General features: G+C 45.6%; 2 protein-coding genes and 1 pseudogene across 13 annotated transcripts; 1 reads left to right on the top strand and 2 right to left on the bottom strand.

Annotated features, from left to right (window-relative positions):
* Positions 1-13,947: 13,947 nt before the first annotated feature.
* Prp6 (pre-mRNA processing factor 6) lies at positions 13,948-102,443 on the bottom strand. The gene is made up of 23 exons (XM_084602878.1): positions 102,295-102,443; positions 102,121-102,180; positions 101,704-101,800; positions 99,996-100,114; positions 88,801-88,879; positions 80,067-80,161; positions 78,403-78,484; positions 73,662-73,793; positions 69,664-69,758; positions 54,752-54,816; positions 54,271-54,398; positions 49,055-49,180; positions 46,480-46,647; positions 42,617-42,731; positions 41,651-41,829; positions 40,450-40,571; positions 38,483-38,576; positions 32,561-32,725; positions 23,829-24,005; positions 20,962-21,163; positions 20,471-20,609; positions 19,871-19,997; positions 13,948-14,642 (listed from the first exon to the last, which is right to left on the bottom strand). The coding sequence occupies exons 1-23, from the start codon at positions 102,393-102,395 to the stop codon at positions 14,490-14,492; spliced, it is 2,820 nt and encodes a 939-aa protein (XP_084459004.1). The 5' UTR covers positions 102,396-102,443; the 3' UTR covers positions 13,948-14,489.
* On the bottom strand, positions 92,648-94,708 carry LOC146193935 (uncharacterized; annotated as a pseudogene).
* A 23,798-nt stretch (positions 102,444-126,241) lies between the features above and the next one.
* On the top strand, positions 126,242-139,641 carry LOC146193936 (uncharacterized). Of its 12 annotated transcripts, none has more exons than XR_014706881.1 (7): positions 126,271-126,807; positions 126,902-126,983; positions 127,519-127,671; positions 128,681-128,837; positions 129,750-129,931; positions 131,927-134,701; positions 135,603-137,179. XR_014706881.1 is itself a non-coding variant. In XM_084602882.1 (6 exons), the coding sequence occupies exons 1-5, from the start codon at positions 126,481-126,483 to the stop codon at positions 132,024-132,026; spliced, it is 819 nt and encodes a 272-aa protein (XP_084459008.1). In that variant the 5' UTR covers positions 126,282-126,480; the 3' UTR covers positions 132,027-132,039; positions 135,603-136,139. The 12 variants fall into 12 exon arrangements, 6 of the variants coding, with proteins under 6 accessions (XP_084459010.1, XP_084459008.1, XP_084459009.1 ...); XR_014706882.1 differs by having other exon boundaries at positions 135,661-137,179; XR_014706883.1 differs by lacking the exon at positions 131,927-134,701 and having other exon boundaries at positions 126,270-126,807; positions 135,661-136,158.
* The last annotated feature ends 4,538 nt before the right edge of the window (positions 139,642-144,179 follow it).

Below are 144,179 nucleotides of genomic sequence, written 5' to 3' on the forward strand. Positions count from 1 at the left end.
ATAAACCATTAGGGGTGAAATGTCGGACCTGCCGGTTGCAACTGAGGCGGGCGGAGCGAAGAGCGAGCGCGCGTTTCTCTTGCGCGTGAAAGGTGGTAACAGAGGCGCAGCAGTGGGGCGGTGGCGACCCCACCGAGGCGCGGCGGGCGGTGGAAACAGACCCCGTTGGTGAGGCCGTAAGAGAAAAGTGCGCTCTCCCTCGAGACCGGCCGTGGCCGGGCAAGCGGGGGAGCCCATCCCAGCCTATAATTCCGACAGGCGCCCCTCGCAAACGGTGATGTGTTTCGACTTGGGAATACTGAGAGCAAGCGCGATAGCAATCTCCTCCGCGTGAGTTGTGCTGTAGGCTTTGAAAGTTAGCCAGTTAACCGTATTTGTGTTGTGTACGACTGCAGCCGTATACCACCCCCCATGGTAAGGGCCGGCAACATCCACATAATACACGTGTTGCTGGTGGCCATAGTATCGCTCCAACGCTTCCGCGCGCGCCTGGCGACGACCGTTATGGTCTTCTTTGGACATGTTGCGGGGAAGGGGTCGGACCTGGAGGGCGCGTCTCCAGAGTTCTGGCACTCTCGCCCTTTCCTCAATGTGTTAATCGTGTTTGATGTGTAGTCGGTCCAAGAGGCGGCGACCGGACGTGGTCTGTGTAAGACGCGCGTATTGGCTTAGTAAATGGGCTTCTCGTAGCTCCCGGAAGGTGTTCACAATGCCCAGAGCCAGAAGTCTCTGGTTGGACATGCTGACCGGAAGGTCGAGAGCCCGCTTGATGACTTTCCGGTGGATGGCCTCCAATTGATCATCATCGTGTTTACGCAGGTACAAGTAGGGTTATAAAAGCATGGGCAAGCCGCAGTGCATCCTTGCTTCGTAATCTGCCCCGCTTGTTGGAGACCCGGCGGACCATACGGCCCACCTGGTCTCCCATCATGCGAAGTTTGGCCAGAGTGGTGTCAACTCTGCGTTGATGGTGTATGAAGAGGCCAAGGACGCGGATCTCTTTGGCATCCCGGATCGGTCCCGAGGGGAGACTGATGCGAAGTTGAGTTGTGTCTCGAGGAGAGGGACGTACGTGCACAAATTCAGATTTAGCTGGGGCGCACTGGAGTCCGCAGCAGGTCGCGTAGTCGTCGACTACGGTCGCCGCTGCCTGCAGGCGGGACTCCATGTGGCCCAGGTTACCTTGCGTGGCCCAGATTGTGATATCATCCGCGTAAAGCGCGTGATGTATCCCGGGAAGAGAAGCCAATTTGGATGGAAGATGCATGGCTAAATTGAAGAGGAGGGGGGACAAGACAGCACCTTGAGGTGTTCCCCTCGAGCCGATGGTGTATGGCCCGTGTTCCGCATCTTGTATGCGTATGTAGGCTTGGCGGTCTGTAAGGAATTGTTTCATGTAATTGAATGTTTTGTGACCACAGTTGGTGTGACTGAGGTGATCGAGGATTACTTCGAGCTTCACAAATGCGCCTTTAAGGTCCAAGGCCAGGACCACCTTGTCATTATGGGGACATTCGACAGGGTCTACTGAACAAGCGACAAAGTGGACATTCCACGAAAATGTCGAGAATATATAGTAGGGGGCCCCCCTTCCCCTACCTGAAAACATGCACCCTTCGTACAACAAGGAGAGGAGACAAAAGAGGGCCGAGAGGCTCGCAAAGAAAGCGGGGAAACTGAAGCCGGGGGAGGTATACGTGGACACGGCTAGCGGGAAGTCGGGGGCGGCGGTGGCTGCGGTCGTCAACGGCCACGGCGTACCCACCGCCGCTGCGTTCGTTAGAAGCCGAAATGTAGACACGGCTGAAGAAGTTTCGATAGTACTCGCTTGCGTTGGAACGGAAGCCAGCATTGTTTTTAGTGACAGCAAAACGGCTGTCGTGGAACTTTGGAAAAGGGAGGGTCTCGAAGGAGGCAGCCAAAATTTTAGAGAAAGGAAAACTTGAAAGAAGGGTTCGAATTATTTGGACCCCAGCGCACGAATCCGTCCCCGGCAACAAGGCGGCGCACGAGCTAGCCCGAGCTCTCTACTTCCGGGCAGCCGTAGAGCCGCCTGATCGCGATGGGATGGAAAAGAGGCTGCAAACTTATAAGGAAGGTTTAGAACACTACAGACTTAGCAGAAGGTCACTGCCACCACCTGACCGAACGCTAATAACAAGGAGGCCGTCGCTTGGCGACTCCTGCAAGTTGGGAATTTTCCAAGTCTCGTCTGGCTTTTCACACGCAAGTGGAGGAAAAGGCGGACGATAAATGCGAAACCTGCGGAGAATGTCTATTATGTCTAATCGTTCGTTAATACTTGTCGTTAGGAAGAAAAGCAAACGATTGAACAAACAACAACTGAATTTACTGGGTAATAGAAAAGGGAGCACATTCAAACGCGTCCGTTTCGCACCAAGTTCGTTTAGCGACTCGTCGCCACTGTGTCCAACTGCTGCTTTCTTCATGTCCCCGCTCCCCCTGCCCTCGCCCAGAAGCCCCTCTTTTCTCCCCACTCGAGGCTCAGGCGTTGAGCGGGGCCCCGCCTTCCAGGAACGGCGAGCGCCTGGCGCGACCCAGGGGTCGAGCGGCGTCCTCCTCGAAGGGGGCCAGGAGGTCATAAATTAGACCGCCCCAGTGTCCGAAAGAGCGTGGGTGGTAGTCCGAGTATTCGCCGCGCGGACAACCGTTTTTTTTTTTTGCGAACAACGTTCACGACACATCCCGCCCGAAATGGCACAGGCATTTCACAGACACACGCTCACTGCACAAGCTCCACTGGGTACAGCACTTGTAGTGGACGACGCAGGGTGGTTCCTCCGGGAAGCCTTACGATGCAGGATCGAATTCACCCGTCGCGGCCGGAGAAGGTCATGTCGACTATCGCCATATTCCACAGCTGTCTGGGCTGTAGGGTCTCCTTGAGCAGCACAATGTCGCCTGCCTGTAGACTCCGGGGTGGGGTCCTTTGGTGCAGCTGCGTGGTTTGCAATCCTTTCAAATACTCGTTCATCCATTGCCGCCAGAATCCGCCCAGGAGTCGTGCTCTGTTCGTGAACATTTGCCGTAGGGTCGCTCCAGTAATAGCATTCAGTTCGACAAGCGGAACATCTGGCAGTGCGGTGAGCCTCCTGCCGATAAGAAACGAGGCCGGGCAAAGAGGATGAGGCTCGTTCGCTTCGGTGTGCACGTGCGTTAGTCGACGCGAATTGAGGATGGCTTCCACTTCCGCTAGCGTCGTGGTGAGCTGTTCAAAGGTGAGACGGCTTCTTCCGAGTACCTTTTTCAAGGTTTGCTTGATCAAGCTGACAAGTCGTTCGTAAAAACCACCCCACCACGGTGCGCGTTCCACTATGAATTTCCACTCCACTCGGGTGTTTGAGAAGTAGTTTTTTACTTCATCGCTTCTGATAATGTTCCAGAGGGTAGCCAGGTCCTTGTTGGTCTTTTTGAAAGTGAGTGCATTATCGTTGTATACGGTATGAGGTATACCTCGACGGGCGATAAATCGCCGGAAAGCCAAAAGAAAAGACGGTGTTGACATGTCACTCACCAATTCAAGGTGGAGCGCTCGGGTGACGCCACAAGTGAACAGAGCGATGTAACACTTGCAACCCTTTGACGCACCATTCTCTTTGATAAGCAAAGGACCGGCGAAGTCAAACCCGGTAACTTGGAACGGATGGGCCTCGGTTATTCTTTCTCGTGGAAGTGGCGCGCACACCGTTGCGCGTGGTAGCGCTGACATATAACGCACTCCTTGACTACCTTCTTCACCAGCTGTCTTGCACCAATCACCCAGAATTTCTCTGAGTTGAGTCAGAGTATCGCTGCCTCCATGCAGCACTTGTCGGTGGCACTGTTTCGCAATGAGCTTGGACAAATCGCTGTGCTTGGGCAGAATGATGGGCTGCTTGGCGTCGTAATTCAGTTGGCTCTGTTGAAGCCTTCCGTGCACCCTGGCTGTCGAGCTGCAAGGACACATTCTTTAGCGGCGAGTGTGATGCGATTCTCCGGCTGTTCCGTACGCACTCCACTTCGTTGGCAAATCTAGCGCTCTGCTCATGCAGAATCCAGTATTCCTCTGCCCTGTTCAATTCTTCTGATGTTAAAGGACCGGATTCGCTTTTCTGCAGCGTCTTGCTTTAGCGACAAATCGCAGCACCCAGGCGGTCACTCTGTTCAAGCGTGAGAAGGAACTGAAGTTGTATTTCTGTCAAGGCATCTGTAGTCGGCGTGGCTGCGTCTGCAGCAAGTGCCTTCGCTTCGCTTCCTTTTCTTTTTTTTTGTTCCAGCTCCGCCTCGGTGAATGTCGGCGCGATTCCGCTCTGAGGCCAGTGGCTTTCATCCAGGCAAATCCATCGTGGACCTGTCCACCAAAGCCCGTTCTTCGATAACTTCTGTGCAGGTAGACCGCGGGTGAGGAGATCTGCCGGATTTTCTTTTCTGGGGCAATGCCTGTAAATCCTCCGGTCAGTGTATGAATTTCGACAACGCGGTTGCGTACGAGCTGCTGCCAGCGATCCGCGTTTCCATGAATCCAGTGCAATATGTAATAGTTGAATCCGTCCACAAATAGACGTTTTGGGGAGGGTCCTCTAACTGGTCGAGAATGTAGCGACCCAGCCGTGCAGCCAGCAGGCATGCCATCAGCTCCAGTCTGGCAAGGGTAAGCTCCTTAATTGGGGCAACTCTCGATTTGCTAATTACTACCGTCGCGGTACCATCCTCGCCATCTGTCGTCAGGTAGGCAACTGCCCCGTAAGCCACTGGACTCGCATCCGCAAAAATGTACAAACTGGCTGTCGCGTCTGTGCCTGCCCTGGCCCTGTAGTATCGCGGCACCTTGACCTCGGGAAGGTAAGATAGTTCCTCAGTCCAATCTGCCCACTTCGCTGCGATTCCTTCAGGCAGGGCATCATCCCATCCTATGTTCAGGCGCCAAAATTGCTGAAATATCGCTCGCACGATGAAAGGGGATAGCCACCCTAGGGGATCGTAAATCCGCGCGGTGGTCTGCAGGACGGACCGTTTGCTGGGTGGCTCGGCCGTGGCGATTCTGTCGGTGCAAGGGCAGAATGTCAACATGTCCGTACTTGCTTCCCAAGTGAGTCCCAACACCTTCAGCACACCTGACAGGAAGCCAAGAGGCTTTGCCCCCCTTTGAGTCCTGCTCAAAAATTCGACAAAGCTGTTCGCTGTTAGATGCCCATTTGTGCAACTTCATCGAGGCTTCTCCGAAAATTGCGTTTGATTCGTTGTACAAGTTCAGTGCGGCCTGTTCGTTTTCGGCTCCCATCAGTATGTCGTCGACATAAAGGCTGCGTTGTAGTCGGCTTGCAGTGATGGGGAACTGCTCCTCTGCGCTCTTTAGGTGATGCTGGAGAGTGGCAGAGAGCAAGAACGGACTGGCAGTCGTTCCGAAAGGGACTCTCATACGCCATGTCAAGATTGGTGGAAGAGGGCCACCTGGCTCAGGCTTCTTTTCGAACCACAAGAAACGCAAAGCGTCTCTGTCTCCCGGTCTCACTGCAATTTGCAAAAAGGCCTGTTCGATGTCCGCTACTAGAGCTACTTTGTGCCTGCGGAAGTTTAGCAGCATGCCCATGAGGTAGGCCGTTAAATTTGGTCCACTTTTGAGATTGTCGTTTAGAGATTTTGCTGACCTATTGTGGGATGAGGCGTCGAAAACCACGCGCAGCTTGTGAGCCTCGCGGATGACAGCCTGATGTGGCATGTGGTACGCAGGGCTTGCGCCACTGTCATTTGTCTCAACCAACTCCGCCATATCAAGTGCGCTGTACTGCCTTACAGCCCCATCATAGTAGCTCTGGGGATCTTTGAAGACGTCTTGTGAGCTGATGTAGGCGCTTTAGGGCAACCTCCCTGTTATCTTCCAAAGCTGTCACAGGTTTCCATGGAAGGGCCACCTCATAACGACCCTCCTTCATCTGCACGGTGTCCTCAAAAAACTGTACGACAGCATTGGTTACAGTTTTTGATTCATTTTCCTTTATCCCAATCGATTCTAAGGTCCAGAATTTCGTTAGTATGTCTGTTGCGCTTCTTTCCGTCACCGATGTTCGCAGGGCAACCGTTTGCATGCAATAGGGTCCTTCGTCCATGCCCTGAACTGGTCCCTGAATGGTCCAACCTACAGCTGTCTCAACTGCTCTCAGTCTATTGCCGATCTTGGTGAATCGGCCGGTCGTTAAATCCCAAATATGGTCGGATCCTATGAGAAGCCCAATATCTCCAGTCCCTCCGTCGTTGCTGAAATCGGCGGGCTCATAACCAAGCGTTCTCAGCCTGTCCATCAATGCCACAGGTAGTTTCGGGATATGCTGATCGCAAATGGCATGTCTCCAGAACCTCTAGCTTGCATGTTTTTCCTTTTTTAGTTTTAATTTCGACCAATACTATACTGAACACTCTTTCTTCTTGATGACCGCCAAAGACACCGACGGTTAGCATTTCTTCACCAAGAAATTTGCATCCCAGTCTTTTTGATGCTTCAGATGTCAGGTACGAGCGTTGGCTTCCGCCGTCGAAAAGTACTCGCAGTTGCGCCCAGGCCTTTAGGCCACCGCAATTAGCTGACGCCGTTTGAAGCAAGACAGTTTTCGCGGGAGCGGATTCTGTTCCTGCTGCAACTTCAAGGCTAACTTGCGCGTTGGTGACTCCGCTAGTGGCTTCCCTCTGGCGCGCTACCGCATAGGACGGATCACAAATTGCAGTCGCGTGCTTCTTCCAGCACTTAATGCATTTTAGGTGGACATTACAATTCCTTGATTGATGCCCTTTTCGCGTGCATTTGAACTATCTCCCTGCCGCTTGCAGAAGCCGTTTCTTTTCCTCCAAGCGTTTTTGGACATCGCATTCCTGTGTCAGATGCTCCTCGGCGTTACAAAAGAAGCAACTTTCTTTGGTTACGTTTTGATGCAAGGTTGCTGCGGTTGACAAGGGCTGGTGAGATTTCCAAGGTGGTTTCGGCTGATCTTTTCTGATTTCTTTAGAGTTTTTGGCCAAATCCATGCTTTTTAAGGCAGCCAAATTTTCTCGACTCTCGACTTCGATTTTGAGGAAAGAAATGAGTCGTGAAAAGAACGTCACAGTACCTTTGTCACGTGCGTTAGAGCTTTCCGAAGTGTCGTCGCTTGATTCGGCGTTCCCGCCCATGGAACTAGTTGTCTCAATGACACATTTGCGGTTGTAGTCGAGTAAGATGTCCGTTGGCAGTGCTCGTTGCACAATCGGCATGAGTAGCGTGGTGTAGGAGTCCTGATTTAGGCCCAGTGTCTCCAAACCTTTGATGTGTGCAGCCAGGGTGTCGTAGAGGCTGCGAAGTCCGCGTACATCGTCTGAGGAGCGAACTGGCTGGACGTCAATAAGCTTCTTCATGTGCTCTTGAATTAGGAGGTCTTCGTTTCCAAAGCGTTTCTTGAGGAGCTCTACGGGGTCGCTGTAGCACCGTGCCGTCGATGGAAGTCCTGCGAGCGCAGCGGCGGCGTCCCCGGTGACAGATGCCTTGAGGTAGTGGAGCTTGTCGACAGATGAAAGTTATTCGTTTTTGTCGACAACTTGTTCGAATACCTCCCAGAAGGCCTGCCAGTCATTGCGCAGTCCGGTGAATTTTGTGAGCCCGAGCTTTGGCAGCTTGACCCTAATCTTCGAGGTGGTCGTTGTCTGGGCGGCGTTATTCTCCCGCTGAGTTGATGAGCTTCCAGTCGGGTTTGAAATACACTGTTGCAGCTTGGCCAAGACAGTTACGATTCGATCGTTGTACTCAAAAACTTGTTCGTACTCCATCTCGGCCTGCTCATCATCCAGTGACTCCTCGAGCTGACTGTTCACAGCGTTTAGTTCAGCATGAAGAGACGTTAGTCGAGCGTGCATGACATTATCATCGCTCTGCATTAGCTCATCGAGTCGCTCAAGGCATTCCTTTGTAACTTTGGTGACTTGAGTGCGCAGTACCTTTCGTTTTTTGAAGAGGCGCTCCATCGTTGAACCAGCGTTGCTGTGGATCACAGAAATTCAGATAACCAAGGGATGAGACGACTTCATGCGGCAGCGTTGGGTAGACTTCTTGTCCGTTGCGATGAAAGACCACAATGAGGCGAATATCCACGGTTCGTTGATCTAAATTTCTTCTCTTTTCTTTCTTCCCAGGTTCCGGCACCAACTATTGTCTGATATGTCTAATCGTTCGTTAATATTTGTCGTTAGGAAGAAAAGCAAACGATTGAACAAACAACAACTGAATTTACTGGGTAATAGAAAAGGGAGCACATTTAAACGCGTCCGTTTCGCACCAAGTTCGTTTAGCGACTCGTCGCCACTATGTCCAACTGCTGCCTTCTTCATGTCCCCGCCCCGAAGCCCCTCTTTTCTCCCCACTCGAGGCTCAGGCGTTGATCGGGGCGCCTTCCATGAACAGCGAGCGCCTGGCGCGACACAGGGGGTTGAGCGGCGTCCTCCTCGAAGGGGGCCAGGAGGTCGTAAATTAGACCGCCCCACTGTCCGAAAGAGCGTGGGTGGTAGTCCGAGTATTCGCCGCGCGGACAACTGTTCTTTTGCGAACAACGTTCACGACAGAGAAAGAGGTACACTGGATCATATAATCTGGCAATGCCTTGATTCCCGTGGCGCCAAGGAAAACAAATAGTAGAGAAGCCTGGGAACTGCTACCGCGGAGCGAGTCCACCGCCAATCAGCAGCAAGCTATCCGCCTGGCGGCTGAAGCCGCGAAGAAACACTGTCGCTTCGCCTGTCTTTAGTCGCCGGTGCCTCCGTCCCATAGGCCTGAGTGCCGGAGGCGGGGAGTAGCGGGCCTCCTACATCGGTGGAAAAATGAAGTTCTCAACTCACACTAATTCACTTCTTGTTTACCCATTTTAGTCATTGATATTTTCAAATTGCGAGCCAATCACTTCCTATGCCCTTTTTTTCAGCTATACTTCCGGTTATGTGACGTCACATCCTTGATGTCATATCCACTACGGCATCCCTTTCACTCCCAACTTCCTCCCTACCCTTACGCGCGGTTCAGGTGTCCTCAGAACAAGTGTGGCAGATACTGCGCCTTTCCTGTGAACTGGTTATTTTAATTAGCTGAATAACTTATTGGCCTAATTATATTTTCGGCAACAACATTACATCACCCTCCAACGATTGACACCACTCACCTCTACCACTCCTCAATTACGCACAACTGCTGCGGACACGGCCTGCAGACACGGTCTGCGGACAGAAATCTGTGAACATAGCGAAGTAATGCTTTGTTAGCTATTGCGAACTTTCGAATAGATTGACGGCAGAACGCTCACTGCCGAATGGGAACTTATTTGCGCTTCGTCATTAACTCACGAGCGTAAATCGGCGCCGCTGCTGAAATAATAATTAATGATGGTTCAGTAGCCCCATCAACGTTGCCAATTTACGTATCGTGATTTCTTTTTATGCATTGGGCAGTCACTCTGACTGCGCAAATCATATCTTTGAAAATCGCATTTTATCGTGCAATTTGAAACCATTTCCTGTATCTGAAGCTTTACAGTGTTCTGAAAGTGGATAACCTAATTGTTCCAAGAGATGGGAGTTCCAATTCACCTCATCTGTCTCCTCAGGAACCTGTATGAAGGACAAGAGGCCACGGTCAGAACTGGGCATGGTCTTACTGATTGGTTTCCGATTGAGAAAGGAGTGAGGCAAGGCTGCATACTGTCGCCCTGCCTATTTAACCTATATGCAGAGTGCATCATGAGGAAGGCCGGTCTGGATGAGTCTTCAGCTGGAGTGAAGATTGCTGGAAAACGTATCAACAACCTCAGATATGCGGATGATACCACTTTAATGGCAGAAAGTGAAGTGGAACTCAAAAGACTTCTGATGCGCTAACAAGAAGAGAGTGAGAAGTTTGGGCTTAAACTGAACATTAAAAAGACAAAGATCATGGCGTCTTGCCCTATCAAGCCCTGGAGCATCAATGGACAAGAAGTGGAAACTGTGACAGATTTTCTCTTCTTGGGCTCCAAGATTACCTTGGAAAGAGACTGCAGCCATGAAATTAGGAGACGCCTGCTTCTGGGAAAGAGAGCAATGGTTAGCCTTGACCGCCTAGTAAAGAGCAGAGACATTAGTCTGCCAACCAAGATCCGTATAACTCGTGCTATGGTCTTTCCAGTTGTGATGTATGGATGCGAGAGTTGGACTGTGAAAAAGGCTGACCGCCGAAGAATTGACGCGTTTGAATTGTGGTGCTGGCGAAGACTCTTGAGAGTCCCTTGGACTGCCAGAAGATCAAATCAGTCGATATTGTCGACCATAAACCCTGACTGCTCATTGGAGGGTCAAATTCTAAAGTTAAAGCTCAGCTACTTTGGTCATCTGATGAGAAGAGAGGAGTCGCTGGAGAAAGATTTGATGTTGGGAAAGGTTGAGGGTCGCCGGAGAAGGGGTAGGCAGCGAACGCGATGGTTAGATGGCATCCTCGAGGCACTGCAAATGAAGTTATGTGATGTTAGGAAGATAGTGTGAGACCGGAAAGCGTGGCGTGACATGGTCCATAGGGTCACGAAGAGTCGGACACGACTGAACTGATACTGGATGGGATATGCTAGCCAAGCAGCTAGAGAGGGGTGCCATCAGTTAAACATCTCCATGATTGGGCCCTGCGATTTCCGCAGAGCCCAATCATGGCAGAGTTGGCCCCTTAGAAAAATTTTAGGGGGCACTTTGGACCACTAAAGTGTGATGAGGCGAAAGCCTTTATAGCGCGGCGGTCCATAGTTTTCCACTACGACACCTCTTTCTTCTTTCACTCCCCACTTCCTCTTTTTCTTACGGCTCGGTTCAGGTGTCCGCGGAGAATTGGGACAAATCCGGCGCCTTTCCTATCCTGTAAACCAATTTTATACTCCTGCTGCACTACGTCTGCTGTTGTATGATGTGTGGTGCCGCGTTCAAGGAAACGCCAAATGAAAGGCGCCGCACGAACGCCTGGATCGGATGCCCGGTAGGGTGCCTCGATATTAGCGTCGCCCTAATGCGCGGCGGTTGGTTGGTTGCACAACTTTTATTTCCATCGGAAATGGGAGTCCTCTTTGCCGCCCCCGGCACGCGTGCCGGGGATGACGGGGAGTCGTGTGCCTGCGGATTAGAGGCTGCTTCGTGACGTCAGTACCAATTAGATATGGCCACAGACGATTTCCGGTGGATGTGACGTCACACAGTTCCCGTGGTTATATCGAAGTCCGCGCTATTTCGACGCACTTTTGACATTTTTGATTATAATTAATTTCACTACTTCACTTAATTTCAATCAAACTTTACTTCTAGGTTTATTTTTCCTCCTATATCTGATGCAACCATTCTTTTTCTTCTATCTTTTCTCCTATATCTGATGCAACCATTCTTTTTCTTCTATCTTTATTAGTTACCACTTCGTTTCGGACGGGTGGGCCCGATCGTGGCCGCCATCCCTGGTATGCCCCTAGACACCTGTGTGTTGTCTGGGTCCAGCCATTCTCTAACGCCCTCCCCAACCTCAAGTGATGGGAGGCCATTGAAAAGTGTCTGGAAGATTGGACTTTAGATTGGAAGTATGTAGCCAAGAGCCGAACCGTCTTATGGCCCCCAATGTTGCGTAAAGTTTTTCACCACCACCACCGACAGAAATGCTTATCCTCATTTCCTAATTAAGGGAGTTGAATTAAAGAGAATTTAAGTCTCACTGTCTCAGAGGTCACATGAGACAGGAAGCAGCCGCCACCACAGTCGCTGGTCCCCTGCCCTCCATCGCCGCTGGTCGCTGCCAATCATGGCGCTATTTAAGATTTATTCACTCTTGCATGAATTTACCCGGTTTTATCTGCTGTCCTCGTGCTGGGCACCAGGCTGCCTACACACGGTAGCACATAGTTCAAATGATCTGTACTGGAACCGACTAGCGTTCAAATTATTGGGCCTTTTGTACACGGACCTCTATGGAGCTTGGCCGGACAAAATAGAACAGTTCAAATTATTCGAAAGTTCGAAATAACAAGCTTTCACTGTATTAGGTCTTCTGAGACTTTTTGGCACAGGCATGGCTCAAAAGTGATAACTAGGTTGCATAGCAATATTCAAAAAAAATTTGCCATTTGGCGCAGTTTGAAGAAAATGGCAGAGCCATTCCACACTTGGATATCCCACCTGCCCTCAAGTGTAGTCATACTTCTGCTACAATGATTCACAAAGCATTGAACGAGTTTTTTTTTCCTGCTAGTCTCTCAGCGTCCGCAAACAGATGCCCACTTGTAAAGAGGTGAACCTTCACATTCCACGAAACACATTTTATGAAACACTCTTCTTAAACTTGAACTCATATATTTTGAACTTGCAATGATTCAAAATAATCCTTTGGTGCCATGAACATCAAGTAACCAAGAGAGGTCCACCCTCAACTGGATGCTGCATAATTTTTAAAAAAAGTTTTAGTCCCCTTGAGCCGGAATTACTGGACTGCTGAATTTGCATTTCACGCATGATTTCAATACCTTTCGTGCAAATCAACTCTGCAGTCATTAGCTGCGATCAGGTGTTGCACTTCACAATAAAGTTTGTATATACATAGTTGCTGGTGCACTTCACGTTGACAGCAAAGTGACACACACACACACACATACACACACACACACACACGCGCGCACACACACACACACACACACACACATATATGCAGATCAATTAAGGGGAAATGAGGGTACTCGTTATAATACATGAAGGAAAGAAGCCAACAGTCGGCGAGGCCGAGGAAAGCGTTGGGGATGGTACTTTATGTCTTTTTTTTTTTAATGTTTACTTTGATAAGCACAAAAATTAGTAATGTAATCTGTTTAGGGGAAATATAATTAAACAGAAAGTAGAAGAAAAAACAATGTGCCGATGGTGGGAACCGAACCCACGACCTCCGAATATCGCGTCCGGTGCTTTCCTTGGCCTCGCCGACTGTTGGCTTCTTTCCTTCATATATATATATTCAAGGGCTGCACACCAAGTGGCTTCATTTTCTTTTTTCGCTCAATGAGATATTGGTGTCAACCAGTCATATTAGAGAGTTACAGCACAGCGTAATCCACTACACACACTTCACGTTCTACTGCACATGCGCATATTGCTTTAAAGGCATCAGATGGTGCCAAATGCTGGACAGTGGCATGCATGCTGGCTGCACCGGGACCAATCAGCATGAGCACACTTGTGGCATGCGGTAGCAAATCATGGTAGCAGATCACGCTATGTTAAACATTATTACCATTCATTTTGACTGGAACTCGGTAGCTGCATCTTGCACACAACAGTAAACTGGTGCCAAGAACTGCCATCGAATACAAACCAAGACACTACAACCTTACATTATGGCACCTAGTGGGCATCAGTAAGTGGTGACAATGACGCAGACTATTTCACACTGATCTGGCTATGGATTCAGCCACTTCCCCCCCAATGGGCTTTCCAACAATGATCTGCAGTTCAGTAGTGACTGCTACATATGAGTCACTACAGTATACAACATATTTTTCTTATGAAAGTGTAACTTCCAGGTTACACATTCTGTCATCTCTAATGTACAAAATTATCCACAGTTACGAATGCTAAAGCAACCACCGTAGTCACAGAACAAATGTAAGAAAAATGAGGCACTCGTTATAACATACATACAGAGAGAGCGAACAGCCACTGACAACAAGAAAAGCATAGGAGAGATACGAACCCACAATATGCGAACTTCATGTCCCACTGGCGGTTGTGGCACACTTTTTTTTTCTACTTTCTCACTGTTTATGATTAAGTGTTTCACACTGATCAACAAGAACAAAAAAAAAAAAAAGAACAAGAAAATCCCCTAGACTTTTCTTGGCGTCAGTGGCTGCTGCTTCCTTTTGTATCCACAGCAGTCACAATAATGCACTGAAGCATATGATCAATGGAATTTTTTTTATTACAATGACCATTATTTCACCCACCAGTTCTTACTGTACATTAATGTGAAAACAAATGACAGCCACTGCAGAGCTTGCAATGTGAGATGTGGATGACTTTATGCATTACCTGTTCCTAAAAATGCTGTAACAAGCCAAAATGCAGCACTGTGCCCATGGCAATACATTGAGGCTGTAGAACAGTCCCAGTGCACTAGCTGCAAGGGCGCACCTCTCAAATGTCTTTTGCTCAAGCTCACCATGAAAGGCAGTGCCTATGTAGAGAACAACAGAAGTCCACTGCCACCATTATCCAATTCAGACAAGCAGCACTTCTGGTGTGGGTCCAAAGCTGATTCGAGCTCGAGCAGACAGCCCTGAGGCTCACAGGGAGACCAAATTTGCCAAAACATTTCTGCTTTAAACACTCCATCTCTGTGGCTACCCTACCGGATAACTCCTTACGTCAGCTGGAAAGTCAAAGATGACTCGAAAGGATGTGATGAAGAATATTAAACAGCATTTTAAAGAGGACCCCACTGCTCATGTTGGGATTGGGAGAGCATTTGCCACCAGGACGAGAATGTCTTCTGTCTTCTTTCGCCAGTTGGCGATGTCCTTCGACACTCGGCACCAGTTTGGTCCGTGCCTTGGTTCCGCCATGATGCAGCGACGCTTCACTTCCTCCTGCTGCTCCTGCAGGTCGAGCAGTGACAAACATTTGAAATGAATCAGGGATGCGTTTTTTTCTTTTCGTGCATGTTGGGTTGGATAGGAGAGTATGGATTGTTAGCAGCACTCCTAATAGTCTCACGTCAATGGGTACATTCGTTTATCAGTCCCGGACTGTCTGGGAGTACTTGCCGACAGCTGTCCGGCGTTCGATTTTTCTCGGGCAGCCCAGAAGCCCCACCCATCAGTAAAGCTCCTGGGCCGGCGGCCATATTGAGTTAGACTTCGAGCGCATTCCGAGTACTTTTCGTGCTCCTGCAGACCACATTGTGCGCTACCGTATTTACTTGAATCTAGGCCGGCCTCGATTCTAGGCCGACCCCCTAAATTCAGACGGTCAAAAAAAAAAAGAAAAGTTTACTCGAATGTAAGCCGAATGAAAAAAGGCATTGACTGGAACTAGGACATGCATTTTATTGTGCTTGCGACGCTCATTGTAGCACGTCCAATGCTCACTCGCTGTCTTCGTCGCCGTCACTGTCCTCTTTGTCGCTGGTTTCCTCCCACAGCGCACTGTCTTCGCTTCCGTCCAGCGCGTTGGAAATACTGCACTTTCGGAAGGCCCGCACAATCAGTTCGGCCGGAATCTCCTCCCACGCCGCGGCGACCCAGTTCACCACTTGGCTAAGCGAAGCACGCTTGATGCGCCCGGTCGGCATGAGCTGGTGATCTTGCATTGTCAGCCAGTCATTGTAGTGCTTCCGCAGCCTATCCTTAAATGGCTTGTTGATGGCTACGTCGAGTGGCTGTAGCTGGCTCGTCATACCTCCGGGGATTATCGCAATGTCCGTACTGCCATCCGAAAGCACGGACTTTACGGCATCTGTCAAGTGGCCGCGGTAGGAGTCGAGAACCAGGAGCGACTTCTTGAACAACAGGGCCCCGGGACGGCGTTGCCAAACGGTCTTCACCCAGTCTTCGACAAGGGCACCACTGATCCATCCATTCTCATGGACGCGCACAAAGATGTTTTTAGGGAAAACTTCTCCAGCTGGAAGCGTCTTCCGCTTACATATTATGTAGGGCGGCAGTTTTCGCCCATCGGCCATGCAACATAACATCACGGTAAAACGTAGCTTCTCGTACCCAGCAGTTCTGACTTTTACCTGTTTTGCGCCCTTTTCATTCACTGTGAATGCTACAGGAATGTCAAAACAGACTGGGGTCTGGTCGGCGTTACCGATTTGGCCCAGTCTGTAGTCCTCCTCCAACCGCTTCTTGATAACAAAGCGCTGGAATGCGACCAGCTTTTCCTCAAAGTCAGGGGGTAGGTTTTGGCACACAGAAGTCCTCCATCGCAAGCTGAACCCGAAACGCTTCATGAAGCGAGTGACCCAGCCCCTGCTGGCCTTAAATTGGGTCCGTCCAACGCCTCTAACGTTTGCCATCTCCCTCGCCTTCGCCTGTATAATCTCCGTCGTCACGGGCATTGCACTTTTCCTTTGCTTCCTGATAAAATCCGCGACATCCTTCTCCACCTCGTGGTGTCGCCCGCTCTTGGGTCCAGTGAAGGCCATTCGCTTTGCAGCGCAGTCGAAAAGCTCATTCCGCTGCTTGCGCCATCGGCGCACGTTTTTTTCATCCACGCCGAAGTCGTGCTGAGCTTGTAGGTTTGACGTCTTCTCCGCCTCGAAAACTACTTTCCGCTTAAAAGCCGCAGTGTAATGGCATCGCTTGGTGGGAGCCATCGCGCCGCGAACACGACTGCTTTTTCGAGGGCACGCAGAGACGCACACAAGGAAACGCGAAACGACGAGACCTTGGTGCAACGTTCACAAAAGCAAAATGGAGCCTGCAAACCTGCAAGCTTCAAGCAGTAGCCGCGAGATGGGGCTACATGTCTAGCGGTTGCGGGCAAACCGCATCCTCGAATCTAAGCTGACCCCCGACTTTCGTAACCAATTAAAAAAAAAAAAAAGTACCGGCCTAGATTCGAGTAAATACGGTAAATAAGGCAAGAAAGCGAAGATGCAAAGCTATAGCTTGTGTCATTAATTTCTCTGCAGATGGAAGCGTTCAGAGCCCCTAACACGAATTGTTTGTTCTTGCTGTCAAGTTCTGCACCTGTTTCGCAATCTTTTCAGCGTGCAGGTCTGGAAGCGTCGCAAGCAAATCACTATGTACTGGAGCAGCTAACGCTTATTGTAAATACCTTCTCAAACGCTTTTGTTTGCTTTCGAATGCAGTGAGGAACTCTGGAGGAACTTCACTAGCAGCAGCAGCAAAACAACTCTGCACTGAGATCTGTAAAACGCCTTGCATTTAGGCATGTCACACTCTGATTGCAAAAAGCACTGATTGACTGGCGCCTCTGTTATCGATTTTTAGTGTTACACACGTGGCAAAGATAAGCGTGCGGTGTCACTGTGAAAGAACTGAGTCATGGTGACATGATGGTTGGCATCATCTGCTGAAAGCAAACATTGGAAGGAGTTTGCAAGATCATGTGACCATCACACTGCTTCTGTCAGAGCGGAAGCCTAAACCTGTCAGCAAGCAGTCGGAGACTGGAAAATCGAATGCACCCATAAAGACCCTCTGTACTCGTTTTTTCAAAACACCGGCTGCTGAGGAAGACCCTCGAGAAAAGTGTGTTTCTAGTCGTTGAAAAGCATCCATGCAGCCAAGTGACCAGTAGAAAGTATTACCCTATGAAAGCAGCCCTTATGGGCCTTGAGCCTTAAGTCCCTCAAACAAACCGAGCAAAAGTTCATATGAAAGGTTAATCTGTGTTCACAGTCATAGCTGAAAGTGACCGGCACAAGAAAAGAAAAGGAGGTAGCTGATCCTCCACATCAGCATCCCACGTGGGCTTCGAGTGTGCAATTATCGTGTGCCAGCTAGCACCGATTCTCAGCATTACAGCGCTAACTGCATGTCGCAACAACTTTCGATGCTATGCCGTGCAATGGCAACACACAGTAAGCTGACAGCTGCCGAACCATTGTTGCTCAGGCTCTGGTTTTGCAGAAAATTTTCCCCATCACCCGTAAGTGGCTCCCGAGACAAGCCAACAGCAGATGCCATTGTGGGTGCATATAGAACTAGCAGTTTATTTGCAAGCGAATATTGTTTTTTAGAGCGGTTCCAACACCTGCAAGAGAGTTCCAACACCTGCAACCAACTGTGAAAGCCTGATGGAGACTAACAGACAACAGTGTTCTTAGCAACCCTTTTTATTTGCTTTATGCCGTTTAAAGCTTTAAGAGTGCAAGTTTACTGTCGGGTAACTCGAGCTGGCTGAATGTATAACAGCTACAACACAGCAAAACTGCTGAAATACACTGCTCTGCTGCCAAATCTTGTCATTCTTGTCATTCTGGGTACACTAACTGCTCCAGCAGGCAACGGCAGTTGCTACAGTATGTTCCTTGTGAAGAAGGTTGCTTTACACAGTTATTGCTTACGAATTGTGTAATAATAATTTAATTTCTATGACTGTAGTACTCAGCAAACAAAACATTAAATAATTTTCCAGAACAAAAACACTGGCAAGTTAAATCACATTCATAAAATAACAGTTTATAAATATATGAATACCTCTCTAAAATTCAACCAAAAAATCAAACTGCCCTATTGCTGACAAAGAGGAAATTGTCTGCACACATTTACACTGATCGTGTAAGCTAAGCATATGACAGACATACGCAGGGCAGAATCCTCACCTCTGAAATTAGTGACTGGTACATATGTATAAGTTGCAACCACCGCCAGTGGGCAGGCCTTCTTCACAAAGCTGCTAAGATGAAATTACTATTCAGCCTTGCCTTTGCAAGGAAAGAAGTGCTAATATCTCTCGCATAAAAAGTGACAACCCCAAGAGAGCTATTCATAATGGAAACTAAAGTGCAAAAAAGACGAGCGCACTGAAGGAAGAGGCCACAAAGAATGAGCACTTACTAGCAACAAAAGCGTTTTATTCCACGCTCAGAATATATAGGGTTCACGAAAACTACAAAAAGAAAAAGGACATCAAATAGCAAGAAAGAAAAGATGATTAGCTGTTACTATCTAAACATGCAAGTTCTTTCCTAGTCAGCAGAATAGATGGCTCGCTGACACATGGCTCAGTCTTAGCCGATATGGTACGCTTCCATGATCTGTCTTGTCCTCTGGTCGCAATGCACAAAGATTATGGCAGTTTGCTCCAGTTGGGCTTGGCAGGATTTATTTCGCTTGCGGTGTTTTTTTACATGATATGCAAGGTGCATGCCTGTGCCATTTTCTAATGACCTGCAAAGTTCAGCAAAGTGCGTGTTAATGCAGTGACTTGTCTGTCCGATATACACAGCCCCGCATGTTGCAGGGATCAAGTACACCACATTACATTGGCAGGCGATGGAAGGATTTGCATGCTTAATGCCACACTTCTTGCACACACCAGTGTTTGGTAGTTCAATTTTGTCTCCTACTGCACGACAAATTCGCTTGTTTGGCGCTGAAAAAACGCCGACCTTACAACGTTCTGCAACCTTGTTTTAGCCCAAGAGATGTGCGATGAATATTGGGAAGAATAGCCATCTTATTGGGCGACCTCTACTTAGAGTGGCTGTTAGGGTTTTTCATCTTTTGGGCCATCTCCTCACATGCACCAGTAATGGCATAGTGAGGATAGCCAGCGGTTACTAGCCGGGCAATCTGTGCATCTAGGCTGTCTTTCACCATGTGATGGCAAGTCTTATATAGTGCCGCTCTAATAGACGACTGGCCTATGCCATTCTTCACCAATTTTGAATGTCTCGAATGGAAGTGTAGTAGTGGTTTGACAGACCTTGGACTGTATTGCCACTACACATGGTCATCCTGGAAGCGAAGATGTAGGTGAAGAAACTGCAGCATATTGCCGTCAGCTAACTAGTAAAGAACTTGCATCTTTAGATAGCAACGACTAATTACCTTTTGTCTTGTTACTTGGTGTCCTTTTTTTCTCTGTAGTTTTGTGAACACTATATATTCTCAGCGTGGAATAAAACGCTTTTGTTGCTAGTAAGTGCTTGTCCTGAGTGGTTTCTTCCTTTAGTGTGCTCGTCTTTTTGTGCCTTCATTTCAATTATGAATATTTACCAACATGCCCAACTTTTTGCCCACCTACATGAGAGCTAATTGCTGAATTTCAAGCACAAAAAGCAGCCCCAAGAAAGGTGATGAGAAAAGCAAAGAAAGCGAGAAGCGTTGGCTTGGAGCACACCAACCTCATTGCCATGGAGCAGCTCAAACTTATAGAAGTAGGCCCACGCATCACCCAGGTCTGGCTCAATCTTGACCGTGCGATTCAGCCACTCTCGCACCTTGTTCGTCTTGCGTTCTGTCCAGAAAAGCCTGAAGGCAGCAAACCAGAGTAAAGGTCATTCAACAAATGTACTATATAACACATCTAAAGAATGCTACTTGAAACAAAATCTTAAAATTCAAAATCAAAGGCTTTCATTACACCCAACTCTTTCACTCTATCAAAGTCTCCTTGCATTAGACTATTTCGTCATGTCCAAGCCTTTTGTTATATCTGAGTTTTTCGTTTCCTCCCTCTCCCCTACAGGGAGCAAGGGGAGATTTTCTTCTACACATTTTGCCACCTATCAACTGTGCCGGGTGGCAGCAGCTTCAGACACATGGCAGACAGTTTAAGCCTCCATGGTCCTCCTGGCATTTTCAGATTAAAAAGCATAGCAACACAGATTAGCTGTGGCTGTTCTAGTGACAGGGACTAAAAGTGAGCCTGCGCATGCAAGGGCCTTGCAAAGGATGCCCTGGCCAAGGCGACCACAGAGCAAGAAAGGAGCAAAGTCACTCACTTGCTGACAGCCAGCAGTACGTGGGCATCGTGCTCGCAGCGCTTGAGTGCATCCACGCTTTTGGTCTTTCGCTGGGGCCTGGGCTCCATGAAGATGGCTTCGGCCCACAGGATTCCACTCGCTGGACAGTCCTGCATGGCTGCAAGGGGCCAAGGAAGACATCACCGCATTGCAGTGGGCCATGTTCCTCACGTCCCAATCCCCCCACATGAAGCTGACTGACACTGCCTCTACTGATCCTAGGCCTCGCTGCCCTTGTCTTGTCCCCGACTGCACCTGCAAGCTAGAAAGCATCTCTAGCTTTGCTAGAAAATGCTACTAGTGCACTGTCCTAGGAGCACATCTCTACTGCTCCAAACAAGTACATACTGCTACTGTTCCTCCAAGGAAGGAATGCCACATATTTACCACTCCTTAGCAATGCTGCTACTGTCCAGTCCTGCTAGGAGTGGCACGGAAACAAAGGCAGCTACGGTAAGAAAGTGACTGACCTTTGGCCATGAGGTTGAGAGCAATCTCCCTGAACCCTGCACGGACCTCAACCCGGACGGCCTCGAGCCAGAGCTCAGCACAGCCGGGGTTGCGAAGCCGAGCCTTCTCCATCACTGAACGGGCCTTGGTCAGCGCACCTGTCGACTCCTCCAGCCGGGACAGCAGCAGCCACAGGGGCACAGATGTGGGGCACTTCTTGAGCTGCAAAACAAAGTAAAATGACTTTATGATTACACTTCTCATTAATGCACATCACCAACGCAGCTGTTGCATAGTTTAGTTTCATAGACAGTGTGGCATGATCATGGCACCTATTTCACTCCACGATCTCACTTTTAGCCCGTTTATGGCCTATTCTTCTAACAACATGGCAAACCTCAATATGGATGCTCACAGGTCAACAAATCAAGAGAATCCAGCAGTGTGAGGGAAAAAGGCCAGATCACTACATGCTCGATGCATATCATGGCACAGTCTCACAAGCTGCAATAGTCATGCCTGGATGCTCGCAGTAACATCAAGGCACAGTCATGTAACTGGCGATATTCCTGTGGGCCATGTGGTCACATAAAGATGTCAAGGCTTCCAATGTCAGCACTGATGGATACAGTGGAACGGTTTACTACTGCTATGAAAGTGTGTTTAGGATCCTGCTTGCAGTCAGCAGCATACAACCTTATGTGAAAGTGGCTGCTTTGAATGTGGTCAACCCTACACACTGTAGCCCGCTTCAACTCCGTATGGGAAATGGCTGTCTGGCAGCTGTCACTTGCAGAGGTTACCACATCAAAAGGATGTGATCAAAAGATGGACACTGTCCTGTTTCTTACTGCCTTACCTGCATCTTGTAAAAGCCAGGCATCACGTGTCTACCGCTTATCACTGAGAACTCAGTAGAGAATCAGCAAGGACTCTGAGAGCACCACCTTCAGTTCACTGCCAGCCTGAGAGATGGTGGCAGTAGTGCACTACTGCGTTTCCAGCCCCTGCCTTCTCATACCAGCATTGGCTGACAGTATGATTAGGTGTTGCAATTTTCAATTCAAGCTGCAAAATAACTCACAAACGTGAGCCAAACTCATTTTTTGAAATTCAATTCTAACTGAAACAGGTCAGTATCTTTCCGGTGCCTGCCATGACTTGCTTGCTATTTAGTCCAAGTTGCAAACAATCCCAAGACATGAATAAACGAAGCGCAGGAGACGGAAGTGTCATGAGACAACAGGACCATTGGAATATGCAGTGTGCAGTAGTATGTTCTGACACAGTGCTACGTTACAGAAATGCCAAGTGCAGGCCAAAAGGCTCCACTGCCCTATCAAGCTCTGTCAGCTAGCATAGTATACCTCCAGCTCCAAGACTGTCACTGACTTATCAGAGCCATTACTTGCTTTTAATGAATTTTCACATGGCATGAGAGGGCAATGACCAAGTCTGTAGCCATAAAAATCCATTGCTAATTCAAAGCCAACCATAAGCATTACAAAATAGTGCCATGTTCTGACTTTTGCAATGGCTGAGCAGCACTTCCACCAATGCTGCCACCATAACTGCTACATAACCCGAGGTCATCTGATTACTCCAGGACTTTGGCCAAAATCACTTTTTATTCCTTTCTAATCCCAAATATGTCCTTGTGAAGCGTTTGCAGCTTCCGCAGTCCACTACTGGAGGAGTGAGCAGTTTGTCACCGGCAACAAAACCACTTGCATTTTTCACAACCGGACAAATCTATTCTGACTTGAAGGCCTGGCTAAACAAAACAAAACTAAACATTAAAATTAAGACTAAGGCTAAAGAAGAAGGCTTGGCTCTACTTACCTAGTGAAACAAATGAAAATGTGTGACGATCCCCTATTACCTTCCCTTATAAAGGAGTAGAAAAACAACATTTCAGCTGTGGGTTCTGTCTTTGACATGATTCAGAGCAGAATAGAAAATATCAACAAACGTGTGAATTGTGGGAAAAGGCGGTAAATAATTTATAACTATTCTTTTCTCCCATGCTCGTTTGGCTCAGGCTTCAATCACCGAGTGATGGCTTTGGCATGACAGATGATTTGAGGTCACGAGATGTACACAAGAACTACAGTATGATCTCCGCTTTGCTCATTTCTATTTCTACCTAATTATGTACTGTGCTTATATCGCAGCTTTTCATAACTATCTTGTGTTTGATTTGTCTGCGACTTCACGGTCACCATAGCAGTCAAAATCTACAAGCTTCCACTCACCTGCATCACCTCCGCACTGGTATAGTAGCCCACGAATCAGTGGAATAAAAACACAACAGCAGAGTCATATTCAGAGACGCATTTTGTTGCATCACATCTTACAATCACCTGTGGATTCCTTTCAGCAAGCAGACTGGGGTCATACACCAATCCTACAGCAATTTTGCTTTTCATTCAAATATTAACTTTTCCTGAAAACCACCTAAAATAAACGCTTCAGCAGAGCTTATAAGCCTAAAAGACAGCTTGAGCACCAGCAAACCTCACAAACCAACAGAAAAGCCTGCTGAGGGTCACAGCACACAATCACACGGTCTTCATAGCCCAAGAGCTGTTTCATTACTGCTCCTGGTTGGTTGATGGGGTTTAACGTCCCAAAGCGACTCACGCTATGAGAGACGCCGTAGTGGAGGGCTCTGAAGATTTCAACCACGTAGGGTTCTTTAGCGTGCACTGACATCGATCGCACAGCACATGGGCGCCTTGCGTTTCGCCTCCATCGAAAGGTGGGTGCCGCGGCCGGGATTCGATCCCGCATCCTTGGGCACAGCAGTAGAGCGCTCTGACCACTGCACGTCACTGCTCCTATTTGGTCAGCGAACGCAAAGGCAGACGGGAACTTGACGACTTACCCCCTGGTTGTAGGTGTTGCGTGCCTCATCGGTGCGGCCTTGGCTCTGCTCAATCTGGCCCTTCATCATCCACAGCTTGGGGAAGTCGACATAAAGCTTGAGGCCCTCGTCCAGCAGCTGCAGGGCCTTTGGTAGGTCCTTCAGCGCCCACTCCAGTCGCACAGACTTCATCATCACCTACATCACAATGGTGCATAATGCACACGCACATGAACAGGTTTTATCAAGCTAGCTATTTCCAAGAGGCGGCAAACAGAGCCGAATGTTACGCCAGCACAAAACACATAACAACATGCAGTGCACTGTCCCCCATATGGGCCTTTCCCATGCAGGGAAGAAAAGTCAAGGCAGTAAATTCTGCAAGCTCACAAAACTTCTTTCTCACAAGAACATTAGACAAGAGGGGCAAGATGCCTGAACAACACCTCACAGCAGACCAAGAATATTTCACACATCAAGCTGGACTTCTAGTAAGCACATTTTTATACTATGAGCAAACAGAAAAAGCCAAATAAACATACTGTGCGGCCGCTACGGAGTTCCATCGCACGGAGGCTGACGCCGAGATAAACGGCTGCACCACCACAAAGATGTTATGTGAGGACTTATTAGACAAGAGGGGCAAGATGCCTGAACGACACTTCACAGCAGACCAAGGATATTTCACGCATCACGCTGGACTTCTAGTAAGCACAATTTCTGGACTACTAATGCACGTGATATATTAAACTCCATATGAAAATAGGCCTTGCATAAGCTCCTTCCAGCATGAGTAATATGAACGTGGCTAATATCTAGAGGTGACTCTAGAGGTGACTCTTGACCATCCCGGCAACCTAAAAAATAATTGTGAATGGAAAAAGTGTGCAAGATAGGAGTTTCATTTTTTTCTTTTGCACCAGAAAGGTATGAAGTAACCATGACCCGCTTTGCAAGGATTACAGCGTCTCGTAAAAGCTTGTACCCCACTGAGCTCAGTCGGACTAACTGGTGACGTTTTTAGGGTTGAAGCAGAATATATTTTCTAGGATCAGAAAAAAAAATATTTAACTGGTGTAGTACATTCCTCAAGAAAAGCACAGTGTGGACTGCTTCTAACACATAGCAGCCATGAAACTCTGCACTATAAGCAGTACTGTGTTACAACCAAATCATTCTCTTTTCAGGTCAAAATATGTTACAGATGGGAAGCTTCTTTTTCAAATATGTCTGATTTATTACTGAAGCCGGTTATGATGCATGCATTACCATAAAACACCGTTTCTTGAAGCATGCCATGTACAGCCAGGCAAAAAAGCCCTAATTTCAGCTTGCTGTTGCCTATAGGGAATCCAAGCTCAAGTTTCGCCGCGCGACGGCAGCGCCGCATTCCTAGCGTGGTGACGAAATGTGAAACAATGGGGCTTCGCCGGAGCAGACGCTCTGCTAGGTTCCTGTGCATGCGCGGCGATCACGTTGCGCCTAGTTGTTATTTGGCGCTACAAAAACACTTCCACTGGATGCGAAACGGATGCACCAAGTACCGCAATAGTAGGCGAGGCACCAAAAGACGAGGCTCACGTGTGAAACTTTGCAGACTCCTTTGGAAGCCTGTCTGCAACCTGTTTTCCAACCGAATGACAGCGTTCTGAGAAGCCTTGCGTTCTTTGTGGAAACGAAAAGAGCCAATTTCCCCTTTCTTTGTAAACTCAGAAATGTTGACAGCTGACAAAGACGGCTTGGAGAGGCATCAAAAAAGTACAGTGGTTTAACACCATGCATAAAAAGTAAAGAGGATGGAAGATTATCCTGCTCTTCACTCCCCGCATGTTTAGTTTTGCCGATTTTCTGTGCTCTCTCCCTGCTTTGTGAGTGCTCTGAAAGCAACCAAATCAACAGATGCGACGTCCGCGATCGACACTGATGTGTGAATGTACCCCAATGTCCACAGCTGCCTTTTCATTTTTAGATTGACCAAGAAAATATCTAGGAACGAGGCCTTTTTTTTTTTTCGGGGGTGGGGGCGGCGTCGGAAAACATGCCTTGCTGAGATGCTTTTACAGATTTTTGCAAATTGGCCAATAAGTGAACTAATTATTATTATTATTATTATTATTATTATTAATAACGAAGATATGTCGGAAGTGCAGTACTAGTACAAAAGTGATCCTACCTATGGCCCGACTGACACTACTCGCACGGAGCATCCCATTCGCGTCACAGGGTGAGTGAGTGCAAACCAAATATTATCCTAAATTAAGCACAACCATTTAATAAGAACCGAAATAAAACACTATGTAGTACAAGCTTGGATTTCACCTGCCTTTCGAGCCAGCGAGCCCATTATGTCGCGTGCAGCGCACGGAGCACGCATGTGCTTATGAGATTGCTAGCGTTCTTGTCTTTGAAGAAACACCTCCTTCGGACTATATACTTATTCTTCTACTGCAAGATTTTCTTTAGTAACGTCGTAATAATAAAAAAACAAATCCGTATACAGATTACATGCTATAGGCCAAAACGATGGTCAACGAGCGGGACACTTTATTTCACAGTACTGATGATACTTTAGCAGTTTTTAAACATATTATATACGACAGTATAATTACATAGCGGACTTACCTCGAGATGCACTTCCTACATTTTTGCTAACTTGGGACGCATTCACAATCAATATTTACTCATCCTCGTTTGTTGTCTGCTCTACAGTGCAGACGTGAATAAAAAGTTTCCCGCCTATAAGTATCCTTTATGAAAATACGCATCAGGTTGCCCAATCAAGACGGAATGCCGGTGGCATGTCGCGGTGCGCCTGCGGGGGCGCGTGCTCATGCGAGAGAAAGCGCACGGCACACGCCGTGAAGGCAGCGAGCTGAGCCAGCGGCGTCCCAGTATGTGCTTCTCTGTCCCCGCAACATGCAGCGCGAAACGTCTGCACGTGCGCGGAAGCGAGCGAGCGAGCGAAAGGAGAAAACTTGCACGGGATGCCTAGATGGTGCCGCCGCGTGTATCCCCAGTTTCTATTTTTCTGTCAGAGATGGCGCTCCCTGTCAGGAGCAGCAGCGCCGCTCGACGGTGCTTGGAAGCCTATACACGGTGTTGCAGATTACCTTGTTTTCCATTCAGCAGAGGAACTGCAGCACTTCATCACTCAAGCCATTCCTCCTGCACTAGGCTTCCCTTAGCTGAAGATTCTTACTGTGTCCTGGCATGCTAGTTCATCATCATTCAACTCATCCGCTGCACTTTATGCATCACAATACATTGCTACAACTATGCAGGCCACATAAATAGTCAGCCTAACGTTGTGGTGCACTGGCAGTTATCGGCTCTACATAGCGCCGATGTAGTGCCAATATGCTGAAATATTGGGCCAATGGTTTGCGCTGCCTGGGTACTGCCTCAATAATGGTGAGGATAGATGGACAAGTAGTGCTGACAATGTGATAACCTGTCATTGCTTCAAGAGGTGGCAGTGTAACCATGCGTTGAGAAATGAAAAGATGCAGAAGAAGCAAGCAGCAACAGCAACAACTCGAAGTGCAATAAAATGCGAAAAAGCGAGAGCAAGGTCTGTGTGGTGAAGTGCAAAGCGAAACAGAAATCATGCAACCTAAGCAGCGGAGTGTTAGCCATCATGAAAACACTTTGTGCTCTCACATTCTTGTCAGATCAACCTTCTTTTTTTTTTTTTTTTGCACTTCCACGCAGGATGTCCTGCACAGCCCCCAAGCAGATTTCAAAACAGCAGTAAAACCAGTATTTCACTTTGTGTCACCACTTATTAAATAGTCATGACTTTCAGTTCAGTCCTATGGGATAGAGACCAGTGACCAGAAACAAAAAAATGCTTTCCTCTAAGTGGTTACATTACAAATAATCTTCACTGTATTGGCAGCCCTCTACAATATTTATCTTCAGTACATCAACATGCAGGTAACAAAAACAAAGATGAAAGCAAAGGAGAAGAGCACTGTGAAGCAATGGCTCCCAAATTTTTTCTAAGAAGGAAAGAAACGCCAAAGAACCACTAGGATGAAAAAAAAATGAGTACCAGGCTACATTAAAGATGAAAGGAAGCACAGGAATGCTGAATAAAATTACTTCCCAGAAGCACATACTGCTGCTAGAAGAGTCTACAGTAATTATCAGTTACAGTCTTACTGGCAGCCGGTCAATGCACAGATATGCTTCAGGAGTCAGTGGCACATAGTCACAAGCCAGGTATAGCCACAAATCAAACTAAAGTACTTAAACTTGCGTGCTGTCTACAAAAGCACTCACAGGATCTTTCATATTACCCAATCCATTTCTCCTTTGAATTGAGTTTGTGAAATTTTATACGCAGTTTTGTGAAAATAACATGGTAAGCTCATTACAGTCGAATCCCACCACAATGAACACTACGGCAAAAACATTTCCGCGGCAACGAAGAATTTTTTTGTTCCCTGTCAGTATCCCATAGGAATTATTGTTCTAAATTTTTTTGAACAAACCATTTTTGCGGCGCTTTTCCGCTTCAATGAAATTTTCGTGAGCAAAATCGTAACCAAAACATGTTTTACTGGCTAGACAGAAATCCAAGTCAAATCCAAAGCCACAGTCAGTATGCAATTATTTTCACACCAGTTCCGCCATTTTGGCCTTGTTTCATGGTTGCGTCACTTACTGCCTGTGTCTACCACGACAACCAGCTTTCATCTGCGGGACACAATCAAAGAGCAAAATTCTTTCGCTCGAGCAGAAAGCGCAAATCATCGCCCAAGCAGAAAGCGGCCATTGCTGAAAACTTTGGAACTGCTGCAAGTTCGATATCCATAATACTCGGAAACAAAAAAAAACAAAGAACGCACTTGCTTCAGGCACGTCGTCGAAGCACAAAAAGCTTACGCAGCCACTCTATGAAAGCTGAACAAAGCAGTGGCTCATTGAAACACGAGCCAGGAACTCCCCCATAAGCAGAAGCATCGTCTAGCAGGAAGCCGTGAACTATGGTGCCCACTCGGCATAGACGATTTTAAAGGCAGCATAGGCTGGCTGAATCGTTTCATGGCCCGCCATAATATCGTCAGAAAAGTGCTGTGCGGCAAATTGATGTCGGCAGACGTTGACGGAGCGACTGCTTGGAAGGCAAGCAATGTGGCCAGACTTTTAAAGGGAAGCTGAAGCACTTTTCGAAAAAAATTGAGTTTTCAGCAGCATTTAGTTGTTTTTGGTCCACTGAACAAGAATATCGCATGAAAAAAGGGCTTAAATAAACGCAAACAGCTGTTTTTTAGAAGAAAACGAGCGCCAGCGCCTCAGGGCGCCGAGCGAACGCCACTGTCGCCTGTGAGTGGTCGGGACCGTCGTGACGTCATCTACGGGCGTCCCGCGGGTCTCCGGCCTGCACCGACGGCGTTGCTGCGTAGTGCGTTGCTAGCGCGTTGCTTCAGTTGGCTGGAAGGCATAGTCTTGAAAATTATGGATAGTGCGGGCAGTAGTGAACAGTTTGGACTCTCGCCATATATGTTCGAGCCATCAGCGGCTGCAGAAAACGGCGGAACCAACGACGCCGCGGAGTGCGCCGATGGAGAAAGTGACGCTGCGACATTTTCACGGGCTTGAAATCTCCTCTGGTACGCATGTTTTGCGTAGGTGCTTGTTTTTACATATCTTTGCGATGTAGATGTGCAAGTGGTAATAAAGTAAATCACGTCGAAACGCTGTTGCTTACTGGCTGCTGCATAACAGCCGAAACACCAGACACCTGTAATATCGAATTCAAAACGCCGGCATGCTTACACGAGTCACGCGAGCTAAAGTGTTTGTTTTTCATTTATTTAGAGCACGGTGCCTACTTACATCCGAAGGCCTTTTATTACTACGAAAGAGCGCCAAACCTGTTTAGTGAGCTCACTGCTGGACTGCAGTGTAACGAGATGAGAGAGAAAGCTATTCGTGTGTGCTATTAAGTGCGCCCCTGTATTTTTTTTTTCTTCTGTCGTCCTACGAGATGTAGTAGAGTGGAGAGCTAGGTGAATTGGCACATTTTAAACAAGTAAAGCCAGCAAGAAAACGAGGCACGGCAGATCTTTGCCGCGTCGTCCTGTTCACCTCTTTTTGTCTGCGGCTTTCCGTTGGTCTTGTTTCGGCAGGATGTAGTTGGTGGTGTTGTGCAGCGAGATAGCCAGCAGAATGACTTACAACAGATATATGCATACCGCGGCTCGACGAGTTTGCCATCTTTATTCGAGGAAAAATTTGCACGAACGCTATACTATTGTCGATCGTCAGCCTTGTCAAGCGTTCACGAATGCAAATTGTTTGCATTGCTCAAATATTTATAAGTTCAAATAATCGGATTTTGTTCAATTAGGTGCAGCTGCATGTGCTGCGCGCTGATGAATAATGAAGAGGACTGCTTGTGCTGCCAGGAGGCCGCTCTTGGAGGTGGCAAGGCGTTATTGTTGTGCGGGAACACTGACGGAACGACTCCGGGCTTCAGTTGCGCTGATTTAATTGAAATTCCGAGTGCCCGCATCGTTCCCAAGCTTAGATAATAGTCACTGTCACGGAAATGGTTCGAGCACAACACTGTTGATTTCGTAGGTACGAAATTTTTCCTCTTCACGGCAGAGACCCACCGTGCTGAAAGTTTCTTGTCCTTTGGAAACGTGTGAAACACCACATCGTCCCGGCCGCAGGTGTTCGCGCAGCCGAATGCTGCGCAGAACGACGGCATGATGGCCACTTGTCGCTACACCCACTCCACACAGAACGCTCGAACTAGAAAAACCAAACGGCACTAGCAAAGGATTACGTTGAATCGTCGTTCGCCACGCCAAAGCGCGAGACGCAGCGGAGCAAGCAATGCGGGACGGGCAGGACGGCTGGCCGGCTCCCCGTGAATGGCGTCACTTCCGCCAGCTCTCCAATTTTGCCATCCCCCAACCCGGCGCTTCCGGAGGCGACGGGGGCGTGTCCGCGACGGGTTTTTAAAAGGCGATTGCGGCTGTTCTAACGGACAGAATCGAGAAAAAATTTACACATATGATTTTCGAGGTCTTTTCTTCCCAACCACAGCATTTCATGCAATTTGAAAACCGCTTCAGCTTCCCTTTAAGTGACTACACGCCAGCAGACGTCTACAACACCGATGAGACCGAGCTGTTCTACGGGAAGTTGCCGGTCAGGATGCTTGACTTCAAGGGGCAGTGCTGTAAAAAGCGTGTCACAGTGCTGCTTTGCACGAACTTGGATGGCTCCAATAAGCGTACGTTATTAGTCATCGGATAAAGTGCCAAGCCGCGCTGTTTCAAGGGAAGCCGTAGCTTACCTGTGCAGTACGTCGCAAACAAAAGTCATGGAGGACCCGCGCTATTTTCATCGAACGGGTGGTGGCATTCGACCGTGACATGAAGCGGCAGGGCTGGGAAGATTGTTTGCTTCTGGATTGTTCAGCGCATCACTCCAACGAAGTCAAGCTAACACGGAGCTCAGATTTTTTTCCTCCGAACTGTATGTCTGTTCTAGACCCTCTCGACTAGGGTGCGATTCTTAGCCTGAAGCGCGCTTACCGTACGAGGTTGATTGAGCGGCTGCTCTTCAACTGTCCAACCGGACGAGAAACGAAGGTGGACATGTACATGGCGCTGCAAATGATATCTGCTGCCTGGAGCACACTGGGGCGTGCTCCTCGAGCTCGATGAGTACATCGGCACTGACGCTAGTGTGCAAGTTCATGAAAATCTGAGTGATGAGCAGATCATTAAAGCGGTCCAGAATGAGGAGGATTCTTCCAATGATGAAGACGACCTGCAGGATGTGCCCGCTACTGCAACCGCCTAACAGGAGATGGACGGTTTCGACGTGATAAAGAGTTTTGTTGCTACCCATGATGACGGGTTAGCTAACTGAATGTGAACACACGAGACAGCGTTGCTTATCGTGAAGCACAAGCAAGCCAAGATTAGATATTTTTGCTGCTGCTTGGGCAATTCTTTTTGCATTTTACATAAAATCTTTGCAATACTAAATTTTTTTCCTGCACTGTGAATTTCGTTGTCGCAGGATTCAATTTTATAGCGCAATTCCAAAGATGGACAATGACAGAAAGAAGGACACAGGACAGCCGCTAATTATAGCACCAGTCCTGAGTCCTTTCTGTCAGTGTTCATCTCTGGAATTGTGCTATAATGAATTCAGCAAAACCATACCATCTAGCCCACCTTCAAGTTCTTTTAATACAGTAAAATCTCGTTAATTCAGAAATTTTAATCACTCAAACTGAACGCGTGATCTTGGCCGATGCCCATGTAAGTCTATGTATGGCATTGGACACTCGCTAATTTGGACATAGGTGGGCCTCACTCCGGTTAATTCGAATGGGTGATCACGTCAAGGTACGATGCGTGCAGTCAGTGATGATGGATACCGACTTCCCATAACCTCAACAGAATAAAACAATGCTGCCTGCACACTTCGTGTGTGCTATGGCAGGCATGATGCCAGTCAGATGTTCCCAGCCATTTCCAAAATATAGCTCAGCCACATAGTTTCAGTTTCACTTTCTTAATAATTCACGCCATCCTGCGGCTGCGATCCGGTATACACATCAGCCAGTCCCATCTTTCCGGAAGCTACTTAGCCTATCTGCCATGCCCAACTTTTACAGGCAATAGCAGTTCAGACTCGGTGGGCACAAACGGCAGTCAAGACAAGAGAAAGGAAGAGGCAGCAAGACATGAAAAGAATGCAAGAGGCACACTAACCCTGGCGGTGGGGGCGCTGGAGCGTGCCTTGGCAAGGAGCCGACGCGCACGCTCAAACTCATTGTTCTCACTCTCCAGCTTGACGGCAGCCAGCCAGATCTCCTCGCTGTTTGGGTTAGCCTGGAAGGCCAGGGACAGGATGCTCCGCGCTGCTGGGATGTCACCCTGAAGAACAAAAAAATGGCACAGCTTAGTCCTCCGCCTTGATGCCTAGACTGTTGTAGAGCTCTTGAAAAGAAGGTGCAAGTCAGAATGAAAGTTGCCTCAGTTAGGTGATTGTCTCCACTAGATGCTGGTAATTATGTTCCACTAAAGATGTGAAAGCAGCTTGGCCAGTTTATATTAATTAAAAGTGCCTCATATATTCAGTAATCAATCAGATGACACAAATTCAGACCGACCTTCTAGCCAAACAGTTATGTGAAAGCACAATGAATCGCTTCAGTAAATCGGCTGGCTTGTACACTCAAACCCTGCTACAATGGAATTCATGGGACCAAGAAAAATTTCACTGCAGCGGTACTTTGTTGTAGTTAGACAGTACCAAAACACTGACAGATTAAACTGGATAGCTCATGAACACCAATTATTTCAAAAACTTTGCCAGCACTGGTCTCTCACTGTTTGGAAATTGGTGTCATGTGATTAGAAATCTGGGACAGTACACATACTATTTGCGCAGTAAACTGAACCACTATACTGCTATCAAAAAATAAATATTTTTCCACAAGCGTCATAAAAGCGCCCCTCTTTTGATCTGTAAAAGTTAATATTAAGACCATGTTGCCACAGGGCCTTTCAGCATGATGCGGTGCACATGTGAGCTCAGGTCACTGTGCATTAAATAAGGATTACTTATACATCAAAATCGATGCTTAGTAAAACTTCTCAAATATGCAATTGCCACGATTCTTCGAGTATGTTTTGCAGTGCATGGAACGAACATACTGGCAACATTTTATTCTGTTGAAACTGCACCTAGAGCCATCACCACTCTGGCATTCATGCAGCAAAGCCTGTCTTAGGCTCACCAGAAAGGGCAAAATAATTTGGGGGGCCACTTAACCTCTAGTGTGATGCAATAGTGTGGAGCGCTGTGCCAGAAAAAGAAGAGGCGCGCGCGGTGCCAGTGCGAGGGTTAGAGAACAAAAGAAGAGCGCCGGGGCAAGTGGTGTTTGCCTGGTGTCCTCCGTTCTTCTGTGCCTATCTCTAGGCGGGCACAGCGTCCCACAACAATACAAAGCCCCGCTTTAAGTTGTATGAACACGCCTGCGTGGCCTAGGGGTAATGTGAATGCGAGGGTCCTGGCAGGCTGATTCGGAAGTCACCCTCTAATAAGAAAGGAGAGGCCTGAGCTGGTAACTCCTGCTAAACGTAATGCCAGGCAACTGTTCAGTTAGTGCTCGCCCATGTCAGCTGCCAGCCATCGCCTGGCAGTGCTTGTGATTTTTCGTTCAAAATCCCAATGCCGACGGACAGCCGCTGACGCCGAATTTTTGGTGAACGTGACCTGCTATCGCTTCAAAAACGTCACCACTATGTTTGCTCATGACCCAAAAGCGAACCTAGAGTGCATTGCACTTCTTGTAATGACGTGCTACCCGCCAGCACTCGGTGCGACTGTGGATTGTTGCGCACCACTTGCTCAGTGTCAGTAGGCCTAACGTGCCTTGTTCCGCTTCACACTGAAGTTGCAGCGCAAGCGCTTGGAACTAGCTACCACTTGTCATAAAAATGTCTTATGTTGTTAACCTTTACCATCCACACAATAATTTCACATTAAAGAGAACATACAACTGCTTTTCATTAAGACTTCGTCAATGAAGAGAGTAAGCAACCACACACCAATAAGCATTTGACAAGCGCAGAGCTCGAGGTGCTAGGCCAAGAGTAAAACCATCACAGGCAGTTGAATGCTGGATCACATCCTTATGTGCCTGCTCATTAAATCCTCTTAATAGGCAGAGGTTCTACCAACAAGAAAGAAATTTAAAAAACAAAACGAGATACTACTCGCATATTAGGATGCATAAAAAAAAAGGTTGGTCGCTTCTGTGCAAAAATTTTACACGAACCTTACTGCGAAACTGGTTTACGTGTAAGGAATAATGGGATTGCCTTGTGTGGCTTCATGGCAGGAAATCAGTAATGCTTTGTTGTGGTGAAAATTTCTTTTGTGGCAGTGTTCATTGTAATGGAATTTGACTGTGCATTTGTTATACAGGCATAGAAAAATTTAAAGGCACTGAGGGTCCACTGCACTCGCATATGAAGGGCAGCATACTTGTATCAACTTGAAAGCTAGCTACTTGTTACAGGTGTTAATACACTTTTATTAACCTCAACTACATGCGGTCAGCATGGCGGTTATTCAACCAGCCCTAGCCCTAATCCAAGCACACGAAACACCGATCACAGCACCGCATGAGACACTGTATACAGTCCAGTCAACGCCCCTGTCCAGTCTGCCTTCTGCACGCCACCTGGATGTCCACTCCGTGCTGCTGTATTGACACAACACCTCAACGGCACTAGTTACCACCACAACACTACTACAGTCGAACCCGGTTATATCGAACCCGGATATATCGAATTTCTGTTATATCGAACTCACGGAATATCCCCTTGAAAATCCCATGCAAAAGTATAGGAAAACCGCTATATCGAACTTAATTTCACTGGTCGTTCGATATATCAAACTCCGCACCACGCACTGGAAGGTGTGCCTTCCCCAAAGACGATCGCATCACCCTTGGCCGTTTGCCGCGTGCCGTTTTCAAGCCACGTGCGGAAGGAATGAGAGGGGACAGTTCGGCGACGGCTGGTCTGGGCAGCGCCGCGCCCATTCCCCAAAGGCGCCAGCATCTGCAGTTAGCGTTTTCTGCGCGCCAACACATGACGTTTGCAAGCCATGTGCGTGGGTGTGCCCATCCTTTTGCCAAGCTATCTCTCTACTTCAGCACACGCTACACATGTGCCAAGCCAGCTCAGTCCGTTTTCAGACAGGCGTCAACGCTTTCTCCAGCGTGTGTTGCAACCCTCTGCGCGCGGCGGCTGAGGTGGCTATGGTTCCTGCGGACGTTAAAAAGCGGCAGCTCTCTGTTTTTCTTTTTGCGAGTCATTCTTTCTTACCGTTGTGCTGTTCAGACGTTAAAAAACGGCAGGTTCTTTTTTTTTTTTTTCTTTTTTTTTTTGCGGGAGTCGTTTATCCTTGCATGTATGATTCAACAAAAGCACGCGGTCAGCTGCTGCGATCATGACGGCCGCCCCAAGCGCGGCGTGATAAATCGAACCAGGCTTGTACATGCAATCAAGCCATCACGGGCACTCTGCCAAGTTCGCTCCCCGCCACCGCAGGAGCTATCAAAAGATAAACGCGCCCCGACGTTATCGCTGCGCAGCATCTTGGCACGCTGCCAAGAAATGAGCTGTGGATGAAATGACCGAAACGGAGTGACGCGCGCCATCGACATGCAAGTGAAAACGCTCGCGATTTCTGGCCGCGGCAACACAGAAACCTGTTTAGAGCTGCCGCGGTGGCTCGAGCAGCGAGAGGGACGCAGTTCCAACGCGGCCAACAAAGAAACCTTGTTTAGAGCTGTTGCGGTGGCTCGAGCAGCGAGAGGGACGCAGTTCCAACGCGGCCAACACAGAAACCTTGTTTAGAGCTGTCGCGGTGGCTCGAGCAGCGAGAGGGACGCAGTTCCAATGCGGCCAACACAGAAACCTTGTTTAGAGCTGTTGCGGTGGCTCGAGCAGCGAGAGGGACGCAGTTCCAACGCGGCCAACACAGAAACCTTGTTTAGAGCTGCCGCGGTGGCTCGAGCAGCGAGAGGGACGCAGTTCCAACGCGGCCAACACAGAAACCTTGTTTAGAGCTGTTGCAGTGGCTCGAGCAGCGAGAGGGACACAGTTCCAACGCGGCCAACACAGAAACCTTGTTTAGAGCTGCCGCGGTGGCTCGGGCAGCGAGAGGGACGCAGTTCCAACGCGGCCAACACAGAAACCTTGTTTAGAGCTGTTGCGGTGGCTCGAGCAGCGAGAGGGACGCAGTTCCAACGCGGCCAACACAGAAACCTTGTTCAGAGCTGCCGCGGTGGCTCGAGCAGCGAGAGGGACGCAGTTCCAACAAGTCTGAAATTTTTCGCTCTGTCGCTGCCGCTCGATCGCTCAATCGCTTGCATGTGAGCGAGCTGGCCTTAACGCTTTTTTTCTTTTTCAAATTCTCGGTGCAAAAGTGCAGGGTGGGTTCATTATGCGAGTGGGTTGATTACGCGACAAATACGGTATCGTTTTTTGGCGTCGTAAGTGCCGTCACAAGCCGATTTTTGTATATCGAACTATTTCGCGATCCCCTTCGAGTTCGATATATCGGGGTTCGACTGTATTATTGGATTCTATGTAACATCTTTGTCTGCTCAACATTAAAAAGAGCAAGAAAGACCCACTTCCACTTTCTTAATGAAACATTATTATCAACATGTTTGAAGTGGCCAAATATTTGGGGAGGGGGGGGGGGATTTGAATCAAATTGGTTTTAGCATTTTTTTGCAGCAAACTACCTCGTAACACAGTAGGGCCTCATTGATCTGTTCTCGGTTCATATGATTTCCCATTTCATATGCTCAAAATCGCGGGCAGCAAAGCAACTTCCATAGAGTTACACTATTTTTTTTCCCGTTAATACATTCCCAGATAAGACGATATCCCAGTCACTACATTAGATATTTCGACGAATTGCATTCGTATATAGTATGTTTTGTGACCAATCGAACCTGTGGTAACAAGCGCTCGCGACATGAGAAGCTGATCAGCGGCACTCACCAGCCACAGGTGCTTTCCTGTACTTTCTAGGTGCAAAGGGGCGAAGCATCCAAAACAGCCAACGAGCCTACATACGAGGCACCCGTTCGTGCGAAAACGACTTCATGAGGAGAAACGTAGTGGCTCCGTTGCGGCATAGGAGTGAGCCATTTGATAATAACTACAACTATTCGCCCGCTTACGAGTAGGCAGTGTCAGAGCGACGCAGCATAAGCAAAAACTTGGCGACTGCAAGCCACTGTGATGGTTTTCCTACATCTTTGCTGTAAAGGGGCGAAGCATTTGGAACCAACCAAGTAAGTGATCCCAGCTCGTCATTACCTTCTATGCCGCGAATTTGTTACTAAATCTCTTCCGCACTTAGGACAACACAAATGCGGACTTCGGGAATTCTGCAGGAGCTAAAAAAGGAGCTGTGCATGCTAGTTGTCTATAAATGCTAACCTACACTTTTATGCAGTGAAAGTTTAATTCCAAATGTCTTTGTACCTCATTTAGCGGTTAAAATTTTCAAAATCGCGCAGTTCGGACTATAAAGTTTTCTCGACTGATACGTTTTTTTTTTCCTGCATTTTTAAAAAACATATCAACGAGGTTTTACGACTTCTTGAAGCAATTTTTATATCTAATCCAAGTTTTCTTGTATGTTCATGTTCTATAGTACCACATTTGATGTTTTCTTATGACGTTAATGGTGCAAATGTTTACCCTTATCTTGTACAAAACCAGTGGTTGAAAAGCTTGAAAGTGATGCCAATAAATTGCTGGAGCCACTATGACAGAATTGTGTATGTGTGTTAGGTCTCTATACACCTAGCTTCTTATAAGGTGTTAATGCAACTAGTAAAGTCATACGCATTGGCACTAAAAAAGAAAAAAAAAAGAGCACAGAAGATGCCTGCCTAGCCAAAGCCACTGCTTAAACTGAAATGCTTGAGGCAATTTGAGCAAAATGGCATGCAAGGTATCGCTGCACCAAACGTGACAGTTCACATGACAAATGCTGCAATCACGCCTGTGCAGTCCATGCTGACAAGCTTCACACACGAAGTTGGTCAGTGTTAGTCCTGGCATGTTCAATGGTTGACCACCACTCACAGCCATCCACTTGGACTTGGCGCCCATGAGCCACAGCACCTCAGCCTTGGGGCAGTGGGCTACCGCTCGCTGTAACAGGGCCTCCAGAGTCTCCCTGCGAGGGCAAAATACCGAGAACCACACATCAGGGGGTCAGGCTCAAAAACAATGCCATGGACTATGAGAGATGAGTCAGTGTGTACAGGGCTCGTAATTAGCTTTCGGCCACTTGAGATCCTTCAACAGGAGGTCCATGAGCAGCTGGTTCTAACATACAACAACAACAGTACTGCACCGAAAAAGTTGCCACAGCAAACATCTCGAATGCTCAAGCAAACAAACAAACAAAAAAAAAAATGCCAATACTAAAGGGGCCTCTTTTCTATTCCAGGAAGTGCAAAGTGCTTAAACCAATTTTAATAGAAATGAAAAGGCCTGAGAGACTGCAGAGGAAATTATGCAAATGCAAAGGTTAAGATTGGAATAAAACTACAACTAGGGCAGCCAGGCCCAGGATGACTGCTCTGATCTTCACAGGGAAGAAGTGCTAAGGGCTCAAATGCTGGGTATTGTACTAGGGCAGTGAGTTTAGGTAGAGTAGTAATAACAGGAGTAGCATAATCAAAGCTATGTTAATCAAGCTCTGCATAAATGATGAGCCAAAACTGCAGGTGCAAAGGAGTTACTTTTTTAATTTACAAAGAAGTTTTTGCCTAAATTTTTCATTTTTATTGGAACACATCTGTACTTTTTCCGCAAGGATGGACTGAGACACAGTGCTGAAGTTGGCAGTGCTGAAAGGCACTTGTTACCAGTTTCCAAAGAGGCATCACAATTATGAGCACAGAATAAAAACTACATTTTCCAGAACTTTAATTTATTCTCGCAGTAGAACCCTGCTATAGTAAACTCTGATATAGTAAAAACTCGGATCCCAATTCCTCTTCCATAGACGACTGTACTTTTTGAACCCTTTATAGTAAAGACATTTTTGGTAAAAATCGGTTATAGTAAAGTGCGTCTGGCCACAGCGACGACTTTCTACGAAATGACATCATCGCCCGCGCCCTACCTAGAATTGCGAAGCAAAGTTGTTTTTTTCTGAAAACAAAAATATTACAAGAGTTTCTTTAAATAGCTTTACCACCAGGCTTAGCAGCAATCAGGAGAAGCCAACTTTACATAGGCCTTGAAGCAGTGAGGGAAAGCATACACCGCATAGGAAAAAAAAAAAGTGAGGCTGTCTACAAACACTGAAAGATGGCGGCGCGGTCCGTTGAGAAAGTAGAGGAGAGTAAAAGTGCAACGGGAAATAGGAAAGGGGAAGAAACGGGCGAACATTCGCAGCACCGTGCAGCACGAGGTAAGAAGCGGAGCGCAGCGTGTGCGGTTTTGCAGCACTTGACTGCCACGCACATTTATCATCTATTGCCTTCTACAAGAAAGAAAGGGCAGAAAATGAGTCGTGTTCATGTGAAGCTTTGGTCTTGTACTTCCACAAGATGTAAACAAAACATTTTATAACAAAAAATGACATAAAAAGGTGATAAGAGAGTTGGAAGGTATTTCAGTTTTCATTAAGCAACAAGACGTGTTCAGTAAGTTCCTATTTAACTACCAGACAGCATCTTCAGGACCATATCATCACCAACAACTGATATAGTAAAGACCCTGATATAGTAGAGATTTTTGCTGGTCCCAGTAACTTTACTATAAAGGGGTTCTACTGCAGTAGTATTCACCCCATGAAAACAAGGAAAGCAAAGAAAAATAAAAGTACTAGTAGAAGAAGCCTATTTCATACCACCACCTGTTAGGTGTCCCCTGTTTTCCACGTTGTTGTGGCAGTTGTACACAGTGAAAAACACAACATACGAATGTGGCTCTCAAATTATTTACCTGTGTATATATGGGGAAATGATAGCACCCCCACGGCTGGCTATAATGGGCACGCTCCCCAACTGTGGGGCCAGATACAAAAGACTAACCTGGTGCCGCTGCTCTTCTCAAAGTAGGCCGCCCTTAGCCAGATGCTCTTCTTGCTGGGGAAGACAGACAGGGCGTGTGCATAGATGGCCCTCGCACATTCCTGGGCACCCTGGGCAGCCACCTGGTAACGCCACCAGAGAGAAGAGCTAAGCGCACAGTTGCAGCGGTCGTCCTCACATCACTCCACAGCTGCAGGTGACCAATGTGTCATTACATATGCCCCCTGTAGTTGGAAAGTCGCAACACAGTGACAAACAGGAAAGCAGGCATAACAACACAATTTCCAATTCCCACAAAAAGCTAGGTAGTCTGGAAAAGCTTGGTGTGCATCTTGCACCAGCTTAGAGGGTTGTTATGAGACATACTTTTTCAACCAACTAACTATCAATAAGCTGGTGTGATTTCAGTAGCACCATTTCATCAAATATATTAATTACCTTTACATGCTCTTTGTAAGCTAAGAGATGACCTGAAGATGTCTAATTTTGCAAACTTCTATCTGCAAATCACTCCCTTCTCTATCAGAGACACTTCCCCATGGAAGGCATTGTCATATTTCCATAGGTTGTCTGGCCAAAGCCAGACTTTTAACCTCCCCTCCCAAGTATAACACTATCAAAATAAAAAAAGGACACTTAAGGTATGCCTTTTAATGCATAACGCGACAGCATTAATGGCTCCCATTTATTGCCTCCCCTTGCGTAGCATTGATAACATAAGAGGCTTTGATATTTGCTTAACCCCATCTTTCATTTTGTACATGAATTATCCCCACCTGTCAGAGGTACTATACCCATGTTTTTTCGCTCACTACACAAATGCTAACAATATCAACAGCAGATCCCCTAGAAAATGGGGCCTTTAGCGCTGTAGCATTTAAAAAAAGTGTGTTATCGGATTAACTTAATATGAAAGAGCACTGAACTAGGGTAGAGGGGGTGCCTCAGCTTGCAAGCCGAGCCAAAGACAAGTCCACTTGTTGAAACTTGCCTCGGCTTGCGAACGGAGGCTCTCCCTCTACCCTTGCTCAGCGCCACTTTCCTACTGCGTAGCCATTTTCTTTCCCGCATTCTAACCTGGATTAACTTAAGTCGTACAAGGCCGTGACACCATTCAAATGACGATAGCTGAACCTAGAGTTAAACACCGATTCACACTGCCTTTGCCAATGAGTGAGAAAGGGAGCAAGCTTAGCTTTACCGCCTCAGCATCCTCCATCCAGGTGTGCTTGCGATCCTCGTCTTCAACGCCAATGCCCACCACCGTGCGGATGATGGCCTGGCAGGTGAGGATCGACTGGGACTTCTCACACTCCACGGCATCCTTCAGCCACTGCTCGCGGTTGATCTCCACCCCGTTGGCACGCAGGGACTGAATGGCTACAGGGCAAGAGGACAAGGAGTTGTGCCTGACGCACTGCACACAGACATTTCTCAGCACTACAAATGTCTTACTAAGACTAGCAGAAGACCACAGTCAAGCAGCTTCTCATCACTATTAGTTCATGTGTCCTCACACATCATGTGAGATACCTTCCTAATATCCGCCACACTCTTCCAAGACTCTGAATGCCAACACAGCAACATTGGTGAACTGACAGGAACAAGCTAGCATTCCTGTTTCTGCAGGTATAGTAAAGGGGAACAGAGGACAGATAGAAGACATTCTCATCATGAAGACTCTACTCCCACTGAAAACAGAAAAATTTTGTCAATTAAAAAGGAAAAAAAAAATACAAATGTTGCCATCACCAGCCAATATAGCAGGTGAAATGTATGCATCAACCCCGCTTCCGATTCCCCCTACCTCTCCTGATTCCGAGTGCCACGCTGCACTGCCATTCACTTCATAAAAATGACAACCCGTTTTTTTTTTTTTTTTTTTTTTTTTTTTTTTTTTTTTTTTTTTTTCTCTAGTAAGGATGTGTCGAGTTTGCGTCAGATGGTGAGAAGGAACTGCTAAGTCCAGTGGTCTCCCTGCAAAATACGCCTTTTGATGCCAGACAAGAATCAAAATAGCCAGAAAGAGCCAAAGAATCAATGTTTATTGCAAACAGTAAATGGATAAAGCTTTCCTGAGTGTCACTTTAACAATGTCAAAAGTGAAGCGAACTCACTCAAAGCAAAGTGAGTTGCCTGGCATGCTTGGACATGTTGCTCATCTTACCTCTGTCGATGATTTTTTCCACCATGTGCGTGTTTCCATTTGCCTCCTCCAGCTTGGCGGCTGTGATCCAGATCTGCCGGTCGGTGGGAATGTTCTCTCGGGCCTTGTTCAGGACCTGTCGTGGAGACCAGTGCAGAGGGGAGGATGAGTGCAAATTAATGATAACAATGGCTCATCACCCAGCTTTGCTAAAAAGTGAAAGAGATAAGCCAAAACTTGTTGTTACACAACTAGTCTGCATTGCAAGAGGATATAAATGACGAGCCTTACTGCGGGCACCTGCCCAAGCACTGTCAATGCTACCGACCCCAAGGATTCAGGTTCAATCCTGGCAGCAGTAGCAGCAGCAGCCATTCTTCAATGAAGACCAAATGCAAAGAGATGTCCCGGTGCTGCACAATGCAAGTGTACACAAAGGGATCATAGTTGGTCGAAATTAATCCGGTTTGGTTTGGTTTATGCAATTTAATAACCCAAACAAACTTGAAATATGAGGAACACTAGAAACCACCTTTCGAGTGCTGCTTCCTCCTTTTCTCCCTTCGCTGTTTCATTTTGCACAATGTGTGTCAAGTATCCATGACCGCAAAGGAGACGTTGCACTTTCCTTATCGACAAACAAATACCAGTAGTAAAATCTCAATGATATGAATCCGGTTGATACGAATTTTGGGATGATACGAATTCGCGAAATTTCCCAGCTACAGTGCATTATGTACAATGGGCAAAATTTTGGATGGTTCGATCACTCTTCCGCGCCACTGCGGATGATACGAACACACGAACTGAGACCGCAACCTTGAGAACTATGCACTGCCCCCATATCGTTGATTCCGCGATCACCAGACACGCTGTATGTACACATCACGAGCAGTTTGCAGTGACGCGTGGTCCGCACCTCGCCGACGTTGTGATTTTCTGTCAGGCTCACGCCGCGGAAAGCTTTCAGCGGTGTGTAGTCCACAAACCACACCCGTCACAACCACCGTAGCTGGCAGCGGCATACGCGGCCGGTGCGCACAAACCGGACATTGCTGGCTCCGCGATCGCGATCCGCAAGCAGTTTGCAGTACCGCGTGGCCCGCATGTCACTATCCCCATTCATGCTGTACACGCCGCGAGAAGTACGCAGAGGCGGGCAGACTGTACATTGCCGACATCGCAATCATTTTTCACGCCGTGAAAAGTATGCAGTGGCGTGCAGCCGTGAGTAGTAGTTGGTGGCAGGCGCGCACAAGCCGCACATCGTAAAGCTCGCGGCCGCTAGTCGCGCTGTACACATCGCGAGCTGTCTGCTACGCCATGCGACTGGCACGTCACTGTCTCTTGTCATGCTTTACGCACCACGAGAAGTCTGCAGAGGCACGCGGCCCGCGCGTCGCCAACATCGCAATAGACTGTCGCGCTGAGTGCGCTGCGAGTGCCGAACTATGACCGCGCGACCATAATAGAACTTCTCGGACGTAAACAGATATGCGCGACTACCTTTCTTATGCTTCTGCATAGTACTTATTTTCGTTCGTCTTGATGATATGTATGTTCGGATGATACAAATGTTTTCGCGACCCTGTGAGATTCGTATCACCAAGGTTCTGCTGTATTATTATTAACAGTCAATGGGGACTTTGTTCCAAAAGTATGGCCTCCAGAAGAAGAGTAGAGGTTACCCACAATGATTGCGAAATCCCACACTAAATTTCTTACAACCTAAAAAAGACAGCAAATATGCATATTATTACATAGCGTGTTCTGCCTAGTGCAAGCTGTTTGCCATGTGTTCTTATACAATGAAAGTTCGTTGTTTCAAACCTCGATTATTTCAATTTTGGGATAACTCGAACTACACGACTTGGCCCGGCCAAGCTCCATAGAGATCTGTGTACGAAAAAGTCCATTAATTTGAATGGGAGTCAGTTCTACTACAGATAATTCGAACTACACGCCACCGCATCTGAGCAGCTTGACGCACAGCACGTGGCAAAAAAAGAATAAAAAAACACCTTAGCGAAAGAGCGACATATTTAGAGGCTGCGCACGTCCAAAACGGAGACACAAGATGAAGCCAGGTAAAACCATGCAAGAGTGGGTAAAGCAGCGATGCCAGAGGGTAGGGGGTTGGCGGCCTCGGCGGCGGCTGTTTGCTCTCTCTTGCGCACAACTTCCGAAACCTGCAACTAAATACTTGTTAATTCGAGCCCTGTTAATTTGGAAATACGAATAAGCATTGTCGCGTTGTTCCGGCCAATGCCCATGATACGCTATGACTTCGGAAAGGCACTATGGGTTCTATAGGTAAAAACGATTTTCCTTTCTTTGTTTCTTTTTTTTTTCTTTTTTGTGACAGCCACCCATCCTTCCATCCATCAACCAATGAAAGCACGCAGTCAGCCACGATTATGACGCTAACTTTTATCATCGTTCGCTTCAAAATGCATTTGCTGCTATCCCGCGTGGAAGTAGACGGCGCCGGCCCCAATCAGCCGTGGCATGATAAAGCGAGGGTACTGAAAACGAGGCCAATTGCACAGCCGGACTAATGCTGGCACTATGCCAAGCTCGCTTCCCTTCCCAGAGCTGGCATCAAGAGGTAAACACACTGTGATGTTATCACTGCGCAGCAGTTAGGCGCACTGCCAAGAAATGTGTTGTGGAGAGGGGCGCGAAAGGAAGGGACGTGTTAATGACTGATGCTTTTTTTTTTCTTTTACATTCTGAGGCAGAAATCGGGGCTAGGTGGGTTCATTATGGAGTGGGTTCGTAATACCAGTAAATACGATAATAAATTTACCGTAATGCAAATGGTTCTTGTCAATTTTTTTTAGGCCATTTGATAATTCGATCATTGGATAATTCAAACTTTTCCCCCATCCCGTGAAGTTCAAATTAACAAGCTTTCACTGTATTTCTTCCGCCCGCAAAAAGGAGAAAGCATGCCCCAGCTGACGTTCATCAGAAATGGGAGTTGCCCAGTGGCAAGTTCTAATGATGACTGGGCACGAGGAAGCATGAAAAGGCATCACTAGCATCAATTAGGGTGCCGCGGATGTTGGTTTGGTTTGGTTTATGGGGTACACCCCAGAGTGACTCAAGCTGTGAGAGATGCCATAGTGGAGGGCTCCAGAAATTTTTACAGTCCAGGAATCTAACATGCACTGACATCGCACAGCACTCAGGTGCCTTGCTTTTCACCTCCATTAAAAAACAGCTGCCGCAGCCAAAATTCAATCCCACATACTTGGGCACAGTAGTTGAGCGCCCTAACCACTGCCCCACCACAGCGAGGAGGGTGTAGAAGAGGGGAGATGAGAAAACCAGCGAGGAGCCTTTCGTGAGAATGCCACACAACGAGGCTGTCCTCAAGGGTGCTGTCAGCGCGTCCAGTATGCCGCTTTGTTTACGGAGAAGGCACACACCCCATAGCACGTTACACTATAAAGGTTGCCAGGGAAACCCGTATGATTCTTAAGCAGTACTGTTCCCATGCTCCCAACAAAACGCATGCTATAAAACATGAATGGAATTGTGAAAAACTGTCACTGCTGCGCTGTTCTCATCACAAAAGCAAGCAGCCATTGCAGAATCTTTAAACAAATTAACTGACCATAATGCAAGCAGATTCTTGGTCATTCAATAATTCAATCTTTTAATAATTTGAGCATTTTTTTCCAGCTCTTGAAGTCTGAATAAAAACAGTTTCGATGTACTTGCTTTGCAATAAAAATTTCATGTTTACAGATGACCCACTTCCGATAAATATGCCAGTAAATATGGTAACACCATTTCTGACATCTTTTGCTTTAAGAAGTTGACATTAGCTAAGGCCATAGTATATCCTGGGATGACACTTGCACTGCGATAACTACCTTGCGGGCGTTGTCGTAGCTCTCGAGCCGTGCCAGTGCCAGCCACAGTTCGACGCTGGTCGGGCAGCACTCCACAGCACGGCTGAGCAGAATACGGGCGTCTTCCGGCTCCTCCAGCTCCACGGCTGCCTTCCACAGACGCACAGAGTTGGGAATGCTCTCCAGGGCCTGTACAAGAAAGGAGAAAAAGAAATATCATTGATGTGATTCTCACAGGAATAAAAAATTTAAATATTTAAGCATATTACATTCGATGATTGTATTATTGATTGCAAGTAAAACATGCTTGGAACTGAACTTGCTTTTATTACAGCATTTTGAAACAATCTGCACTGCACTGAACTTTTTTTCTCAATGTCCAGAAGCAAACTTTCCTGAAGCTCGTAAGAACAAGTGGCAGTTTCATGACTTCACTCTGTACTTTCGACAAAGCTACAAAGAGCGTCTAAAACTTGGTGCTCTGTCACCTTTGCGGACAGCGTCGCCCTTGCAGATCTCTTTAAAAGACAAACACCCCTTAAAATGTTATGGCAAGCAGCATCTTGGCACGATGCCACCGGGATTGCGATGACAGTGCAAAACTAAGGATGCTCTATTACAAAAGCGGGAGGGAGGGGGGCGGTTGTCATAAAATTGTGCCTCCCCTGTTCTTTCCTCTCTCTTATGGCAGCGAGGATCCCGGCAAAGTGGCGCCGAGTTCGACCCCCTGTCAGGAATGGGCATTCACCGCATTCCCTCCCAGTTTCCTTTCTTTTTTGCCTTGAGCCCTCTAGTTTTGTAGTAACGACTGGGCCCGGCCTTAAGGGAAGGAAACTCGGTCCTGGCTGCCCCATCTGGTTAGCGGACCGTGGTGACTGTCGGTTACAGAGAAGGAGAATAGATGATCTCCTACTACCGGCTGTCCAGGTGTTCGGCGAGGCTTTTGCCCTGATTGTTTTTTTTTTGTTTTTTTGTTTCGTGGAGTTGACTTCTTGGCGGCCTCGAGTCGGACGCGCCTTTCATTCGCTGTCCTCCGGCCTTGCGTTACAGCTGATTTTACCGCGAGGAGGCAGCGGGGACAGAAACGCGCACTAGTCGGTGTTGAGAAATTGGTGCGTGCGGACGGGTGCATGAGGTCAGCCAGGGTGTGTGAGTGTGAGCCAGGGTCGGCCAGCAAGTTTAGGTGGGGGTTTGTCGCGGTGACAGCGGCCTCAAAGGCGTGTGGCCCCAGACCGCTAGAGTCCACGACATCACCTCGGCCCCACGGCGAGCATCCGCAGCCTGACGCTTCCTGCGACAGGACCTTGCCGGACCACCGCAGCTAAGCCACCGTTTCCCGTCACTCTATCAAAATCTTTTCATCATCTTTATCGCCCTTTTGTTCTCATCTAGCTCTTTGGTGTTTATTCATTCCCGTATGTAAAGTTGTAGCGTCCTCTGTTTCTGCCCGCTTCCTCGTAATAGTTTTTGTCTGTCTCATCTTTCTTTCCGATATTTATATCATGCTACTCTTATCTTGCTATTGTGCACTGTAACTTTTCTTTTTTTCGTTGTTTGTTTATAAGTAAATTTCATTGCCTCGATCTTGAGTATGTTCATGCCGCCAGCCATGCCTTCGGAAGGGAGAAGTTTGTCTCTCCACCTCCTTCAACGTACGGAGAGTGCAACGGTAGGCAGGTTGGCCCAAATATAATTATCATTTCAGTGTCGGCCATCGACCAGCCACCCCCAATATCCTGACAAGCGGTATACGAGTAAATGTGGTAATATCTTGTCAAAAACCCATAATCGGCCAAAGCAGTACCATTACTATGGCTCCACAAGGGTGTGGCGGAGGACATTCACTAGGACATTAAAACTCCACTATGACCTCTTTGCTGCCTCCTGGAGCAAAATTCGAACCCAAACAAGTTTTTGAACATTTTTGTCATCGTATTACCAAAACCCATGCTGAAATATAATCCTCCAAGCTGTAGAAACATGCATTAGCTGTATACTGTATTGTCCGAGAATGGAAAAGAAAAAAAGTATTATGCCAAAAGGGATCAAATCAACAATGTTTCACTGCACATACATGCTATCACTCCCTGCATAATGCCTTTCAGTCATTCACTAACAGGGCTATTTTCAGGCACAGGCACCACAATGGCGCCTGAGGTCCTTTCAAAAGAAAGGGTGGTCACTGAGCTATACTTTCTTCTTTTTCTTGACCAATTCACTTAACGCTGATGACTACCTTCAATGTTTTTCATTGCAATCAATTATATTTACAGAACCGATTAAAGTTGAAAATTCGCCAGTATACAAGCACTATGAGAAAATACCAGACTATATATAATAAAGATTGGTGCTGCTGTAATACTGTAGCACAGGTGAGCTGGCAAGAGTTTCTTGTGAATGCATCAGCACAAAGAGAAAAACCACTAAAAGAAAAGAATCACAAGGCTGTACCGCTACTATTACCTATCATGCTTTTCACCATCCCATTAGCACCAGCCTCTTGTGGTTTATCTCTTTCAAGGTGCCGCAAATATAAAAAAAAAATACACATCGTAGACGAGTCATGCGAAAATGAAGACTGGAGAGATGATAGTACCTTGCGAAAGACTCTCTTCTTGGCCTTCAGCTCACTCTCCAGGTCTGCAGCCTTGATCCAGAGCCGCACCGAGTTGGGGATCTGGCGCACCGCCTGTGCTATCACTGCCTTCGCCAGATCCGTTGGCTGCAAGGGTAAGCCAAGCACAAGCAGGATCCCTTTTTAGTCACGAAGACGAGTTGCTTAAATGCTGCCAAAAACTGCCTGCCACACTCAGGAGGAATCGCTCACCGCACAGCAAAGTGACTGAGAGAAGTTTTGCTTTCATGACAATACCTCCACAGCACATGGGCTGCACAGTGATGGCACAATGAGGTTACATGCTCATCTTTGTCAGCATGAGATGCTTATTTGAACCATCTGACCTAGGGCTGCGAAAAGATTCATGTCATGATGACGCTACACGACTTCCCATTCCACTGAACTGCCACTGGATACATTCCGATTTTCAGTCCTGAACTACTTGCTGACAGGTGTCAGGCCTTCGATTTTCCTCGGGTAGCCCACCCAGAAGTCCACCCACCAATACAGCTCCCAGGCAGGTGGCCATACTGAACTAAACTCCGAATGCATTCTGGATACTTTTCATGTCCCTGCAGACGATACTGCCTGCTAAACAATGACACAGACTCAAAAGCTGGTCTCTAAGCAGCTGTGAGACATTTAAATTTGACATCTTTCCTTTCTTGTCTTCAACTTCACTACACACATAAGCACCCAGAGTCTCAAGCACGGATTGCTTGTCTGTGCTGTCCAGAAGTTCACCTGTTTCACAATGTTTTCAGCGCACCAGTGTGAAAGCGTCGCAAGCAAACCTCTTTCTGAAGGAACGGTGGACAACTGTCGTAAATGCATTTGCAAACAATTTCATCTGCTTTCGAGCACAGTGAATTGGACCCACAATATGGAAGAACTTCGCGAGCAGCATTGGCAAACAAACCCTGCCAAACTGGTTTCACTTGGCATGCCATGCTCCATTCATGAAAAGTATTGATTTCACCTCTGTTATCTATCTTTAGTAGTACACGTGCGCCAGAAGATAGAAGTGCGCGCGGTGCTTATGCGAAAGAACTGAGTCGCGGTAACTGATGGTTGGCATCGTCTGCGAAAAGCAAGCGAAGGAGAGAACTTGCAAGGTCATGTGATCATCACGCTGTTTCCTGTCCGAGCGGAAGCTGAGACCTGTCAGCAAGTAGTCCGTGACTGGAAAATCGAATGTACCCACTGATCAGAGCATACATAACAGGTGCCCTATGAATGATTGAGCAGATTCATGGCTGAGAGTAAGTTCAGCTTCCTTACTCTTAGCTTCTCGCTTGAGTTCAGTTAACCAAGCTAGCCTTCGCTGCAAAGTGGAAACTAGTTTGGTTTGCTTTATGGGGTTTAACGTCCAAAAGCGACTCAGGCGAACGGCGTAGTGGAGGGCTACGGAGTAATTTCAACCATTTGGTGTTCTTTACCGTGCGCTGACATCGCACAGCCCACGGACGCCTTGCTTTTCCCGACGGTATTCGAACACGCATCCTTGGGCACAGCAGTCAAGAGCCCCAACCACTGCATCACCACGGCAGGGCAGTGGAAACTAAAGTAGACTGGCTGTGCTCGTCTATCTTTTTGCTCTAAAACCTCATACACTGGTGCAAGGGGCAGGACGACAACATCGACCATAGAAATGCAAAAGAATGATTGCACAGTGACGTTAAGAGCAACTGCCATAGTTTGTGGAAGAAAACAAGAATGCAGGACTTTCCACAGTAGCCCTGTTGTTGTCATTCTGCCTTCCTCTATTTTCCTTCTTAGCACTGCAGCTGGATTTGCACCTCTCCCTGGCTGTGATCCTCGTATTGGTTGATCCCAAAATTTGGAGAGCGAGAAAATATTAAAAGAGGCAGCCCAATACATGGGTAAATATACAATAATACCTTGTTAATTCGACCTCCGTTAATGAAAACATTAAATAAATTGAGCTAGGAGCATCTTGGGCAATGCGCCAACATGTAAGCCTAAGGTCCTGAACACTGGTCGATTTGGTGGTGAGCAGGTTCGCACCAGTTAATTCAATCACACACCCGGACTAAACAATATGTGACAAAGAAATCTGATTCCTTCAACCAATTTCATAATTATTTAAGTTGACTATTCCCTGTGTTGCATGTTGCCCTAATCGTGGCTTCACTGGGCACCAGTATGCATGTTACTGCCTAGCAACTACATATATTGCATCGTCACAGGGGCAATGACAGCACATTTTGCTACATTAAGACACAAACATAATTGAAAGTTGTCCACAGCTAAAAATAGCCCAGCAGCACGGTTTCTTTTAGCTTCTTTTAAATGCATGCTATCACACGTGCACATCAGTCAGTCGCACAGTTTCATGCACTGCTTTAAGCATCATCAGTCATTTAGTCTTACTTTTTTTTATGGCATCACAGCATTTTATTGCTTATGGACATTTCTCTCTCTCTCTCTCTTCAAGTATGCTGAACAGTCGCTCTTTGAGGATGCTTCACTGCACTAACAGTCTGGTGATACACCCTCAAAACATGACGGGGAAATGCCTGTGAAGACGCACCACTGTTTCTGCATCACACTGCAAACAGGGTTATGGAGGCACTTAACTATATTTTTGAGCGATTTGTCAGCATTGCCGACAGAGTGCACAAAGAGAATCAAAGCACCTGACGAAATCGCAAAACATTGTGGTGGTTGTCACTTAGTTTTCATTCCTCAAATGTACACACAACCGTATTCCAGGCCTTTATTAGATAAAGATACTGTAATGCAAACCGTTGTAGCAGTTTCTTAGAACCATTCGATAATTCTAACTTTCAAATAACTTGAACAAAGTTCCTGGTCCCTTGAAAGCCGAATTACAGTAAAAGCTCGTTAATTCAAATTCCACGGGGCCGCCAGGCCAGTTCGAATTAACCAAAATTCGAACTAATGAAAGTGAGCAAAAATGAAGGCGTTTGATGCCCGGAGGGCACGAAAAACATTTATTTAGCAAAAAAGTCTGTTATCATCTTCTGCTTCTTCTCTCTGAGGGCTACCGTACTCACTCGGTCTTCTAGCATGCGAATGCGACGCAGGGAGTCCTCTTCCCCCTCTGATTATGTCTGTCTCTAAAGCGGTGAAACCATCCTTCGGAGGCGACAAAATCTTCCACATTCAAGCGCAGGGCGAAATCAGCCGCCTTCGCCATGATAATTGGGCCGCTCAGTGGAATGTCAGCGCTTCTCATTTCTTTCACCCACGTGATCACAGCGGTCTCAATTTCCGGATACTTGGCTAACCGAAGCCTTTTTCTGTTGCTGGCGAAATCTTCGGCTTCATAGGCATCCTCAATGGCCTTCTTATTTCGGACGTACGTCGACAACGTGCTTGGTGGAATCCAGTGCTTTTTCGCGATTTCCACTTTGCTGGCCTTCCGTTCATCCACCTCGCGTAAAATAGCCACTTCCTCGCCGGTCGTGAACGCCGCGCAATCACGTGACACAAAAGTGACGTAGAGCTACTACGTCACTTCTGCGTGTCCTGTCGACGTTTTTTTTTTTTTTTTTTTTTTATTCTACTGGGGCAGCGAGAAAAGTGCTTGGCCGTCGGAGCGCGGCTTCGAGCTGGCAGAGGGAGAGCATCTAGCCGACCGCACGCTTTCTTCTGTATTTTTTTTCCTATTAGTAGGGAGAGGTTGAAAGGAGAGGCGGGTAAAGCCCCTCGATAAATGGGCTTTAGGGGCGGGCAGGCTAGACAACGTAGACAGCGTGGTTTCAAACGAGTGACGGCTTGAAGCTGCCCTCGGTAAAGCAGTATGCACGCTTGCTTCCTTTTTTCTTTTTCGCTAGCTGTGAGGTATGGGCTGGTTTGGCTTGAGAGGCACGCGGAGGGAGTGTTGAAGATTTGCTGTCGTTTACCTGGCTCAATCAGCCGCTTTTGCACCTTAAAAGTTACGCTTCAATTATGTACATACAACAACTATATATATATATATATATATATATATATATATATATATATATATAATGTAGTGACGTATCCGTAAGCTAAGTAACATCTTGTATAATTTCACAGCTTAATTCCAAACATCAACGTTTACGCGCCGCAAGATGCTGTAAAGGTATTTGCTTTTTGCCACTAAAAAGCTGATGCACAGGTACTCAATATATTTGAGGCCCCGCATAAGGTCAGTACTCTTGCACGTTTTCATTGTAGTGAGGAAGCAATCACAATCCCTGCAGCGCGCTGCGAAGAAGCAGACTCGCGACTCGGAAGTCCCTGCGTCGCTTCGAATACCAGCTCTAACCCCGCCGGACCACCGGAAGAAAGAGAACGAAAGCAAAAGACTGCGAACGCACAAAATCTGCGCTCACTCATTCCCCCGGGGGGAGGGGGGGGGGGGGGAATTCTGTTTACTGCTTGAAGCCATGGGGGAGGGGAGAAGACTGTGTTGGAGGAGGAGCCATGGCGTGGACAAAACTAAAGCCCCTCAACAAAACTGCCGCGAGCGCTTCCTCTTACAAGGAAAAAAAAAGAAAGACTCCGCGAGATACGCGTACGTGACGTGTAGGCTACGTCACCCATGTGTCACGTGATTGCGCATCGTCGACCTGCAAAAACATTCTCCCACACGAAACCGTGGTCGATAACACTAAAACGTCGTTCCTCGAAGGAGTCGCGGCAGGAAAGACTGTTTAGTACTTGTTCCAGCACCCTAGCGGCGCCCTGATGGTTGTGCCATCTATCGTTCTGCCGTGAAAGCTTCCAACGATGGTTTTTAACAGCGCCGCTTGGCGGCGCGCAGTTCGAATTATGGGTGGCGGCGCCAATTTTTGAGTGAATTAACGAGCTGTTACGCGCATAGACTTCTATGCACTGCGGACCGGACCACGATGACTATTTCGAATTATCCAAAATTTCGAATTAACGAGTTGTGAATTAACGAGCTTTCACATAGAGATTTCACTGCACTATACTGACTGACCATAAGCTCCTTGCCTTACTATATTACTAATTCCCACATATGCCGAGACTGCCGTCAGCTTAGGCACCTAACACCAGTCTGCTTGCAAATGCAAGCAAGCCATGTGGCAACAGGTAATAGTAAGGTGGTCAGGTACTGCACAGAAAATCTGCAAGGCTATAGAAAACACACCACGACATCAAGCTCTGCCAGAAGTGCAAAAAAATATTAATAATTCAGCAAGGAGCTTGCTTACCTGGAGCCTAGAGGCTTCCAGCCAGATGTCCTCAGAATTGGGGCACATTTCCCCACCTTTCATGATGAGGTTTCTCGCAGTCTGAATCTTGCCCGTCACTTCTTCGAGACGGGCCGATGCAATCCAAGCTGAACACATACAAGGAAAAACAAAGGAGTTACCACTTACTAGAAGCAGTCTAATACTACTGCAGATAGTATCCACACATCACAAACTCCTGTTTAGCATCATCTGGCCGCACAGAATGAGGTGTACACACAGAGAATACGCATTCACATTTTCTAAATGCGAGAGAAAGGCATGAAGTTTTACGTGAAGCATGCAATGCTCCATTTCTAGAGTGAAACTAACAAAGCCTGCATAACGCCCGTAACCAGCTTGGTTTCCCCCTTGTCACTCCGATTAAGACAGCATCTTGTTGCTGACATACACATACAGCAGTTAAGAGGAAAAAAAGAGGGGAAAGCAAGTGTGTCCCCACCTGGTGGGTGGTTGGGGTTGGTCTCTCGCACAGACTTGAGAAGCAGTCGGGCCTTTTTGATGTCACTGCAAGCAGAATGAAGGCAAGATGAACATGCAGATGCACAACTCGAACTTTCGTCAGGAAAAATGTCTAAATTAAAAAATGGCCTCCCAAAAAAATTAGCAGTAGTTCAATATAGTTAAATCAAAGGTCAAGGATTGTGACAAACTCAAGTCATTCAAGTGCCACAGTCAGTCGTGCACTCCGCACAGGTAACCAGATGGGTTGTCCGTAGTCTCATTTTAACCCTGCGGCGGCTAATGGTGCAGTCCGTAAGCAGTTTTTTGGTGACTTATGATGCTTGGATGCTAGCTTGACCAATGGCCTGAGCAGTGTGCTTTGCATGTCTTCATTCAGGGGTCTATTCCCAGTTAGCTGTGAGCCATGCTACTTGCTGTTCTGGAGTTTCTCTGTAGGCTTGCTTTCATAATTATTGCTTTGCCAATTCGTTTTCTCGAAGAGCTATACTCACTGAGTCACCTGATTTTGTCATTAGTTGGTAACGCTGACGTCTAGCACCAATGCCAGCTTCACTATCTGACGAGATCCTGATCCACGATTGGCACGAACTTGTGATGCAATGAACCATGCAATTATTTGACGTAGTGTTTGTCCAGATGACATCACATAAGGTCAATGATCAATGGTCAACACTGATGTTACCGTGATTTGACTGGAAATTTGACCTTAAGGTTGGCTGAAAGTCAAATGACCGGCACGACATGAGACTATTTTTGCATTGAGTAGATTAATAGCTGTAAAAGCATTTGCATTGCAGTAAATTTATTAAGCAAAATCCTGAGTGGGATCAACTGCTTTTGACATAAAAACTGTACACAAACGATGATTTTACGCCCATCTGTCAGATGAGTTACTACTACTAAAGTGTACTAAAGAGGGCAATGGGCTCATTCACGTCAAGTACGAGAGATGGCGCCACAAGTGACTTTACTGTAGCTTCTTGCTGGTCCCGCCTACAGCGCTGCGCGGTGGCGCGCAATTAGTTACGCGTTGCTTAAATTCTTGTACCTACTTTGATGGAGCTGAAAGGGGGGTTTTACTGTGTTTTAACAGGGATAATAGCCCTTTCTAAGCTGCATGGCAAACCATACAAGGACACAGCCAGTCTAGGCACACACAAGCGAGCTCGAGCAGCGCAGCAGCACTTCGTCGTTCTCATCCTCGTCTTCGTGATATCCTCGCATAGTTCATCCTCGTCGTGATATCATCGCATAGTTCATTACAATTTCCCCCGGAGCGAAGAAGAGCCAACCTGGCGACCTATGGCGAGGGCAAGAGGAGCGGATTGTAATACATTTTTAGACGGCTCACGTGCACAGTTTCGCGGCCACGATGACGCATGTCCGAAGAGGGAGTGAGTGGCTCCACGATATAATTGACAGGGGAGGTTTGGCGGACAATGCGGTAGGGGCCGTGGCACTCGGTTTGAAATTTCGATGACAATCCCGGTGGGGAGCCAGGAACCCAGAGCCAAACAAGGGATCCTGCAGGAAAAACGTGTGGCGTCTAATCTTTGTCATGGTGATGCTTTTGGCGGCCTTGAGATTCCAATGTAAAACTACAGGCCAACTGGCGACATTCCTCCGCATGTTTGGCAACGTCTGAAAGGGGAGTCCACTCGGAGGAGTCTGGACGATATGGTAAAATAGTGTCCATCGTGGACGACGCCTCACGCCCATAAAGGAGGAAGAAAGAGCTAAATCCAGTGGTTGATTGCTTGGCGGTATTATATGCATACGTAACGAAAGGAAGAACTGTGTCCCAGTAGGTCTGATCAGCGGCAACGTACATTGGGAGCATATTTCCGAGAGTACAATTGAAGCGCTCAGTCAGACCGTTAGTTTGAGGGTGGTAGGTTGTGGTGGTCCGATGTATGATGCGACATTCGGTCAGTAGAGCTTCAACAACGTTGGAAAGGAAGACGCGACCTCGGTCACTCAGCCGCCCTCGCGGCGCGCCGTGGCGAAGAACAAAATGATGCAGCAAGAACAGGGCAACATCACGGGCAGTAACGGTGGGTAAGGCGGCGGTCTCGGCATACCGGGTGAAGTGGTCAATGCCGACGATAATCCACTGGTCCCCAGAGACCGTGCAGGGAAGTGGCCAGTAAAGGTCAACGCCAACGTGATCAAAAGGACGAGCCTGGCATGGAAGTGGTTGTAAGGAGCCAGAAGCACGAGGTGTGCATGATGTCCGGCGTTGACAGGCGATGCAGGAGCGGACGTATTTGCGAATATAACCGCACATGCCGTACTAATAGAAGCGTTGAGAAATTCTTTCAAAACATTTTGACCACACCAGGATGGGCACACTGAGGGTCGGCATGGAAAGAGGCGCAAATTTCATATTGTAAATGGTGGAGAATGATGAGAAGCCATCGTCAACCATCGGGCATATAGTAGTTACGGCGGTAGAGAAGTCCATCTCGTATTGCGAAGTGTGGTGCTTGACGGCATAAAGTCCGAGAAGGCGCAGCATTGGGAGAAGTGGACACGATGTCGAAAAGAGATGCGAGCCACGGGTCTTTTCGCTGCTCTGCAGGCATATCAGCGATGGTTAGAGATTAGAGGATGGGACCAGCCGCCGAGGAGCAAGCAGCATCGCTGGATAGGGGAGAACAAGACAGAGCGTCGGCACCCATGTGTTTACGGCCAGAGCGATATATAACGCGAATGTTAAATTCCCGAAGGCAGAGAGCCCATCGTGCGAGGCGGCCGGACGGGTCTTTAAGAGAGGACAGCCAACATAACGCGTGGTGGTCCGTGACGACATCAAATTGGCGACCGTACAGGTATGGTCGGAATTTTGTTAGTGCCCACACAATGGCCAAACACTCCTTTTCTGTAACTGAGTAGTTGCATTCAGCTTTGGAGAGACGCGACTCGCGTATGCGACGACGTATTCATGAGAGCTATTTTTCCGTTGAGCCAAGACCACTCAGAGGCCAACGCACTCGCATCAGTATGGACTTCTGTGGGTGCTGTGGGGTCGTAGTGACGAAGAATTGGTGGCGAAGTCAAAAGACGGCGCAATGCGGTGAACGCTTCGTCGCACTCAACCGACCACGCAGTCAAGTCACTGTTTCCCCCGAGTAGCTTCGTCAGTGGTGCAATTATTGAAGCAAAATTCCACATGAAGAGCCGAAAATATGAGCATAGACCTATGAAGTTTCGAAGTTGCTCAAGCGAGACCGGCTTAGGAAACTCCGCCACTGCGCGCAGCCTGGCCGGATCAGGGCGAACACCTTCCTTAGAGACGACGTGCCCCAGAAATGGTCAACTCCCGGGCACCGAAGTGACACTTCTTGAGATTCAGTTGTAGGCTGGCGTCAGTAAGACAAACCAAAACTTGCCGTAAACGCTCTAGATGCGTGGTGAAGTCAGTGGAAAGACAACAATGTCGTCCAGGTAGCAGAGGCAGATGTGCCGCTTGAACTTATGCAAGATGTTGTCCATCATCCTCTCGAATGTGGCGGGCGCAATGCGCAAACCGAAGGTCATTACATTATATTCATAGAGGCCATCCGGGGTCACAAATGCGGTCTCAGTTACTGCGCCTTTCCCTTCCTGTGAACCAATTTAATTTAATTTAATTTCTCTCTGTCACAGGCGGCCATTGGCACTTGCCAGTAACCAGAACGTAAATCAAGAGACGAAAAGTACTCGGCACCTTGGAGGCAATCAAGAGCATCGTTTATGATCGGAAGGGGGTAATTGTCCTTGTGGGTAATTTTGTTCAGGCGCCGGTAATCGACACAAAAGCGAATTGAGTCATCTTTCTTCTTTACTAGCACCACTGGTGAAGACCAGGTGCTTTGAGACGGACGGATTACACCACGTTGTAGCCTGTCCTCAACTTGCTCACTGATGATGCGATGCTCTGCCGCTGACACACGATAGGGTCGCTGTCGAAAAGGCGAGTTAGAGCCGGTCTGAATGTGATGCACGACTGTGGAAGTGCGGTCGAGAGGTGTATGGGCGGCGTGGAAAGCGAAGTGAAACGTCTATAAAAGGGCCACAAGCTGCTTGCGGTATATGGAAGGAACAGCGTCATCTATGGCGGTTCGGAAGAAGTCGTCTGGCAATGGATCAGATGTCGGGTCAGACTGCAGGGCATCGATGTAGTTACTACGGTAGGTCTCGGAGACGTCCAGATAGAAGGTGGGCTGGTTGAATAGAACCGGGAGATTCACCACATAGAAGAGCAAGCGGGCGCGAAGACGGTTTGTAGATGAGTAGTTGGGTGAAGCCACCGTGAACATCGAGAACAGCAGACGGCAGCGGCAGGTGCTTGTGGTGGATGAAGGATGCAGACGGCGTAAATAAAACAGTAACAGCTGACACAGCAGAACACGAAAGAGACACAAGGGCGCAAGACTCTGGTGCTACATCGACGTCTGCAGTGATGGTTAGCTTTTGAGGGCACACTCAATGGTTGTCGTCGGGGCGTGCGTCCCAGAGCGCAGAAAATTCCCCTTCAGCTCGGGCACAATCGATCACAGCATTATTTTTGGACAAGAAATCCCATCTGAGAATCACGTCGTGGGAACAGGAAGACAAAACTATGAACTCGACACTGTACAAAAGAGCCTCAATGATGACATGCGCTGTACATGCTGCTAAAGGTGCAATCCTCTCTTCACTGGCAGTGCGGAGCGACAAACCATTAAATGACGTCGTAACTTTTCGTAATCGTCGGCAGAGTCGCTCCTGAATCACTGACACTGCAGCACCCGTATCGATCAGCGCATATACGGACAGACCATCGATAGAGATCATTAAAACGTTCGTGGGCAAAATATGAGGCCTTGAGCTTTTCGCAGAGCACGCAGTTCTTGCCTCAGGAACCGCGGAGCCTAGCTTGCCTCGTCAGCAGGTGGTGGTCACTGGAGCATTGGTGACAAAGACCGGCGACGTGGTGAAGAAGAACGATGGATCGTATACGGACGCTGTTCTGTGGCGCACGCAGGCGGAGAGGGAGCAGAACGAAACAGCGGTGCGGAGTAATCAGAAGACGCAGGCTCGGGAGGCGCGGCCATGCGACGACGACATCGACGGGCCACATGTCCAGCGAAACCACAGTAGTAGCATATTGGACGATTGTCCGAAGCACGCCAAGGGTTGTAATAGCGCGGAGTGGGAGGATGAAGCGGAGCCGTTTGAGGATGCGGTGCAGGGCGTAGGACAGGCTGCATGGGTGGTAACAGCTCAGGTGGAGGCCGCGCAGCCACAGCCGCGTAGCTCAAAGGGGCTGGAACAGAAAGTTGACTATACTGGACTGGTGCTTCGACGTATGTCAAAGGAGCAACAGAAGGAGCTTCAGGAAGCATAGGAAGCGCTTCTGCGACTTGTTCGCGGATGACTTGCTGTAACTTTGGCACTAAAAGAGAGCGTCAGGACGTTGGCGAACGAGGGATAGTTGACGGGCAACTTCTCGAACAAACTGCTTTATTTGTGGCAGCAAGGACGACTGGTCTGGGTCAGGTGTTAAAGCTCCGGGTGTGAGAGCGAAGAATGAGTGATGTTACGGCGCTTGCATAATTCGTCAAAGTTGTAGCATGCGTTGATAACGTCGACGACGGTTGCTGGATTTCTGGAACGCGTCATCGTCAATTCCTTGCATAATGTGATCAATCTTGGCGTGCTCTGACATTGAGGCGTCCACGCGCTTGCACAGGTCTACGGCATCTTCAATATAACTTGTAAAATTCTCACCAGGAAGCTGTGCACAGCCGTGCAGGCGTAGCTCAGCGCGCAGCTTGCGCACTGCAGGCCGGCCGAAGATATCAGCAAAACTAGTCTTGAAAGCAGACCACAATGTGATATCGGCCTCGTGGTTGCGGAACCATAGGTTTGCAACGTCCGTTAGGTAGAATATGACGTTATTGAGTTTTTGGCTGTCGTCCCAGTGGTTGTGAGTGCTGACCCGCTCATATGAGGCCAGCCAGTCTTCCACGTCGTGGTCGCCGGTTCCGCTGAAGATAGGAGGATCCCGCTGGTGCGGGTGTTTTAACAGAGATAATAGATCTTTCTAAGCTGCACAGCGAACTGTACAAAGACAAAGCCAGTCTAGGCACACGCAAGCGAGCTTGAGCAGCGCAGCAGCACTTCGTCATTCTCATCCTCGTCTTCGTGATATCCTCGCATAGTTCACTAAAGAGCGAACGGCTGACGGACTGTCGGTACATGATCAATCTGCGATGACATTTTTGTTTAGCATTACTTGTCACAGGCAGGGCGAGAGGTGGCGCGACACGCAGTCAGCGATATGTTTGGCTTGATGGAAAGACCTGGTATCAAAATGTTATTTTTTTTTTACGTTTTTGCATCGAATTGCACTTGCTGCTAACTTCATGGTTTTAAGTGGGACGAGTGTGATGGTACTTTGAACAATTTACGACACTTTCATTACAAGTTTTAGCTCTAACTGGATGACGAAATCTATGCTGGTCCTTGTTGTCAACAAAAATTTTTAGCACATGCAGCATTTCTTGAATGTTCTCTTGGATAACAAAATTTAAATAGGCATCAACTAATCGAGTGTGCAGTGAACTTGAATGTACATGCTTCTATTTTACCTTCTTTCAAGCCCTCCTAGCATTGGTTTAGCTGATAAATATGTGCACTGTGAGAAGAAGGGCCTAGCAAAAGTAATTCATTGCCAGACCTCAAAAAATTATTTCAAGCTATATGATCTTAAAGCACTTATTCATTCACATCACGAGCAATGGGTTAGCTTAGGATGATTTGCTTAACTCCTTTACCTATCTTCTTAAAATTTATCACTTTCACATAAAAGCGCAGCTGAGTGATTATATAAAAGCTGATGATCATGGCATAAAAATAGGTACGCACGCACAAGCGAGCTAAGCAGCCAACCTCTTGCCCCAATCTTGCTTTCACAACTGTCAGTACATACCGGATGTTGCAGTCAGCAGTTAATTTCAACTGAAGCATTTAGTGAACATGTTTTAAAGATTGGTGGCAAAGCCGACAGCAGACTCGACGGGTACAGCAGTCTCCCCATTCCCTTCTAAAGAAAATGTGTTAACCAAGCGAGTTGAAAGTCATATCCCCTGGTGATGGCATTGTGAGGAGTGTCTACAAACCTTGCTTCCTATTTTCATCACATATCGAAGCCCAACATAACCTGAAATATGAACTGTTGAACCTGGATGTAACGAACCTCTATGTAATGAATTCCTGAATTTAACGAAATTTTTAAATTCCCCAATGCAACACCCATTAAAGCCAATGTATTTTCGATCTCTATGCAATGAAGGCATTGCGGCGGTCAACCTTGATGTAACGAACTCGTGAAGCTGATCAGTCATTATTTTTTGAGCTTTTACAAAAATTTGGCTGAAGAAGTGCATTAATTTAGTGAATATTAGAACTCTAAGAAGCCAGCAGCTACGTGAACGCCTGTAATTGCAGAAATCAAGCAAAATTGCCGATGATGATGATACTATTACCTTCTAGCGCTGCTCTGTGGCTAACGCGGCAGCCTCCTCAGGGGTTGGTAGTGTAGTGCAACACCAGGTGGCATTAGTGGCTGCAGTTGATTTCTTTGTTGGTACCGTATGTACGTGTAGCACATGCAATTTTTGCGCACGTTGTACGTTCGCCATCTTGCCTGTTGTTCTGCGTCTCGTGCACGTCTCGTGTGTCTTCGGATTTGCAGTGTTGGTTCGCCCGACGTGTTCGGAAGTGCTAGGCCAGCCTTTCCGCCTGTATTCGTGAGGCTCCGCTCGTATCTGCAGCGTCAGTTCGTCGTGATGAGTTCAACGGCCAGAAAACGAAAAGTTTTGTCTTTTCAAAACAAACTTGCCATTTTAAATGCGGTCTCCGCGGGCGAGAAGAAGAAGGATGTCGCCGCTCGTTTCAACATCCCAGCGAGCACCCTGTCAACAATTTTGAGTGCGGAAGAGAAGATCAGAAGTGCAGTGGAGTCGGGAACAAAGGCTAAGAAAAGATTGAAACTGTCAACATATGATGATGTGGACAAGGCAGTGTTCATGTGGTTTTTGGACATGCGAGCCAGGAATGTGCCCACAAGCGGAGTGATATTACAACAGAAGGCAACGGATTTTGCGTGCATCTTGGGCCATGATGACTTCAAAGCAAGCAACGGGTGGCTACAAGGTTTCAAGAGCTGACACAATGTCATTGGGAAAGTAATCTGTGGCGAATCTGCCTCTGCAGGCAGCGATGCTGCTGCTTTGTGGGTGGCTGACATGCTTCCTGGAATACTGAGTCACTTCAAAGTGGCTGAAACCTATAATGCTGACGAGACGGCTCTCTTTTATTAGATGCTTCCGGGCCGCATGCTTGCACTTAAAGGGACACTGCAGCGGTTTTCAAATGTACCAATTATAGTATTGGCTTTTGAAGTAGATTATTTGTTGATCATGCCTACGAAGTTATTTTTTCGATTATGCATAAAACACCTGTGCAATCGTCGACTGAAAGCGCTCAATTCGAATTTCCCGCGCCCTGCGCGACTGCTACAGAGGAGGAAAGCGGAGGGAGAAACAACGCTTTTCCGTCTATCGCGACGTCACTGTGAGGAGCCTGAGGCATTCAGAGCCAACAAAGAGGGTTTTCGGCGTGCGCTGTTCCTCGTTTTGCGTGCGTTGCAGGCGTACAAAGCCCATCAACTTATACCGGTTTCCATAGGGCGAACAGGAGCAAGAGCAATGAGCAGCCAGAGCAGAGCACGAAAGCACTGGGGACGCGCGTTCTCGTCTCCCCAATGGAACATTCACTACCGAGGCGGAGCGCGTGACATCAGGCGTCATGTGATCAAACTTTTCCCGCGCTTGTGTTGCCCGTAGCTGCCGGACGAACGCCACCGCTGCCGTCTTCCGCCATTTTTCTTGACCGTCCTGCCCGGGCTCCGGGCGGCGAATAACCAGAAGCACGGCTGGTCTCGAGGAAGAAAGCGCGCGCGCTCTCCCTCGAGACCGGCCGAGCCAGAAGTGACATCAAAAAGGTCACGTGACTTCCTCCGTTCTCCCTGTACTCCGCCGCTGGCGATGGAGCACCGAGAACTGCTCTCGGCTACTCCCTGGACACCAAAAGCGCGCCTCCTCTGCCAATGGAACACAACGCTACTGCTCCTGTTCGACCACTGGTAGGCACTGAAACTCACGAGAGCACTTTTAGTGCAGCTAAAAGTGCTCCTGTTCGCCCAATGGAAACCGGTATTAGTGTTGTGCACCTGATACAACACAGCTCTGCGTGTGTTCGGATGCACGAACAGCTGTGGACGCGACAATGTAATCTTCCACTGTATTAAAAGCTCGCGGCGCAATGCGGCGTTGCTGAGAAGAGAGATAAATTTAAGCCGACAAAAGAAAATATTCTACACGAAAAATTTTCGTAACTGTGCATGGCTGAACCATGAAGCGGTTCCTTATTTCCTTGTACAAAACAGCCGGGACCGTCACCTGCGATCCGTTCGTGGACTGCAATTTCATGATGGGACGGTCAGACAGCATCGGCGCATGGTTGCATTCGCGTGTCTTTTTTCTCTCTCTTTTTTTTTTTTTTTTTGTGCAACGACATCTGTGCTAAACATGGATAACTCATCAGTAGCACGCGCTGATGCTTTTTGCGAACTAGCAGATAATTAAGAAGCGCCCACTGTTGTGTCGAAGCTAGGTTGTGAAGACTGCGAGATTTTTTCCAGCACGTCACGTGCCTGTATGTTCGTGGAACCCTTACGGAAGCATTATTAGAAGATAAGGAGTTTACCACTTAGCTGGGTATAGGTGCATTCAGGTAAGGAGCGCAAAAAGCAAGGTTGCCTTCGGTGCGTCCAAGCAATCAATCATCGAAGTTGTTCATACATGGCCTTGCAATTTTGCACCCATTGCTGCCTCGCCATTTTACATAGTCCTGTCTTGTTCGGCGATGCACATTAAGCTGGAAATGAAAACGACGAAGCTCTTGTAAGAAAACACATTTCGGAACACGGTTTTCTCATGAAGATATGGGTGCGGAGGAGCTGCAGCTTGGCTTTCAACATACGTCAGCCGTCAATTCACTAAACACGTATTGTGATAGTACGATAAAAAGGAAAGGCTTTCAACGTCTGCTAAATGTCGTATGACTCAAGCAGCATTCTGTGCGCATTTGACTTGGTCTCCAGCACAATGGCCCCGTTAATGCCTCATATGCATTGCAGAGCTCCGCAACTGCGCTTCGCTTATTGTTCATTTGTCTGGTGGCAGCTGCGTGCTGCTTCACCCTTTCTATAAAATTCTTCGTTTCCCCAAGGTACCACGACTGGCATTCAAAGCAGGATTTGGTACACCAAGCTTTGGGTTCATTTTTCACAACAATGACCTTTCAGGTGGGGCGAGAGGCCTGAAACAGAGACAGTCGGCTTGGACATTGTTCGCTGTCCTTCCTTCCCAAGAATATGCGGGCCAAGGTTTCGCTGAGGGCCATGTAGTTTCTGCTAATAATGACACATACTACTTTTCAAAATGGCTCACTGTAACCAAAGCAAGTTTTCATGCCAAATCTACGTTCCCCACAACGGAAGTGCTGCATTGTCTGTGGGCGTATCTGATATGGATACATACAGTAAAAATCCCGATGGTCATTAGTGTGGAAATGGCATGCCATAATGACATTCACAAAGCCGCAGAGAGCTGCGATCAACACAGCGCAGTGAAGGAGCTGCATCGGCAGCTTCCCCGGTCCTCAGAATGTCGTCACGCGACGTCTTGGCCAATCATGGGCGGCGGCGCGACCCGCGGTGAGCCTCGTCGCACAGGCTGCATATTTCTGCTGAAAAAAGGCTATTTCTGTTTTCTTCTGCCTAATTTCATTCTGATATTCGCGTTTGCAGCATGAAAAATTATGGCTTTCTGCTGAAGGCCCAACTTTTGCAAAAAGTGCTGCAGTGTCCCTTAAAGGAGATGACTGCCGCGGCGGAAAGCAGAGCAAACTCCGCGTAACAGTTCTACTGTGCACCAACCTCGACGGCACTGACAAGCGAGTCCCGCTAGTTGTGGGAAAAAGTGCCTGTCCCAGGTGCTTTACGGGGACGAAGCGTATGCCTGTGAAATACACGGCGAACACTAAAGCGCGGATGACTTGGGCAATATTTTCTAAATGGCTGAAAGACTTCAACCAGGATGTCAAGCAGCAAGGCCGTCAAGTTTGCCTACTTCTGGATAATTGCGCTGTGCACCATGTTGAAGACCTGCAGCCGTCTCACATCAAACTGCACTACTTCCCGGCTAATTGCACATCACTAATACAGCCACTGGACAAAGGAATAATCAACAGTTTTAAATGCTGTTACCAGCGCGGACTGATACAGAAGCTTCTTCTGAACATCCGCCTAGAATGGGAGCTGAAGATCGATATTTATCAGTCAGTTGAAATGCCTGCTGCCTCCTGGCAAGAAGTCAGGGCAGAAGTTACTAAGAAGTGCTTTATAAAAGCAGGGATTACAAAAAACGCACAGGCTGGTGCCGATAACGAGGAAGAAGAGACTTCAGCTTCATCCGATGTGGCCGAAATGTGGGATGAGCTACGCAGCAAAGGTGGTGTCCCCGACGGCGTCGACCTGAATGACTTTTTGTTTGCCGACAACGCCGCCGTAGCTACAGAAGAAATGAATGATGAGGCACTTGCCAAAAGCGTGGAAAATCCCGATATCTGTGATGATGGTTCCTGCGAGCCAGATCCGTGTGACGTGCCCACCACAACGGAGGTAATGAACGCAATCGACGTATTGCGCCGTTTCGCCAGCTCGCGCTACGACAAAGGAGCATTACATGATTTAGCTTCATTGGAGCGCCGTGTTGTGCCTTCGCTCGTGCGGAAACAAGCAGATATTACACAGTTTTTTACTGTAAAATAAATGCCTGAAGGGTAAGTTCACCTTCACTGATATCTGAAGCCTTTCAGTTTCGTTTCTGCATCATTCGTGCGAGCCTTCATACTAAACCTGCATGTAACGAAAAATTGCGAACTTTTGTCAACTTCATTATATCTAGGTTCAACTGCATTACCTAGTATATATTAACCGCTAGCGAAATGCTATGGTCAGACAGAAATGCTTGTGCAGGCAAAGACGTCTTTGCTGCCGAGTTGGTTGCATGAAGACTGGGAGGGCCAGGGTAACGTCAACTTGTATATTATGATCTGAGCAGATTTCTAGCAACTAGGACAGCGGTGCATATTCTTCTCCCATTCTTTCCGCAACTCTCCGTTTCTTGGGACTGCAAAAAAAATATATTTAGAGCACCCTCAATGTGAATGTAACCAGTCCTCTTCCTTGACCCATAACAATGGTTTTTTTCGACACTGAGTCACGCTAAACAAATTTGCGTGAAGTCTTCATCACATTCGCTGCAAGCGCCTTTTCTTCATTTTAATGAAAAGCAAAATTTCATAGACAAAACACGAGGAGCAGGACATTTAAGAAAACGCGATGACAGCCCAGCTATCACTCTGACACTCGGAACACAACCGATTCCCATAGTAACTCAAATCGGGGTACTGGGAATGACTCTCTACTCCCATAGAGCACATGGAGATGTAATCAAAGCAGTCCAGACTCATGCTCATCAAACTACTCGACTCATCCGTCGTGTAGCACCTCGGAAAACAGGCCTTCATGAAAGAAATACACTTCGCCTCACACAAGCATACGTTACCAGCAGAGTCGCATACGCTCTTCCATACTTACCCCTCACTAGCAAGAAACGTGATCGAGTGAACGCTTTACTCCGCAGTTGTACAAAAACAGCCCTGCGCCTTCCTCCCAGCACCTCAACACTCCGCTTACTCAAACTTGGGGCCTATAATACGTATGAAGAACTCCGTGAAGCCACGCTGACAGCCCAGATGGCCCGCCTTTCGCGCACATCAGCAGGTCGCGCACTGCTCTGTTCTCTACACATATCCCCAACAGGACTCCCACCTAGAGGCACCCCATTACCTCCTGCAATTGGAACCCCCCCCTTCCCAAAAACATGAACCCAAAATGGGATAGGAAACGTACAGCCACGGCGCAAGCCTTACACAGACAATATGGAGAAGACCCCAGTGTAGCATATGTAGATGCAGCCACCTATACAAACACCCATCGTAAGGTACTAGCAGTTACTAACAATCATGCAAAACTTCTCTCTGCTTGCTCAATTCTCACCGATTCTACAACAGAGGCTGAGGAGGCAGCCATTACGCTAGCCATGACACCCACACCCGCTGCGAAAATAATTTCGGATTCCAAAACAGCTATCCTGAACTTTGCCAATGGTTTAGTGTCATCCAACACCCACCGCCTTTTGCGTTTTTGGCAACCCCAACAATCTGTCATCCTTATTTGGACAACAGCGCATGCGGGCCTTCCCGGTAATGAGGAGGCTCACTCCCTGGCCCGAGGTCTCACTTTCCAGGCTGGGAAGGAGCAGTCTTCCTCAGATGCCGGGGAGTGCCTGCTGTCCTTTTGTGACGTCCTTACCTACCACCGCGAAAATAGGAGGACTTACGCACCCCCTGCCCCGAATCTTACAATAACACAAGCTGCCCATTGGCGCAAGCTACAAACGCGCACAGCTCCATACCCCATCCTTCTCCACGCCCGCTTTTCTGACCAGTTTTCTTCTTCCTGCAAGCTCTGTGGCAAACCTGGCGACTTTCTACATATATTACTCACCTGCCACTCATTCCCTCATCCTCCTTCACCCGAGGTGGCCCTAGATGACTGGGAGAAGCTACTCACCAGTACCTCCTATAAGGACCAGCGCAAGATCATTACATGCGCTCTCGCTCGGAAAGGGGTTTCTTTTGTTATGTAAGAGGGTCCTCTGTACATCGAGGGGGCTCTCAAATGCCATGTAGGGGGCAACGCCCCCACCTTCTGTAATAATGGCAGTAAATGTTTCTACCACCACCACCAGGTTTTAACCCGGTCGGCAGACAAGCGCTACAGTGAACTTGACATCAGCGCTGCGACGCGGCCACTTGGAGAAACAAAATTCGATAACATTTGTGGCACCGCTAGCGTAGAATCGACTGGGGAGTAAGCCCACTGCCCCCTTCTAGTACACTTTACTACTACTACATGTAAGCTGTCAGGAATGCAAAATCCGAAAGACGTAGGCAGAGGGAAACACATTGGTGCCAAGACAGCAAGACATCTTCTAATATGAAAAGGAAGGAGCAGGCACATTCTAGTCAGTGTCAAAACAGCAAGCAGCGTTTGGCTGATTCATGCATGGCCAGCAGTCGTCATCACCCATGGCTGGCACAAAGGTCTGATTTCTGGTAACAATGGCCCCCTATTTTGTCATCATGCCTGCCACTGTACGCACACCAAAAAGTTACCAAGTGACACTTTGCTATGCAATTCAGAGTATGATTTAGATGGTGTGTTTTATGGGATTTAACATCGCAAAGCAGCTCAGGCTATGAGAAACGATATAATGGAGGACTCAGGAAATTTCGGCCACCTTGACATCGCACAGTACATGGGCGCCTAGCTTTTCGCCTCCAATGAAAAGCGGCTGCCAAGGCTGGGATTCAATCCCGCATCTTTAGGCACAGTAGTCGAGCACCCTAACCACTGCACCACCTTGGCAGGCCAGGGTATGATTTAGACAATCACCCGCTATTTCGGTCACACCTCGGAATGGCCCTCCAAAGGGTGCCAATCTGAAATTAACCAATGAGCTGCACCTGAACTGCACCTTCAAAGCCACAGACATTGTAGATTAGTGTCGGCAGAGGCCATGCCAATGGTGTGAATTTTCTGCATTTCCAAAATAAGGGGGTCCAAATTAACGCAAGTATGGTACTTAAGTGGCCTCCACCCACCTGATGTCAGCTCCATGGCTGGGGATCATAGACTGCAGGTCGGTGAGGTACCCCTTGGGGTCCACAACAGTCTGACCACTCACAGAGTCCGACACCTGCACAGGAACAAAGTGAGGGAAAATAAGGGGCCCCTGCTGGTCTGAAAACACCACAGCAAAGACAGGCTCGAAAGGTTTTCAGAAAGGAAAGGTGGTCTATATGGTCTTTCACATTCACTCCACTGGGAAATGAGCCAAGTCCAACGTACCACTTTCCCAAAGTACCGCAACAGTTGTGAAGAATTTGTGAACCCCCTTTCACGTCAGCCACAAGCTTGTGCTGTAAAGATTTTCTTTTTTTTTTTTACTTATCCTTTAAAGGTAGCAATTAAAATATAAAGAGCCAAAATAAATGAGGCAAATCCTTGTTTCAAAATCCGTCCACTCTTGGCTACTGAGTGCTACTAACTGACACAAAAGCTGCCAGTATATTCCTGCCCCCGCATATTACACAACTCAACTAGTTGATGTCATGGAAACTTGGTAAGGAAGCTTTTTTGTTGCTGTTATTTTACTGTCCAGTTAAGAGTAAATAACTAGACAGCCAGTATGGTTAATTCCACCAGTGGTTACTGCTTCACAAATGCACACAGTGCTGTCACAGGAACCATGTACAGTGCCAACCGATTTTTTGAACTCCAATAATCCAGACTTGCGCTATGTTTCGAACTTCAATCCCGAACTGCCGCGAGACCCATAGAAAGTGTGCATTTTTACAACCGATAGTTCGGACTCAATGGTGTCGAAAAGTGTTTGATTCTGCGGACCAAGTTTGCCACCAGCAATACTGTGGAGATCATTTTTTGGCCGAAGGCTCATTGCTTTCAGCATGACATAGACGCAAGTGCTGCACTATTCTCTAAAAACAACCGGTTTCGCACGGCCATGAAAGTTAGGTGAAGCAGTCATTTGGACGGACTAGCTTGTCTCTGTTCATTGTTGCCATTTGAGGTGGTGGCAGTAAGGAAATGCTCGTCTCTTTCATCGTAGTATACTAAAAAGGCGCGCATTTGGACTGAAAATGGACTGTGAGCACTGCCCGCCCGCGGGGATCATTCATGTTCCGCTCGCTTTTTTTCCTGTGAATTCACTCTTGCAGTCTTTGCTGCCATCGTTAACCATGGAAACAATGTTGTTGCTTCGCATGGCGCGTGCATTCTTTCGGGGCACAAGCATGACCTGCAGCTGTGCTACAGTATGTTATGAAGTGGCATGGTCATGAAAAAAGCATGACTGGCTGAGATATTCTAGTTGGAAGGTTACAGTGGTAATAGTTTAGCCCGATCAACTTTGTTTGTCAAGGCACCACTGCGCATGCAGTGACTGCCTTGAGCGAGTTGCAGGGTTCCTGGCGACACGCATGCCTGCCATGTCGGCACCAATCGAACCGTGCGCATATGGTGACGTGCGTAAGAGGATCGCAGTAGCAGATGGTGCTATGCTATAACACCTTATTATCGACATAAACGAAACATGGGAAGCGGCGAAGCTCATGATTTGTAAAGCTAATTTTTCACAGAAAAGTTATTTGTTTTTTTCAAGTTCATAAATTTTTCGGCTTGTTCAATTATGTGGATTGTTCGATTATTCGAACCATTCGAACCCTTTCCCGCGAGTCCTGCAGAGTCCAAAAAATCGGTCACTGACTGTAAGCCCATTCTACTACAGTGAAAGCTAGTTAATTCGAACCCCAATAATTCGAATTTTCTGATAATTCGAACTACACTACTTGGTCCGGCCAAGCTCCATAGAGATCTGTGTATAAAAAAGCCCGTTAATTCGAACGCGAGTTGTTTCCGCTATGGATAATTCGAACCACGTGCCGCCACTTCTGGGAGGCTTGGCGCACATCACACGGCAAAAAAAAGAAAGTAATGAAACACCTCCGCAATTGGAAGGCATATTTAGAGGCTGAGCATGTCCAAAATGGGGGCAGAAGATGGAACCAGATAAAACTTAAAGGCGCCATGACCGGCGCGGCGGCCGGCGGTGTTGGAGGGAGGGGACGGCAGCCGCGGCAAGATCAGTGCATGGCCAGCATGGCCGCGGCGGCGGCTGCCTGCTCTCTCTCCTGTGCAACCTCCATAGCTCGCAACTAAATACTCGTTAATTCCAACCCTGTTAATTTGGAAATAGAGATAAGTACTGTCGGCGCGGTCCCAGCCAACGCCCATGAAAGGCTATGATCTTGGACGGGCACTATGGGTTAGGTTTTCTTTTTTTTTTTTTTTTGCGATAGCCATCCATCCTTCCACCCATCAGTCGTCAACAGAAGCACGCGAGTCAGCTGCGATCATGACACCGGCTTTTTTGGAGTGGCAGTAGAGGGCGCCTGCCCCAGTCGCTCATAGCATGATAAAGCGGACCTACTGAAAGGGAGGCTTGCACAGCCGGACAAGCGTTGCCAAGTTGGCTCCCTCCCCTTGCTGGAGCTAAAGTCAAAAGATAAACACGCGGTTATCGCTGCACAGCATCTTGGCGCACTGCCAAGAAATGTGTTGCGGACCCTGACGGCGTGAATACGGAAGGAGGGACGCGCTAACGACTGACGCCTTTATTTAATTTTTTTTTTTTTTTCAATTTCAAAGGCACAAATGTGACTGGGTGGGTTCATTATGCGAGCTAGTTGGCTACGCGACTAAATACAGTACATTTACTGTAGTACAAATGGTTCTTGTCAGTTTTTTTGAGGCCATTCGATAATTAAAACAGGATAATTCGAGCTTTTTTCCCAGTCCCGTGAAGTTCAAATTAACAAGCTTTTACTGTACATTTGACAGCTTTGAACAGAATACACACAAGGCAATTATTGAAACATGCCAATGTAAGCTCAGCAACACCTGCTCGGCACAACAGCAAGCATCCGCAATCACTGCCCTGCTCCTCATTGACAGGAGGGTTTACGCTTTCACTTCTTTATGCCATAGACACAGCTGATCACATCAACAACAAAACAGCTCTTAAAAGGGGAAGTGAGGATCGGATAGCGAAAATTGCAAAAAAAAAAAGAAAAAAGTTAATTTTAGAAAACTTAGCTTTTTAGAAAAGCATCTACAACACTCATTCTCTCTTGCACAGAAATATTTCACCCAAAGTGCTCCAAATACAGACAATGTAATGTGTACATAGACAATGTATGCTGGTTTCTAACTTTAAGGCTTGCTTTCTCAAAAGTTTGCTTTGAGCATATCACCTAGCTCATGGAAAGTACAGCAACACAAATGATGCATGTATTTTAACTCCGTTTGTTTTATTGTGATTGCAGGCATATGCTGTGTATTAAAACTGTCTCAGATTTATGATCTAGGGTCACACTTCTTTTATTAATGAGTAATTAAGGCATGATACATTCTAAACATTAGGAGAAGGTCCCTACTGCAGCCTTTAAAAAAACACAGCAGAAAAATTCAAAAAGAAATTAAGAATATCTCGATTCAGACCGCACTTCTTATTAAATATTAAAACTATTTACAGACCTACTGACCATTTTGTAGTCATGCTAGGCTTTCCACGAGCGTGAACAACACATAAACAATGATAAAACAAGAACTACTTAAGATACTGCTGTTTATATCCAACTGTTTGATGCTATTTCAAGTCAGCATACTAATTTTCATCGCTCTAAGTCAAAAAATAAAGTTTGCCTCTGATCTCCTCTTAATGTGCGTGATTCTTACTGGTGCAAGTACCACTGTGGCACAGCAGACTATGTGTACTGCTGTGGCATGATTCAGCTTAGAACGACCACAGTCTACGACTTGCATCGGCAGCAAGCAGTACGCTGTCTCAAGAATGAATGGATACAGACACTCAGCTTTATCTACACAAATGCTGAAAAATCATGAATAGACCTGCACTGTTTACAACTGTCAACTGGCTCCTGGTAGCCATCTAGATTCCATTCAGCACTGGAAGCTTTTGCCCGTGTCTGACTTGAAAAAGAGAGAGCTGCATCGTGACCTGGTTGAGCTTGATGTCCATGAGGGTGTTCCGAGCCTGTCCAATCTTGCGCAAATCAAGGTCAGCTGATGGAGTGGCCCACCCGGGAGTGGCTGTGCCTGGGAATGGTGTCGTCAGTCCGCCCCCGTATGGCTGGGTGGCAGTGGGAACAAAAACATGTCACACTCTGCTTCAGAGATCACTTCTTGAAAACATAGCAGAAAGCAAGAAAACTACATGGACCTGCAAGACTCTGGCATACCAGCATCAAATGGTTGCATGGTCCCAATACAAGGGTCTTGCAACAAAATTGGCCAAGGATGCTTTTGCACGCCCATTGGTAGTGGCAAGTTTCATGGGTGCACAGCAGCCTGCTTTTTTTTTTCAATGCCTGTACAGCTGCGCTGGTTGCACCCCGCATGCAGTTAGGAATCGCACCAACGGAAACAAAACTAGGGTTTGCAGAAATTGATGACACTACATAAATTGCGCACCGGGACTAAAAAGATATGTGACAAAGAAATTTGCTTCCTTCAACAAATTTCATAATTAAGCTGGCTTATTCCCTGTGCTGCATGTTGCCCTAGTAGTGACATCACTGGCTACGAGCGAAATCGAGGCAAAATGCTAAACTTGCATATTACTGCCTCACAGCTACATACAGTTGTCGCAATGAGAGCACATTTTGCTTCAAAACAGACACTAACTACCATTACAATGTTTCGTTTAAAAAATTTTCTACTCCTCCACTACCAGAGTGTCCTACATTGTGAAACAGCCAAACTAACATTTATGAATGTGGTTATAAAATGTTGGGAAAGCACATCGACAACGTTAGGAACATTACCACATAGTAAATTTCCTTTGTGCTAAATTGTTCTAAACAGTAACAAAAGATATTTTGCATATTTATTACCATTGTGCGTATTGTATGGAATCCATGTGCACAGTAACTCAATTTTTGGAATGAATTACTTAGTTATTTTAATTGCAAATGTACAAGGGGGTAGCATTTTTTTATTTATTGCAGAAATTCTATAGGTAGAGGGAATCTTTTCTTCATTCCAGCTAGAAGCAGCAATTCGAAAAATGGTCAGGGTATCATTGAGATTTATTTTGTCTTGTTACAACATCATCTGTGCAATAATCCTTCAGACTGCACTGTGATAAGGGTATTTACTCTCGTCTCAGATATGATACACCACGCAGTCAGGAGCAAGTTTTCACTTCATGGTGTCTCATAATTACATTAACAGGAAGTAAATTAACCGCACTCAAATGATTCCACATACTTTTGCAAGTTCAAATTACTTCCTCTTCCTTATTAGTTAGTTGTTCTAATCAAATTAGTGGTATTACATTGTATGGCAGACCCGCTTCTGCACTCATTCCGACATCCTGTGGTAGCCAGAGTGAAAGTGCACTAGAGAATACTATACAGTGGGCTCACTGCCAAGGAAATAAACGGCATTCTCTAGTTAGTAGGATGCAGAAAAACATTGTGAACGCCTTGCACTGAGAAAGCGTTGCAGGAAGATCCGGTCTGTTTGGGTCTCTAAAATAAATTTTTTTTTCCATGAAATTGGCGTTTGGTAAACCATAACACAGTTCTCAGTCAGTTAGAACCGCTTATGATCAATTTTATATTTTCTCCAAAATACCCCCAACTGCATGGTGCATACGATGCCCGACAATATTTTGCAAAATCGACACAAGTTTTTCTCAAAATAAAAGTTGATATAGGCATTTACTTTATAAATGGAACACACTGTAGTTTTTTAGACAAAAAAAGAAAATTGATGCAGTAAGAACCTAAAGGAGGTGCCTCAAGCAATCCAGCAAGGCAGAGCTACAGAGGACTCCACTCATGCATATTTACTGGTTTCAAAATTCTACGATAAACTTGCACTGGGGAAGGGGCAGAAATGAAGGTGGCTTGTAGAAGTACTTGCTGAAGGGCTAGTTGGTTCATACTACTAACCAATGAAACGGCACAAGGAGATGAACACAGGAAAATAAGTGGAATAGAAAGAGTGCCTACTACCAACTGAGTTTATTTCAGAAGACACCACCTTTTTATATGCCAATGTACATCATATACAACCCATCACATAAAGATATATAAGAACTGAATATTGCAAAAAAAAAAGAACAAGAGTCATGGTGTCTTAAAGCAAATGCAAATCGCAGCCACAACAAGGTGCAAAAAACCAAATCATGACAAAAAAAAAAAAAAGGCTCACTGTCAGGAACTGCACATTATTATTAAAGTAAGAGCGTGGTAAAAAATAAAACAACGGTAAAATGTCCCTCTATATATCTAAATGTGACCGTATAAAAAACCCAGTTCCTGGTCACTAAGCTTTTACCAACGACATGCTTATGCACATGTGCCCAGCTTTCTGTATATGATATGCTTCAATTATTTCCGTTTCCACTCGCTCTCTGCCTTTGCCGATAAACAATGCCTCTTCCAGCATGGCTTTGCAGTCTTTGCAATCTCTGCAGTGATCTGGGAGGTTCCACCTTTCATTGTTTTTTATTGATCGTTTGTGCTAATTAGCTCTCTCATTGAAACATAGGGCAGTCTGACCGATGTCGGCAGGCGGTATCAGATAGATGATATCAGACTGGCACTCGGTATACCGAAGCCCATGCTTGATAGCGCATTTGAGGGGTCATCATGGAGCAAATGTTTGCCAGCTTACATGACGCTGAAAACACCACGTTCACCACTCCATATCGTCCGCCTGCCTTCTTGACGTTGCACGCTAATTTGTGCATGTACAGAATTACCGCCACTGGCCTCTTATTATTCAGCTTGCATGGCTGCTCACCCCTGGAAGTGATTTTGATCTTTTGCAGCAAAATTCGCGAACTGCTGTTATAGAGAGGCACGGGTTGCCAGCACTGTCCAGTCTCTGAAGCTGGTTGTCAAAGGCAGCCTGCACACAGCGTTTGCAGGACTCTGAGAGAACGGTGTATAGGCAGGTCATGGCGATGCTTCATTTTACCAGTTTAGAATGGGCGCTGCTGAACAACATAAAGCTTTTTCTGGATTTGGGTTTGTACATCCAGCACACGTGATCCTTGCCACAGGAGTCAAACTGGACGTCCAGAAACTGGATTTTGCCCCCTTGAGGCAGTTCCCAAGTGAAGGTAAGGCCTTGAGAACTGCCTCTAAAAGTGCTAAGAACATCAGCAATTCCTTCGTCAAAACACAACAAAATAATCATCAGTAAAACCAAAAACCTGTTTAACAGATGTCCCATTTAGCTGCGCACATATGCACTTGTCAATAAAGGGTAAAAAGATGTCAGTCAAGATAGGGGCGATAGACGAACCAATGCAGATTCCTGCTTTTTGCAAATAAAACCTTTGGCTAAAATCCATGACTGTTGAGTGAAGATAAAATTCAAGCCGGGAAGTGCAGTGATCACTGGTTATCCTGATGGCATTCTGCAAGTTAGATTCATTAAAATCATTTATGCTTTCACGAATGGCTGTAAAGAGGCCATCGAGAGGCACTGATTAATACAGGTTTTCTACATCAATTGAGAAGGCGCTGAAGGCATTGTCCAATCCAGTTTCCATTTCAGAGATAATCGAGTCTGAGTTCCTTTCTTATCATCTTATGACCCTTTATTTATCAAGAACTCGGAAACCTGTTGAACAGGTTTTAAGCTACTTGTTTTTAGCGTGTATTGACAAAAAAAATTTCTTCGCACCTTGACAAGACTTTCGTCGCTCAAGATCTTCAGATATGTTGATGATTATCTTGTTGCATTTAAAAGTGTGACGCCTGATGGAAGGGACGCCATTGTGCACAGTGTTTTCAGCATTTTTCAAGAATATGAAAAGGGTTTAAGTTTTACTCGTGAGGTTCCTAATGAGGGCTACTTGCGTTACCATGACCTCAGCATTAGCTTTAATTGCCGTACACTCTGTTGGACATACTTTCCTCGATCAAAAAGGCCAGTTCTTAGCTACAATTTGGCCCATTCAAAAACCCTCAAGAGAGGGATAGCTCTGAACTGCTTAAGAGCTGCTCTTTGGAAGTGCTGTGAGCACAAAGTGAATGTGAGTTCAGCAACAGGTTCTCCGCCTGCATAGCACTGGCTCCCCTGACAGCATACTCACGCACATGCTGCACACTTATGCGCGGTGCAAGCCGCGAACAGGCGTGATCGTGGTGATGACCGGCAGCTCGTACATGCTGTCCTGCGTCCAACCTGGAAGTGGCCTGCTGGCTTTACAGCAGAGGGCCATGTGGCTTCTACAATTCACTAGGCGAATATGTGAGCTGCTCTTCTCCACACAGTACAAGAAATTTTCCGATCAAGCATGTTGGCGCGAAAAGGGCAGCGAACCAGCACCGCCACATGGAGGTTCTTGGCACTATTGACTCCTGGTGCGGGATGGCGTCGGACGCAAAAAATAGCCTCGCGAGGCAACCGCAAAATGTAGTGCAAGTAAATACTTTTGCTGATCTTCCCTCGCTCGCATTACACGCGAATGAAAACTTTTTTTTTTCGTTTTTGCTATCCCGAAATTACACACCGTATTATATGTGGGTTTCTACGGCACTCTGTCACCTGAATCAAATTATGACCCATACAGTTTCCTTCCAATGCAAAAAAGGGTGCAGAAGAAGACAACCGATGGAGGCTGATGAAAAATATGAAAGCAGGACCATGAGGAAGGACTAGTAAAGCGAGAAATTATACAAGACATCAAAATCTAACGTGAGAGGGCCACCTACCTGCTGTCGTGGGTCCAGAGTCGTCACTGACTCAGAACCAATGCCTGCCTTGGACAGAATGGAGTCTGGCATAGGGGTGAACCTGAAGGAAATTGCAAAACACATGTATATACTTTACTATTATTCTATTACATGTGGCCCGCTACAGGCTCTTTTCATCACTTAGCAAAAGGCATTTACATTCGGAACGCATGGCACAATAATACCAATGCAGACAGTCATAGTGTATTCGCAAGCACAGTAGTACATTGAGCAGAATGTGCAGAAAAGACTCCTGTAAACAATAACTGAATATAAAGTGAATCACATTGTTAACGATGCGGCAAGCTAACAAAAGCAGGAGAACAGAGGACAGAGAGATGGTCGATGACAGTGAGACGACGTTGAAATGTTGCCGAGCCTAGCACGTGCGCTCCTGTCCGCGCCACTGCCCGCTTCTTCTTCCTTGATGTCGTCCATAACATGACCCGAGGCCACCGAGCGATCGTCCCGATCGTGGACGAGGAAGTGTACGATGTTGATAATTGCATGGCATGATTATCAGCATGTCTGGATGCTTGAAGAAGAAGAGGAAGAATAGAACGGCTTGCCGGCACGATGATTCCCGATGAACCTTGGCTCAGGAGACTCTCGGGCCCCACGTTGCCACGACTCGATGGCGGAGGCGGAGGCCAAGGCAAGCATCGCATGGCATAGGAGGATGTCTTGAAGTGTAGCGGTGTCTTGGGTAGTGGGGTCTTTGGTCGGCACATCTGGTCAGTGAGGTCACATATGGTCGTTCGGGTCTCTTCTCGTGTCTTGTAGTCATGTGTGGTGTCTCGGGTCAGTCTCTCCTTCGTCGCGTCTTGTGGTTGGGGTGAGGGGACGGGGCAGAGAAACAGCAAGGTCTAGCTGGGTCCGGCAGGCTGGGGAACAGCCATGCAATGCCTCCTGACCTTCAGCCAACGGCGCAAGAAGTCGCAGGGCACCGAAGCTCCGGACGAGGATGAGGGGGTAACGATGAAGTACCCCGCACCTCCAACCAAATGTTACGATGCGGCAAGCCGATGAAAACAGGAGAACAGAGGACAGAGAGATGGTCGATGACAGCGAGACGATGATTAATGAAATGTTGCCGGGCCTAGCGCGAGCGCTCCTGTCCGTGCCACTGCCCGCTCCTTCTTCCTTGATGTCGTCCGTAATAATATTATGAAAAGCAGGCAACTTTTGTTATATGCTAGCTGCTCTAGTGCGAAAAAAAAATAAATCTGGATGCTAATAAACATTTGGCAGACATACAGCTCCTTATGTGTGAGAATGCGAAAGCAACACATTGCTTTACATTACCTTGTAAAGTGCTGAATCATAAGGCATTACGCAATTACTGCGAGTCATGACGAGGTTCAATGTTTCTACAAACTCTACTTTGTGATGTGCTGAGTCATGTTATGGCCCAGCCATGTCCTCTGCCAAAGGCATGTTGGTGATTTTCATGTCACTGACACCATCTGCTGTGCCAATGGGACATACAATGCCTTTACATTAACAACCGGCCAAACTTGCTGAGTGAAAATTACGTCACACACCAGCTAATTATACTTTCTCACATAACAAACCCCTTGCTCAAGGTCAACGCACGCCCCTCCAATGTAACACTTCGTCTTTTAAAAGTCAAAGAGACGCACTTTTCAGGGCGGGGATTTCGCTGCCTCTTGTTACGGGCATCGCCAACCTCGGGGATGCTTTTCCAGTCATCCATGGTCACCTGCTCCAGATCTCTCTGCATTGGAACAGGGTGACGCATGAAGGGGAGACCACTACTCAGCAGCTGGTGCAGAATTAGCCAACAGCTGATTGTGTACCAACAATGTAGACACAGTAAAACAGCAAGACATTTCACAGGAGGAAACTAAAGTAAAAGCCTAAACGGGAAACTTGGCAATATACTGTTTTCGTTCAATAAAATACACTTCCTCGCTAGCATCTTTCATGACTTTACTTTACACAGGTCTGTACTCCCTTTGAGGACAACTGCAAATAAGCGAAGCAGCATTGTGCACATATAATGTGTACAGTAGAACCCCTTTATAGTAAAGTCATCGGGACCGGCAAAAATGTTTACTATACATTAGAACCCCACTATAGTGAACTAAGATAATGTAAAAACACGGACATAGTAAAGTGAAACTGAAGTCCCAGTTCATCTTCCATAAAAGGCTGCACAGTCCTATTTTCGGTAAAGATAATTTCGGTTATAGTAAAGTGCATCTGGCTGCAGCGACAACTTCCCGCGAAATAGCATCGCCACACACGCGCTACCTAAAATCGCAAGACAATTTTGTTTTCTCATTTTGTTTTAAATGGCTTTATCACCAAACTCAGCAGCACTCAGGAGAAGCCAACTTTACGTAGGCCTTGTAGCTATGACAGAAAGCATGCAGCGGGTAGGAAAAAAAAAGCAAGGCTGTCTACAAACACGGAAAGAAGGCGGCACGGTCCGTTAAGAAAGTAAACGACAGTAAAAATACTGCGAGAAATAGGGAAAGGAAGAAACGGCCGAATATTTCGTGCACTGTGCAACACGAAGAACGTGACTGCGATAGCAGGAACTGGAGGCACGGCATGTGCGGCTTAGCAGTGCTTGACTGCTGTGCATATCTCTCATTTATTTCTTTTTAAAAGAGAAAAAGTGGACGATGACAGAGTGGCCATGCAAGGCTTTGGTTTTCACTTCATATCAAACTCGGTTGTATTCGTAGCAACGTTGCCCTCATGCTTAAGAAGTATTTCCACAATATGTAAACAAAAAATCTTATAACTTAAAAAATGGCACGGAGAAATGACAAAAGAAAGATGGAAAGTATTTTAGAGTGCGCATTTTTTTCATTAAGAAACAAAACGCATTCAGTAAGTAAGCATTTAATTACCAGACAGCATCTTCCGGACTGTGTCGTCACCAACAAATGTTATAGTAATGACCCTGATATAGTAAAGATTTATGCTGGCCTCAGTGACTTCACTATAGAGGGGTTCTACTGTATCAGGGTCTTTACTATATCAGTGGTTGAGACAAGATAGTCCTGAAGATGCTGTCTGGTAATTAAATGCCAACTTACTGAACATATGCCCTGTTGCTTAATAAAAAAAAAAAAACACTCTAAAATACCTTTCATTTCTCTCTTATCGTGTCTTCATGAAATTTTTTTTTTTCAGTTATAATGTTTTTGTTTACATCTTGTGGAAGTACCTCTTAAGAATGAGGGCAATGTGTCTATGAATAAAACCAAGTTTGATTTCATGCGAAAACCAAAGCCTTGCATGAACATGATGTCATCTTCCACTGTTTCTGTGATTTAAGAGGCAATAGATGAGAAATGCATGCGGCGATCTAGAGCTGCAAAGCCGCACATGCCGTGCCTCCACTACTTCCCACCGCTGCTTCGTGCTGCGAATGCTTGGCAGTTTCTTCCCTGCCCCATTTCTCGCTGCACTTCAACTTTCTCTTACTCTCTGAACAGTTCATGCCGCCTTCTTTCCATATTTGTACACAGCACTACTTTTTTTTTTTTTCTATGCACTGCATGCTTTCCCGCATGGCTCTAAGGCCTATGCAAAGTTGGCTTCTCCTGAGTGCTGCTAAGCCCAGTGGTCAAGCTACTTAAAAAAATTTGGTGTTCCTTTCTTGTTTTTTTTTTTCAAAAAGCAAAAATTGCTTTACGATTTTAAGTAGTGCACGTGTGACGATGTCATTTTATGAGAAGTCGTCACTATATCCAGACGTACTTAACTGCAACCTATTTTTGTCAAAAATGTCTTTATCATAAAGGGGCAAAAATGCACAGTCGTCGATGGAAGATGAACTGGGACTTTAGTTTCACTTTATTATATGGTGGGGTTCTACTGCATTTCATTTAGCATACAGCAGAAGCTCATGTGTCTTTGGGCTGCTTGTTTTTGTAGCCTTTACTGTAAGCCTACGGGCACTGTGGATACTGAATAAATAAATAAATAAATTAATTAATTAATTAATTATTAATAGAAATGAAGGCCACATCCTCAATAAGGGATTTCAAGAAAGGTAAGATGCCTTGTTTTACAAAAAGAAAGATGTACAGAAGGAAAGGATGCAAAACTGGTAGTTCTTTTTGATGCACCGTGCATATAAATTAGGATGTTATGACAGAGGTCAGAATTTAGATGAAGCTCCACAGAGTTTATAGACATGTACCAGAGGGGAGCTTTTGCATCTCGCATGAGAAGAATCTTATAAGCAATGTTCTATGTTGTGTTCTCATTATTTATAGATATTGTGAGCCTTCTGTGGACCTTCTTTCATTTGTACATGCCATCATCATCTTCTTTCATTTGTACATACCATCATCATCGTCCCGCGGCGCCGGCTCTGGCGCGTGCCTGGGTTGGTGACCGGATTAAAACGCTGGACAAGGCTTCGCTGTCCTTGCCGCCACGACCTCGCCGTCTTGACCTAGCCTTCTTCCACAAGTGGTGGAGGTGAGAATTGATCCCCTTGCTGTTTTGTGTCCTGCCTCTCGCTGGAGCTACGTTCCGGTCGCTGTTTACCGCCTGCCACCATCGTTATGTCTACCGAGAGCACCCACGAATCGGCAGGACCCTCTACCTCGGCTGCACCACCCCCTCCGACTATGCCCGCACGACAACGCGACCCGCCGCTGTTCGCTGGTCGTCGCGACGAAGACGTCGATGACTGGCTGGACACCTATGAACGCTGCAGTAACTACAACCGGTGGGACGACGCTGTAAAATTTCTAAACGTTTCTTTCTACCTCATTGAGGTCGCCAGAACATGGTTTATTAACCGCGAACCCCACACCACTAACTGGACAACATTCAAGCAGCAGTTCCGCCAATATTTCGCCGACCCAGCAGTTCGCACTGAGGTCGCGAAGAATAAGCTCGCCTCTCGCCTCCAAGGTCCCGATGAGTCGTACGCGTCTTACATAGAGGCCATACTTGCACTCTGCCGGCGTGTTAGTCCCACCATGCCGGAACCTGAACGCGTACACCACATCTTAAAAGGAATTAATTCTGTGGCTTATAATACCCTGATTGCCCAGAATCCTTCTACCGTGGACGCCATTATTGCGACCTGCCAACGCATCGACCAGCTGCAGTCCTCCCGATTGCAGCCCAGCATTGCTACTGGCCCGACCTATGCTGACCTGGATCTACGGGCACTGATTCGAGCCATCATCCGGGAGGAGCTCCAAGCCCTCAAGCCTATCTGTCGACACGGGTGCGATCATTCTTCCGTACCTTCTAATGACGCCGGTCTACGCAACATCATTAAAGATGAGCTGGCAACAATCACGCGACCTATGCCGTCCGACCCTCCTGCACCCCGCCAAGCATCGACTTACGCGCACGTCGCAGCATCACCCCCTCCTTTTGTTCCGCCGCCCCAACTGGCATCGCCCTACAACCACATCAACGCCGTGACGACGGCTCAGCCTACGCCACCCTATTACGCACCCTGGCGCCCCTCTCGCCCAGTGTGCTACTACTGTGGAATACGAGGACATATATCCCGCTTCTGCCGTCGCCGTATTCAGAACGAGCGGCGTGGTTATGACGCATTCGAAAGTGACGTACCCTCATATTATCAGCGACGACCTCCTATTTCCAGCCCACCTCGAAGATCATCCCCACCTCCAGAATCCTCGTCTGAGCCTCGTGGAACCCATGCGTCCCGACGTCGGTCTCTATCCCCATACCGCCGCTCAGTTTCCCCTCTCCGACCCGCAACAACTCTCCCTGTCCGCCATCCGGAAAACTAAGCGTTGCAGTTTCCGGAGGTCAAACTGCAGTCTGCGAACTTACCAAAAGTCCTCCAGATCGCCCGTATAATGTGACTTCTGTTTTCGCTGAAGGATTACCGGTCGAAGCATTGATTGATACAGGGGCTGCAATTTCTGTCATTCACGCTGATTTGTGCTACCATTTGCGAAAAGTTACGACACCATATGATGGGCCTGAACTCCGTGGAGCCAATGACGTCCCTTTGCGCCCTTTAGCAAAGTGCACCGTACGAGTTGTTATTGACGGCGTCCGCCATCATGTGCAGTTTGCTGTGCTCTCTCCATGTGCGCATCTGATGATTTTTGGATGGGATTTTTTGTCAACCGCTTCGGCGTTAATTTCTTGTGGCGACCGTGTTATCCATATGACAGACAGCGATTTTTCATCTGAAGTTTCTGAACGACATCATTTCCTCGTTGCCGCCGCTGATACTGTTCTGCCTCCTCAGTGTGAAAAACTGCTTACCGTTGTTTCTGACCACATCGCTGACGGGGACGTACTCATCGCACCATCTTATCGTCATCTTGAACGCGGTATCGCCTTCCCGTCTAGTCTTGTGAGGTTCTGCAACGGCTCAGCGACAGTAGCGGCCACTAACACTTCACGTGAATCCCTCGTGCTCCGAAAAGGAACTTCTCTCCCCTGCAAGGTAGATGTTCAACCTTTGTCCTTGATGGTGCTCACCGCCCCTCAGCCTCAGCACCGTGTTTCGACAGACGTCTCTCTTTCTGTTCTCACAAAGACTATTAATCCTAACCTCACGCCGAACCAACGCCAAGAACTGCTGACATTGCTTCGACAACACCAAGCCATTTTTGATGCCACTTCCCCACCACTGGGACGGACTAGTGTTGCGCACCATCGCATCATTACTGAAGGTAACTCTATCGTTCGCCGACGGCCTTATCGGGTTTCCCTCTCTGAACGAAAGGTAATTGAAGAAAATGTAAATGACATGCTCCATCGCAATATTATTCGTCCCTTGACAAGTCCATGGTCCTCCCCAGTAGTGTTGGTTAAAAAAAAGGACGGCTCGGTACGCTTTTGTGTTGATTACCGCGCACTCAACAAAATTACCCGCAAAGATGTATACCCAATGCCAAGAATTGATGACGCCCTTGACTCTCTCCAAGGCGCCGAATATTTCTCGACTTTGGACCTCCGCTCAGGTTATTGGCAAATACCTATGCACGAGGACGATAAAGAAAAAACCGCTTTCGCAACTCCCGATGGCCTTTACGAATTTAATGTTATGCCTTTCGGACTTTGTAACGCACCAGCGACATTTGAAAGGATGATCGATACTGTGCTTCGTGGCCTAAAATGGAGAACCTGTTTATGTTACTTGGATGACATTGTCATCTTTTCGTCAACTTTTAACGACCATCTCACGCGCCTGAATGAGGTCCTAACGTGTCTCGCTTCAGCGGGCCTTCAGCTCAACACCTAGAAGTGCCACTTTGCACAGAAGGAAATTAAAATATTGGGACATCTAGTCAGCCATGACGGCATTCGTCCAGACCCTGAAAAAATCATCGCGGTCTTGAAATTTGCTCGTCCACAACGGACTACAGAATTGCGCAGTTTTCTCGGCCTGGCGTCTTATTTCCGGCGTTTTATAAAGCATATTGCAAGTATTGCTGCTCCACTTCATCAACTACTTAAAGCACGCAGCCCTTTCGTGTGGAGTGAACAGTGCGAAGCAGCTTTTAATAACCTGAAGCACGCCCTCACATCAGACCCTGTTCTTGGCCACTTCAGTGACAGCGCTCGAACCATCCTGCACACTGATGCCAGTGGTATCGGTCTTGGCGCTGTACTTCTGCAGCGCGATGCAACTTCGCGTGAGAAAGTGATTGCCTTCGCCAGTCGGACTATGACTCCAGCTGAGAAAAACTACACTATTACAGAACAGGAGTGCCTTGCCGTCGTCTGGGCTGTCCAAAAGTTTCGCCCTTATCTATACGGTCGGCACTTCACAGTTGTGACCGATCACCATGCTCTTTGCTGGTTGTCTTCGCTCAAAAATTTGACAGGCCGACTTGGCCGTTGGATTCTACGCCTGCAAGAATACAATTTTGACGTCATTTATAAATCGGGTCGCCAACACCAAGACGCCGACGCTCTTTCTCGCTGTCCACTTTCGGAATCGGCTTGCTGCTTTTCTTCCTAATGCATTTCCACCTATGACCACAGCCGACCATCTCTTTCCCCGACGTATATCACAACAGTTTCATTTGACGACTCAGAGAACAAACACACTCTCCGCTCACAGCAATTAGCCGATGCCTACTGCCGTCCCATCATCGACCGCCTTATTGGCGCTTCGGACCCACCCAATGCTCGGCTTCGCCGACAACTTCGCAATTTCAAGCTCGAAGATGGCAGCCTACTCCGCTTCGTGTATTGCCCTGATGGAACTCGCTGGATACCAGTCGTGCCGCGTGTGCTTCGTCAACGAATACTGGCGGCTCTCCACGATGACGCTACTGCAGGTCACCTTGGTGTTGACAAAACCTACGACCGCGTGAAAAAACGATTCTTTTGGCCTGGCCTATCTTCCAGCGTTGCCAAATACGTCGCATCCTGCCCTCTATGCCAACGTCGCAAACGGCCGACTTCTTCACCCGCTGGCCTTCTACAACCTGTTCCCTGTCCCGCCACGCCATTCGACGTAGTCGGCATCGATTTATATGGTCCCCTACCTCTCTCCGATAGGGGTAACCATTGGATTATAACAGCTGTCGACCACCTTACACGCTATGCTGAGACAGCACCTGTACCGACCGGTTCCGCTCAAGAAGTAGCAAATTTCTTTTTGCAATCAATTGTATTGCGTCATGGCGCTCCTCGGGTGCTCCTAAGTGACCGCGGGACGGCCTTCTTATCGACAGTCATTGCCGAAGTTCTTTACGCGTCATCCACCCTTCATAAGACAACCTCGAGCTACCATCCCCAGACTAACGGGCTGACTGAGCGATTTTACCGCACCTTATCGGATATAATCTCCATGTATATCGCACCGGATCATCGAAATTGGGACACTATTCTACCATTCGTCACTTTCGCCTATAACACAGCAGTACAACGTACTACCGGTTATTCTCCATTTTTCCTCGTTTATGGCCGTCCTCCCACTACAATTCTCGACGATTCCTTCTTCTCTACGCCCGACTACTCCACATCGGTACCTACCCAGTTCTTATCTCGTGTGGCCAGATTCCGTCATCTTGCCCGCCTCAACACAGCAGCGTGCCAAGAAGACCGCAAGAGCCGCTACGATTCTACGCATCGCATGGTCTCCTATCGTCCCGGTGACGAAGTACTGCTTTATACTCCACTGCGCACCCCTGGCCTTAGTGACAAATTCCACCACCGCTACCTTGGTCCCTACAAGATCATCAGCCAAACTTCTCCAGTTAACTACAAAGTCACGCCTGTTGATCCCCCAGCCGATCGACGCCACCGTGGAACTGAAATTGTTCATATCTCTCGCTTGAAACCGTTTGTGCGCCGCGGTACATCGGTTAGTTAGGAGCGGCCAGGCTGGCCGCTTCCGGCCCCCCGGGCAGATTGTGTGAGCCTTCTGTGGACCTTCTTTCATTTGTACATGCCATCATCATCTTCTTTCATTTGTACATACCATCATCATCGTCCCGCGGCGCCGGCTCTGGCGCGTGCCTGGGTTGGTGACCGGATTAAAACGCTGGACAAGGCTTCGCTGTCCTTGCCGCCACGACCTCGCCGTCTTGACCTAGCCTTCTTCCACAATATGCTCTCTTTCATCTCGCAGCCAAGTGGCCCAAGAATTGCACATATGAGAGCTGCAAGCATGTTGCACTAGATAATCCGATGCAAAAGTAGATGTTTAATTTGGTCTGTGTATTGGTCTGTATCTGTTTATTAAAACAGTGTATTTTTCTACTGCACACAGGCTGTCAAGCTTTCCTGCATCAATTCACTGCAGAAAAGTACAGTTAGCTTTTGGCAACTAAATTCCCAAACATAGAGAACTCTTTCAGTAACCAGTGCTCTAAGGTGAGTGAAGTACAGGAAACATCAGTGTACTGATTGAAATTGTGAAAATTTGAACCTACTCTTTAGTGTTATGAAAAACATGAAAAGCAGCTGACCACAAAGATTGCCCCTGCTTTGCAATAGCATCCACAGTTGATACTCCACAGCTGATAAGGCATCCACAGCTGACAAGGCATCCACAGTTGCTACTAGTATATGAGTGGTCTCAGGGCTGGAGAGAACTCACACAGTTTATGCTACGTCCACTACAGGCGAGATTGTCGAAAAATTTCAGAAGTTACTTTTTCCTTGAATACCGAATTCCTTCTGTACCCGACATCTACTATTACAAAAGGGGAGGCCGCCTAGCGGATGTGATAGGGGGGCCATCTAAGTATGTGAAAGATGTTTGTTATTCGTGACTGTGCATCTTATATTAGCATTCAGCTGTGCAATATAAAGACAAAAAAAAAAAAAAAATTCATCTGTTAGAACATGACAGAACATGACTCGCGTTTGCGACCAACCTGCTCTGCAACAGCGAAATGTAAAGGCAAGACTGACCTTGAGGTCGGAAAACTGCTGCTGGATCTTGGGCCTCTCTTGACGGTATCGCTCCAGTTCCCGCCTCAGCTTCATCTCTCTGGGTAGTGGAGTAAAGTAAGGAGTTACAGATATACGGCTCCCCTGTCACGTCCCCCCCCCTTTGTTAGGGTTCCCTGTTCCTGTCTCGGCTAGGAAGTCAAGGGCCTCAGCAGCCCACAAATCTCACACAGCAGGCTTAACATGTGGGAATATCTTAAGTATACAAAAAAAAAAAAAATTGACAAGTAATATTGTATGTATATGCTACTCGAGCAAACACTCTCTCGATTTTTTATTTTTTTTTTATTTCCAGTGGTGTCTGAAAAAATGCACTTATAAAGCATTAACTGCACTCAAGCACAAGAAAACAGAAGTGATGCCAAAATTCAGCAGAACTAGGACCACTGCAACAAGCTGGGTAAAAGAACAATAGATTGCAAGCAGTCTCAATTCCCAATGGAAACACATTACAGTCAAGATAGTGCCGCCGTGCCCATGCAGTCAATAATGCAGCCTCCCTGTAACCCCCTAACATATATTATTAATACTGCAGCAAGCAAAAAGCAAATTCAGAGCACATTCATCATCAGTATTTGAGTCTTATCCAGGCCCTTAAATGCATAGTTGGCCAACAACTGTCCTAATGTGGTGCTCGGCCAATATCGCCAGCTTCCTTCCAATACAGCTCTGCATCTTGAATACTTTGACCAGGTGCCACAAAGAACTGCAGCGCCATTGAACTAGTAATAACAGGGTTACTACTTAAGCAGGCACATGTAAGTTAGGTATCTTCCCAGCAGACATTGATTACACTACAGCCCGCAAGTAAGCTGACTCATAAGGCTGTAAACATGAACAAACTGTCACTCTAAAGGAGACAGAGAGACCTCATACCTAAAGAACACAGCCTGAAATCCAAAAATACACACTGTACACACATCTGCTATAATGAGCTTCAAACTACCTGGATGTCCAGTAGCGAATAAGGAAGATTAGCACAGCTGCTTGAGCCGTGCACTGCTGCAATTGGCAGACATGCCAGTAGTAACAGTGCCAAGATGTCCCCATGCTTTTCAGCAAAGGGAAGGCCGGCAGGAACCAACCTCCCTCTATGACGGCTGTGGCTGCTATGCCTGACTTCATACTGTCTTTCATTTTGGTTTGGCTCTATTACATCTTATTTTATAGCTCTGTTACTGCCCAATGCAGACAAATTGAAAATAGCTGCTTTTACTTGCCATCTTTATTGTTTTCAACTGCTTCAAGCAAAGCAACTATTTCAATCTAGTATTCACTTTTCCTCAAATAATAATAATGATTGGTTCACAGGAAAGGAAAGGTGCTGTATCTGTCACACTTGTTTCTGTGGACACCTGGACCCCACCTTAAGGGATAAGAGAAAGGTGGGAGTGAAAGTGTAAAGAGTGGTGGGCTACGTAGTAATTTCAACCCCCTCGGGATCTTAAACATGCACTGACATCTCTATTAGAGCACTGCGCGGGCTATAATTATCGGGCCAGGCCCGGCTGCCTTCTACGTTACCCGCCCGAGCCCGGCCCAGCTTCTCCGATACAAACCCGGGCCTGTCCTGAGCCCATGGAAACTATGACCTACCTGGCCCACCCCGCACTTTGGGCGGCCCGGTCGAGGCCCAAAAAAAGAATTCATGAGATAAGCGTGGTTCAGATGCAGATGTTCTTGTTATTTCTTATTTCCATGAAAAGAGGCCATCATTTTTATACCCCCCTTTCCCCCCCCTTCTGATATTATCCCCTCGATACCTGTAATATTTTCAGCACTTCAAGATGTGCGATGATGGCAAATGAAGGGAACCAAATTAGCTTCAGACAACTGTTAATGGTTAGGAAAAGGAAAAAAATAATTCCGCCATTTAATCAAAGCACAGGGAGAGGATATCAAGTAACCAACGATCGAAGAAAAGATAACAAATCTCTGGAATTCCTTCGACCAATCGAAAATTTGGAAAAGAAGAAGTAGGGACCTCAACCAAACATACAAACTGCATTGCACATTACTAACATCTGCCTTTTATCCCGTATCAGTCGTAAGACCTACCTTCTTTTTCGCACATGTAGATACGATTCCAAGGTATGCAATGGGAACAATCCCTTCAAGACGTTCCGTTCACCAGTTGTTTTTAAAAAAAATACTCTTTACAGGGAGGAAGCTAGCGCTTAAGAGGGCTCACCAGTGCCAACGTCCATAGAAAATACATGGTAACTATCAGAAGCTCTAGCGTGTCCAAATGCGGTTAAATTTTCATGGGGTTTGTGGCAGCGTTTTCATCTTTAGAGAATAGAGGAAATGTTGCGGGCAGATTTTATTTTTAAGGCTTCATTTTATTTCAAATCAGAGACAAATATTCCTAAAAATTGCATTTTTAGATATGTCGGTCTTCCTTGTCATCTCATAAAAAAACTAGGCTAAACATCAAAATTTACTCCGCAACATTTCCTCCCTTTTTTTTTCCTGATTGTTAATCTGCAATTTTTATCCATATCGAACCTATTGTTAGCGTTTTACAGGTTCTGAAAGTTGTGAATGTATTTTCTGCGGGAATTGAAGTTCGCGCCAAATTTAACTATTTGCGTCGTGGCTCCATCTGGTGTCAAACTGTTTAGACAATACTACACTATACCACCAACCTCTTGCTTGTCAGTGTTAGTGCGCGCATGTTTTTCTCGAAATTTTGACCAACTTGACTTCTTTCTGTCCTTTTTTCTTGCTTGGGCTGTGAAGTGAGATGCCAGGCGCAGTCAAGAAGAACCCCTCCCCCGCTGCCCGAGGATATACCAAAGCATAAGTGACTCACAGGGCCATTTATGTGGGAGAACAGCATTGTTCCCACCCCAACAAAGGTGTGCAGTGGTTCAGGCGACCTATAGTAGGATACAAGTGAAGGCAGGAGCAAACATCCTTGGCACCTATCCATTGTGCATGTAGAAGAGGCGCGACAGGAAAGCAAAGGAGATGAGCCTTTGTTGGCTTTTGTGCCCATGATGTGGGAAGTGGGCTCTTGAGCTCTAATCACCTCGCACCCTTTCTCCAACCTCCCCCTTCACACCTTCGCATGAAAAGCGAACATCCACTCCCCACAGCAAGGGGACAGAATCCTGTCTCCTTCCTTTTCCTGCCTAGCCTCTGCTGCATTGCCCACGGAACGGTTGGTAGCGCCAGCTGAAAAATCAATCCAGCGAGCCCTATGGTACCTATGGCTTCAATCAGGTTGGAAAGGTCTATACACGCTGACATCTCCCCAAGGCAAGGGGTGAAATAACCATTTCGTTCCTTTTCTTGTCTAGCCTCTGCTGTACTGTAGCTCCGACCTCATGAGAACTGGTCGAACCGGTCCGTCGTGTAAATAACATGACCTCAAAGGCGAGTAGCCTGGCAGGCAAAATCATTTAGTTCCACTTCTGAACCGGTTTCGCTAAGTCAAGCGTTCGACCACTGCCTTTATTCTCCCATTTAGAGCCGGCTCGGTATGCGCCGCAGCTAGCAGGACCTCCTGCACCACGCTGCAAAATACACAGTGACAAAAAAAAAATGCAACTCGAAGTAGGGCGCCTACTAAGCCTTCCTTGGAAATCATATGAGGTAAGGAATTTCAGCTTGCAAAACAGTCGGAATTGGTTGGAAGATTTCCTTTTAAGGTTGCTGCCCCGTTTTTGCGTACAAAAGATCATACGCGGGTGGCGTGGCCACCACCCCTCTTTCCTTCTGTTTAGATTGCATTTTTTTTATTTGAACAAAATAAACCAGTAGCAAGAAACCTGTCCCAATACATGATCGTGACTGTGACAAAAGGAAAGGGGAAAGATGCTCTGTAATCAGGAAGGGTGTCCTAGACGATTTCTCGGCTGTCTTCATTTTTAGTTTTTGCATTCAAAGGTCGCTTGAGTGAGCGAGTCATCTGTGCTTCGACAATGTAATGAGGTTCGCGAATTGGAAGGCCACGGCTTCTTCTTGGGTCCACGAGTTCTGGCAGCAAACAGTGCATATAAAATTTTTTGAGACGTGGCAACATCTCGTCCTCCCAAAACGATTCATGCCTGGAAATCACCTCAATACTCATGCCATTTTTGGTCCAGATTACAAACAAGCACTTCTGACGGCGAGCAATATTGAGCTGGCCTTGTACTTGGTACCAATAATTGCTGTTAGTCTTCAGCTGCAATCTTCCGTCCTTGTTTTCGACACAGCAGGTTATTTTTTTGGCGCGAACTCCTTCTAGTGGAGTAATGTCCCTCGCTGAGTACGGACACTTGACTTCGAAGAGGATGTCCTCCCCAATGAGTCCGTCAGGGGAAGCGCCAAGAAAGGGGTTTTCCTGGTCAACAAACAGGCCGCACTCTTTTACCACAACGTTGCATTCCTTCTCGATTTGCTTTAGTGCTAAGCACTCGTGGTCCTTTCCGTACCTTATGGCTTCAGATGTGATTTCTTTGTACAGGATATCGCCAACTGTCCGCCCACATCCCGTCGTTGCTTTTATTTTACACACAGCGCCAAACAGTGATGCTGTCAATCTCTTTCGCCTTTCCTGCTTCCATAGAGTGCATCCACTTTGCTTTGACGTTGCTCGCTGCAGGTCCAATGTTGTTTGCCGAGAGCGAAAGCGATTTCAGGAAGTTGTCCGAAGCAGTTGCAAAAGCATCGGGCTCTATGTCTGGTAGGCCGTAGTCAGCATCGGCACCAAGATGTAGCTCTTTATCTCTGCGCTGGCAGCGTGGCGTGGTTGACAGCTTCTTTTTCGGTAGCTTCCGCCTTGAATTCCTCTTGCAAACTGATGCCTTCATAAATGATGCTGTACATCTTCCAAGCTGCCCTCCGGAAATCCTGCGCGCTATTTTTTCGTGGTATGTTCCTCGGCAGTTCACCGATAAAGACGCAGCAAGACACCTTGTCTTGTACAATCCTTTCATGGAATAATTAATCCGCTTTCTGCCTGCAAATTTTGCCACAACGGAGTTATAATGCTCGGCAGCATTATTGTCGACGTCCATTATCAGGCTCGCAGCGTTTGCAACCACTCTGCTCATGGCCACACAAATTTCTTCAAATATGCCTTTTTGAAGTATTTCAGGAAATATATTTTCTTCTCCCGCTTTGCCCCAGGAACAGAAGTAACCAGCGCAGTTGGCGTGGTCTCCAAACACATGATTTGGGCCGTTCTTTATATCCTTAACAAGGCGCTCTACTTTTTCAGAAAACGATGCATCTTCAGAGCCTCTAACTTTTATTGCTGTTGCAACACCATGCCGCAGGCGCACAGCTGCTTGGAGAACAGAGTTTTTTACCTTCGGGGGAAGCTTTTCCAGCCGTTTCTTCTGTGCAATCTCTCTTATCTTTGAGGCATAGTTGCGAAGTATGCGGTTCCTGCACTCAATTTTTTCAACCCGCTGGTTTCCATACGGTGCTGCTGCTATGATAGAGCGGTAAGTGCTCGAATCACCATCAGCAATAAGTTTTGTATACTTGATGCCATGCAGTTCAACGCTTTTCTTAAAGCTTCAACCACAATAGCTTGCTCCATGCTGGTTGAGCTTCCCTGCCAGTTCTTGTGGCACTGATGCTGTTTCGGGGTGGCACCTTGTGGAGTACAAGCACACATTGCGCACACCTTGTTTTTCACGCCAAGGTACAGGACTTTTCCAGTTCTGTGACCAACGATAGCAGCCTGAAAGAGTAACACCAATATTAGTCACAAAGCTGCCCTGCTGATTGCAGTGCTTATTGCTAGAACAGATAGGTATTTCAGCTTATCATGCAAGTTGCGACTCAAGTGTTACTTTTTAATGACCTTTTTCGATCCCAGTGGTACCTATCCCTGTTGTCATAGATGTTCAACATTCTTTTTTCTTAATTGTAATGTGATTATTTGTAAAAAAAAAGAGAAAGTAATATAATCATTCAGGTCCATGTGTTTGCACGTATACACACGTATACTCAAGCACACATAACATCGCTGGCAGCACTTCTGTATTCACAATTTTAACCATCGCACACTTGCCCTCTTCGTTGACGCTAGACGATGCAAGCGAAACCAGTTTTAGTGCTAGGTTATGGAGGTGTGGGCAGCGATCAAGACAATGGGGCAGTGGAAAAAGGTCAAGGATCTTTTTGCACTAAGTATAAAACATTTCCATGTATAAAATGGAGCGCTTTTTGTTATTATCGTAATTCAATAAATTTGTGCACTCACCACTCCTGACGAAGCGTCATATTTGTTCTTGTAGGATCTTTTTGACCACGCTCCATCTGCGGTGACTATCGTGAGTGTACCATCACTGTCAATGTCTCCACATTCTCTTGCCAGCCTTGCCTCTTCCGCGCCCGCTTTTTTCATTTCCTCCCAGGCGGCTTGATTGATAATTTGTCCAACGTCGTCTTCTATTTTTGTGTAAGTGTCCGATGACATTCCTGGGATGTTCATGGACACCAGCAGTTCGTTGAGGTTTGAGAAACCGCAGCCGATTGACACTATTCCACACACTGCTGCCGTGTTTATGTCGCCGCAGCCGCTGGAAGCTTGCGCGTCAGGTGCCAGGTCGGTGTGGATGACATCCTTTCTTCGGCACATCCTGCATACAAGAATCAGCTTACTTCGAAGACCTTGCTTTCTTTCAGACACACAGTCCATATCCGCCAAAGTGCAGTTGAAGGGAACATGGACGGCGGTCTTTTGCAAGCTGGTCAACAGGTGCTGAAGGTTAACAATGCGTCGCCCTTGTATACCAGCATTCGCACTGACGTCCTCTTCTGCAGTGGGTGCGGAACCTCCATTAGCAACATCTTCGTCGGACGACCCTGTTGCGCTCATTACTGAAGATGACCGAGTATTTCCTGACACCTCTACATCTTTGATGAAAGCTTCAACGTCTGCCGGCCTGGGGCTGTGCTTGATGGCTTCTGGTGACGAAGGCTCTTCAGCAGGGTGGGAAAGGTAGCTGCCCCAGCGAAATAGTGCGTTTTGCTCGTAGGTGGGTCATTATCCAGAGCTTGCCTCTTTCTGGTGTTCGCAATCAGTGCACCAGCCCGCTTACGCTTCCCATACCTGAAATTCTTTGCTGGCATTTTCTGCTGCCTCGTTGCCTTCTGGTATTCAAGTCACTTGATACTAATTCATTGTTGACTAGACTGAAATCAGAAGTCGGGCGCAGCGTTGCGCGAAAAACTGTCATAAGATTACGATCAAGGATTGAACGAAACACACATGTCTTGTTGGTACGAAGGAGCGGAAGATATATGTGTTTGGCGACTTCACGCTGGCAGGCAACTAGGCAAAGTAAACGGTCATACACTCGCGGACACCTCTCTGTGGCTATGTAACCTAGGCAATGCTGGAAAGGGAAGCAGACAAGATTTTGTGCACTAGGAGTTCCTTTCTTTCCTTTTATCTGGGGGCTGAATACTAGGGTCCCCAACACAATGGATTGTTTTCCAGTAACCAAAGGCTAATATGGGGGAAGGTTCCCTTCACGCGTTTTCAACTCTGTCAAAAGATGATTCACACCTTTCTCTCTCCCTAGTCGAAACCAGCCCTGCTTAGTACTGCCTGCAAAGAATCCTCACCCTACCACTGTAAAGAGTAGTAAACCGGTTTCTTTTACGAGTTAACCTCCCTGCCTTTCCTCCTCATCTTCCTAATCTTCCTTCGCACAAATGATGGGAGGGGGCATAGACGACCCAAACTGGGAAACACTACAATGGTGTGCTACTGGAGAAAAGGACAATTCTCTGGCCCCCACTCCGGTCCCCCAGGTTTGGCCGCATATCAACTGAAAGTTCTTGGCTCTACTTTTTGTACGCGGAAGAAGTAACACTTTCGTGTCACGCTGTAATTTACACACCTGGACGGGGAATAGAACTTTCCTCTCTTTTGTGGTGCTTAAGTGCTGCCATCTATCGACAAAAAAAGTTCAAATCTGAGTTGCCTTGCAGCTGGTGAGCCCTCTTAATGGCCGGCCTGCAGTGTACTGCAGTTTCATTCGTGCATTTTGCACCGTCTGGGAGCTGCGGTTCCGATCCAATTTCGGCTATCGCTATCTGCAGGAATGAGCAGAAAACTTGTAGTAAAGCCCGGAGCTAAATTTACTGTTGAGTTTCAGGTTGTCATAATAGCTACCGAAAAGCAGCCGAAAATCAAGATTTTTCAATTGTTGCACTTGGAACTCATACCGGAGCAAAACAATCAACAGTGGTGGCCAGGAGCAGCCAATACGGCGTGCAAGTATAAGGCGTGATTGCTCTTCAGCTTCTGCTTAAATCTGTGTTCATATGGCACAAAAGTGGCGCAAAGGACGGGGCAGAGAGGAAAACAACACACATGGTGACTAGCCCGTGTCGCCCATCTGCACCGTTTCGCCTGTACGTTCACATCTCATGATCTGATTCAGTCCGGACAAACAAAGTGAAATTCGCATATGCAGTGCCAAAAACCTAATTAGCCCCACTGTGAAAAAGAGATACAGAAGAATGAAACTCGCCTCCAACCTGACGTACACAACGCTTTTCACTGGGACTGCAAATTTCTCATAGATATCTGAGGACACTGCTTCACTGAACTTAGGCTACATAGCAGCGAACCCTTTTCAGCTGCCTATAGCTCAGACAACCCTCTGCGTGATACATACGTTGCCAACCACAGATTTGGTTCTTGAAAATTGAGGGCAAAAGCATGCGAAACAATGCGGCTACTGCAGAGAGCTGCACGCAGAAGGTGTCGCGGCATGAAATGGAAAAGGGATGGAAACGGGTTCTTCAAGCGCACCGTCGACAACACAGCCGCCGCTGCCCATCCTTAGGGCGACTCTTGACGATAAGTGCTTCCACAAGTTCGGTCGGTGATGGCAGCGAACAGGGACAACAGAGGGAGTAAATTTCAAAACTGACAGCCCGTGTCGTGCATTCTATACCAAGGACCGAATGGCACGGGAAAAGTTGAGCAAACTTCATATACAGTCGAACCCGGATATATCGACCCGGATATATCGAATTTTGGTTATATCGAACTCACGGAATATCCCCTTGAAAATCACATGTAAAAGTATAGGAAAGCCGCGTCATATATCGAACTCAATTTCACCGGTCGTTCGATATATCGAACTCCGCCCCACGCACTGGAAAGTGCCTTTCCCAAAGACGATCTCATCATGCTCGGCCATTTGCCGCGTGACGTTTTCAAGCTACTCGCGGAAGTAATGAGAGGGAACAGTTCGGCTAGGGCAGCGCCCGCGCCCATTCCCGAAAGGCGCGTGCATCTGCGGTTATTGTTTACCGCGCGCCAGCACGTGAGGTTTGCAAGCCATGTGCGTGAACGAACCAGAGAGAACCGGTGGGAACGACAGGAGAAAAACACGGCAGAACGATGCGCAAGGGTGTCCCCATTCTTTTGCCGAGCTATCTCTATCCTTCCTCTTTCCCGGCCTTCGTTCGCAGTAGCACGCGCTAAGCATGCGCAAAGCCAGCTCAGCCCGTTTCAGACAGAACGTCGGACGCTTTCTCCAGCGTGTGTTGCGAACCCTCTGCGCGCGGCGGCTGACGTGGCTATGGCGCCTGCGGAAGTTAAGAAGCGGCAGATCTATTTTATTTTTTATTTTTTGCGAGATTCGTATATTTTTATTGTTGTGCTGTACGCGTGGCGTAGCGTAAGATATGGCGTTACGAAGCGACATTTGATTTTTTTTTTCTTTTTTTGCGGGAGTCGTTTACTCTTGCATGTATGAATCAACAAAAGCAAACGTCAGCTGCGATCATGACACCGGCTTTTAGCATTTAACAGCATTTGCAGCTACTGTATTACGCTTTACAATGATTTTGTGGCAGTGGACTACGCCCCAAGCGCAGCATGATAAATCGAACCAGGCTTGTGCAATCAAGCCATCACGGGCAGTCTGCCAAGTTCGCTCCCCGCCGCCGCAGGAGCTATCAAAAGATAAACACGCCGCGACGTTATTGCTGCGCAGCATCTTGGCACGCTGCCAACAAATGAGCTGTGAATGAGACGACCGAAACGGAGTGCGACATGCAAGCGAAAACGCTGGCGATTTCTGCCGCTGCGACACAGGAACCTTGTTTTGAGCTGCCGCGGTGGCTCGAACGCCAGAAGGACTCAGTTCCAACAAGTTGGCAATCTTTTGCTCTGTCGCTGCCGCTTGTCGCTGGAGCGAGCTGGCCTTAACGCTGAACTTTTTTTTTCATATTCTCAAGTGCAAAAGTGGAGGGTCGGTTCATTATGCGAGTGAGTTGATTACGCGACAAATACGATATATCATTTTTTCTCATCGTAAGTGCCGTCCAAAGCCGATTTCTGTATATCGAATTATCGATATATCGAACTATTTCGCGATCTCCTTCGAGTTCGATATATCCGGGTTCGACTGTATATGTTTATGTATTTGCATATATTCCTGCGCTTTTCGCATTGTTTTAATTTTCTCTTTACATTCCTATTATGTCATAAGCATTACCGTGGATTAAAAAGATTTTTCCAGTCTGGAAATAGTCCTGAACTGCTACTAAATTCACCTGGTGCTACTATATTCAACTGCTACTATATTCGCCTTTACTCCTTAACCCCTATGATAAAAGAAAAACAGTGGGCACTGGTTAAACAAGCCGGTCATGTGCAGGCCCAAGCCCGGCCCAGAACCATCCTTTCCCAGGCCCAGCCCGGGCTCACGGCTTTAAAGCCCATGCCCTGCCCAGGCCCACCAATTCAATGCTTTACCCGGCCAGGGCTTTCGAGTAAGCCCGAGCCCATGCAGTGGTCTAATCTCTATTATCATCCTTTTGTCACATTACTGAAGCCAGTTCTTTATGGAAATACTAAATTTCAACAAAACAAAAAAATGTGGAGTGTTTTAAGTATGAGTAGTCACCCTTGGAAGCATGCCTTTCCTGAAAAAAAAAAAAAGAATGGAACACTGCTCTGCAGGTGACCACTGTCTGTTGTACTTCTGAATAGAGGGAACAGTTAGGTGCCCTCGTTATTAGTAATTCAAGAGCTACGGTGCCAGGCACTGCCATTTATTAATCGTTTTCATTCTCTGCTAAAACACAAAGCCACAGAAAAAATAAGTCTATCATGGCTATCATCACAGGATGACAGTACATCCACCCATGGGATTTCTTCAGGGTGATGCACTCACCTGTACTCCTTGCGTTTCTCATCCATCCTGCGGTCAATGGCCTCATAGATGGCATCAGCCTCTTCATCGTCCTTGTCGTAGGGGTCCTTGCTGAACAGGCTGCCTCCGTAGCCAGCAAACTGTAGACAGAGGGGGGATGCGTGAGAACAGTTTAACCAAGGTTAAAGTTAAAATGAAAGCTCTGCTTATGTACTGCTAGCCCATACTCACTGTTGCAGCATTCTGAGGCAGTGCTAGCAAACTTCTACTAGAGAAAGAGTTCTACTGTATTCCCAATCAACAACCCCCCTGAGCGAAAGTTGATTTGCATTGTTTAAAGTGCACTTCAGCTGGCCAGCTCCGATGGATGTCTCAAGTTTCAGAACCAGGCCAAGAGCTTCTCAATTCAGAAAACGATGCTCTTTACGCCCTCCAGTAAAGCGCTGACCACATGAGGCGACAATTTGCGGCGACTTCATACGTGGGCTGAGGGCCGCCAAAGCACTGCCGCTCGTCGCTGTCGCTCAGGTTCTGGGGTTTTAGAAAATTTCGCGTGTCGCTTGAAAGCAGCTCGCAAGGCAGCCAATCACAGAAGGCCTTGGGGTGCTCAACTTCTGTTCTGGCCCTTTATTTTTTCTTTTTTTTTTACGAGCGAAGTTTGTTTTTTTAGTGCAGTTTGAGCAAAGAACCTGCAAAACGTTTGCTTCATCTGATCTGTGCATATATGACTGCATCACACCGATTCAGTAAAATGTCGGTAGGGTAGTAAAGGAAGAAAAAAAGGCTAATGTGGCTAGATATTAATTTTCGAAAGGAACAGGAGAAAGTCACTGCTTGCAATGCAAGTATGAATCGCAGAGTAGCAGCGCACCGCTGCACTGTAGCCTTTTTTCTTTCTTTAAAGGTGATGCGTTACAAAAAATTTAATCGGTTTTTTATCATATTTCATGCTGTTTAGTGTTAAAAACAGGGTATAGAGTAACTGTACTCCCCCTGACCGAACGACGAGGCGGCGGTAACAGAGCAACGCTGAAAATGTACCTCTCTGTTGCCGAGTCCCGTCGCTCCGTGCAGTGTGCACCAGCGGCAACGACAGACGTTGACAGCGGCGGCACGCGATAGATTACCAGGGATTGTCACCTCATGCGGCTGCCGCTTAAATCATTGACTGTTTAGCCTTGTACAAAATAAGCATCACTGTTCTCAATGGAAGTCCATTTGAAGCCATTTGCCCGGCAGCAACAGGTGCTGCAGGCATATACTATTAATAAACAACTGACACTATTTCAGTATAAATTGGAAGAAAAAAAGTTGTGGCAGGCTATAATGCCAGTTTCAATGTAGCAAAGAGATACCCAAGGCGTTATACAATTAGGTCACTCTGATTATAGATGCATGTACAGCTGTGCAGTTCAAGTGCCTGTAAGCATGCTTGTGCACACCCACATTCCTGAGTAAACTATCAGACTATATTCACAGTAGGTAACGGCTTTCTGGCTGCAGTCCATGGATGCTGATCCCACGTAATAAAATTACAATGGTGAAAGTATGGCAACCTGGATTATAAGCTGAAGGTAGAAAGCGAAAAAAAAAAAGAAAAGAAAAAGCATGTAGTCAGTTTACTTTTCCCGGTCCTCTCGAAATTTGGAAAGTCGGCATTTATGTAGCTGTCAGCGCTGGCAACCAGGAGTTCTGTGTTAATGTTGACACACCCAAATCGACACCTTACCTCATCATAATTGGAGTCGTTAAGATCCTCATCGTCGTCTTCCTCTTCTTCCTTCTGGTTTTTCTTTCGCTTGCTTGGTGGAGCGTGGCGATCGTCACTGCGAATGTCAAACCGACGTGTTTGCACGCTACAGCGCTTCAATACAGCAAGATGTCTGCTAGTCCCTCAAAACGCACAGGTGACGCGGCGCGTGACATTAACTGACCGACATGCAGTTTTAAGAATTTATCAAAGTGCATGCGACATGATCAAATCTTACCATAAGTATCAACATAAACAAACAGCGGCACACCTATCGTTCACGCACTTTTGTGATGCAAGAGTTCCAGGGTAAGGGAGTACCAAAACAAACAGACCGATTTCAAATAAGCAAAACACGTCGCAAATAGATGGGGTAGTGTTTAGAGAGATACTCACGGAACGTCACTGGCATCTCTTGCAGGGCCAATATCAGATCGTGTGGTAAAGCCGGTAGCGCTGCAATGAAAAAGAAAGGTTTCGTGGTACGAAAGATTGGAGCCTTGAGCACATCATTATGCTGGCGTTAGCCAAGAATTGTACCAAAACTACAAGAAAGTATAAACGTTTTACCCTCTGCCGACGCCAGCAACATATCCCAAGGGCGCTGGAACGCCAAGGAAATGCTTTCGTTTCTTCGCAACCAGAGATGTGGGGGCTGCCATTGCCGCCATGTTGCTTCAATTACTTCGGATGGATGGATGGATGGATGGTAGTGTCTCTGCCCTTTGTATCGAACGGGAGCTTGCGCCGCCTAGCCAAAAAATTAAAAGAAATATATTTATCTCTTCCCTATTTTTAGCTTCTAATTCGTCCGTATCTGCCCCCCTCCCTTTTTTTTCTTCTCTTTATTCTCTTGACTTTTTCCACCAATCCTCTAACCTCTATTTTGTTATCAAAACGCGTTCCTCATCCATTCGTCCATCTTCCCCAGCAAATCCCAGTGCTCTCTCCAGATCTGCCGCTTTTCCCGCGGGAAGGGCAGGACGAAGTTTTTGGCACCTTAGAACAACATGTTCCGTTGTTTCCGCCTCAGTTCGCACGCCGCGCATAATATATCTACTTCCTGAAATTTTTTCCTGTACGTTTTTGTTCTGAGGGCCCTTGTCCTAGCCTCAAACAGCAATGAGCTCCCTCGTGAGTTGTCGAATAAACTTTCTTTCTTTATATCCTGTTTTCGAGTTCTATACATACCCAATGCTGATTTTCCGTGCATTCTTTCCTCCCACATTTTCCTTTCTGCCTCCTTTACCTGCTTTTCAATGCTGCTGTTTTGCTGCGGTTCATCTCCAAACTCTATATATAGGTAATTAAATCTGAGCTTTCGGGTTCTGTTAGTCCATCGTATTCAGGCTTTTTCATGAAGAGGTACTTGTACATTTTTCGTGCCCACCTTGATTCCTCCATTTCGGTTAGTCTCTGATCATATTTTAGTTTGCTAATTGCCTCTCTAACCTCAAATGATGCCCAGCCCATATCTCCCTGGACTCCTTCATTAGGTGTGTTGCCATGTGCTCCCAATGCCAATCTACCTACCTTTCTCTGTCTGATTTCAAGGCCTAACTGTACTTCTGATTTCATGCACAGGACTGCATTTCCAAAAGTGAGTCCTGGTACTATTCACCCTTCCATACCCCTCTAACAACCTCATACCTGTTATAATTCCAGAGGGCCCTGTGTTTCATAATATTCGAACTCCCTTTCCCTTTGTCTATCGTAATTCTTTCGTGCTTTTCTAGGTAATTTTTTCCTTCATTGATCCATATATATGCCCAGGTATTTATAGCTCTCCACATGTTCAACCTTGGTGCCTTGTATTTCCAGCACATCCCCCCTTTCATCATTAAATACCATTATTCCTGATTTTTCGCTGCTAAATTGCAGTCCCAGGGAGACGATCCATATCACTGCTGAAAAAGAAGGCAGCAAATGTATATATATATATATATATATATATATATATATATATATGTATATATATATATATATATATATATATATATATATATATATATATATATATATATATATATATATATATATATATATATATATATATATATATATATATATATATATATATATATACATGAATGAAAGAAGCCAACAGTCGGCGAGGCCAAGGAAAGCGTTGGGGATGGCACTTTATGTTTTTTTTTTTAATGTTTACTTGGATAATCACAGAAATTAGTAATGTAATCTGTTCAGGGGAAAGATAATTAAACACAAAGTAGAAGAAAAAACAACGTGCCGATGGTGGGAACCGAACCCACGACCTCCGAATATCGCGTCCGGTGCTCTTCCAACTGAGCTACATCGGCCGCTGTCCCCCCTGCTACTTGCTTGGGTAAGGCTGGAGACACGCCCGTGGCAGCAGCCGACCCCACACACGTTTCTCCTGCTGCCACGCACGGAAATACGTCACACTCACGTGACCCGCGCATGATGACGTCAGTGGATGCGCGCTTTCGTTTAAAATGGCGCTCTGCAAGTGTTCAGCCGAGTAGCGTTTCATCTGTGTGATATTTGCTCGTCATAGCTTTAAAGGTGTTAATTTTGTTGCGGCGGTGTTAATTATTGCTATTGGTACGCATGAGCTATTTTGTGTTGTGAGTTGTGCGTTAAAGGCGAAGTGTTGCACGCGCGCAGCGAGAACAGTCAATTGCTGCGTTCCTGTCTCGTGTAAGATACTACATATTTTGGCGACGAGGATGTTAGCTTAAACCAGGACCTCGGCGTGGACTGCTGGCCGTCTATCATGAGCTTTTCAGGTCTTCAGCCGCCTCCGCCCTTCCGTGGGAGTAATGGTGGCTGGCGTTCCACAACTACATGCTGGCGTCTGGTGCCTCCACTAGATACCTCCACACTTCTGCTAACCGGAGAGGGCTATCCTGCCAGCGAATTTTCTACACATTGTCGCCGTCGTCCACTTCAGCGCCTACCGCTGCTGCCTCACACTCCGGTGACGATGCTATCTTTATACTGGCGACGCATTACAAATATTCCGTAAATGTGATCGCCGCACGCCACCGTTTTCACTGCCGAGTACAAACTGCCGGAGAGATAGCATATGAGTACATCGCTGCCCTTCGCAGCCTTGTCGGCGACTGCGGTTTTGGGAGCTTCGCGGACATCATCAGGGACCAGCTGGTGAAGACCATTAGTCACTATTTCAGTAACCGCCATCTCCTTCTTGACTCTGTCGCGCTAGACAGTGCCAGCAAGCTTCCTGTGAAGCAAAGAAGCTGTCAGAAGAGGTCGCTCCAGTAGAGCGCGTGGGATGCGAGTGCACATCAGAACGGGTCCTTCAGGTCCCTTGCATCAAATTCAGTTGCCGCGTATGTAAATCTTCATCTGCACTTCCGGAGTGTTCGTGCTATCGCTGCAGTTCGCCTGCCCACTTGGCGAACGACTCCACATGGCAAGCACGCAAACGAAAGTGTCGTCGGTGCGGCGAAGTGGGCTATTTGGCATCTGTCTGCAAGTCGTCTGATCGTTCTAGTGAAGTGCAGAAAGTCGAAGATGATTCTTCCAGCAGTGCTGCTATTATTCAGGTCTCTACTGTTCCTCTGCAACCTGTTGCTTTGCCAGGCAAGCTTTGGGATAAGCCTGCTATTGACATCGTGGGCCGTTTCGACCAAGCTCCTAGTAACTGTCGCTTTGCAATAACACTCATTGACTATTACAGTAAATGGCCAGAGGCTTCTTTCACAACTGCCACAGTTCAAGAATTGCTTCTAGGTACATTTGTTCACGAGGATTACCCTGAGGAAATAGTGTCGGATCACGGACCACAATTTTCATCCTCGGGGTATACGTAACTGCTACTCCTCAGTTTATGACCCTTAAGCCAATGGACTTGTAGGACAGTTTAATAGGGTTTTCAGGGCATATGCTCAGATGGCTCTTTGCGAGCGACGTGACCTACGTACCGCTATTATAACTGTGTCTACCACTGTGCGCCACATTCCACGACAGGAATCGCACTAGCCATCCTAGTTCATGGCCAGATGCCTCGCATAAGACTTAAAGTTGTGTGCCTGCCCGGATCAGTGCTTCTCGACTGATCGTACAAGAGCACTGAAGCTTTATTGCCAGTGGCTAGAGCAGAAGCAAGCCAAATATAAGCTTTATGCAGACCAGCGAAGTGGAACCAAGCACTATGACTTTCAGATTGGAGACTATGTGCGAGTTTGCAAGCCGATTGTGTGAGGCAAGCTGGCTGCTCGGTTTCAGAGCCTCGAAGAGTTGTTGAGCGAATTGGACCAGTCTCACACCTGCTGGATGATGGGCGAGTGTGGCACTCGTCCTAATTATGAGCTGTTGGAAAAGCAGTTGTTCAGCGCCAACCACCGCCCTCAGCTCTGATGGCTCTCCCCGCTAACATTTTGTTGCCCACTGACTGCACCCGAGTGTCGACCAGTCCACTACCAGAAACGCAGACCAGAGTACAACCTCGCATAACCCCAATAACGCAGGTGTTAGCCCGGGAACTTCCTCATTCCTGGCTTTGCCCGACACAGAACTGACAGACCCCCCTCAACCAAAGTGTGCCTCAACAGCAGCAACTACTACTCCTCTTCCTTCTCCCCGCAGAAGTAAATGTGAAAAGAAGCTTCCCGCAAGGTTTAAAAGACTGTGATGTATTAGAGGATATTTAGCCATTTGCCAGCAAGGTTTTTTTGTTTTTTTTTTTAAGTGCGGTGGAAATGTGATGAAGACGGTGTTGTTGCACATGTGTATGCAAGAAAACTAGGAAGTGAAATATAGAATGGCTGGAGAGTAGTCAATTGCTGCATTGCTGTCTTGTCTACGCTACAAGTTGCATTATGTTTCTTTGGTTCGAACCCGGGAGCTTCAGAACAGTAGTTGGTTATGTAAAGTGTTGCTCAATTCAGGTATAGGCATTTGGTAGGAATGAGCTAGTCTTTTGCATATATTACATAGCCCTTCTGGCCTTTTGTGCATATTGTCGCGCGCAAGATAAAGGGATGTTCCTTACTTTTGCTAACCTTCAAATAGTGTCGTGTGGTGGCTGCATGGTGACTAGGACAGTGAATTACGTTGACCAATATTTTTCATCATGTCGCAGTCACGATTTTGTACGAGCAGACAGAAATAGCTGAAGATGTTTGCACGGGGCAAATGACATCTATGTTCTCATTTACCAATTCACTTGACCGGTTATCTTACGCCATTGTCGAGAGCGAGCCTTTGGCGTAAATCGCTTTCTTTGCCATTCTCCTGTGAGACCAGAACAAGTACACAGCTAATGTAAGCCAGACCACTCAACTTCTACACACAAACGATCGTTATAGGCAGGCACTGCATTGTGTATCCAAGGTGGTGAGGGAACCATGTTCCTTGGCTGGAGTTGCAGAGGCGCTCTATTCAGCGCACCTACTGGAGGAATAGTCGAGTCTCCCCATTTTGGGCTGGAACTGACCTGCGACGCTATTTATAAGGACTACTTTCCACCAATAAGGTTATCTGCTTTTACTTCAGGTTTCCATGAAAATAATTAAATAGTGCTCCTTTGTTAAGGCGCTACACTGATCAGCTCCCTTTTTAACAGTGATCGGACGTTCCAAGAGCCTAAATGGGGAATGTTGCATACACATGCAGTTAAATTACTTAGCATTTAGTAAACATGTTTATTCAGTCATATTTTTTGACCTACTATGTCTAAATATTAAAACATCCTTGCAGCCAGTGGAATTACATTTTTTAATCAATAGCTTTATGGGTTGAATTCATGATCGAACCGGACGAAAAGCACAACAGCTGTATACATTCCAGACCAACTTGGGCTATGAAGACACTGTAGGGGAGGGCTCTGGATCATTTCGATCACCTTTAACTTCTTTAACAGGTACTGACTGTGCACAGTACACGGGTGCTATGCTTTCTGCATCAATTCAAACACGGCTGCCACGGCTCAAATCACTGTACCCTGGTTCAGTGGTTGAGCATCTTAACCACCGAGCCACTGTGGCGGGGTAAAAGTAAAAAAATAGGTATATAAGCGCTGACTTTTTTCTTTGCACACACCATAGTTTATTTCATCCATGTCTCTGCTGTAACACCCTAAGTTTACTTCACTTGACAATAATGAATCAAAAGCCAAGACATTTGTGATAGCCACAGTTGCTTATGCGCCATAAAATCCCATATATATAGACATTGAAATTCTGCATATGGAACTGCAACTTTAAACCCAAGCTCTAAGGCCATCTTAGCCCATGCAGTGCTGAGGGCACTGCTGCCACCCAGTCAAGTGATCTTGCAACTTTGGTGACAGGTTGCAAAGCTTGAACAGTTACTGTGCACTCCTAACGCACTGTATGCAATGACTATGGCGAAGGAAGGCGAGAGACGGTGGCAGGCGGGCACCATCTACAAAGCTATCCGATAGCCCTTTTCGGGCCCTGACAGAAAGAACACTTTCATATAATGCCTCCTTCCTGGTAAGCATGTGAAGCTCTCATTGTTACAATTGTTTTTTTTTTTTTCTTTTGAATTATGTTTACGAAGAGCAGTACTCTCCCCCATTTTTTTCTTGTGCCACTCTACCGAGAGTACCATAATGACAGACCCTGATTCTCTGCAAGAACAAAGAGTAGAGTTGCCTGGCACTTCCTATGATTTTGTTACTCTTCAGAAATGCTTGCTTTTGTCGCAACGCCCCGTCTACTTACTCCCTTGGCTTTGGTATCTGTGACAGCACCTTTTGCATGACATTGTGGCCTATAAGGTTTGACAGCAGTAGTCAGTAAGCCAAGCACAGATTCCTCGTGAACTTTTACTAAAGCTTTCGTAGCACACTTGTTGCATGCAGGTTACCTGCATGGTTGGTCAAAGGACCCCATGCCTTGGGGTGTGCAGTTAAGCTGCACAATGGGGAACTTGTGAAGCTGCCAAAGTTTCTCAGGGAAGCAGACAAGACCATCCTCACCTTACATACATCTTGAGCTTTGGGCTATTTGTGCCTCATAAAAGAGTCAAAAGATTGTGACCTATTATATACATTCTGCTTCATAAAGTGCTTTTAAATGGCACCTTCGTTTCTTAACAAAGGTAGTACTTTTCAATAACCAAGATAAAGCAAAAAAATTATGCCGAATTCAAATTTACTGCAAAAGCATGGGGTAAATAAAGATGTGAGGTATGTCTGATGCCGTGGCCTTTGTCTTCAACTATTTGAGGATGCCTCTTGCAGTTGGCAGGTGGCATGAACAGGTGACTCCTGTGACGTCACAAGACCGCACGTCATGGTGGAATCGGCAAGTGCTGCTAACTTTAGCTTCGCCATTGAGATGGGAGGGTGAGATCAGAATCGCCTTTTGAGTCCCAGGCTAGACATGCTACCCTAGGTCACACAAGCACATTCATATGGCTTGGTTAAAGTTGGGCTTTATATCTATGTCACTCCCGGCAGCTTGAGCAGCATACATTACGGCCCACCTCACAGCATGCCTCTGGCAGGTGGCATGGCTGGCCACTTTTCGGCTGTTTCTGTGACATCATCTGTCTTAAATTTACCTGCCTTTGTGTTTGCTTGCATTAAATGTGCGTGTGACATCAGCAGTGACATATGTTCTCATGTGGTTTAACCATGTAAACTGTCCTGATCTTCAATCTGCTTTAAAATAGCAGGCCTGGTCCTTTGTGGCAGTTGTCAAATGCCGAGAAACTTGCGCTAAGCGATACAAGGAACAGCAGGCAAGAAGATACAAAGTCATCTACATATACCTTATATCACGTATATCAAAATAAACTACGCCAAACTAGTGTTCTTGCTTGCTTTATTAAATTTCCCACATTAAAAATTTTTTTCAGGTGTATATAACAGCAAAAGAGCAGCATTTCTTCGTTACAGTACAGATCTACGTATGATCATTTTTGCATTAACTACACTTACATTGAATACTTGGGCTCACAAAAAGACTGAGGTAGACCCTAAGTTCCATGCCGCGGCGACCCCTTTTGTGATGGGTAAACCAAGGCGCCCTTGGGTTGTGCGATGTCAGTGCACGTTATAAAACCCAGGTGGTTGAAATTTCTGGACTATTCGACTATGCTTTGAGACGTTAAACCCATTAACTAAAGAAGTAAACCCCAAGTGATCTTTCTTTACCCACACAGGAGTAGCACATTATACGGCTGAAAAGAAAGTTAACTGAATCACAGAAAATGTGAGCGCATACAGCTGTAGGTATAATAATCTACTGGTAGTAAATTTACTGCCAGCTGGTTCTTAAAAGGACATGCATGTGTACACATACTGCTATGACAGGAAGCACACTTCTAAGAAGTAATAATTTTTTTTTAGTGCCTAAAGCTTTGAATAAACATGTGCATGTCTTTTGAGTGTCCTGCATATGCTGACGAGCGTGCATACTACGAACATAGCATAGAAAAGCTCTCCCCAGTGCCTTTAACAATGGGCATTGTTTTAGGTCTCTCAGCCTGCCCTAGGCAACAGAGGCTCACAACAAACGTTTTATTTACGTATTTGAAAGACATTGGACTTTTAGACAAACTAAGTTCACCTTGAATGTCACACTGTGGCATTTTTCACGCTGTGAACTCTATAAGCACATTTATCAGACTATGCATTTCATCATTTCATTTTATACCATGACTCCACGATGCACCTTAGAACGCACTTAATGGCTGCATTTTATGTCCCTCTTCATTTCTTTTAATCTCCTCAGGATTCTTTTTTCATCGTTACCTCCCGAATTCCCCTTCCTACACAGAGTAGCATGTCAGAGAAATTTAAACGGCTAAAATCTCTGTTCTTCATTAAAGGGTCTCTCTCTCTCTGTGCATGTCTTTTGACCTTGTGGCCAGCAGGCACCACCACAACACTTTGAACTCGCACAGAGAACATACTTTTGTCGGCATAAAGGAATTTTTCAAGCTCACAAGACTTTTAGAATAAAAACAACCAAAGTAATATATATGTCTCTTTGTGTGCATTCTTGTGACAACGTACCAGGCACATGGACTCGTGAAATTGCTGCACCTACTGTCCACTGCTGTACATTTAAACACCCAGCACACCAATCCTGTTTTGATCTGTATTTTTTCATGTTTTCGAAATAGCACAAGTGCACTGGTCCACAGTCAAGAGATGTGTAAGAATGCCCTTCCCGGTTGAATTGAGGCCTTTTGTAGTTACAGAGTCAGCACCTGTGACTCAAGTCCCAACATCAACTACAGTTGATGTCATGACACATAAGCCAAGGTGGGGCTCATTTCTAGAAGAGTCAGTATTTTAGTCCACATGGGCGTGCCTGCTACGAGCAATGATGAATATGTTTTGAAAATGCCCAAATATTGCAGACAAGAAAAGCATGCTCTGCAAAGTCTGCATTAACCGTGCCCATGACATGGACGAGCAGGGTCATGTTTTTCTAGTGAAAGTAGCAAAGGACAATTAAGCTCGGCTCAGTGACTACTTTTATTTCTTGAAGTACTGGGGAAGGTGGAGGTGTCCTGGGTGAAAACAGAACATATATGAGGCAACACAAGCAGAAGTGCTTTTAAACTGATGAAGAAAGTATACTGAAGTTCTTTTGGACAGCAATAGAAAATGAATTGACTGGTTCTGTTCAGAATTTGTGGTAGTAGCACAGCACAAAAGGGTAAACAAGGATCAATATATTTCTAGCATCATCCTGACATTGCAACAACTCATTTGGCATCCTAGACAGTATGACGAAATATTTACAGCTATATGAGAAAAGTTAACATTTGTTTATATTTTACGAATTAACAGTTAACTAAAATGTAAGCATGTACAACAAGGCAGTACATGAAGTCCCGGCAGCCCATGACATGAACTAAAATACAGTGATGATCATCTGCCCTGGTGCTTCTCTGCAGTGCACAAGTACAGAGGGGCGAAGCATACACAACAAACGGTGTGCTAGCATACAGGCAGGCTGTGCCTAAGACAGCTGAAAGCAACAACGATGCACTTACATATGAAGGCCAGTTCTCGGGAAAGCAACATAAAAAAAAAGAAGATACTGCAACAGCGAGTAGCTATACGGGTAGCTACCGCACCAAATTAGCATGTACTACGTACTACTAAGTACAGCACTGCACACTTGGAGAAGACGTGACCGAAGGGGCTTATCAACTCGCACTGTACACAAACCTCGCAAGTACACACACTGTCCCGCTTGTATCCCAACGACGTGAAGAAACCGGGAGCACAAATGATTGAAGTATCTACGCGCAAATTTTACGATAAATGACTGATGCAATAAATCCACTGTGAATTCTTTTTATATAACTTTCAGTAATGCTAAGAGAGCCTTACCAAAACAGTCAATGCGGGAAGTGTTCTCAATGTGGTAATGGTCCCTGGAAAGAGACATGACACTATAGAGGCTAGCACATTTGACTAGCCTCTATATAGTGCCTAGAATATCCTCTATAACTATACTATAACTACAGTGCGTCGCCATTTGTAATACGTCCCGCAGTGAAAGTAGCTTGCAGCAGTGCCGCACTGTACCATTTGTTGACAAAAAAAGAAAAAGAAGCAACCGCAAATGAAATATTGCACTTAAAAATTAAATTTCAGGCTCTATAAAGGTCCGCATAGATGGTGTGTTTTAGTTTTCGCCTGTCAATTCTGTTATACCATCCATGGCTGCAGCTGAGATGGCAGACGACGCGGCCTGGGAGACACGAGAACACCATACACGAGATAGTATACAACTTCGAGTGTCTCAGAGAATTGCAGTGAACAGGACATCCGACCTAACGACGCCGAAGCGTAGCTATATATTATCAGTAGAGCTTCCGTGTAAGCAATTCTAGGTTATATGAAATGCGAATCACACTAGGGTCGCGGTAGTGCGCGCGGCCTGTTATCATATGTGCCACATATATTACAAGTGAGACATATGTACCACAGAAAGAACAGGGTGCTCGCATTTGGGCGTAACAGCTGGTTGAATATATTACGAAACGAGCTGTGGTGATCATGCAAAATAATAATAAAAAACTAAAATCTTTATTTAATGCATGCGGGTTGAACTATAGTCACGCGGCACATATTATATCTGCCGAATTTTTCAGCGCTGGAAAATATTTACTTACTGCCCCATCTCAATGATTTTCCAGGTACTCTGTTTTTGAAAGAGAAAAGAAAAAGGAACACTGTAGAATGATGGAATGCAAGGACGTCTTCATTATACAAACAGGGGGCTTCTCTGCATGTCAACTTATGTTGCTGTAAAGCCCACCCATTATGATATTTTTTTACAAAAAAGTACCCGATATCCTCTTCACTGGCTGTGATGCTGCATCGTGGGCGGAAGCCGGCAAAGCAGTGATAGGAATTGGTTAATGTAATAAAAAAGATCCATGTTGAAAATTTATAACTTTTGCTACAAATATATTCTACAATTTAGCTCAAAGGACGGGATTGCTGCACATATTTTGGTCATGTTAATGTAAAGTGCTTGCTCCGCAGAGCGAACCGCATGCAAAGGTGATGACAAGACCTGTTTCCGCTCATAGATGCATGCTTCATCTATGCCAATAAACAATGAACAAGAAGCAAATCAGCAATTGCCAAATAATTCTTCAGCTGGTAGCAACATTAGAATAATAAAACTATTGTGTAAGTTGTATTATTGTTTGTGTTACATAAGTAATTATCTGATCTTTTCAATGTTATAATTATTATGTTGTTATAAATTATCAAAGAATATCATTGTGTTGTATTATAAACATTATTTAACATTACAAAGCAAAATCCCTTTGATATAGTCTTCTCTACATCGTTATGCACTTTTTCAATAATAACTGTAAAACAACATAATAAAAATATACTTGAAGCAGTGGGTTGCAGAATTTTCTCCCTGTCTCTTACCGCGAAGACATCTTTAACTAACAGTACTTTGCAACTAAATCTCTTAAATTCTGCCTGCAACAGAGCGCATGCACAGATATAGTATTTTGTTAGAAAGGTTTGCTTACTACCCATTCATCACTACCCCGTGGGGCACCCTTTTTTTTTCTATTTACACAAACAATAAAGCAGAGGGCTCTGGCTACTCATTTTCACCCACTCATATGAATCACCTGGTCTGACATTAAGCATTACGTTAACATATCTACATAATATCACACAAACACAGTCAGTACACTAGCATATAAAACCAAGTACTATATAGCACCTCTTAATTATGGCCTAGTTATTGTATGCTTGGCTCCATGCATGGTATCGACGCGAGTGCACCGAGTTGTATATGTTGTTTAGTGTTGTGCAGGATCATATATATGTCACTATATGACTTGTTGGAGTCACTCTAGCTAAAAATTGTTTAGCTGTTTGACTGGAGATGTAAATTTTCCATCTGGAAACAAAAATACTTTTCAGATGGATAGAGTTCAATAATCCAGCCTGAAAACTGTCATTCTGGCAGGAATATATATAGTTTCCAGCTGGAAAGAAGCGATTTCCCGTTCAAAAGCCCAGCTGTAATTCAAATTATTTTAATTCAATTCATCTAATTTATGCTGAACATTTCATTTATGAACTCTCGGACAAAAAACTGCAGAGACAGTTTAGGACGAGGTAAGGGAGGCTGCAGTGACAGAATTATCAAAAGTTCAAACAAGAAGTTTCTAATGAAGAAATTCAGCCTTTTCTGAGTGCATGCATTTAATGAAAGATGAACCAAAGTACCGACAATATGCAACATTACTATTCCTAAAATAACATAGCAAAATGCACACAAAATTCACATTTATAGGTTCAGTGAACAAGGTACCATGCAATGCACAGTAAAATAGAAAACACAGGCCCCTCTAGAAATATTTAACACAAAACTTTGTCACTCACAAGGTTGATATTGGAAAAATACAGTTTATTTAGTAGAACTAGCACTGTACAAGTTAAAAGACTGAAGGAGGTAATTAGTTTGGCAATGTCAATTATCATCCCTTTTTCACAGGTACAAAATATTAAAACAATGTAGCCCCTGATTGGGTTATTAAATTGCTGACATTTTTCATCATCAAAGTGCAAATGATAAAAAGATGGTAATAATAAATTATAAAGAAATAATATAGAGAGACAATTTGATGCTGAATGGTTAGCTCTGTTGAAGCTTGACAGTAATTGTTTATGAAACAAACGGCTTTTTTTTTTTCTAGAGGCAGAAGTGCACTGATGTCTTTTTTTTTTAGTAGTTGCCTTCCATACCAGCATGCAATAGTTAAGGCGGGAACAGAATATGACATGGTAAACTTGATTCTGGGTCTGAAAGAGGGCATACCTACAACAGGAGTTTTTTGGATACCTGTTCAATATGACTATCCCATGTCAGCTGACTTGAGAATATACACCTAGGATTTTATGCTGTATCACAACGTTTATTTCATGACTTCTTAATTTTAAATTGAGGCTTGGGGAAACATGTTTGTTTTTAGGAGCAAATAAAATTCCTTCGATTTTAGTTTCATCAATTTTTAGGCTGTTTATTTGGTAGTTCAAGTAGTTTTTACAGTGCACTAGCCGTTAGCCATTTCAAACATATCAAGTTTATTAGTTGAGCTAAAAAACAAACTTAAGTTGATGCATGAGATCATTTATATATAAATTAGATTTAAGAACAGCCCAAGAATGCTGACTTGTGGAACATAGGTGCAAATCCCTCTAACTGGCTTAAGGAACAAATTTCTAGTTCATCCCAGTTGGATAACAATGAATCCCCAACTGTAATTCAACTGCTATTAACTGGAAATTTGTTCCTTAAACCAGTTAGACAAGGTTTTCACCTGGCATAGCAAATTAGAATGATAGCCATTGATGTGAATGTACCGAGTTCAGCCGGTTAGATATGATTGCAAAAGAGCATGGACACTATAACAATCTAATTTATTAAGAGTCACATGGCATAATAAATAAAACAAAAATGCCAAAAGTGAATATGTCAGCCTTAATGTTGTAACCACAGAAGGGCGGATTGACCTGCCCTTTCGAAAGCCATGCCAAGATTTTGATAAAATATTGTGCTTGACTATGTCGAGGTGGCTTAGAATAACCTTTTCAAGGCCCTTGGAAAATATTCTTTCATCTTTTATATATGACCAAAACTTTTCCTTATTTCATGTCATTTAGAAAACTTCCAGATGAAATAAGCAACTAGAGGTTGAAAATTCTGTAAACATGTAGTGCTAACAAATGTCAACGTCGAAGCTAGTGTACCACAAGAAAGTATGATACACTTACGATTCATCTGTGCGATGGCAAAGAGGGAGTTAAAGTGGCCCCAGTAAAAATAAAAACAAAAAAAAAAAACATTGGAACCCCCTGGAATGTCAATCGTACTGATGCACTCAATTTTTTTCCAATTGGAATTTTCCTTTCAAGTAGGCAGCCCAATTGGGCTCAATGGGTTCCAGTTGGAATTCATAGGAACCCACTGGAAAGTCTACTTGGAACACTTGATGCCATTTGAAAATCTCATTCCAGTAGGTTTCAATTTGATAGGTGACTTGGATCCTGCAACTACTTGTGCAAAGTAGTCTATAGAGTGCCATCTGTGCATAACTATAGTATTAATCAGATCATATATGTTCCAAATGATTACTCGGTTAAATGAATCTTTACCAACTGGTTAGCCCACTTTATCAAACCCATATGCACACAGTGAGACAATTACCATCTGAGTCCAATTGGTCTGGCCAACTGCACTGGGTGTATCCATGGGAACATTTCCATATTTCACAAAGAAAACAAACACAATATTCAAAATAACAACAATCAGCAGTCAACTTCTGGAAGACAGAAAACTGGACGAGTTGGTTTGGATATATGACTATCATTAGCTTAACCTGTAAAACACAATTCTTCCTCTTACTATCGCTGCGCCTACAAAATTAAATGAAATAACTTCACTCGAATGGCAAGACTGGCCCCAGCATGAGAGTAGGAAGAAGTATGTTTGCTGGGTATATGGAATCTTGTGTTATATAATGCATCTGTGTACAGTATTGCATTTCTTATGCGAGACGTATGCTTGCCTGTACTCCTTGATATCCATCAAGCATGTTTCCATGCAAATTGTAAGTCAGTCAACCTTTTGTCCCATTCCGTATGTTCCGTTGGACCCATTGTGTGCAATGAGTGTGACCCATTGTTTATACATAACATTGGCACATCCCTTTGGACCCACTGAGTGCAATTGGTCTCACCCATTAGCTGCAATGGGTTAAGTGTCAAAAAACACCATTGGTTCCAGTTGGAAAATTAAATGGTTACAGTTGAAAATATCCAATTGGTCTTTTTTGACTGAGCTCGTATAATGCAGGCCCTGAAAGCATTGATTCAGGTTGAATAAGTACTAGTACTAGAACTCCTTATAGTAAAGTCACTCGGACCAGCAAATTTCTTTACTATATCTGCTTATCAGAGCTGCTGAGCCTAGTGGTAAAGAGTTTAAAAAACTTTGCTTTTTCCCAGTCAAAAAAAATCAATGGGTCCAATTGGGAAGACCAGTCAGATTGAATTGGTTCTGCCAATCCCAAATGGTTTGTCCAATGGGTACTGTCCAACCCAACGGGTTTCTTCACTCCCAATTGGGAAGCCCAGTTGGTTTCTTCACTCCCAACTGGGACACCCATTGGTTTCATGACTCCCAATTGGGAATGAAGAAACTAATTGGGCGTCCCAATTGGGACTGAAGAAACCAACGGGGGGATTGAATAAACCCATTGGGCTAATGGGAAGCCCAATGGGTTACTTCAATCCCAATTGGGATTCCCTCGCTCCCAATTGGGACGACCATTTGAAACGAATTGGGCTTCCAACTGGGCTTCCCATTGGTTCTAATTGGTCCTAAGCAAACATTCCCAATTGGGAAAGTCAAGTCAGTGATATCCTTGACTGAGATGTGCACAGATATACATACCTGTATAAAGAGACAAGAGTGAAAAATTTAAGTTCTTATAAAAAGTATATGCCGCTTAATCTTATTAATTGATTATATCATGTTTACTGTAACTGCAGGCATAATTAAATAAGTTAACTCTGAATAACAAAAATGTGTCACTGGTCCCAGCAGCACTGTTCAAAGAATGGAGTATATAAGTCTGCAACCTGTGGATGTATACATTGAATCTGTGTTAGTTCCGTGTGTAATGCTTGCTTGTCTCCCATGATTTCTGTAAAAAATTGTAACTTCATTGAACTTGTCTAAAAATTGGCTCCCCTATAACTTCTAGGCAGAAAACATTGAAATTGCATCTCCATTCTTTTTTTTTTTCTTCAGCTATGTGAGTTCAAACCATTTGGGCTCAATGGGTATACCATTTGAGTTCAATTGGGGAAACCATTTAGTCTTCATGGGTGACCAATTATTCCCAATTGGGAGCACCAATTCATATGAAATGGTCAGGCCCAATGGGTGGCGAAAACACAAATGGTTTTTGACCAATTCATTTCAATTGGGAAATTCCCAATTGGACCCATTGAATTTTTTTGAATACTACGACCAAATACAGTTTGACAAAGGGCGGCCGACAATCTTGACCCGGAGAAACCAAAAAAGAAACAAGGGGGCCGGATAGCATTATCAACAGATTATATAAAACTCATTGTGAATATAATACAACAGATGGGGTGCGAACAACATCATGGCCAAGGGACGGTGCCACCCAACCACAGCAACGAGCGAGCCTAAAAGGGCTCAAAACAAGGGAAGTAAAAACAGTCATAGGTCAATACCAAAAAAACGTGCGAGGCAAAAGCAGAGTCAGAACTAAAAACAGATAAAACGTGCGAAGCAAAAGCAGAGTCACAACTAAAAACATCTGTTGTATTATATTCACAATGAGTTTTATATAATCTGTTGATAATGCTATCCGGCCCCCTTGTTTCTTTTTTGGTTTCTCCGGGTCAAGATTGTCGGCCGCCCTTTGTCAAACTGTATTTGGTCATAGTATAAGGCCCCTTGATTGTCACGCGAGTTTTGACATAAATTGTGCTGCGGTTTTCCTCGAAAATAAAGTTGTCAGTTAGCGCCTGTCCTGTCTACATCTGTGTTGTCCCCGTCTCTTTTTTGCGCTATGTCTTCAAAAGAGATGTCTTACTATTGACAATTTTAACAAGTCCATTTGATCTTAACCGTGACTGAAGAACAATGTTTCCTCTTTTTAATAGGTTACTTATATATGGACGAATCAGTAAGAAAAAGCTTTTATCATCAGCATACAAAACATATATAACGTCGAAAGCAAGGTTATATAACTATATCATTAAGCATTAAAAAGAAACAGACCCAGAAGGCTACCCTGGTAAGCTCCACATTGTATAGCTCTTAAACTAGGCAGAATTCCATCAATACAGACAGCCTTTTTACATTGACTCAGATACGATCGAAACAGAATAAGAAGGGAGCCGCGGATGCTGTACCTTTCAAGTTTATTAAGTTTTATGATTGAGGAGATCAAGTGCTTTACTAAAGTCTAAAAACATACGTGTTGTATTCTTACATTCAGTACCCTGAAAAATAATTTCTTTTTGCAGCAGCAGAGCAGATTCAGTGGACCGTCGTTTGCAAAAGCCGAACTGACTGTCATTAATAGTAAGAGTGTTTTTTGAAGAGTTGTCAGTTTTTTTTAACTATAACTAGAGCTTTTGAAGAATCGGATAGAATGGATATTGGTCCTTAGTTAGATATTTCTTTCTTATCTCCTCCCTTAAAGATTGTTTAAACCTTGTCAGACAGGAATGAACAGCTCAGAAATGATGAAGGCACAATTCGTGATTCCTTTTCTTAAAGGAATGACCAGACAAATGAGTGCTCATCTTGTCGTTTGTTGCTATATGTGCCCCTATCCATTTTTGTGTGCTGTCATCCCTTCATACAACACAAACATGTTCAATCTACTACATTAATGAGCTTCATTTCTTGTCATATGGAACACAAAATTTGTTCTCAAATTGCTTCATATCTTCACATTAACACATTCTGGCGGTTGAGCTGACTGCTGTATGAGCCACTATAGCATCAGGGTCTTTGCTATATCAGTTGTTGGTGATGACATGGTCCTGAAGATGCTGTCTAGTAGCTGAATGGGCACTTAATGAACATGTCTTGTTGCTTAATGAAAAAAAAAACACTCTAAAATAGCTTCCATCCCTCCCTTATCATGTCTTCATGCAATTTTTTTCAGTTACAAAATTTTTTACATCTAGTGGAAGTACCTCTATAAAGAATGAGGATGTGGCTACGAATACAACCAAGTTTGATTTCAAGTGAAAATCAGAGCCTTGCATGAACATGGCGTCACATTTTGCTATTTCTGTCTTTTAAAAGGCAATAAATGATAAATGAGAGTGGCAGTCAAGTGCTGCAAAACTACACACGCTGCACCTTCACTTCTTGCCACCGCTGCCTCATGCTTTCTGCTGCACAGTGCTGGGAATGTTCGCCCGTTTCTTCCCCTTAACTATTTCTTGGTACACTTTTACTCTCCTTTACTCTCTGAACGGACCGCGCCGCTTCCTTTCCATGTTTGTAGACAGCTTTTTCCTTTTTTACCCTACGCGCTGCGTGCTTTTCCTCACGGCTCCAAGGCCTTTGTAAAGTAGGCTTCTTCTGAATACTGCTAAGTCTGGTGGTAAAGCCACTTGAAAGGACACTCGGTGTTATTTTTGTCTTGAAATATATATATATATATATATATATATATATATATATATATATATATATATATATATATATATATATATATATATATATATATATATATATATATATATACATATATATATATATATATATATATATATATATATATATATATATTTATATATATATATATATTTATATATATATATATATTTATATATATATATATATTTTTTTTTTTTTTTCCTCGTGATTTTAGGTAGTACGCGGGCGGCGATGTCATATCTTGGGAGTCGTCGCCGCGGCCAGGCCCACTTTACTATAACCGATTTTTACCAAAATTATCTTTACATAAAGGGGGGAAAAAGTACAGCTGTCTATGGAAGATGGACTGGGACTTCAGTTTCACTTTACTATATCCGAGTTTATTACAGCGGGGTTCTACTGTAGTTATATGCTGCATCATGTGGTGAACAAAGCTCAGTGTTTCTAAATGCATCCATGAGTTACCAATTAATACTATCGATATTATCATATACATTCTGTCAGAATCAGTAAAACTGTATGCTGCAGAACATGCATAGTAGAGCTAGTGAAGTGAAACTGCAGTTCCATTTTGCCACCTATAGATAACTTCAGTTTTTTTTTTTTTCATTTGATCATGCGTATGTCTATATACTATCCACATGGTAAGTATAAGTATTATAGCGCTCCAACCTGATGGCTCAGTGATTGGGTGCTCGACTGCTCTATTGAAGAATATGGGATCGATTCACGGCTGTGGAGACTGCTTGGAGGTGTCCATGTGCTATGCGAATCGTGCACAAATGGTAAAAATTTATGAAGCCCTCCACTACAGCATGTCGCATAGCTTGAGCCGCTCTAGGATGTTAAAGCTCATCCCAGACGAAAAAAAACACTCATTTCCTGCTGGATTATGGAACCGTGTACCGAAATTATCCAACTAGAAAACTGTGATTTCCGGCTGGGAAAAAGCAATTCCAGCTGGAATGGCATCTATTTCCTGCTAGATTATAGAACCAGAAATCATGCATGCCCAGCTGGAATTTTGAGATTTCCAGCTGGAAAATTTACACCTCCAGTCAAGCCTTTATCTGGAATATCATTTTTTTTCCAGCTGAAAAATATGGCCGTCCAGCTAGAAATTCAGCTGGAAATATGCTTTTCCAGCTGATATGGGTACGTTAGAACAAAGTATACTAGGTGTCTATTTTCATGGGGGATAACCGACATAAACCTAGTTACTAAGGGCAATTTTAGTACACTCAAATTAATGTGCTTGATATGTGCGCCACCTTAAATGTGTGTCAAATTCAGCTGCCTATGAAAACAGCTTGTATTAAATATATGTGGGTACAATGCAGATGTTTTAAACATTAAATATCTCAGTTTCTCTTAGGCATGAAAACGTTCAACACAGCATGCCTCTCCAGGGCATGTAAGTTTCAAGTTACATATCATTAGCATAATCGCATTCACTATACAGCTAGGACAAAGGCATCTATAGTTTTTCTCCAACTAACCCTCTCCAGTGTAAACTGCTTTATCCCTACAAGCTATCTACTTCACCAGCCCACCTGGCTATCTGGGTCCCCTTGTTACATATATCTTTTTCTGTAATTTATTCCTTTACAACTAACTGTTGGATATCTTGCCTTTGAGCTCCTGCTGGTTCACTAATCCACTAGGCTCTCTTCCTACCTTTGCTGCTGTCTTAGATTCTATTTCAAGCCTTTTTGAAGTTTCTATCTCATCAATGGTCACAAGCAAGGTATCATACACTTGCTTTTGGAGGCATATCGATTACCAGCTACTAGCCCTGATTTCAGTGGGAATATACTTGCCAGATGCACTACACTAGCATTACAATAAAGGTGCAATAGCTCACATTATTATTTTAGATACATGATAAGATTATCACTTAAAGTCAGGGGGGTGTCATTGTGTCCGAGAACCCTCATCAGTTTTTACGAGAGGTCTGAGACCCCCCGCACTTGAATATATCCGGTGTCCAGCACTGCACGAATATGAAGCAGGTGCATCCGTTTGGCAAAGGCCTTTATTGCCTCATCGTTGTCGTCAACCAAAGTATCACACTTTTGCGGCAGCTCTGATCGGCCGAGACAGGATGACATCATGGAGGTCTCGACCAATCACAGAGCACCACCACAGTATGCGCGAATGCGTGGCTTATATGGCCATATGGCAATCAATGACTGTTTACTAATCAATTAATGGCTAACTGCAAATAAATGACTTATTGTTTATTTCATTACTAATTACACATTAATGCCTAATTCATTCATAATTACTAATTAATGCCACACACCTGGTAAAATCAACCACACAACAGTAAATGTAGAACAACTGCAAAGATGCAAGGAGCGCGATCTTGTCACTGCGCTGCCAAGCAGAATGCACTGAATAAATGCACTTGCAGAATGTGAAAGAGTAGTCACTCGCTTTACTTGTAGCAGCACTCATCGCTACATGCGCAACAGTCGCGTAGCAGAATGCAGCACTCAGGCTTTCGCCTTTCATCACTTTAGTCGCCAAAGTGTCCTCGAATTTTATTCTTTTCAGTGGCAATCAGAGAATGCTTATGATTGTTAAAAAATTTTGCAGCAAGTTTTTGTAAGAATTATTACTTAATTTTAGTAAGAATTCGAATTTTCTAAAACCTGTGATGAAGAAAACAAAAGTTAGTCCCTTTACACAGAGGCTGGAACTAATTAAGGTATTTTCACATGCCATCTCTTCGGTTTTGCCGGTTCGCACTGTGTTTTGGTACTAGCTGAGCAAATTGTCAATATGCTCATGCAATATTATTCAGATGATGCACTTGTCACCAGACAAACCAAGCTGGTAGCTGTTACAATATTTTTTGCTAATTTTCATTGCGTTCACTTGAAGTGTAAAAATTATAGCATATATATTTTTTTCTTAGTTGATTTTACATTTAATGTGCAATTAAGATTGTACTTTCTATATAAAGTGCTTTAAAGAAATACTGCATATGTTACAAGTGCTTACACTTTGTTGTTTCACTATAAGCTGCTTTACATCACAGATCATCGATCATGCTGGCAGAGTGCAGGGATCACTTTTTCAGGTGCATGTCATAAAATGATCACAAAAACCTCCTTAATATATATATATATATACATATATATATATATATATATATATGTATATATAATTTCTCTCATTTAAATAGAAACATGTGCAAAGGCCGCCAGCCCTTTCTCTCACCCTCTTAGTTCCTCCTCAACAATTGCGCTCAAATTTCTAGAGTCTCTGATAGAGCCAGACTTTAAGCACTGAAAGTAATTCATTCATTTCAAAATTACTTTTATTAAAGTGACTCACTGCTGTTTCTATACTTCATACTATGTACTCCCAGTACGATGCCAAGAAAACAGTAATGACATGCAGCAAGCCTGTCCCACAGTGATCATGATAAGCAAAAAAAGACAGAATTGAGTAGAACTACATGTTCAAGGCCTCAGACCTGCCCTGTTTCTCCGGATCACAACCATTCTCTAAGCAGAAGGTATACATCTAAGGCGTTGAGGGTTTATCGAAGTGACAGATGGTGCAAAATGGTAGAAGGTCAAAACTAGTTGAAAGTGTGCAGTAGCACTCACTGTTGCATACTGGCTATAGGCACAGTGGCGCCTGGTTACACTTGCCATCACGGGCAAACAAGGGGTTTGGGGGAAGAGACAGGCGGAAATGTTCACGGCGGGTTTGACCACGATTGTTTTTGTTGCCATTGTCTTATATTTTTAATAGCCTGTTCTGTAGGAAAAGGGGAGGGAATAGTCTTACTGGATAGAATTTGGCAGGAAGATGAGAAGATGAAAGAATGTGCTCTAGTGTTTGGAGAGGTTTTGTTCACAAGCTTTACTTATTTATATACAGATGAAATCCAGACAGTAATTAATGAGAAGGAATTTGCTCTGCGGAAGTAATGGTAATGTCATTACTTTTTGGGAGCAGTATTTAGCAATTTCATTATATTTTTAAGGCTTAGCAAGTAATTGGTAATGTAATTTAATTGCTTTTGAACAGTAACTTTGCCAAGTGTGCTGCCAATTTACCCCAGGATAAAAGACACCAAGTGTCTATTAGGAATGAAATAGATTAAGACATGCCAGCTGGACTTGTGAATGTAATCAGGTAGCTCAAATGGTTTCTCTACTTCTGATTGGCACTTACTTCGGATATTCAATTGGAAGGCCCCGTTGAACATTCAATAAAAAAATGTTACAACTTAAACTGCTGTGTAGTTTGCATAATTTCTATAACCACATAAGTTGTGATTAAACGAAATAACTCTGACTCCATGGAGATCTGCCACTGAATGCAAGAGGAGGGCCCAATGTGCTAGGCCATTTCAGGTCAGTGCCAGCAAAATAAGCATTAAAACTGGAAGCCTTAGCTGAACTGCCTAATTGGAATGTTCAATTTATTCAAACTGGTGCTTCGAGTCTGTGCCAAAAGCATATTTAGAAATTTTGCAACTGCGAACCTCAACTGAAAATCATTTTTTTTCTTGACTGCCCATATCGCCCATACCATACTGCCCATATCGCAACTTTCACATAATAACAAGTCAAAAGACGATGCCACTGCACTGACTTGAACAAATCTCTGAAAGATGGAAACTATAGAAGTATGGGCGGGGAGGCTCCACGAAAACTGCTGAGATAATTGAGATACAGGGCACAACTGCACCTTCCAAAAACAGGAGTTTGTATTATGTACCGTTTTTTCTGACTTACAGATTGATCAGCCACACTGCTGAGCCATAATGCAAACCCAGTTCGCGGTCATACATATATAGTTTCATATAAGTACCAAAGGCAACCAAAGCAACCTCGAATATTCACCAGCTGTTGCTGCCTGCAGTTTCTTTCTGACAAGCGATATTAATCGGCCATACAGCCTGTATTTCCTGTCTCTATCAGATACATTAAACACTGAATTATTAATTGCAAACGCGTAGCCTAGCTGACTGCAAAAAAGGAATTCGGAGGTAAATAAATGCAGTGCCATAACGTACAGCCTTAGAGCTATGGAACAGAACACTGCACCAACTGCGCATTTGAAGGCGGAATACTTTCGGCAGAACAACGAGATAAGCAGCCCACGGGGAGCCTAATTCCCTTGCGTCGAATGAAGCGCACAATGCACAGCCGAACCCGAAGCCCAGAGCGAATTGCTGTACACGAGAAAAACTTCGTCTGCAACTGTACGTCCTAATCAAGCGCGTCCAAACTCCGTGCTTGATTGTAGCAACCAAGCGCGGATTTCTCAAATCCTCCTTGCTAATCCAGAGATTAGCAAGGAGATTAGCGAGGAGGATTTGATATATGAGTACCCGAAACGCTTCGACTGAAATAGGCATGGAAATAAGCCATGAGTACAAGTGCGCGACCAACGCCATGACCAACGCGCCAACGCCGCCGATACCTACATAAGTTAAAATTATTAAGAAAATGAACAATAACTTATTTTAAGCCACAATTTTAAGTTATAAATAAGTATTATAAATGTTTCACTTGCTGTTGCGCACATTTTTTCTTTTGCTTAGTTTATGATGACGTAGGGTGACGTATTTTGTGCGTGGCAGCAGCGTTTTACTGGTGCCACGGTGCGTGTCACCAGTCTCCGCCTTTTGGCTATTTCCGACAAATAATGGCGGAAGTTATCGCTAAGAACGTTGGTTATTGCTATCATGTCATGTCAAACCTGTCATGTCGTTAGTCGTTACCTCGTTACTGCCGTCACATCTTCGCGTCTTCAGTTTGTTCTAGTAACGTTGGTTGATCAACAACATCATCATGACGCACCATGTGACGCACCATGTGACGCGCTTTTGATGTGCAAGAAGCTTGACGTCATAGCAACAATTAAGTGGTGACGGCGCCAGTCACGATCTCGCGCGCTAATCTCGTGTCCTTTTTTCTGTGTTCCTTGCGGCCATTGCTCGTGATTTTGCGTTACTAATTGTAATGATGTGGTTCATTTGGAGTGCCGTCCTCCCGAGAAAGTGGTCATGGTAGCTTACTGTGTGGTAGATTTCTGTCCCAGTAAAACGGGTGATGCTGTTGTCCTTCACAGCTTCCCCGGCGATGGAACGCAACGAAGAGCGTGGATTGACTTTGTACGCGCCAATGGACGTCCACATTGGACCCCCAGAAAAAACAGCAAAATTTGCTCACTACATTTCTCGCCGGCATCGTACACCCTGAACCCGTTGTACTACATTGTGGAGTTTGGTTTGTCGGGAAAGCCGCCGCGCCTGAGGCATGGGGCTGTACCGAGCATTCGTGCTGCTCAAAAAGTCGTGAATGTGCCGAAGCGACGAAAGCGCCGAAACCAGGTTTGTATATGAGCGGGCACTTTGTACGCAGCTTGTTGCTCCGCTTGACTGCTATTTTGATGAAGTTAACGCAGGCATCGCCTCCTCGACGCAGGTAAGCGTGCGCGCCAAGTCCGAGTGCATTATCGGCGTACAAACCGACAACCGTTACTTGGCGCCGAAGTCAGCAAGGGCTGGTAAGTGTGTTTGTTGGAAGTGTTTAGGCGAAAGCCTTTAATGGCTCATACTGTCGTGGACAAAGTGTGTCCCGCTTTTGCGGCGGCTGTCGCGTGGCATTCCTTGGCGCGCTTTCAAGTGTGGGATTGCAGATGGGAGGAATGCTAGAAAGGATGACACTTCTGGAGAAAAGGTGCAGTAGGTCACACTTTCTAGAACAAGTGTGCGTTTGGATGGTATCCCATCGCTCCTGTCGCGTAGTGTTCCTAGGCGCGGATTCAAGTGTGGAATTGCGGATGGCAGGGACGCTAGACAAGATGAGACTTTTCAGGTTTTGCCTTTCACTACCCTAGTGGCGAAAGTCCCTCGCAATTTTTTTCGCTCTAAGCGGTGTTGCTAAAGAAACAAAAATTTCTAACGTAGCTGCCGACAGTGGTCGTAACACCACTTTAAAAATTTGTGCCATGCATGTCCAAGACCAAATGAAAGTAAATGTGCATGCATTGCATATTTGCATTCATTGTTTACATGCATTGGCATCACTTTGCCCTGCAGCTGTAACTGTACCAAGCACAAGTGAGGCTGTGTCAAGGAAAGATGAAGGGACTCAAGCCTGCATTCATATTTCAAAGCGGTCAGCACAAACAGCTTGCAAACCAAGAACAAGATCATTTGGCACAGAAACGGTCATTGAAACAAAGGAAACAGGTGTGTATACGCTTATCACTTACAAAAGCAATGGCATATTGGATTTTTATTGAAGCGGCTGGAACCAAGCCTGGGGTGCGCCCCTTGGAGGGAGTGTGTTGTCGTGGGACATTGTGCAGTATGACGAACGCGATGTCGGTGCGAACCCTCAGCACATCATAACATATTTCAAAGCATAAGAATGGCATATCACTTTTGCTGCAGCACCCCACGCAACAAAAACAAAAGCCACGCATTATACCATACAAGAACAAAACTTGAAAACACAAGCTGCGAACTGTTGTCTCTATCACACAAAACATTAATATGCCATACTTTGGAATACTGAATCTACTAAGTAAAAAAAAAAAAGAATGTAGCTTCAAGACAATATATAACTTTTTTGTTATGTCATAAAATGCTATTTTTGTTGACTTTTGTATTTCTGTTGCTATTTGCATCATGCTGTAATGCATACAGAACTTAGCTTATTTTAAAGATAATTTCATTAATTGAAAATATGACATAATTGCCTCTTTAGTGTTGCTATATATTCTATAATTTTTTTTATTTCTGACCATTCTTGTCCGCTACGGTGACTCAGTGGTTATGGCGCTCGACTGCTAAACCCAAAAATGCGGGTTTGAATCCCGGTCACGGCAGTGACTTTTCGATGGAGCTGAAAAGCACGACGCCTGCATGCTGTGTGAGGTCAGTGTACATGAAAGAACCCCAGGTGGTCAAAATTTCCGCAGACCTCCACTATGGTGTCTCTAATAGCCTGATCGAGTCACTTTAGGATATTAAACTTCATAAACCAAACCAAACCATTTTTGACCACTGACAGTTGGGTCACCTACTCATATCAAGCCATTTTTGTCCTTATCCTGCCTCCATCAAAATGTAGTCACTGTGTCCTAGTACTGATCCTGGAGTCTTGCTGAGCTGCAGATGTATTCATAGCCAGCTGTGTCAGCAGAGCAGGCACGTCATCATTAATTAGATGTTTGCCATTTAATTGCCTTTACAGAATGCCAGACTAGGTTCCGTCCTGCTCACTTGGTGCCATCTGGCAGTGCGATCCAGTGGTGCTCTTCATCTGTTCCTTTAGTGGCAAAGCCATCTCTAGATGTAGAGTGTGACCTTCATGACAAGACATACCAGCCCACATTGGACATATCAGGAGTGTAAGTGCTTTCTCTGTGTTCCTTATGTTAATAACCACAGTAGTGCAAAACCTAGTTGCAAGGGTGACAGAAGCGTGACTGGAGCTTGTTGTACCAAGGCTTGACATATCCGATGGTTTACCTATACTTGCACCATATCCTTCACACTGCCTTATTATGGCAGTTTGTTACATTATGCATCTTAACAAACATGCACTTCTGACTACCTTTTACCTAAATGTGTGTGTAAGCTTGATTTGTCAGTTGTTTACTTTATCATGCGATGGTGTTCCAGCTTGTTGTTGTTGCTGCCTTCAGTGTTTTCTGGCAAATGAAACCTTTTCATGCCTCTTCTGTCTGTGTGTGCACATGCCATTTAAGTATGTTAAAAGTGATGTACAGTCGATCCCAGATATATCCAACTCGATGGGGATTGCAAAATAGTTTGTGCTATTGATAGTTGAAATTATAAAATATGCCTACTGATGAGCTCTTCGGTAACCCAGAAATGTGAATACGGTGTACCCATGCTAGTGGAAAGCATTCTGCAGCAATGGGGCTCTCTGCTGTCATACTGGCAGCTCGCTGAGGACACGATGACCCGCGAAGCACACACTCGCGTCCTTGCACTAAGACCTCTAAAACGAGAGACAAGCTGGGAGTACCTCCACGTGCCACTCCATGGACGTGGATTAGCGCTTCAAATATTTAGCAGGAACAGATCGGATCTTACGCTGCTTGCACAGCTCACACTTGGCTTCTTGTGTCACATGGCACAATGTTGTTAAGGTTCACATCAAAGCTGCTACGGACAGTGTGCTTTATGAAAAGCCACTGCTGATCATAAGATGTCAGATTTTGTTGCCGGGACTCTGTAAACGCAATAATAACTCAGTTAACGAACAGTACAGTTGATTTCTTTGTTTCCTTCAGCAGCGAAGCAGTCCACGCAAGAGCCGCCACAAGCCTTCATTCTGCGAGGCTGGCTTTACCACACAACAACCAGTACACCGAATGCCAACTTCCCTGCAAAACGAAAGTGTCGCTTTGAAAACGAGCACACCAAACTGAAGACCACTTTCAACTGGACACAATGTTCCCCTTGCCAGGCAGTTGTAAGGTGTTTTCCTTACCAGCAGATGCCCAAAGCTTCACCATTGACTCTGTTCTGTGTGCAAGAAATGATAATATGGGGGGCCATTAGGAGAAGCTCAGCATGCAGTGGAGTGGCACGCAGTTTGCTATATCAAATTTTTCGCTTAGTGGGAATTCGATTCAAGGAGGGGGTCCTATACCTTCGCATTGAAGTTTCAAGGGGAGTTTCCAAGTTTGATATAAGGAATAATTAAATGCAGTAGAACCCCACTATAGTAAACTCATTTATAGTAAAAACTCTGATATAGTAAAGCGAAACTGAAGTCCTAGTTCATCTTCCATAGATGACTGTACATTCCCTCCAATCAAAACTGCTGATTGGGCAAGCTGGTGAGACATGATTTGAAATGACTAGCGCGAAAACAGGCAAAGACACGAGATGAAACACTGATAGCACCCGTCCTGTTGTCAGTGCTTTTTCTCTTGTCTTACTGGTCATTTTGAAACATTCCCTTCCTTATATAGTAAAGATATTTTCGGTAAAAATCAGCAATAGTAAAGTGCGTCAGGCCGCGGCGACGACTTCCTACAAAATGACATCGCCGCACGCGTGCTACTTAGAATCGCGAGGTAATTTTCTTTAAAGAAAAACAAAAACACCAACTGCTCTTTTAAATGGCTTTACCACCAGGCTTGACGGCAATCAGGAGAAGCTAACTTTACATACGCCTTAAAGCTGTGAGGGAAGCATGCAGCACATAGGGAAAAAAATAAAAATAAAGCTGTCTACAAACATAGAAAAAATTAGTTGTGGTGTAGCTCTGGTTAACCCTAGTTGAATTGCGAAAGCAATGGCGGAAGCTTCTTTTGCCTGCTACATTATTCCCCTACGCTTTCCTTCCCTTGGAATCCAGTTTGTTACCCTCAGCGACCATCGGTTATCCTCTCTTCGCACTTATTCCCCTATCAAGCCATATCAGTGTAAGGTGCTACATTATTGGCGACACTTAAGCTCATCCTTAAGGGTATGACATGAGAGCGTAAGCTACCAGTTCATATATAAAGTCGCGCTTTAGCCAAGCCGTATGGACGTACCTGTGTGTCGTAGGGGTAACGAGAATGCAAACTGTTCTGGCAGGCTGATTCTGATATAACCCTTCCATATAACTAACCCAAGTTGGCAGCTCCTGCCCGTGGCATACGAATAATGTGAATTCAAATATCATGGCAGGCTGATTTTTTTATGAGTAGACTGTAGCTGCGCCTCTTCACGGCGTAGCTGCGGCCACCTGAGGTCTCGCTTTGGCTGTCATAGTATTGCTTTCGCAATAAGAAGGCGGCATGGTCTGTACAGAAAGCAAAGAAGAGTAAAAGTACAGCTAGAAATAGGGAAGGGAAGAAATGGTTGAACACCCGCAACACTGTGCAGCACGAGACTGTGGTGGCAAGAATTGGAGGAGTGCTGTGTGCGGTTTTGCAGCGCTTGCATGGCACACGCTTTTGTCATCTATTACCTTTTAAAAGATAACCAGCGGGAAATTCCATGTTCATGCAAGGCTTTGGTTTTTACATGAAATCAAACTCTGTTGTATTCGTAGCCACACTGCCCTAATGCTTCCACAAGATGTAAACAAAAAATCCTCTAACTGAAAAACTGGCACAAAGAGACGATAAGAGAAAGATTAATAGTATTTCAGTGTCTTTTTTTTCCCCCATTAAGCAACAAGGCGTGTTAAGTAGCTGTTTAATTACCAAACAGCATCTTCAGGACCATGTCATCACCAGCAACTATGATATAGTGACTACTTTAAAGGGGTTGTACATTCATCCGTGTTCGATATATTTGGGATCTGCTGTAAATGAAGTGATCCGTTGACTTTCATTTGCAGCAAAAACATGATTGTTTAGCTTATCTTAAAGTGAGACATTGTAGCAAATATGTTTGGAAAATGTTTTGAAATGGGGAAATATGAAGGCGCTCACAGATTCATTTCACAGAGAACACTCATTTGCAGGTTGAATCAAGAACCTCTTCCAAGCAGCAAGCTCTTGGTGCTTGAGAAATGCCATTTGGAGCCATTTTGGGTCCTGCAACATCTGTCGCCTCCCTATTGAAACTGCATTGAGGGTGTGAGATTAATCATTTGTCATGTACAGATATGCTTGCATTTTTATTCGTCTTTCATTTATTTATATAATGCACTATAGTGTGAAAATGCCTAGTCAGACAGATCTCATGCTGAATGCACGTTACTGCTAAGTTTACAGCGCTCACCGCGAATGCGGAAAAAATGCTTTCCTGTAATTTTACTCTCTAAATTTGTGCACCAGTCATCTTCTCTGGAAGCCCCAGTTAATGAGTGCCAAAAAATGATGACAGTGAAAACTGGCTGGATGCTCTGATGTTTGTGCAGCTCTTTAAAACTCAGGCTGATTGCAGCCTAGGAAACCACATGTTAGGATTTATTTTTCTTTTTTCGAAATGAGCCAAATCGAGAAACCAAATCGAACTCATATTATGCTGTTATGAAAATCTTGGGCATGGATCTTATTTTGCAAAAGCTGTACGAACAAAAGGCATCTAGTAAAGCCTAGATATCAAGCCAGATAAAAAATTAACCAGACCTTGCTGATGTACAGGTGAAAATGAGCCAAATCTACTCACGAGAGCATTCTTTATTTGCTTGAGCCTGATAGGTTGGACTATTTCGAGCATTATTTTATTTATTCGTTCTTTAGTGTTACTTCTTCATTGATTTACAAGATATAGAGAGATTGGGAAAAGGTTCGAACCCATAAAAGGGTGATAACAGGGGGGTCGTAGCCCCATCACAAATGAAGCAATGACTGCAACTCTACCACAGTGAACTTAAAAGCATCTAGTTGGGCGAATTGGCAGTGGCTCTCTCAGTGCAATATTTTATGCGGAATAGCTTAGGCAGACTGGAATGACAATACTACCCGTTCTCTTCTTGTCATAAACGTGCCTGCCATTTTGATACTCATGAATTCAGATTAGTACAGTCATAACCTCCTTTATACTCTCTGTGCCTGTCAATGCGTCGCACGAGCAATAGAGCGGCGCCGTCAGGTAAAGTTGCGCGGCGCTGCTGCTCCCCTCGCTGAGGGCGCCACTGACGTAGGGGTCGAAGCGCACGGGTCGCACGGGTACGAACGTCGACGCGCATTGGGAGCGCTGTTATTCGCTAGCGGGATAACTGTTCTTAAGCATGAATCGTGCATTTTCAGCATATTTATTTGTAAGGCCGACATCCACTAAGCATAACAAGTGATCATGATACTGTTAGGCAATAACACCAACACTATATGACATTTTATGGCAGGCAGTTCTAAGAAATTGCACATGGCTCGAAAAACTGCATGACTGCTCCGCTAGCGCCCATGGTGATAGGAAAATTACAGTGCTAGTTTGCGCTGCAATAAAGCAAAATTTAAGAAGAAAGACACCAACATTTATTTAAACATTTCACAACAGTAATTGTGCTACAAGAGTACCATGTAGAAGTGGTGTGATGAATATTTGCCACAAGTAGAGAAAAATGTTCACGGTGACTTATGTCACTGATAGCACTTCAGAAACCAGCTTGACTTGCAGATGATTGGAACAACTGCGTCGCAGTATGCCATTGAGTTCTGTAAGAACAATTTTGGTATCAGCTGTTACTTTCAATGATTCAGTGCGTCGTACAAACATGTTTTTTTTTTACTTCAAAAACAAAAAAAAGACAAATATACATGTTGCATCTTTCTGTTTCGATCACTCCAAAATAATCGTCATAGTAGGCAAAGCTTGTGTTTTTATTTTTCACAGAATTGCGCAGTTAACGAAACAAGAAATACTGCGCTGGAGCACATGTAACATACCATAATGACGAGCTAGCCAGGGAGGAAGTTAGCATCGCAGTCCAGAAAATACACGTGCACATTTAATATTATTATTACCTTACTGGACGCGTAATAAACATACTTCTGGTGCTGTCATTTTTCACAGGCCTTAATGCGGTTGAGTACGAGTTTTGCGGTTTCCGATGCTAGAGAGGGACAGCGATTTAGTTGACAAGGAAAACTAATATATGCTTTACACGATTTGGTTTAACTCACTTTAAAGTAGTCATCTTCACAATAGGTAAATCTTGTGTTTCTATTTTATCACAAATTTTCGTAATTAGCCTATACTGCAAAAAAAAAACTTCGCAGGAGCACATCTAACACAATACGCAGATGAGCTAGGCAGGGAAGATATTAGCATTGCAGTCCAGAAAGCGCAGGTGCACGTTCAACATTACTATTGCAGTATTGACGCTTAATGAATACAGGGTTTGGTGCTGTCACTATTTTTGAAAGCCTCAAAGCAGCTGAACACTATGCATCGATCGCCGGAAGGACAAAGCAAAGCTGGTACTTACCAGTTGGTGCAATGTTGTATTCCTGCAGCACCCGAAGGCAGAGAAAAGTAGAAGCATGACATTGCACACTGCAAAATAGTCCATGAAACAGCGAGAAAGCGGCAGCACGTGGCTATCCGGACCACTTTGCAACACGGCGCACCTGGCACTTGCCTGGCGAGGGTGACCTTACGTCGCTGTCACCACCTCTCGGCAGCCAGCGGCGTAACTTGTCAATGGAGGAGGAGCAGCGGCAACGGCCGCGGAGCGCGGAGTTGCCAAGCACAGAGTATAACGGAGAAGTCGTAACGGAGAGACTAAAAATGAAATCGACTTCATAATGCGTTCAACCCCTGCCATTATGCAAGATGTAGAGGTAATCGGGTAAGTGCGATGCAGTGACCACTGGATGGTGAGGTTCCGAATTAGCCTAAATCTGTAGAAAGGAACGCAACAGATTAGTAGGCTTTGCACGATTCTGTTTAACTCACTTTAAAGTAGTCATCTTCCCAATAGGTAAATCTTGTGTTTCTATTTTTTCACAAAATTTAGTAATTAGCGTATATACTACAAAAAAAAAAAAAAAAAGCACTCGCAGATTATGACCCGCAGCTTACCGGTATCGCTCAAGAGGAAAGTATACAACAGTTGCATCTTGCCTGTACTCACTTATGGGGCTGAAACGTGGAGGCTAACCAAGAGAGTTCTACTTAAGTTGAGGACAACCCAGAGGGCTATGGAACGAAAAATGGTAGGGGTAACATTAAGAGATAGAAAGCGTGCAGAGTGGGTCAGAGAAATAGCTCAAGTTACCGACATTCTAGTGGAAATTAAGAAGAAGAAATGGACATGGGCGGGACATGTAGTGCGAAGAGAGGATAACCAATGGTCGCTGAGGGTAACAAACTGGATTCCAAGGGAAGGAAAGCGTAGCAGGGGGCGGCAGAAAGTTAGGTGGGCGGATGAGATTAAGACGTTCGCAGGGGTCAAGTGGATGCAGCTAGCACAGAACCTGGTTAAGTGGAGAAATATGGGAGAGGTCTTCGCCCTGCAGTGGGTATAATCAGGCTGATGATGATGATGACTACAAAAAAAAAAAAAAACTTCGCAGGAGTACATCTAACACACTACGCAGACGAGCTAGGCAGGGAAGCAGTTAGCATTGCAGTCCAGAAATCACAAATGCACATCTAACATTACTATTGCAGTATTGACTCCTAATAAACACGGTGTTTGGTGCTGTCACTATTTTTTACAAGCCTCATAGCTGCTGAACACTATGCAGCGATCGCCGGAAGGATAAGCTGGCACTTACCAGTTGGTGCAATGCTGTATTCCTGCAGCATCCGAAGGCACAGAAAAGTAGAAGCATGACCTTGCACACTGCAAAATAGTCCACGAAACAGCGAGAAAGCGGCAGCGCGTGGCTGTCCGGACCGCTTTGCAACACGGCGCACCCGGCATCGCCTGGCGAGGGTGGCCCTACGTCGCAGTCGCCATCTCTCGGCAGCTAGCGGCGTAACTTGTCAACACAGGAGGAGCGGCGGCAACGGCCGCGGAGCGCGGAGTTGCCAGGCACAGAGTGTATAAAGGAGGCTATGGTACAGTGAAGTAATGTTATTCTATACATATATCACAGATTTGAACAAGTTTACATCTTCCCTGCTGGAGTGTGAACAATAAAAAAAAATTCATATTTGTACCTGCAGCCAAAACCTGCTGTTCACCTTTACTTGTTTGCGTTAAAACAGCAGCATCTCTATCTGCTGCAGAATAATGAATTATATATTTTTGTGTTCTATTCAAAATCATAATCATTTTTAGCCATTATATACATCAATAGAGCTTAAAAGCAACTCTAGAAATAGTTTTATGAACAAAAAGAGTCAGATTCAGAGTTTCAGACCAAGAAATGTCCAATCTGGAGTGTACATGCTGATGCTAGCTCCAATATTTGTATCAGTTTTCATTATATTATGGTGTTGAGAACCCCTATTATATGAAGCATATCAAATGATATCTTGGCTATCACTACGACATGTGTATAAGAAACGTTCGTGTTTTTCCCAGTTTATGTCTTGTAGACTTGGCTCATTATGAAAAAAAAATTTTTTCCCGCACTTGGGGGCGGATTAACAATGAAGTGGGCCCAGTTCAAAAGGAATTAAGAAGGCCCCTATAACCCCCACCACCCTACTCCGCCCCGTGGTGTCATGTTTGAGAGTAGATGCCTTTCAGTATTTCCTACACAAAATAACTAACAGCACAAACTTGCTCAGTTTTCAGTTCTTCTGCAGTTCCTACAGAGACCACATGCCATATTTACTCAAATAATCTTCTGATTGTTTATGAAGCTTGCCTGAGCACATATTTTCGCACAGGATACACGGACAGTCTAGCATCTAGACTGAGCTATTCTAGGAAATTGCAAGATACACAATCCTCTCTCAAAACTCAAAATACATTCGTGAAAAATAAATTCCTCGCGTGTTTATTTTCTTGGCTAATTCTATAGCGCAGGACGATTGGCTGCATGTGAGGTAGAACGAAGTAGACGCGTGACTCGTACATAAGCTATTAGCAAATTATTGCTGTAAATACGCTACCAGTCATCTAATAGTTTTTTGAATTCATCCGGCAAGACCAATTTTAGCTACCCTAAGGCACTGTCTCTATAGAAACTGCAATATTCTGTTCTATATGCTGACTTAAAGTGCAGCAAATAATGTTTATTACTCAGAATGCTATCATAATGCAGGGAGCTAAATCTTTTCGAAATGTCGCTTATTGAACATGACGTCGTTGCTGAAATGGGAAGAAGTTAAAGCTTTATCATGCTCAAATAACCAGTCATATATATTTATATTTGCACTTATTGTCACCATTTACAAAGACAATATATCTACTTTTACACATAATTTCTACTTTTGCCTGTACATGCCTTTCCGCATTCAGTTTACTGAAATAATTTACATTTTACGAAATAGCGTGTTCAGCTAGTTCCACCGTGAAGCTGCCGCCGCCATAGACAGTGGTCAGAAAAAATAGGGTGGACACTTAAAGGGCAACTCCGGTGGTTTTTTTCATCATTTTGTGTTTTTAGTTGAATTACATTCCTCAGCATGTCCTGACGCCAACACAAAAAGCCTTATTTTGGAATTTTAATTAGAAGTATTTTTAAAAAGAAAGAACAGCAAATCGAAACCAAAACTGCTTTCTCGGCCAGAAACGACGCCCTAGTTGACGAAATGGTCACGTCACACTCAGTATTAGAAAACCACTCGTACGTGCGTTGAATTGTGGAAAAAAAGTATGGAAATTATGACAGAGCACATAAAATGTCTGAAAGAACCAAATACAAGCCTTAAAATTTCATGATCTAGCGGGGAGTGGCCTTGGGTATACTGTTTGTGACGTCACAAACGCAGTGTTGCCCGCAGAAATCATCTCAACTGAAGCCACGAAAACTGCACATTTTAAAATAGTGTTGTGCGCGAATGAATTATCGCATGGCGCTCAAATTTGGCACGATGCGTCTCGGAGGAGAGGCCGACCTACAGTAAAAATTTTACCTGAATATTAAAATATTGAAAAACCTCCGGAGTTGCTCTTTAAGCCTTGCCTTGGAGTGTATTATAGGACAGCTTTAATGGTGATATCCTATTTTACCCCTCCCCATGCAGGTCCCTTCTTTTCAAATAGGCTTAAGTCGTGGTATTGCGTCTACAAGGCGAAGCTCAGTCTACCTTCTAATCTTTTTTTCTTTGAATCTAATCTTTACGCAATGACTAAGTTTAAATACTTCACAGGAAAAAAAAACTAATTTTAAATGGGACATGTATTTGTGTAACACATCTGCTTTTTTTTCATTCCACTTTTAAGCTAGGGACACAAAGGTATTTACGTTTCTATAAGCTCTTCGAGTCCTTAGATGGGAGAGCTGCTTGGTGAGATCTTCAGCGTTAATCCGTCTAAGAAGCTGCGTCTCCATGCTCAGCAGTGACAAATAGCTGTGGCGGCTGTCAGCTATGTGCAGTAATAATCTTTAATAATTTATCGCTTTTGTCACAGCTTTTACTGCTCAATTATTAACAACTGACCTCAACTGCACTAATGACAGAGGTCAGTTGGTTTGCCAACTGGCACAAGCTGGTTCCCATCTGAAAGCCAGCTAGAACCCATTGATTCCACTTGACCGCCAACTGGCATCAGTATTAATACCAACTGGTAGGCATCTGGAACCAGTTAATGCCAGTTGGGTACCAGCGTGGAATGAAACCAACTGAAACCAGCTAGAACAAGCTAGAACCATATTGTATTTATTTTTTCATCTAGTATTGGGGGTGAGTACAAAGTTTTGTGCTTTGACTGGAAAAATATGAGGTCGGCTTTGCGTAGGATGCGACGAACAGCTTTGGAAGTTTTCGAAATTGCTATACATAAACTCCAATTTCAATATGGGAAATCAGGAAGACGGTTTGACTAATTTCTGGACCGCCGCGACGACTGTATTTTCATGGAAAGGCAAAGCAAGGTGCCTGTGTGTTTGATGTCAGTGCAGGTCAAGGAATCCAGGAGGTCGAAATTTGTGGAGCCCTCAATTGGCCCCTCTCATGGCCTGAATCCCTTTTTTTACATTTAATTTACCATATTTTCCCCACCAAACCTCACAATCAGCCATTTTATTTTCCAGCAATCGGGGGGGGGGGGCTTAAGAAGAGAGGGCCCGGTTCATTTGAACCCTTTGAACCTTGGATAATCCGACCTTGCCCACACTGCATCTTCTAGTTGATTCTGCATATTTCTCCCTGCAATTTTCACAGAGGTGTAACCCTTGTTAGTTGCTTAACCTGCATTGTTGACTTTTTGGGTCTGAAAGTTGCTCTAATCATTTCTCATTTAGTAGGATGCTTTGGTGTCCTCAATTTACCTTGAAGCTTTTTGAATGCTTCACATTCTTTAGGAACCTTTGTCTACCCACTGGGTACACCTTTCTAATATAAACAACTTGGAAAGGAATTGCTATGGTTGAGTTTTTAATTCAGGGCTCTACTGCTTATCACTGTTGTCGTTGCTCTCTTCAGGACGTGCTCTTGGTACATGAGGTTCGAGCTGGACATGGCTACCTCCCACACCTCATTAATTGGTTCGGTCTTCAAATCTTCCTGGCAGGCTTACACCATATAATATATGTCTGCCTTCTCCACAGAACTGCCATTCATTACTGAAAGATGCTGGGTACCTGATCCATGCTCAAGACAGGTGTTTAAGAGTGTTTGTGGTTGAAGTTGCCTGATCGCCTTAGCCAGATAGGGATATCTTCTGCATTTGAGTCTGTGGTGTTTCAATATGTTTGATTATGTAATGATCACATTTGGGTATTCTATCTCACCAGGTGGTAAATTAGCCAGGGAGGGGGGGGGGGGGGTATTTTTGTTCTGCAATGCATATGCACTTCATCCTCACCACTTTTTGATGACGGGGTACCAAAACCAAGTGTTCGATTTTTGCTATATGTTTGATGTTTTTGAGGACAGCTGCTGCCAGCAGGGTAATCTTCCCCCCAGTAAATTATCGCTTGCAAATTAGTGACTATAAGTTGCGAGATTGCATTGGTGGCTGCAGAGGTGACAGCAACCTCCTCCGCCTTAGTGCATGCTCCACTTCTGCCCATGGCTCTATCTACAGTTGCCATGTCTTCATTTTCTATCGACACTGACACTGTGGCAAGTCTTTTTACCAGAACTACTGTGTCTGCATGCCTTTGAACAATGGTAGCCACCTGTAGTTTGGATTCCATGTCTCCAAGATTTCCCTGTGTTATTCAGATTGTGATAGGTCGTCATCATAGACAGTATGCTGAATTCCATCAGTTTGGTCAAGCTTTTCAGGCTACATTTTGCCATATTGATAAGGAAGAGGAAAGCACGGCTCTAACAGAGTGTTCCAATCTTCCAGGCAGATTGGGTCTGACCTCATGTCCCTCAGGTTGATGTATAATGGGTTTAAGAACCATAACATGCTTTATATTGTTAAACTTTCCTTAAGCTTTGAGTGCTCAGTAACCTGTGATTCGCTGATGACATTGCCTTGTTAAGTAACTCAGGGGACTAACTGCAACTAATGATAAATGATCTAGACAAGAAAAGCAAAAAGGTGGACCTAAAGATTAATATGCAGGAGAAAAATAGCGAAGCATTGGAATTGGTAGGCGAATATGTCTACTTAGGACAGGTATAGTAATCGTAGATCCGGACCACGAAAGGGAAATAACTAGGAGAATAAAACTGGGATGGAGCACATTTGGAAGGTACTTAAACATTACGGCTAGCAGCGTACCGGTAACACTGAAGAGGAAAGTGTATAACAGTTGCATCCTATCGGTACTGACCTATGGGGCTAAAACATGGAGGTTGACGAAAAGGATTCTACTTAATTTGAGGACAACGCAGAGGGCTATGAAACGAAAAATGCTAGAGGTAACATTAAGAGACGAGAAGCATGCAGAGTGGGTTAGAGAAATAACTTAAGTTACTGACATTCTAACAGAAATCAAGAAGAAATGGGCGTGGGCGGAACATGTAGTGCAAAGAGAGGATAACCGATGGTCTTTAAGAGTAACCAATTGGATTCCAAGGGAAGGTAAGCATAGCAGGGAGTGGCAGAAAATTGAGTGGGCTGATGAAGTTAAGAAGTTTGCAAGGGTCAAGTGGATGCAGCTAGCACAGGACCTGGTTAATTGGAAGAAAATGGGAGAGGTCTTCGTCCTGCAGTGGGTATAATCCGGCTGATGATGATGCTATAATGGCCTTCACGGAAGCTGCATGTAAAGCGGTCAGCTACCTCCCATTTTAGCTGAAGGAGCACGTTTTAAGGCAGAAGCCTTATTTGGTTCATGAGTGGCATTTGCAGGAAGTGGCAATAGATAAATAGCCACGATTTCTTTTTCATAATTGTGACGCAGTCATTTTGTGCAATATTCAAGGGGGACTGCATACCATTTCACTTCCCATTTAGCATCACTCTGCCAGTGAAGTTCGGAGGCTAGATTGCATTAGAGGATTTGAACTGACGACATATTTACACCCCCAGTTGTATGCCATTAATTGTAAGTGTTGAAGGCGTCCAACTGGAAGTGTGACAGATACTTCAGCTTTCCTTTCTAGAAAAAAAAACATTTTCTTGATACTAAATCGCCTAGCGAAACCATGCCAAACAGCGCTTTTGTGCATCTTAATTAGTACCCCGCCAGGGTGGCGCAGTGGTGACAGCGCTCGACTACTATTCCGAAGGACGCGGGATCGAATCCCGGCCTCGGCAGGTGCTTTTTGATGGAGGCAAAAAGCAAGGTGCCTGTGTGCTGTGCGATGTCAGTGCATGTTAAAGAACCCCAGGTGGTCGAAATTTCCGGAGTCCACTGCGGCGTCTCTCATAGCCTGAGTCGCTTTGGGACGTTAAACCCCACAAAACCAACCATCTTCATTTTTTTGGCGAAGTTAAATTTTTGAGGTGAGATGGTGCGACATGAAGTGAGAAATTTTGTCCCAGTCTGTATGGCGGGTGAGGCAGTTGTGTGCACCATCCTTTATATCAGTTTGCCCATACAGGACATTGGCGAGATGGGTCATAGCCTGTTGGGGCTTGCTTCCTTGCCAGGTTTGGGAATAAAGCTGGTGTTCACTGTATTCAAGGCTTTGGGAATTTCAACGCTCTGCTCACATTTGCTGAAGTATTCTGAAAACGCAGGCCTCCAATGCCCAGGTTGGTTAACATCTTGGTGGTGACTTTATCATGGGCTGGGGCTCTGCCTTGTGTCATGGCAGCCTATACTTCTTTCTTCGACTGTCAACACTTCATCATGGTTGGTATTTTCTTCTGCGTGTATTTGAAGAGTGTGTTGGAATTGCCCTTGCAGTGTTATCGGTTCTTGAGGGCATCAATGAGGATCTTAATCCAAGCCTTGGAAACCATTCAAGGCCAGTTTAAGGCAACTGTTCTGCTCTTCTTTGCATTAATAAATAGGTTCCCGTAAGCATCAAGTTAAGCTTCAGGCACATTTTATGCCTACTTTATGCCTGGTAGCAAGTCACATATCATAAACAAATTGTCCTCATGACAATTTGTATATCCTCATGCCAAGCTAGCTCAACAGATATCAGCCAATGAAAAAAATGCTTAACACCACTTGTTTGAGGATCATAGAAGTTTGCAATGTTTTTAATCGTTGCTATCTGTTGCACTAACTTAACACTTACCATCAACGGGAAGGCTACATTGAAGGGTAATTTGCCATTGCAATGTATTTATATACGAGTTGTACTCTTGCTGCTTCCATTGCCTCGTGCATCATCTGAAATTATTACTGTCTGAAAATTGCATACAGAAAACTGCATGCGTGTAGTGCGTCTGCTTTGAACTTCCAACTTGCGCAATGCTTTTGAACCTCTTTGTTCCTTGCCCTTACAGTCAAGCCCATTTTTGACCAATGCTCACTTATAAGGTATGAGGATGGCGTTGCCGTCAAACTGTTTGAGAACAATGCGTCACTGTGTCTCAGATGTGTTGACCAACTGTGGCTGTACCACTTGCCTGTAGCGAACAAGGAGGCTGCATTACTCACCTCTGCAGTTGAGAAATCCCTGAGTGTTGCATATTACTATCTGCCAAGGGCATGCTGGAGAACTACCGTACAATTCCTACAACTGAGTCTGCCCCGCAGGGGGCATCTGCTAAAGCAGATGTTTGGTGTACCGTGCGACACCACGGACCCCAGCACCCACGCTTAGCCGTGCGTGGCATCGCCGTGTCCGGGGAAAAGGGGATCCTGGTGGTTAAGCCGATGCCGAGTGTTCGGACCTTTAAGGCCCCTCGGCGGAGGCAACACACCACTTTGGCCCCAGCTTCACGTAGACGGCACCTCCGGGCTGACCCACCCAGGGGAAATCGGCAGTCGCCTTTTCCTGTTCTCCCCTCCATCTTTCACTTTCCTATTTTCTTTCTTAGAACTGTCCTGTCCTCTCTTACCTTCTTCATTTCTTCCTACTTCCAGGCGGCGAGGGTTAACCTTGTGTGGCTAGCTACCCTGAGTTACGCCATATTGGGTTATAGTTATGGTGTACAGCTGGCGTGGGCAGGAATTGACAATTTCTGTCCCGTCCCCTCGTTGGGCTCCATGGTGGGTGGCTGGCACTGCAGCCGAACAATACACTTTTTTATGGCATCTAAACTCCTTAACCCCGATCGTCCTCCTTCTAAAAGGGGGCGCACCGAGACCACCATGTTCTTCTCAAAGAACATAAACAACTTTCCTCGTTTCCACGTGGTCCACAGTGACCACGAGGAAATCACTGCACGACTTGTGTCCCCATTTGTTGTTTCCCGAACGTTGACTGAGGCCATTGGCCAGGGCTATAAGATAAAGAAACTTGGAAACGGTGACCTGCTACTAGAATTAATATACAACCATCAGTATCAGAAGCTAAGTGCAGTCGAATCATTTGGAGAAATACCGGTACAGATTAGCCCGCACCGATCACTAAACACTGCCCGAGGAGTCATCTCTGATGACGACCTTAGGTACGTGAGTGAACAAGAACTTCTTGAAGGCCTGAAGGAACAAAATGTAACAGATGTTTACCGGATAAAAATCAGACGAGATAAGAAAGAGATAGAAACAAAGCACATTGTACTCACCTTTGCTGCAAGCACTCTCCCAGAATCTGTCGAAGTAGGCTACACAAAGATAAAACTCGGGCCCTACATCCCTAACCCACGCCGTTGCTTCAAATGTCAGAAATATGGCCATGGCTCTCAGAGTTGCCGTGGCAAACTCACATGTGCAAAGTGTGCCTCGCACGAACAC

The sequence above is a fragment of the Amblyomma maculatum genome, chromosome 4 (genome assembly GCF_055883805.1).
Source record: "Amblyomma maculatum isolate TAMU_Amacu chromosome 4, ASM5588380v1, whole genome shotgun sequence".
Classification (NCBI taxonomy): Eukaryota; Metazoa; Arthropoda; class Arachnida; order Ixodida; family Ixodidae; genus Amblyomma; species Amblyomma maculatum.

Bases quoted from the DNA above. Each gene is read 5' to 3' on its own strand.
- Prp6 (XM_084602878.1), bottom strand. From the start codon at position 102,395: ATGGCGGCAATGGCAGCCCCCACATCTCTGGTTGCGAAGAAACGAAAG. The intron at 101,801-102,120 runs GTGAGTATCTCT...TGACATTCGCAG, and splicing joins AGAGATGCCAGTGACGTTCC to TGACGATCGCCACGCTCCAC. The intron at 54,399-54,751 runs GTGGGGACACAC...GTATGTGTTCAG, and splicing joins CAACCCCAACCACCCACCAG to CTTGGATTGCATCGGCCCGT.
- LOC146193936 (XM_084602882.1), top strand. From the start codon at position 126,481: ATGGTAGCTTACTGTGTGGTAGATTTCTGTCCCAGTAAAACGGGTGAT. The intron at 127,672-128,680 runs GTGTGTATACGC...TTGCCTTTACAG, and splicing joins CATTGAAACAAAGGAAACAG to AATGCCAGACTAGGTTCCGT. The intron at 128,838-131,926 runs GTAAGTGCTTTC...ACTCATTTGCAG, and splicing joins ACATTGGACATATCAGGAGT to GTTGAATCAAGAACCTCTTC.